The following is a 106,199-nucleotide window of genomic DNA, read 5'->3' as shown; positions in this document are numbered from 1 at the left end:
GTGACAGCGCGTCTGACTGACTGGGAGGTCGCGCAAAGCTCGGAGAGGTATGGATCAGCTCGTCTCAATTCAGAGAAGAACATATTTCATTATGGAAGTACTGTGGACTGTTCCTTTAAGATAAATGCATCGACCTGATTTTTGATGGCTTTTGACCGTATGACATTCATCTGTATGTACAAATGTACGTACAAATGACGAACATGTACCACCACAGGGAAGCCAACGTATGTCGTAAACATTTGACCACCGGACAATGAAATTTGTTTCTTTATTTAAATAAGATTTTTTTTTATCCAACGCTTATTTTTAATTTGCTTTTTTTTTAATCATGCGGGATTATTTACTAACACATTTTACGGAAAATATTCACAACAGTTTCATATAAAACTAGTTAAATCAGTTTCTTAGTTCATTAGCTTGTTGGACAATTGAGAGCTTCTGTCATGTAAGGGCGATAGAGGGATATAATCACAGGAAAAGTTTTATTGAAATCACACTCGCAAACAGATCTAAACATAGACAAAGGCAGAGTCAAAAAACAGGCAGTGGTGGAGCAAAGCACAGACAGGATATATCAGCAGTAACATAACACTCAAAGTACAAAAACACAAACAGGGTCAAAATCAGAAAAAAAACATACATCATACAAGTCTTTTGCAAAGGTTACATCTGGCAGCCATGTCCTAAAGGTCAGAGAAGCAGCCTTAGCCCCAAAGGGTCACTGGTTCAATTTTCTGGACTGGCAGGAAAATCCATGGCTGAAGTGCCCTTGAGCAAGGCACCTAACCACCAACTGCTCCCCATGTGCTGGGCATGTGAGCATCTGCTAAATGCCTATGATGTAATGTAATGTCAGTGTGTTACTGAGAGTCTTTGTGTGTTTATGCTGTGATTGAGCTGTAATCCTGAACAGGCGCAGGTTCATTAGCGCGTGCGTACGCTTTGCACTCTGCGGCTGTGTGCTCCGAGTGCCAATGCATGTGGAAGTGAAAGATGTAACCAGACAACTGTTTGACATATCAAGTTTGATAATTGATCATAACTATATAGTAACGATGTACAAAGTGAAAGTGCTGGCTTACTGCTGTTCACCAGGCACCCAGCAGAACCACACCAGAATAAATGTGTTGTTATATCTGGCACATGGTGTTAGGGCTGTGCGATATGGGAAAAAATGAATATCCTGATACATTTTCTCCATTTCACGATATACGATATATATCTCGATATATTTAAATCTCCTCTAAAGGACCCCATGAAATCTAACTTTTACTCCTTACTGTTTTCACTACAGTCCCTGCAGATTAAATAACATTCTTGGTTAACTTTACAGGTGGTTTTCAACAACACATTTTAAATTTTCATGTTAGTGATTAATCACAATTGAATTGAAATAAGACTATTTTTATTCAACAAAGATGTGGCACAAACTGCAAAAACAATCTTGAAAATTGCAACAAAGGGGCAATACAATACAGAGCTGCTCAGAGCTCAAATCAATAAAGTGCAAGCTCAACACTGAGAAAGACATTTAGCCTAAATAAGAAAAGTGCTCTTTCATTAAATTATTTAAAAAAAAAAAAAAGATCTCCAAGCTATTAACCTGACTACTGAGAACCACTGGAACATTCACAATAGAGAGAGAGATTGAGGGAGAGAAGAGAGAGATCTGCAAAACATCATTTTTCTCTTTGCACACTTTTGAACTGAATGTTTTCTGGCTCTGCCTCTCAGATGTGTATAATTCCGGTATTGCCTTCTCTGTAAAATGTCTGCGACCAGGCAACTCATGTTTGGGATCGAGTGTGTTTAGTAATTTTTGGAAGCCTGGTTTTTCCACTATACTAATTGGGATCATGTCTTCGGCAATGAAGTTAGTGCTTGCATCCGTTATAGCTCTCCATCTCTGACTTGTTTTCTCATATGGGGTGGCTTTGGAGAACGAGGCCGCTATGGTCATTTGTTTAGCTTGTGGGGGGGTTTTAGCTCGTGGGCAAGTAGTTCGGAGTTTAAGAGACTCTTCATACTGTACCGGGTGCGTTTTCAGGTGATGGAACATATTTGTTGTGCTGCTGCCTTTCGTGATGACAGGTTTTTTTGCACACTTTACAAACTGGCATTTGCTGTTCCACGTCCTCCTCGCGATATCCAAAAAATACCAGATGAATGACCCCTTACTAGTTCTTTTAGGAACCAATTCATCAGCTTCCATTTTTAATTTGTCACTGAAATTGACAGAGCTTACACGGTAGCCTATGCAGCACCAGCGATTGCACGAACTGAGTCAGCGCTGTAAACCGGAACTAGGAAACTAGAAAATCTTCCCGCAAGTTCCTTTCAGCACCGAGATGTCGCCCAGAATTGGTTGGCGAGTGCGTGACATTATTGTTTTCTTTACCCTTAGGCAGCCTCTCACATTACTGCCTGAGGGACAGGGAGAAAACCACCAGAAAAGGTTTGAAACAAACACAATGTCAAGGACCAGACAGGAGAGGAGATCAAATGCACTCGAACCACAGTTTATTAATAACAGGGGAAAAGGGAGTTGGGAGAATGTGTGTGAAGTTCAGTGGCAGGAGGACTGAGAGGCTGGTGGTGACATCTGAGGTCTCCCATCCAAGTACTGACCAGGCCCAACCCTGATTAGCTTCTGAGATCAGACAAGAGCAGGCATAGTCAGAGAGGTGTGGCTGTAGGCTAACAGCTCTTGGGTTTCAGGCAGTCTCCCAGCAAGCAGTCCCTCAGCAGGCAGAAGATAGAGAGCAGGCTGGAACATTCATTCATTCATTATCTCTAGCCGCTTTATCCTTCTACAGGGTCGCAGGCAAGCTGGAGCCTATCCCAGCTGACTACGGGCGAAAGGCGGGGTACACCCTGGACAAGTTGCCAGGTCATCACAGGGCTGACACATAGACACAGACAACCATTCACACTCACATTCACACCTACGGTCAATTTAGAGTCACCAGTTAACCTAACCTGCATGTCTTTGGACTGTGGGGGAAACCGGAGCACCCGGAGGAAACCCACGCGGACACGGGGAGAACATGCAAACTCCGCACAGAAAGGCCCTCGCCAGCCCCGGGGCTCGAACCCAGGACCTTCTTGCTGTGAGGCAACAGTGCTAACCACTACACCACCGTGCCGCCCCAGGCTGGAACACAGAGTCACAAATCAGGTAGCAAGATAGGGGACAGAAATGCAGGGTCAGGTTACCAGGGCAGAAGAGTAGGGCTCCAGGCAGGGCTGCTCACACCAGGCAGATGGAGAGGCAGGTGAGCAGCAGGGCTGGGCGAGCTGGAGATCAGGCGAAGGTACAGGAGAGGCAGGCAAGAGGCAGAGTCGACAGGACAGAAGGCAGATCAGGTTACCGGGGCTGGAGAGCAGACAGAGTCAGACAGAACAGAATATCTTCAGGAGTCAGAGTAGTAGGAACACAGAGCAGGTTATGACACTGAGAGTTGCAGATGATCTGACACAGAAGCTTGGGAGGACTGCAGTATAAATACACACAGGGGGAAAGCAGGTGATCGGCAACAGCCAATGACAGTCACTGAAAGTTAATAAGAGGAAGTGAGTGCGGGCATGGCTGGTAAAGCTGAGTGGAGATGTTACCTGAAGAGAGAAGCCCACAGGTAGGACCATGACAGAACCCCCCCCCCCCCCCCCCCAAGGGACGGCTCCAGAAGTCCCTAGCCAAAGATCCACAAAGACGGGCGGGAGGAGGGGGAATACCGGTGGAGGGTCAGAACTCCTCTGACTGGTCAGTGTCTAAGGCCTCAGGATCTGGTTCAGAATCGGACTCAGGGACAGTAGCGGTTGGCGCATCGTCCTTCCGACAAGGACCCTTTGGTCGACCCCTCCGGCTGGTCCGGATGCAGGCGATGAAAGGTGCTGATGAGGGCCCTAGGGTTGCATGACGCCATGCACCGAAGTGCCTTCTCCAACTCCTGGTTAGTACGCTCTGACTGGCCGTTTGACTGGGGTCGGAATCTGGAGGTGAGGCTGGCGGTGGCCCCGAGTAGGTGACAGAACTCCTTCCAGAAAGAGGAGGTGAATTGCGGCCCCCGGTCCGAAACGATGTCCTTGGGCAGCCCATGGATGCGGAAGACATGCTGCAGGACGATCTGGGTGGTCTCTTTGGCCGACGGTAGTTTTGGGAGGGGAACAAAGTGTGCCATCTTGCTAAAGCGGTCCACGATGGTGAGTATGACCGTCATCCCGTTAGAAGGGGGCAGACCCGTAACAAAATCCAGGGAAATGTGGGACCAGGGTCGCAGAGGCTGGAGCAAACCGGCAGGAGGCCGGCTGGAGGACTTATTTTGATTACAGGTAGGGCAGGCTTGGACGAAGTCTTGCACATCCCTGCTCATAGTAGGCCACCAGAACCATTGGGCGAGCAGGTAGTAGGTGCGAGTGGAACCAGGGTGGCAGGCTAGATGGGAGTCGTGTCCCCATTGTATAACCTGGGATCGCAGGTCTTCAGGAACAAAGAAGTGACTTGCGGGGCATGCACTGGGGCTGGGTTGGTCACGGAGGGCCTCCCGCACTCGTTCTTCGATGTCCCAGGTCAGAGCAGCAACGATACAGGGGTCAGGTAGGATGGGAGCCGGATCCTTGGAGGGGGCATCATCCTTCTGGAACTGGTGGGACAGTGCGTCAGGCTTGGTGTTGCGAGATCCGGGCCAGTACGAAAGGGTGAAATTGAATCTGGTGAAAAAGAGAGTCCAGCGGGCCTGTCTGGGGTTGAGTCGTTTGGCGTTGCGGATGTATTCCAGATTCTTATGGTCTGTCCAGACCAGGAATGGGACTACGCACCCCTCCAGCCATTGACGCCATTCCTCCAGGGCGAGCTTGACCGCCAGCAGTTCCTGGGTTGCCTATGTCGTAATTGCGTTCGGCCGGTGATAGCCGGTGGGAGAAGAATGCACAGGGGTGGAGTTTGTTGTCATCTGCTGACCTCTGTGAGAGCACTGCCCTGACTCCCACCTCCGAGGCGTCCACCTCTACAATGAATTGCCACTCCGCATCTGGCATCCAGAGGACGGGAGCAATGGTGAACCAAGCCTTGAGGGTGGCAAAGGCTTCGTTGGCAGCCGGGGTCCAGGCAAAGGGCTGTTTGGTGCTGGTCAAGGCGGTGAGGGGTGACGCAATGGTGCTGTAATTACGAATGAATTTCCTGTAGAAATTTGCGAAGCCCAGGAACTGCTGAAGCTTCTTCCTGCTCTCTGGTACTGGCCATGAAGTCACTGCTGAGACTTTGGCAGGGTCCATCTGGATGCTCCCATCTGCCACGATGTACCCCAGGAACCCCACAGACTTGGCATGAAACTCACATTTCTCTGCCTTGACAAAGAGGGAGTTTTCAAGGAGACGACGGAGCACTTGCTGGACATGCTGGGTGTGTTCGGACAGGGTTTGGGAGAAGATCAGGATGTCGTCGAGGAAAACGAACACGAACTTGTTCAACATATCTCGCAGGACATCATTCACCAGAGCCTGGAATACTGTTGGTGCGTTGGTAAGGCCAAACGGCATCACCCGGTATTCATAATGACTGGTGGGGGTGTTGAACGCGGTCTTCCACTCGTCTCCCTCCCTTATCCGAGCCAGGTGGTAGGCATTCCAGAGATCGAGTTTGGTGAAAAACGTGGCTCCCTGGAGCAGCTCGAAGGCAGAGGTGAGCAGTGGGAGAGGGTATCGGTTCTTGACGGTGATGTCGTTGAGACCCCTGTAATCGATGCAGGGCCGCAGGGATCCATCCCTCTTTCCCACGAAGAAGAACCCAGCGCCGGCGGGAGAGGAGGATGGACGGATGAGGCCGGCAGCCAGAGAGTCACTGATGTAGTCCTCCATCGCCTTCCTTTCCGGGGCGGACAGAGAGTAGAGACGGCCCTTGGGTGGTGTAGTGCCTAGGAGGAGATCAATGGCGCAGTCGTAGGGCCAGTGAGGAGGCAAGGAAGTGGCCTTGGCTTTGCTGAATACCTCCCGAAGGCCGTGATAACACACTGGGACATTAGTGAGGTCGGGGGCAGAGCTGGCAGGTGGAGTACGGGGGTTTAGAGTAGCGGCTCGTAAGCAGGTCCAGTGGCAGTCCTTGCCCCATTCTCTTATCACTCCAGTGGCCCAGTCGAGGTGAGGATTGTGCTGGCGGAGCCATGGATAGCCCAGGATGAGAGGTTGGCTGGGGGAACGGAGCAGGTGAAACTGAATGGTTTCGTGGTGGTTGCCTGACAGAGTCATTGGAACAGGGGCAGTGAGGCGGGTGACGGTGCCAAGGAGATGGCCATCCAGCGCCCTGGCTGGAACGGGAGAGGATAAGTAATGGCTTTGCAGACCCAACTGGCGCACAAGCTCGGTGTCCATGATGTTAGCCTCGGCACCAGAGTCAACCAGGGCGGCTAGGGTGTGGGTGGAATCCAACAGACGAAGACAAACTTGGAGCATAGGTTTCTGGCTGGTGGAGGAATGGATGGTCATTGAGCTCAGCTGGGCCCCTCCTATGTCCGGTGAGCTCGGGCTTTTACTGGGCAAGAGGCAGCACGGTGACCGTCACCCTCACAGTACAGGCACAGATTGGAGGTGATCCGATGCTGGCGCTCTGCCGGGCTGAGGGAAGCACGGCCGATCTCCATGAGCTCTGACTGGTCCAGAAGGCTCAGCGGAGAAGCAGCAGGAGACGTGGAAGGGGTTGGGTTACTCTGTGCACTGGTGACTGACTGAGTCTGGCGGGCCCTCTCTCATCGGTGGGTCTGGACCCGGCGGTCAATGCGGACGGCCAGGGCAATGGCCTCATCGAGTGTCGATGGTTGTTCGTACGTGACCAGATCGTCCTTCATGTAGTCGGCCAGGCTGTGCAAAAAGGCGTCCACCAGCGCCTGCATGTTCCACTTGCTGCGCCGGGCCAAGGTCCGGAAATCGATCGAGTAGTCAGCCACTGTTCGTCTGCCTTGGTGAATACTCATCAGTCCTCCGGATGCCTCTGCTGACGACAAGCCCAGGTCGAAGACCTTAGTTATCTCCGCTGCAAACAGGGAGAAGGAGGCACACGCCGGTGTCCGGTGTTCATACTCAGCAGTCCCCCACAGGCGGGCGCGGCCAGTCAAACGAGTGATGATGAAGGCCACCTCCGATGCGAAGGTTCTGGGCTGCAGGTCTAACAGCAACCGGCAGCTGGTCAGGAAAGCACGAGCTTGGGAGGGGGTCACCGTCAAAACGCTCCAGACTGCCGACCTTGGGTTCCGGGGCATCGAGTGCAGCAGGAGTACCTCCCGGAGCTGGCACGTCAGCGGCAGCAGTGGTTGACTCGGAAGAGCAGGGGGTGCTAGGGCGGTGAGCAGCTGGAGTGCTTGGTCCAGTCGTTGTTGCCTAAGCTGGATCAGGGCTGCAATGTCGGCAGACATCCGACTGACATCTCCTTCAGTGTGCTGCAGAGGGTTCAGGCGCTGACTCCATGTCGTAGTCAGATCATTCTGTCAAGGACCAGACAGGAGAGGAGATCAAATGCACTTGAACCACAGTTTATTAATAACAGGGGAAAAGGGAGAATGTGTGTGTGAAGTTCAGCAGCAAGAGGCTGGTGGGAGCATGGTGGTGACATCTGAGGTCTCCCATCCAAGTACTGACCAGGCCCAACCCTGCTTAGCTTCTGTGATCAGACAGGATCAGGCATAGTCAGAGAAGTGTGGCTACAGGCTGATAGCTCTTGGGTTTCAGGCAGTCTCCCAGCAAGCAGTCCCTCAGCAGGCAGAAGATAGAGAGCAGGCTGGAACACAGAGTCACAAATCAGGTAGCAAGATAGGGGACAGAAATGCAGGGTCAGGTTACCAGGGCAGAAGTGTAGGGCTCCAGGCAGGGCTGCTCACACCAGGCAGATGGAGAGGCAGGTGAGCAGCAGGGCTGGGCGAGCTGGAGATCAGGCGAAGGTACAGGAGAGGCAGGCAAGAGGCAGAGTCGACAGGACAGAAGGCAGATCAGGTTACCGGGGCTGGAGAGCAGACAGAGTCAGACGGAACAGAATATCTTCAGGAGTCAGAGTAGTAGGAACACAGAGCAGGTTATCATGCTGAGAGTTGCAGACAATCTGACACAGAAGCTTGGGAGGACTGCATTATAAATACACACAGGGGGAAAGCAGGTGATCGGCAACAGCCAATGACAGTCACTGAAAGTTAATAAGAGGAAGTGAGTGCGGGCATGGCCGGTAATGCTGAGTGGAGATGTTACCTGAAGAGAGAAGCCCACAGGTAGGACCATGACACACGAAACAAATGCAAGTCGGAAGATGACCATAAAATACTCGATAGTTACGATATAATAACTTTATGTATTGCACACAGAATTTTCGGCGATATATCGAGTATATTCGATATATTGCACAGCCCTACATGGTGTCAAAGAAAGGAATAAATATGTATTCAAAACTATAGTGCATATTTCATTATTGGTATCACTATCACAAGACAATGCAGCAATTTATTGACGTGAAATACACTACACTACACAATTTCATGGTTAATAATAATGGCACGGTGGTGTAGTGGTTAGCGCTGGTGCCTCACAGCAAGAAGGTCTAGGTTCGAGCCCTGTGGCTGGCGAGGGCCTTTCTGTGTGGAGTTTGCATGTTCAAAGGTAACTTTATTGTCCCCAAGGGGCAATTATTTGTGCAGCCAGCAGACAGGACAAGACACACAAAAATACAGCAAAAACATAAAATACCCACAATACTAAAACACAGTAATAAATAAAAACTAAAAAAAATACATTTAAAATAATTCAGACAAATTATTTAAAATGGAGATGGAAGATGTGATAAAAGAATTCCTGAGTCTATTTGACCTACATCTGGGCATGGAGTACCTGCGGCCTGAGGGGGGTAGCTTGAACTGGCAAGACAAGGGGTGGCTAGAATCAGCTGCAATAGATTGGGCCTTCTTTGCCACTCTGTTTGAATAGATGTGGGAGAGAGTGGGGAAGTTGATGCCAGCAATCTTGCTACATGTCTTGACAATGCTCTCTAGTCTGTTTTTGTTTCTCATAGACAAACAACCAAACCAGCAGATAAAACAGAAGGTTAAAACAGACTCAATAAAACAGGAATAAAACATTCTCATAAAAGTGGGATCAATGTTAAAATTTCTCACTTTGCGATAAAAGTACATGCGTTGATGGGCTTTGGCACATACAGCCTCAGAGTGTGATTCAAAACATAACTTGCTGTCAATTATTGTGCCAAGGTACTTGTACTCTTGTACTATCTCAACAAGTTGACCATCTATGGTAGTAGACGGAAGAGGGGGGCACTTTTTCCTAAAATCAATGACTAATTCTTTGGTCTTGGAGACATTTATGTTTAAAAAGGAGCACTTACATCAATCGCTGAAATCCTTCACTACTGGTCCATGTTCAATCACACTTTCATCCAGAAGAGAGACAATAACAGAGTCATCCGCAAATTTAAAAATCTGACTTCCATCATATTGGGAACGGCATTCATTTGTATATAAAACAAAGAGGAGAGGGGAGAGGACACATCCTTGGGGGGAGCCAGTAGAGGATAAGAGATTACCAGATAGGACACCATTTACTTTAACCCTTTGGGATCTGGAGGTTAAAAAGTCAACTAGCCAGGCTATAAGCCCTGGGTTAATGTTGTGTGTCTTTAAAAGTCTGTCTGCTAAAATGTGAGGTTGAATACAATTAAAAGCTGATGAAAAATCAATAAACAATAAACGTGCAAATTTCTTTGCACCTTCCAAGTGGTTAAGAACTGTATTAAGCAGGCTACCTGTAGCGTCCTCAACCCCCCTACCTGCCCTATAGGCAAATTGTAAGGGGTCAAGTTGGGGATGAATTATATCCAAAATTTCCTGTTTAATAATTTTCTCAAAAGCTTTCATAATAAGGGATGTGAGGGCCACTGGTCTAAAATCATTTAGTGATTTACAGTGGGGCAAAAAAGTATTTAGTCAGCCACCAATTGTGCAAGTTCTCCCACTTTAAAAGATGAGAGAGGCCTGTAATTTTCATCATAGGTACACTTCAACTATGAGAGACAGAATGGGGGGAAAGAATCCAGGAAATCACATTGTAGGATTTTTAATGAATTAATTGGTAAATTCCTCAGTAAAATAAGTATTTGGTCACCTACAAACAAGCAAGATTTCTGGCTAACACAGACCTGTAACTTCTTCTTTAAGAGGCTCCTCTATCCTCCACTCGTTACCTGTATTAATGGCACCTGTTTGAACTCATTATCAGTATAAAAGACACCTGTCCACAACCTCAAACAGTCACACTCCAAACTCCACTATGGCCAAGACCAAAGAGCTGTCAAAGGACACCAGAAACAAAACTGTAGACCTGCACCAGGCTGGGAAGATTGAATCTGCAATAGGTAAGCAGCTTGGTATGAAGAAATCAACTGTGGGAGCAATTATTAGAAAATGGAAGACATACAAGACCACTGATAATCTCCTTCGATCTGGGGCTCCACGCAAGATCTCACCCCGTGGGGTCAAAATGATCACAAGAACGGTAAGCAAAAATCCCAGAACCACACGGGGGGACCTAGTGAATGACCTGCAGAGAGCTGGGACCAAAGTAACAAAGGCTACCATCAGTAACACACTATGCCGCCAGGGACTCAAATCTTGCAGTGCCAGACGTGTCCCCCTGCTTAAGCCAGTACATGTCCAGGTTCATCTGAAGTTTGCTAGAGAGCATTTGGATGATCCAGAAGAGGATTGGGAGAATGTCATATGGTCAGATGAAACCAAAATATAAATTTTGGTAAAAACTCAACTTGTCATGTTTGGAGGAGAAAGAATGCTGAGTTGCATCCAAAGAACACCATACCTACTGTGAAGCATGGGGGTGGAAACATCATGTTTTGGGGCTGTTTTTCTGCAAAGAGACCAGGACGACTGATCCGTGTAAAGGAAAGAATGAATGGGGCCATGTATTGTGAGATTTTGAGTGAAAACCTCCTTCCATCAGCAAGGGCATTGAAGATGAAACATGGCTGGGTCTTTCAGCATGACAATGATCCCAAACACACCGCCCGGGCAATGAAGGAGGGGCTTCGTAAGAAGCATTTCAAGGTGCTGGAGTGGCCTAGCCAGTCTCCAGATTTCAACCCCATAGAAAATCTTTGGAGGGAGTTGAAAGTCCATGTTGCCCAGCGACAGCCCCAAAACATCACTGCTCTAGAGGAGATCTGCATGGAGGAATGGGCCAAAATACCAGCAACAGTGTGTGAAAACCTTGTGAAGACTTACAGAAAACGTTTGACCTCTGTCATTGCCAACAAAGGGTATATAACAAAGTATTGAGATGAACTTTTGTTATTGACCAAATACTTATTTTCCACCATAATTTGCAAATAAATTCTTTAAAAATCAGACAATGTGATTTTCTGGATTTTTTTTTTCTCATTTTGTCTCTCATAGTTGAGGTGTACCTATGATGAAAATTACAGGCCTCTCTCATCTTTTTTAAGTGGGAGAACTTGCACAATTGGTGGCTGACTAAATACTTTTTTGCCCCACTGTAGGTCCTTTAGTCTTGGGTACGGGCACGATCACTGACTCTTTCCAAAGGTGAGGAACCTGATGTGATTGGAGAGACTTATTAAAGATGAAAGCAAATATGTCAGACAGTGGCTCTGCACAGCTTTTAAGGAGATGGCCACCAATATTGTCTGGACCAGGGCTCTTCCTTTCTTTCACCCCCCTAAGGACCTTATAAACTCTGTCCTTATCAATAGTGATGGCAACAGGTTGCTCTGCACCTAGTTCCCTGTACACAGACAATTCCTGAGTAAAATCATGAATATCAAAACGGTTATAAAAGGTGTTCAAATCATCTGCAAGCTCAGAATCTGTCTTGCCATCAAAAGAGAGGACTTTTTTATGATTGGATTGCAAGCCCATCATTGACTTCATACCATCCCAAGCGGGGCGTGACTTGCCACTACTCAATAGGGATTCAACTTTATCTTTATATTTAAGTTTGGCTAATTTGAGCTCCCTCTTGACTTGCTTCTGCAAATCTTTATAGACGGTGATATCCCCCTGATTAAAGCTAATATTCCTTTGATTAATAATACTCTTAATGGATTTTGACACCCATGGTTTGTTATTTGGAAAAATGAAGATGGCCTTTTTAGGAATTATTTCATTTTCACAGAAACTTATATAAGCAGAAACAGTCTCAACAAGTTCATCCAAGTTAGAACATGATTCCTTGAATAAATCCCAGTCAGTGCATGAGTAACAGTCCAATAATTCCTGTGTGGATTCCTCAGACCAGACCGGAACCAAACGTCGCTCAGGTTTTGTTCTCCTCAGGACAGTTTTGTAAACCGGAACCAAATAAACAACATTATGGTCGGACAAACCGAGCGGAGCTCTACTAAAGGACCTGTAGGCTCTTTTAACTGTCCCATAGCAAAGGTCTAAACATTTCATATGTCTTGTAGGACAGGTGACGTATTGAGAAAAGTTACTTAGCGACTTTCCAATCCTACAATGATTAAAGTCGCCCATTATAAAATTCGGCGCATCAGGGGCGATGCTTTGCAGCCTTTGCACCGTCTGTGCTATTACCCTAGATGCAATATCAGCGTTCGCCCTCGGATGAATGTAAACAAGTGTGACAAATATTTGTGGAAACTCTCTCGGCAAGTAGTGAGGACGGAGAGAGACAGACATAAGCTCAATGTCATGGGCGCACACAGTTTCTCTGACCGCAACTGTGTTGCACCAGTTCTTATTAACGTACAAGCACAGACCACCACCAAGTGATTTTCCTGTTGCTGCCAGGTCCCTGTCAAGTCGCAACGGTACTCCAAAACCATCGATTTCCAAGTCGGGCTGGAGATCCTGCTCCTTGAGCCACGTCTCAGTCAGTGCAATAAGGCAGGCATTCCTATAGTCCGATATGAATCTAACATTTGCTTGGAGTTCATCCACCTTACTCCGGAGGGATTGTACATTGGCGAGGATTATCAAGGGGAGAGGGATCCTCCAGTGACCCTGTCTTTTGAGCCTCTGGCGGACCCCACTGCGGCTACCTCTTCTCCTCGCCCTTGTTGGCCTCGTCCCCTGGTCTCCCCGTGTCCGCGTGGGTTTCCTCCGGGTGCTCCGGTTTCCCCCACAGTCCAAAGACATGCAGGTTAGGTTAACTGGTGACTCTAAATTGACCGTAGGTGTGAATGTGAGTGTGAATGGTTGTCTGTGTCTATGTGTCAGCCCTGTGATGACCTGGCGACTTGTCCAGGGTGTACCCCGCCTTTCGCCCGTAGTCAGCTCAGCTGGGATAGGCTCCAGCTTGCCTGCGACCCTGTAGAACAGGATAAAGCAGCTAGAGATAATGAGATGAGATAATAGTAGTAATAATAATACATTTTATTTATAAGCGCCTTTCAAGACACTCAAGGACACTGTACAATCAGACCCTCCAGGATTTCGCGATGTTGCGATTTGCAACTTCAACGCAAATTCAACCAATCCCCGCGAATTCAGGGCGGTGTTGCAATTATATCCAATCACCATAACTTTCCCGCAAATTTGACCAATCGTTGACGTCGTCTTGAGGTGACGTCGACAAACTCCCTTCCGCCTTACTTCCATGTATACGTTCAAGAGAAGCAGCATGTGCGCAGTGTTGCCAGATTGGGCGGATTTAAGTGTATTTTGGCAGGTTTTGAACATATTTTCGGCTGGAAAACGTCAGCAGTATCTGGCAACACTGCTGCGAGTCAGTGTTTATATCGGCTTAAATTCTGTTACTGAAAGTGTGTTATGTTTCCAGTGAAGCACTGTGTGCACTTTACATTATTTTTTTACTTAATACAAGAAATTAATGGATGCCAACATTTTTGCCAAAATGGTATTTTATTTTCCATTGTTTAGGCAGCTTCAGCATCATACTGTGAGATTCTGTTCAAATTGTTTTTTTCTTCTATGAAGCCTGAGCCATTTATTTTATTAGTTTATGATTATTGTTTAATTTAGTCTTCAGGAGAGACTGCCTGCACACAGTACTAGTATTAATAGTTTTTTTTTTCTCACATGAAAGCTGAGGCATTTATATTATATTTTAAGGTAACTCCATGTTGTGCTGTGAGGTTGTCTGCACTTTAACTTTTGAACCAACAGGTGCATTTGGATAAGTAAAGCCTATTTTTCTGCATTTTTGTAGTCCTGGTAATCTTTTATATTGGTAAAGATGTTTATAGGACCATTTCTCAGTGTCTTTCTTCTTTTAATCAATAGTTTTTTCAGTAATAACTTAATATTTAACATATATCACTCAATTTTAATCACAAAAAGAGAAAATCGCAACAATTCCTCGCAACTTTCACTTCCTCCCGCAATGTAATCGCAACAAAAACCTAAAAAACACCGCAACTTTCATCGCAATTTTTTGGAAAAGCCCCGCAACATCAGACATTTAGCTCGCAACAATCACAAAAAAGGCCCGCGGAATCCTGGGGCGACTGTACAATGAATAAAAACAACAATAAATAAAATCAACATACATGAAAGACAGACTGGAGCGTGTAATAGAAGTTAAAGTGAGTGAGCAATCTTAAACAGGTGGGTTTTGAGTTTGGACTTGAAGATGGGGAGAGAGTAAGAGCTGCGGATGTGAGCACGGGCGCAGATAGAGGGGGGGATTCGTCCCACCCAGATTTAAATTCACCTCGTTCGGTCCCCCCCACTTATAGGGAGGAAAAAACGTCTATGCTGTCTTTCTTTGCATAAGGCAAACCTCACGGAAAAATCAAAAGACTAATTACCATTCAGTTTATTGAGGTGCACAGCAGTATATACAGTTGCAACTGCGCAGACTGCACAGGTTGCGAGCTCGAGCTTGGTTGCTATGGTTACCCACAAGTTTGACAGGCATATCGGGGACAGCGCCTCCTAGTTCAGGACCCCAACACGGCATGATGAAGGGTGCCAAAAGGCAGAAAACGATTGCATCGTTTTTTCAAAAAAAAAAAAAAAAAAAAAGACTGTAAGTAAACTGTCTCGTCTCGTCTTCTTCCGCTTATCCAGGACCGGGTCGCGGAGGCAGCAGTCTAAGCATGGAAGCCCAAACTTCCCTTTCCCCAGACACCTCGGCCAGCTCCTCGGGAAGAACACCGAGGCGTTCCCAGGCCAGCCGAGAGACATAGTCCCTCCAGCGTGTCCTGGGTCTTCCCCGGGGCCTCCTCCCGGGGGGACATGCCTGGAACACCTCCCCAGGGAGGCGTCCAGGAGGCATCCGAAAAAGATGCCCGAGCCACCTCAGCTGGTTCCTCTCGATGTGGAGGAGCAGCGGCTCTACTCCGAGCTCCTCCCGAGTGACTGTGCTTCTCACCCTATCTCTAAGGGAGCGCCCAGCCACCCTGCGAAGGAAACTCATTTCAGCCGCTTGTATCCGCGATCTTGTTCTTTCTGTCATTACCCAAAGCTCATGACCATAGGTGAGAGTCGGAACGTAGATCGACCGGTAAATTGAGAGCTTCGCCTTTTGGCTCAGCTCCTTCTTCACCACGACGGACCGGTAAAGCGACCGCATCACTGCGGAGGCTGCACCGATCCGCCTGTCGATCTCACGCTCCATCCTTCCCTCACTCGTGAACAAGATCCCGAGATACTTAAACTCCTCCACTTGAGGCAGGACTTCTCCACCAACCTGGAGAGGGCAAGCCACCCTTTTCCGGTCGAGAACCATGGCCTCGGACTTGGAGGTGCTGATTCTCATCCCAGCCGCTTCACACTCGACTGCAAACCGCCCCAGTGCATGCTGAAGGTCCTGGTTTGAAGAAGCCAACAGGACAACATCATCCGCAAAAAGCAGAGATGAAATCCTGTGGTTCCCAAACAGGATTCCTTCCGGCCCCTGGCTGCGCCTAGAAATTCTGTCCATAAAAATTATGAACAGAACCGGTGACAAAGGGCAGCCCTGACGGAGTCCAACATGCACTGGGAACAGGTCTGACTTACTGCCGGCAATGCGAACCAGACTCCTGCTCCGTTCGTACAGGGACCGGACAGCCCTTAGCAAAGAGCCCCGAACCCCATACTCCCGAAGCACCCCCCACAGAATACCACGGGGGACACGGTCGAATGCCTTCTCCAGATCCACAAAGCACATGTGGACTGGTTGGGCAAACTCCCATGAACCCTCGAGCACCCTATGAAGGGTATAGAGCTGGTCCAGTGTTCCGCGACCAGGACGAAAACCGCATTGTTCCTCCTGGATCCGAGGTTCGACTATCGGTCGAATTCTCCTCTCCAGTACCCTGGAGTAAACTTTCCCTGGGAGGCTGAGAAGTGTGATTCCCCTATAATTGGAGCACACTCTCCGGTCCCCTTTCTTAAAAAGAGGGACCACCACCCCAGTCTGCCACTCCAGAGGCACTGTCCCCGACCGCCACGCGATGTTGCAGAGGCGTGTCAACCAAGACAGCCCCACAACATCCAGAGACTTGAGATACTCAGGGCGGATCTCATCCACCCCCGGTGCCTTGCCACCGAGGAGCTTGCAAACCACCTCAGTGACTTCGGCTTGGGTAATGGACGAGTCCACCTCTGAGTCATCAGCCTCAGTCTCCTCAGTGGAAGACATGACGGTGGGATTGAGGAGATCCTCAAAGTATTCCTTCCACCGCCCGACAATGTCCCCAGTCGAGGTCAACAGCTCCCCACCCGCACTGTAAACAGTGTTGGCAGAGTACTGCTTCCCCCTCCTGAGGCGCCGGACGGTTTGCCAGAATTTCTTCGAGGCCGACCGATAGTCCTTCTCCATGGCCTCCCCGAACTCCTCCCAGTTCCGAGTTTTTGCCTCCGCAACTGCCCGAGCTGCAGCACGCCTGGCCTGCCGATACCCGTCGGCTGCCTCAGGAGTCCCGGAGGTCAACATGGCCCGATAGGACTCCTTCTTCAGCTTGACGGCATCCCTTACTTCCGGTGTCCACCACCGGGTTCGGGGATTGCCGCCACGACAGGCACCGGAGACCTTGCGGCCACAGCTCCGAACAGCTGCGTCCACAATGGAGGTAGAGAACATGGTCCACTCAGACTCAATGTCCCCCGCCTCCCTCGGAAGCTGGGAAAAGCTCTCCCGGAGGTGGGAGTTAAAGACCTCCCCAACAGAGTGCTCGGCCAGACGTTCCCAGCAGACCCTCACCATACGTTTGGGCCTGCCAGGTCTGTCCAGCTTCCTCCTCCGCCAGCGGATCCAACTCACCACCAGGTGGTGATCAGTTGACAACTCAGCCCCTCTCTTCACCCGAGTGTCCAAGACATAGGGTCGGAGATCAGATGACACGACTACAAAGTCGATCATCGACCTCCGACCTAAGGTGTCCTGGTGCCACGTGCACTTATGGACACCCCTATGCTCGAACATGGTGTTCGTTATGGACAAACTGTGACTAGCACAGAAGTCCAATAACAAAACACCACTCGGGTTCAGATCGGGGAGGCCGTTCCTCCCAACCACGCCCCTCCAGGTGTCACTGTCATCGCCCACGTGAGCATTGAAGTCCCCCAGTAGCACAATGGAGTCCCCAGTCTGAGCACCCCTCAGTACCTCTCCCAGGGACTCCAAGAAGGCCGGATACTCTATACTGCTATTTGGCCCGTAGGCACAAACAACAGCAAGAGCCCTCTCCCCAATCCGAAGGCGCAGAGAGGCGACCCTCTCATTCACTGGGGTAAACTCCAACACATGGCGGCTGAGCTGGGGAGCTATAAGGAAGCCCACACCAGCCCGCCGCCGCTCACCATGGGCGACTCCAGAGAAGTGGAAAGTCCAGCCCCTCTCGAGGAGCTGGGTTCCAGAGCCCAAGCTGTGCGTGGAGGTGAGCCCGACTATCTCTAGCCGGTACCTCTCAACCTCCCGCACAAGCTCAGGCTCCTTCCCCCCCAGCGAAGTGACATTCCATGTCCCAACAGCCAGCCGCTGTGTCCGGGGGTCAGGTCGTCGAGGCCCCTGCCTTCGACTGCCACCCAATCCACACTGCACCAAACCCCTACTGCTACCTCTGTGGGTGGTGAACCCACAGGAGGTCGGGCCCACGTCGCCTCTTCGGGCTGAGCCCGGCCGGGCCCCATGGGCAAAGGCCCGACCACCAAGCGCTCGCATACGAGCCCCAACCCCGGGCCTGGCTCCAGGGTGGGGCCCCGGCTGCGTCCTACCGGGCGACGTCACGGTCCTGGATTTTTTCTCCATAGGGGTTTTTTGGTGAACTGCTCTTGGTCTGGCCTGTCACCTAGGACCTGTCTGCCTTGGGAAACCCTAACAGGGGCATAATGCCCCCGACAACATAGCTCCTAGGATCATTCAAGCACACAAACCCCTCCACCACAATAAGGTGGCAGTTCTAGGAGGGGGAACTGTGCCTTACTTTATCATATCACCTTGCAATTTTTTGATAGTCTGTTCAAAGTAATGTCGTAGTGAAAGTAAAATCATACGGAGTAGTGATGCCTTTCTGGTAGCCTCCTTCTTTCGGTGGCAGCCTGTAGATACAGTGCTCAGAAGGCAGTTTTAATGTTTAATCTGGCGTTCCCTGCCATCATTTCAGCGAGCATATTGTTTCATAAGGAAACTTTGCGAAGAGTTGTTGACTGACTGCCGCTCACGCAACACATAGGCATAGTTAGAAAGTCAGGATGCACTGGTTTACACTTTACACACACACACGTAGCCCAGCCTCTCGCTATGGTTAACAGTTGGAACTTAGCGGTTTTAAAACTAGTTTTGCAGTTTTGCAATTTCTGTGCGCGATGATAATGTGTAAACTTTGGATTTCTAGGCTATGTTAAAATGTTATCATTGTCCTGGCCTGCAGGTAGTTCCTGGTGATGGCAGTGAGGGAGGTGAAATAACATGTATACACACTACCGCTCAAAAGTTTGGGGTCACCCAGACAATTTTGTGTTTTCCATGAAAAGTCACACTTTTATTTACCACCATAAGTTGTAAAATGAATAGAAAATATAGTCAAGACATTTTTCTGGCCATTTTGAGCATTTAATCGACCCCACAAATGTGATGCTCCAGAAACTCAATCTGCTCAAAGGAAGGTCAGTTTTATAGCTTCTCTAAAGAGCTCAACTGTTTTCAGCTGTGCTAACATGATTGTACAAGGGTTTTCTAATCATCCATTAGCCTTCTGAGGCAATGAGCAAACACATTGTACCATTAGAACACTGGAGTGAGAGTTGCTGGAAATGGGCCTCTATACACCTATGGAGATATTGCACCAAAAACCAGACATTTGCAGCTAGAATAGTCATTTACCACATTAGCAATGTATAGAGTGGATTTCTGATTAGTTTAAAGTGATCTTCATTGAAAAGAACAGTGCTTTTCTTTCAAAAATAAGGACATTTCAAAGTGACCCCAAACTTTTGAATGGTAGTGTGTGTGTATATATATATATATATATATATATATATATATATATATATATATATATATACACACACACACACAAAATGGAATCATTTGTTGACTCAGTCCCCCCCAGTTCAAAAATCCTATCTGCGCCCCTGGATGTGAGGAGGCAGAGAGCTCCAGAGGTGGGGAGCAGAGCGACTGAATTGAGCTCTACTCTCCATGGTGCTGAGGCGGACAGAGGGGACAGTCAGGTGGATGGAGGAGGAGGAATGAAGGGAACGGGCTGGAGTGGCGATGTGAAGAAGGTCAGACAAACACGGAGGGTCGAGGTTGTGGATGGCCTTGGAGGAGTTTGAATTCTATACGTTGCTTGACCGGGAGCCAGAGAGCAGATTATAGGTTATCTGCTATAATATGATTGTTCTATTCAGGTTGATTTTGTGCTACTGAAAGTATTTTGCTCATACACTCACCAGGAGCCCCGCTTTTAGGCTTATAGTTTTTCATCCGTAAATCTCCAAGTGGTGGGCGTGGTCAGGGCCAATTACGTCACGCCGGTGTCCCCCGGTGCAAGCTGCGACTTTGGGGCGGACCGAATCTCTCTCTCTCTCTCTCTCTCACACACACGCACCCTTTCAAAGAGGTAATGCTGAAACGGTTTTTCAGTGTGTGTTCACTTCCCCTCTTCCTGTAAGCTCACGGAACACAGTGACATGGCTGCACGCGGAAATAGAGTAGAAAACACCGACACCACCGAGGTGAGTGCGCGCGCGCTGAAACCGATCTCTCTCTCTCTCTCTCTCTCTCTCTCACTCACACACATACACAGCCGCAATACTGCAGTAACACGATAAACGCACTGGGTTACACTGGGTTCTGTGTCGTGTGCAGATTAAAACGCAGCTTTCATCATGACCAGACACCTGCAATAGATCTCTCTCTCTCTCTCTCTCTCACACACACACACACACAGCTTTCCCTCCAATTTGGTTATGTTTTGTTGGGTTTCTTCATACGTAACTTGTCCCTGCAAACCGGAAGTGACACGGCTTCACAATGAGCAGGCTCGAGTGCCGCAAACGCATACACATTTGCCTTGGAGGAGGAAGAGGAGCAGAGCGGAATAAAACACCACGGAGTCTGTGACCTTCCTGGAAAGAGCTGTGACGCGATGCGTGGCGATGACGGCACTACTGTCATATTCTCTCTCACATTCAGACACCACACTGGCCTGAATCAGGCCAGTGTGGTGTGAATTAGATAAGTATCAGGCCGCCTGATACTTATCTAATTCTACCTCTTGTGTGTCTCACACACACAATAATTTGACAGTAGAAGAAGAAAGAACCTTTATTTGTCACATGCACACTTCAAGCACAGTGAAATTCATCCTCTGCATTTAACCCATCTGAAGCAGTGGGCAGCCACACCAGAGCACCCAGGGAGGAGTCAGGTACCTTGCTCAAGGGCACCTCAGCCCAAGGCTGCCCCATGTCAACCAACTGCATGTCTTTGGGGGAAACCAGAGCACCCAGAGGAAACCCATGCAGACATTGGGAGAAAATGCAGAAAGGCCCTGGGTTTGAACCCAGAACCTTCTTGCTGTGAGGTAACAGTGCTAACCACTTACACCACCATGCTGCTGTAGAAGCTGACAGTAGAATTTGATTAAACATCATACAGTGTGTGATGAATGAATGATAAATAAATAAATAAGGAATCAAATAATTTCCACATATTTGTTTATTTTATTGCTGAGAGTAAGAGAGAGGAGAGAGCCGGTATGGTGGTGTAGTGGTTAGCACTATCGCCTCACAGCAAGAAGGCCCTGGGTTCGAGCCTAGCGGCCAGCGAGGGCCTCTCTATGTGGAGTTTGTATGTTCTCACCGTGTCTGCGTGGGTTTCCTCCAGATGCTCCGTTTTCCCCCACAGTCCAAAGACATGCAGTTTAGGCTAATTGGTGGCTCTAAATTGACCATAGGTGTGAATGGTTGTTTGTCTCTGTGTCAGCCCAGGGTGTACCCCACCTCTCACCCATAGTCAGCTGGGATAGAATCCAGCTTACCTGCGACCCTGTAGGACGGGATAAGTGGCTACAGATAATGGACGGATAGAAGAGAGAGGAGAAGAGAACCTTTCTTGACAAAATTCCTGTGAAGATCTGTCTTCGGTGGAATGAAGTGCTGCTGTTTTCATTTTATTCTTATTTTAGAGTTTGAGTGTGTGCATGTGAAGAGTTTTACAGTTTGTAGAATTTAAAATGACGTTCTGGATAATTCTGTCTTCACACCTTTACACTGATTACATGGTAGCTAGGTAAACCATTAACCTCAGTCATTGGCTAGCTTATTCATAGCTTTCATGTGACATCCTTCCTTATAGGAGGAAAGTGGAGCTCTGACAGGGACTTTGCTGTGTTTAGCGACTGAAATACTGCAGCAGGTGCTGTATCGGTATTGTAAGTGCCCCAAACTGGCAGGTTATTCTCATGTCGTTGATTTTTTTTCTCTTGATAGATGATTTAAATGTGTTGTTTAGAGCAAATGAAAAATTAACAGGCTTGTGCTGCATTTTTGTAAAGTGTCCAGTGTTGGCCGCCATGTTGGAAGAGGATTTTTTGCCCTGCAGGTATCTGCACCAGTCACATTTGCCCCTTTCACGTATCCCACAATCCACTGTGCTGTTGGGAACTTCTGGTGGCCAGGCCCAGGCTGCTGATAATGGTACAAAAAACAATATTCGGCTATATAATCAGTTTTGATGTTCAAATATCAGATGTTCAAATATTATTACAGGTTTATATGGTCTCACAGATTTTTCAAGATTAATACTACATGAAATCATTGCACATTTACGGTTTGTCATCAATTTAAATTTGTCATCAGTTTTGATGTTCAAATATCGGACGCAGGCTGAAATGTGATGTTATTAGATTGCTTTTATATGTCTAGTGACTGGTTCTATGGTATTTTTCATCAGCACAGAAGCTTTTGATTGGTCATCCTTATATTATTGCTCATACAGCCCTTTCACTTTCACTCTCTGCATTTTTTACATGAAATACATGTTCCAACAACTCGGTACTATGACTCTGGCCAACAACATTAACAGTGTACATTTACATTGATATATTTGAACATAATAATATTTGAACAGCCGATATTTGAACATTGAAACTGATTATATACAGTGGTATGCAAAAGTTTGGGCACCTCTGGTCAAAATTGCTGTTATTGTGAACAGTTAAGTTGAAGATGAAATGATCTCCAAAAGGCATAAAGTTAAAGATGACTCATTTCCTTTATATTTTAAGCAAAAAAAAAAATTATTTTCATCTTTTACCTTTTCAAAATGGCAAAAAAGGAAAAGGGCCTGAAGTAAAAGTTTGGGCACCCTGCATGTTTAGTACCTAGTAACACCCCCTTTGGCAAGTATCACAGCTTGTAAACACATTTTGTAGCCAGCTAATAATCTTTCAGTTCTTACCTGGGGGATTTTCACACATTTGTCCTTGCAAAAGGCTTCAGTTATTTCAATTAAATTATTCAGTTATTTTATTATTCAGAATGCGAGGGAGTTGCTTAGAGGAGCCCATGGCTGTTGATTTTAGGGACAAGCTTGAGGAGTCAGAGAATTTATACAGCTTTGAAATCTACATCATCTGACCTTTCCTAATGAAGAATTTGAACAAGCCACAGCTCAATAAGCTAATTAAGGTCTGGAACCTTGGTAAAAGTTACCTGAGAACTCAAAGGTATTGGATTGCCCAAACTTTCGCATGGTGTTCCTTTTCTTTTTTCACTCTCCAATTGTACAAAACAAAAATAATACACACATCTTGCAGAAAACGCTGAAAAGAAATGTCGTCTTTACCTTTATGCCTTTTGGTGATCAGTTCATCTTCTGCTCACTTAACTATTCACAGTAACAGACATTTTCAGTAAGGGTGCCTAAACTTTTGCATGCCACTGTAGCCCAATATTGGTTTTTGTATCGTTATCAGCAGCCTGGGCCTGGCCACCAGAAGTTCCCAAATGCACAGTGGATTGTGGGATATGTGAAAGAGGCAAATGACTGAAAACAAGGAATACTCAGGGTCTATATATCAGGGTTGCCTAGCAACAGTGTCCTCATGACTATAAGCACTTGAAGGTTAGCACATCATGTTGTGTGTTCGCACAAATCCGTCTGATTTAATAAAACTGGTAATTTTATCACCAGTAGCAAAGCAGATATTTATCACACTAGCCTCTTAGCAGGAATGCTGCTTAGCACACTAGACATTCATTCATTACCTTACTAACTATTGAGTCTGATGATTGTGAAGGAAACTGTCTAAATATTCATGGAAATAATTACAGATGTATTGACAAATATGCACACTATATTACACACACCTGACCTGTAATGTACCTAGTTGTTTGTGTGTGTGTGTGTGTGTGTGTGTGTGTGTATGTGTGTGTCTTGGGGGAATATTAACGTAAGTGGATTACTCTCATTACAGTATTACAGCTTGTTCAGTCCTCTTCTCTCTTACACACACACACACACACACTAATTTGACAGTAGAAGCTGATAGTATATACAGTATGTTTTTTATATTTTTTTAACACTTTATTTTTATATTTTTTAGTGGTACACTTAGGTAAAGAAAAAACAATAATTGCCATCAGTTACCATTACAAAAACACATCAAAACAAAAACAAAACGAACAAACCAACAAAAAATAAAAAAATATATAGAATCTGGATGGGCATGTTTCTGAAGTATTCAATATAGTATAATTTCAGTCATTCTGTCATTGATATGTATACATTCCATTTCATCCATTTTTCTACGCATGTGTCAACTTGCAGTCTTATCCTATGTGTCAAGTCCTCCATTATGTACATCTCTTTCACAAGTTTCAACCAGTCATCCCTGTCTGGTGGGTCTGGCTTATACCATTTTTTCGTTATGGCCTTTTTGCTGGCTGCAATCAAGATTTTGAATATATATCTGTCTGGCTTAGCCACAATGTTTCCTCCCAAGTTACCAAGATATAATACTGTGGAAGTCTTGGGTATTTGATAACCCAAGACCGAAACAATAACAGAATGTACTTCATCCCAAAACTGAACAATATTAGGGCAAAGCCAGAATACATATGCATGATTCACATTCATCTCACCACATTTTCTTCAACAGGGTTGGGAAACAAATGTGTACTTACTTCTAAGTTGGGGGGTAATAAAAAATCGTATTACATTCTTCCAGCAATGTTCTCTCCATGTACAAGATGATGCAGTAGAGTGCTGGGTTCTCCAAATCTGTACCCAATCATCCTCAGAAATATCCACATTTAACTCTTTTTCCCATTTATGTTTCACATATGTGGTGTTTCCTTTGCTCTCCATTAGTTGTTTATATAGCACAGATATTATTCTTTTACTCTTGAAGCTATATGCCCCTATTACAGTTTTGATTACCCTATATTTGTCCACATTTATGTTTGGTTTAAGCTCCTTATTGTAATAGTTTCTAAGCTGTAAATATATAAAATGATCTTGGTTGTCCAATGAGAACCTTTCCTTCAAGTCTTGAAAGCTCAAAATGCTCCCCTCTTTAATTACAGTACACAGAGCTGTTATTCCACATGAGGCCCAATGTTTGAATCTCTGATCTTGGGTATTTGGAATGAAACATTTATCATATACTGGCCATCTAAGCATCCTGGTATCTGGCTCTAATTTATGTTTACGTGTGATGTCATACCACACTGTAGAGCTCTTAGGTGTGGGTGGAGCACAGAGGACGGCAGGACAAAGCTTCAGGTAAGAAATAGGCTTTTATTGCCAGACTTTTCAGTATAGCAACCGTTATATTCGGGTAAATACACGCACACACGCTGTGTTCTTGTCCCGGGAAGAGCTCTCCTCTGCTCTCCCTCTGCCTCCTTAAATAGGGCGCGGTACTGGGAAGACACACAAACACAGGTTAATTACCGTCAGGTGTAGTGATTCTGCCACTCACCTTCCCTGGCTCTGCCCTCCTGTCACAGACTGGCGCTTGACCAAGCCCCCGCTGCCACATACCCCCACCGCCCGACTCAGGCCGGGCGCCCGTCCGGCCCGCAGCCGACTCCCCCCCCCTTGACGGGAGAGGAAGTCCGCCACGACCATCTGCGCCCCCGGCCTGTGGACCACCTTGAAATTGAAGGGTTGGAGTGCCAGATACCAACGGTGATCCGCGCGTTGGCATCTTTCATGCGGTGGAGCCACTGGAGGGGCGCGTGGTCCGAACAGAGGGTGAAAGGGCGCCCCAGCAGGTAGTAACGGAGGGCGAGGACCGCCCACTTGATCGCCAGGCATTCCTTCTCAATAGTGCTGTAGCGCCCCTCATGCACTGACAGCTTCCTGCTGATGTACAGGATGGGGCGGTCCTCCCCCTCCACCTCCTGGGACAACACTGCCCCCAGCCCTCCGTCCGACGCGTCGGTCTGCAACACAAAAGGGAGAGAAAAGTCAGGGGAGTGTAATAGTGGCCCCCCACACAGTACAGCCTTTACCTCAGAGAAAGCCCGCTGGCACTGCTCCGTCCACTGGACCGGATCTGGTGCCCCCTTTTTAGTGAGGTCAGTCAGCGGGCTGGTGACGTCCGAATAATTAGGTATAAACCTACGATAGTAGCCAGCCAGCCCCAGGAACTGTCTCACCCCCTTTTTGGTCTTGGGCCTCGGGCAGGCCGCAATCGCTGCTGTCCTATTAATTTGGGGACGCACCTGCCCGTTGCCCAAGTGGAAGCCCAGATACCGTACTTCCATCCGCCCAATCGCACACTTCTTCGGGTTGGCAGTGAGACCCGCCCGCCTCAGCGACCTAAGGACGGCCCTCAGGTGTTGCAGGTGCCGCTGCCAGTCGTTACTATAGATGCTAATATCATCAAGATATGCAGCTGCATAGGTGGCGTGGGGCCGGAGGACCCTGTCCATCAGCCGCTGAAACGTAGCGGGCACCCCAAACAGCCCAAAAGGAAGTGTGACAAATTGGTGTAAGCCGAACGGTGTGGAAAAGGCCGTTTTCTCCCGGGATAATGGAGTCAAGGGGATCTGCCAATATCCTTTCGTCAAATCCAGTGTCAAGTAAAAGCAAGCCGTGCCTAGTCGATCGAGCAGCTCGTCAATACGAGGCATTGGGTACGCGTCGAATTTAGACACCGCGTTGACTTTTCTATAGTCCACACAGAACTGGACCGACCCGTCGGCCTTGGGTACCAAGACCACCGGGCTGCTCCAGTCACTGTGGGACTCCTCGACGATGCCCATTTCGAGCATGGCCTGAAGTTCTTCCCGAACCACCTTTTTTTTGGGTTCGGGTAGCCTGTAAGGGCGGCTATGCACTACCACCCCCGGGGGCGTCTCTATGTGGTGTTGTATGAGGTTAGTGCGACCGGGCAGGGGTGAGAACACATCCGAAAACTCAGCCTGCAACTGGGCGACCTCCGTGAGTTGGGTCGGGGAGAGGTGGTCTCCACAGGGGACCGGAGAGGTACGTGATGCCAATGTCCCTTTTTGAACCTCCGGCCCCAGCTCCGCCTTCTCCGGAACTACCGACACCAACGCCACGGGTACCTCCTCGTTCCAGAGTTTAAGCAGATTGAGGTGGTAGATCTGTAGCGCCCCCTCCCTGTCCGTTCGCCTTACCTCATAGTCGACGTCCCCAACTTGCCGTGTGACCTCAAAGGGTCCTTGCCACTTGGCGATTAATTTGGAGCTCGACATGGGCAACAGTACGAGTACATTATCTCCCGGAGTGAACTCTCTAAGGCACGTGCCCTTGTTGTACAGGTGGGCTTGCCGTTCCTGGGCCTGCTGCAAATTCTCCTGAGTTAGGTGAGTGAGCGTGTGGAGTTTTGCGCGCAGATCCATAACGTACTGAATTTCGTTTTTACTCTGTGAAGGTCCCTCCTCCCAATTTTCTCGCAGCACATCTAAAATGCCGCGCGGCTTACGCCCGTATGATAATTCAAACGGGGAGAACCCCGTGGAGGCTTGGGGGACCTCTCGCACTGCAAATAACAAGGGTTCGAGCCATTTATCCCAGTTACGTGCGTCCTCACTTACGAATTTTTTAATTATATTCTTGAGGGTGCGATTGAACCGTTCAACTAAACCGTCCGTGTGTGGGTGATAAACGCTGGTGCGGATCGGCTTAATACCTAATAGTCCATACAGTTCGCTCAGTGTTCGTGACATAAACGAGGTGCCTTGGTCAGTCAGAATCTCTTTCGGGATTCCAACCCAGGAGATGACGTGGAAGAGGGCCTCCGCAATACTGCGTGCTGAGATATTGCGAAGAGGCACCGCTTCTGGGTATCGCGTTGCATAGTCCACCAGAACCAATATAAAGCGGTACCCTCGTATTGACCGATCTAATGGCCCGATGAGATCCATCCCAATTCTTTCGAACGGGGTCTCGATTAATGGTAGGGGGCGCAAGGGCGCTTTTGGAATGGCCGCTGGATTTACTAACTGGCATTCGCGGCACGCCATACACCACTTACGGACATCGCCGCGAATCCCCAGCCAATAGAATCGGGCCATTATCCGGGCTAGTGTCTTATCCTCCCCTAGGTGTCCAGCCATGGGATTAAAGTGAGCCGCCTGGAATACCAATTCCCAGCGGCTCTTCGGAATTAAAAGCTGCGTGACTCACTCTTTAGTTTGAGTGTCCTGTGTCACTCGGTATAACCTATCCTTCATAATTGTGAAGTAGGGGAAGGACGGGGTGGCGTTCGGCTGGAGCGTTTGACCATCGATTACTCTCACTTGGTCAAACGCATGTCGCAGAGTCTCGTCTCGCGATTGTTCTAATGGGAAATCTGCGAGGGATTCCCCAACAGAAAGAGGAGGAGCCGGCGGCTTCTCACTCTGTCGCGGAGATGACGTAGACGGCTCTGTGACAGCAGCTCCAGCCAAAGCGACACCGGGACCTCCCCCTGTCAAATGGCAGGACCCACTCTTTACTAGGCGCGTCATTAAACCCCGAAATCCCGGCCAATCAGTCCCCAAAATTAAAGAGTGGGTAAGGCGAGGATTAACCGCCGCCTTCACTATAGATTTTTCCCCTCTGAAAAATATGTGGACCGACACCAAAGGGTAGCTGGGAACATCCCCGTGCACACACAACACCTTCACCCCCTGTGCTCCCCCCAATGCCTCGTCTTGCACCAGGCTTTGGCGGATCGAGGTCTGATTGCAACCAGAATCCACCAACGCCTGATATGTAGCCCCTTGGACACTCACCGGTATGCGATACGCTCCGGCCCGATCGAGGGCAGCTTCTGGCGCGTCGGGGATCCGTACCACCGCGCGCACCTCAATTGCTGCGCACTGTTGTTGCAGGTGGCCCGGCTCCCCGCAGTGCCAGCAAACCGGCCCAGGCTTTCCCTCTGCACCGGTGCTCTGGGGCTCACTCACTTGAGGGGGGGGAGAGACAGACACAGAAGGGAGAAACGAGAGGGCACCACGGGTGTGGCGGGCTGGCTGGGGTGGAGCCGGCCCCCGTCTCCGTAGTGGGGGAATGGGGCGAGGACGGGACACAGAAGGGAGGGGAGAGAGAGAGAAGAGGAGAGAAGAGAAGACGTCGTCGGCTGTCCTGCCGCCGGAACAGCCGCCAGATGATCCTCTGCCAGTCCTACTGCCTGATCCAGCGACGCCGGGCGGTGGCGCTGGACCCACTCCGCGGTTCCGGCTGGTAAGCGGGCGATGAACTGCTCCAGCACCACCTGATCGATGAGTCCCTCGGCGTCGTGATCGTCGGCCCTCAGCCACTGCCAGCAGGCGTCCCAGAGCTGCTGGCCGAACGCGAACGGCCGGCCGACTTCCTCCAACCGCAGCGCGTGGAAGCGCTGGCGCTGTTGTTCTGGTGTGCACCCCACGCACTGGAGGACGGCCCAGCGAAGGTCCGCGTAGGCCAGCCGGTGGTCGGCGGGGAGCTGTAGCACGGCCAGCTGCACCTCTCCTGTCAGGAGGGGGAGGAGGCGCGCCGCTCCATCGGCCACCCCGAGGCTTCGGCAACCTGTTCGAACAATGTGAGGAACGCCTCGGGGTCGTCCTGCGGGCCCATCTTGGTCACGATGAGGGGAGACGGGCCCGCGGCCGGGGTGTTGGTGGACCCCGCTGACGCGAGGAGGTGCCGGAACGCCTCGCGATCTTCCTGCTGGGCCAGCACCAGGGCTTCGAAGCGCCGCTGTTGTTCCTTTCGGAGTGTGATGAGCGCCTGGTGCTGGCTTTGCTGAGCCGTGGCGAGGGCATGGACCAGGTCCGTGAACGGGGAGGATTCCATGGGGCTGCTGAGTTGGTGCTCCACCTTTTACTCCCGGGTTTCGGCACCACTGTAGAGCTCTTAGGTGTGGGTGGAGCACAGAGGATGGCAGGACAAAGCTTCAGGTAAGAAATAGGCTTTTATTGCCAGACTTTTCACTATAGCAACCGTTATATTCGGGTAAATACACGCACACACGCTGTGTTCTTGTCCCGGGAAGAGCTCTCCTCTGCTCTCCCTCTGCCTCCTTAAATAGGGCGCGGTACTGGGAAGACACACAAACACAGGTTAATTACCGTCAGGTGTAGTGATTCTGCCACTCACCTTCCCTGGCTCCACCCTCCTGTCACAGACCGGCGCTTGACCATGCCCCCGCTGCTACACACACTTTAAGTGTAAATTTGGTGATGGTGCCCATGTGGTTATAAAAGTCTTTGGCTTCATCAGCATCGCCAGTAAGACTTGAGATTTCCCTCTTTTGCGCAAACTGCTCTAGGTTTTTCCATTTGGCTTCATAGGATTTATCACACCAGCAGACGATATGTTTGATTTGCGCTGCATGGAAATACTGCTTGAGGTTGGGCAATGCCATTCCTCCTTTTTGTTTTTCCAACTGTAAAGTCACAAATTTAATTCTCGGTCTTTGTCCATTCCAAATAAATCTGGATATGGTTTTGTCCCATGCTCTAAATTGCTTCTCTGGAATTTCCACAGGTAAAGCCTGGAAAAAATAGAGCAGGCGTGGAAGGACATTCATTTTTATTGTCGCTATTCGTGAACTGAAGTCCAGAGACAGGACGGTCCATCTATCTGTCTTTTTTGATACTTTTATCTATTTTGTCATAATTTGAGCCATATAGGCTTTCTGTTGTTTTTGTTATAGTTACCCCAAGGTACTTCATTGTTGTTGATTTCCAGTTAAATTTGAATTTTTCTTGTATATCTTTGGTTGGAGAGTAATTGAATGTTAAAACTTGTGTTTTGGTCAAATTCAATTTATATCCAGAATAAAAACCATAGACCTCCAGTTGACTAATCAGTTTAGGGAGACATACATCCGGTTCTTCTAGATAACAGATCACATCGTCAGCAAAGAGGCCGATAATGTGTTCTTCTCCATCTATTCTGATGCCCTTAAGCTCCTTACTCTGTCCTTACTCTGTCTAATTGTTTGCGCCAGTGGTTCTATAAAGATCGCAAACAGGGTTGGAGAGAGGCAACAGCCCTGTCTGGTTGATCGTTCTAGTTGTATGGTCTCTGTCAAGCTGCCATTGATTTTGATTCTTGCAGTTGGGTTTTGATAGTGTCTTAATACACTCAATTGCCTTTGTATTCAGTCCAAACTTTTTAAGAACTTCATAAAGGAAAACCCAGCTGACACAGTCAAAAGCCTTTTCGGCATCAAGGCTTATAAATGCAGCACTGATATTGTTTTGTTTAGCATGTTCTAGAACATGAAGAGTTCTTCTTATATTGTCATGTGTTTGACGGCCCTTAATGAAACCTGTCTGATCTTCGTCAATAATGTCTTTCATGAATTGGTCAAATCTTTTAGCAATAATAGAAGTGTATATTTTATAATCTACGTTGAGAATCGATATAGTTCTATAACCTGAGCATGTCTCGTTGTTATTCCCTTTGGGGATAACTGATATCACTGCTTCTTTCCATGATGGGGGTATGTGGCAGCGGGGGCGTGGTCAAGCGCCAGTCTGTGACAGGAGGGCGGAGTCAGGGAAGGTGAGTGGCAGAATCACTACACCTGAGAGCAATTAACCTGTTTGTGTGTCTTCCCAGTGACCGCGCCCTATATAAGGAGGGAGAGCAGAGAGCAGAGGAGCTCTTCCCTGAACAGACACCCGTCGTGTGTGTGTGTGTCTGAGTGACTGTTATACTGAAAAGTGTGACAATAAATGCTAAATTTGAACCTGATCTCTGTCCTGCCGTCCTCTGTGCTCCACCTACCTGCTCCGAACTGCCACAGTGGTGCCAAAACCCGGGATCTGGAGCACAGCAGCCTCACAGCCCCATGGAGTCCTCCCCATTCGCTGAACTGGTCCACGCCCTCACCACAGCCCAGCAAAGCCAGCACCAGGTGCTACTCACCCTCCGAAAGGAGCAAGAAGAGCGGTTCGAGGCCATGGTGTTGGCCCAATGAGAAGATCGACAGGCGTTCCGGCACCTCCTCGCGTCGGCGGGGCCCACCAGCGCTCCTACTGCGGGCCCGTCTCCCCTCACCGTCACCAAGATGGGCCCGCAGGATGACCCCGAGGCGTTCATCACGCTCTTTGAGCAAGTCGCCGAAGCCTCGGGGTGGCCGATGGAGCAGCGCGCGGCGCGCCTCCTCCCCCTGCTCATGGGAGAAGCACAGCTGGCCGCGCTACAGCTCCCCGCCGACCGCCGGCTGGCCTACGTGGACCTCCGCCGGGCCGTCCTCCAGCACGTGGGGCGCACTCCAGAACAGCAGCGCCAGCGCTTCCACGCGCTGCGCTTGGAGGAAGTCGGCCGGCCGTTCGCGTTTGGCCAGCAGCTCCGGAACACCTGCTGGCGGTGGCTGAGGGCCAACAACCGTGACGCCGAAGGAATCCTCGACCAGGTGGTGCTGGAACAGTTCGTCGCTCGCTTGCCAGCAGGAACTGCGGAGTGGGTCCGGTGCCACTGCCCGGCGTCGCTGGATCAGGCAGTCGAGCTGGCGGAGGACCATTTGGCGGCTGTCCCGGTGGCAGGACAGCAGATGGCATCTTCTCTTCTCTCCTCTTCTCTCTCTCTCTCTCTCTCTCCCCCTCCTCCTGTGTCCCGTCCTCGCCCCATTCCCCCACCGCGGAGGCGGGGGCCGGCACCACCCCAGCCGGCCCGCTGCACCCGCGGTGCCCTCCCGTTTCTCCCTTCTGTGTCTGTCTCTCCCCCACCTCAGGTGAGTGAGCCCCAGATCACCGGTGCAGAGGGAAAGCCCGGGCCAGTTTGCTGGCGCTGCGGGGAGCCAGGCCACCTTCAACAGCAGTGCACGGCAATGGAAGTGGGCACGGTGGTTCGGATCCCCGACGCGCCAGAGGCCGCCCTCGATCGGGCCGGAGCGTATCGCATACCGGTGAGTATCCAAGGGGATACATATCAGGCGTTGGTGGATTCTGGTTGTAACCAGACCTCAATTCACCAAAGCCTGGTGCAAAACGAGGCATTGGGGGGAGCACAGGGGGTGAAGGTGTTGTGTGTGCATGGGGATGTTCACCGCTACCCTTTGGTGTCGGTCCACATTATTTTCAGAGGGGAAAAATTTATAGTGAAGGCGGCAGTTAATCCCCGCCTTACCCACTCTTTAATTTTGGGGACTGATTGGCCGGGATTTCGGGGTTTAATGACACGCCTAATAAAGAGTGGGTCCTGCCATTTAACAGGGGGAGGTCCCGGTGTCGCTTTGGCAGGAGCAGCTGTCACAGAGCCATCTATGTCATCTCCGCGTCAGAGTGAGGAGCCGCCGGCTCCTCCTCTCTCTATTGGGGAATCCCTCGCGGATTTCCCATTAGAACAATCGCAAGACGAGACTCTGCGACATACGTTTGACCAAGTGAGAGTAATCGATGGTCAAATGCTCCAGCCGAACGCCACCCCGTCCTTCCCCTACTTCACAATTATGAAGGATAGGTTATACCGAGTGACGCAGGACACTCAAACTAAAGAGTGAGTCACGCAGCTTTTAATTCCGAAGAGCCGCTGGGAATTGGTATTCCAGGCGGCTCACTTTAATCCCATGGCTGGACACTTAGGGCAGGATAAAACACTAGCCCGAATAATGGCCCGATTCTATTGGCCGGGGATTCGCGGCGATGTTCGTAGGTGGTGTACGGCATGCCGCGAATGCCAGTTAGTAAATCCAGCGGCCATTCCAAAAGTGCCTTTGCACCCTCTTCCATTAATTGAGACCCCGTTTGAGAGAATTGGGATGGATCTCGTCAGGCCATTAGATCGGTCAGCACGACGGTACCGCTTTATATTAGTTCTGGTGGACTATGCAACGCGATACCCAGAAGCAGTGCCTCTGCGCAATATCTCAGCACGCAATATTGCAGAGGCGCTCTTCCGCGTCATCTCCCGAGTTGGAATCCCGAAAGAGATTCTGACTGATCAAGGCACTACATTTATGTCACGGACACTGCGCGAACTGTATGGGTTATTGGGGATTAAGCCGATCCGCACCAGCGTTTATCACCCACAAACGGACGGTTTAGTAGAACGGTTCAACCGCACCCTCAAAAATATTGTTAAAAAATTCATAAGTGAGGACGCACGTAATTGGGATAAGTGGCTCGAGCCCTTGCTGTTCTCAGTGCGAGAGGTCCCCCAAGCCTCCACGGGGTTCTCCCCGTTTGAATTATTATATGGGCGTAAGCCGCGCTGCATCCTAGATGTGCTGTGGGAAAATTGGGAGGAGAGACCTTCACAAAGCAAAAATGAAATTCAGTACGTTATGGACCTGCGCGCAAAACTCCACACGCTCACCCACCTAACTCAAGAGAATTTGCGGCAGGCCCAGGAACGGCAAGCCCGCCTGTACAACAAGGGTACGTGCCTTAGAGAGTTCACTCCGGGAGATAAGGTACTCGTACTGTTGCCCACGTCGAGCTCCAAATTGATCACCAAGTGGCAAGGACCCTTTGAGGTCACACGGCGAGTCGGGGACGTCGACTATGAGGTGAGGCGAACGGATGGGGGGGCGCTACAGATTTACCACCTCAATCTGCTTAAACTCTGGAACGAGGAGGTACCCGTGGCGTTGGTGTCGGTGGTTCCGGAGAAGGCGGAGCTGGGGCCGGAGGTTCAAAAAGGGACATTGGCATCACGTACCTCTCCGGTCCCCTGTGGAGACCACCTCTCCCCGACCCAACTCACGGAGGTCGCCCAGTTGCACACTGAGTTTTCGGATGTGTTCTCGCCCCTGCCCGGTCGCACTAACCTCATAGAGCACCACATAGAGACGCCCCCGGGGGTGGGAGTGCGTAGCCGCCTTTACAGGCTACCCGAACCCAAAAAAAAGGTGGTTCGGGAAGAACTTCAGACCATGCTTGAAATGGGCATCGTCGAGGAGTCCCACAGTGACTGGAGCAGCCCGGTGGTCTTGGTACCCAAGGCCGATGGGTCGGTCCGGTTCTGTGTGGACTATAGAAAAGTCAACGCGGTGTCTAAATTCGACGCGTACCCAATGCCTCGTATTGACGAGCTGCTCGATCGACTAGGCACGGCTCGCTTTTATTCGACACTGGATTTGACGAAGGGATATTGGCAGATCCCCTTGACTCCACTATCCCGAGAAAAAACGGCCTTTTCCACACCGTTTGGGTTACACCAATTCGTCACCCTTTCGTTTGGGCTGTTTGGGGTGCCCGCTACGTTTCAGCGGCTGATGGACCGGGTCCTCCGCCCCCACGCCACCTATGCGGCCGCCTATCTTGATGACATCATCATATATAGTAATTACTGGCCGAGGCACTTGGAACACCTAAGGGTCGTCCTTAGGTCGCTGAGGCGAGCGGGTCTCACAGCCAACCCAAAGAAGTGTGCGATTGGGCGGGTGGAAGTACGGTATCTGGGCTTCCACTTGGGCAACGGGCAGGTGCGTCCCCAAATTAACAAGACCGTAGCAATTGCGGCCTGCCCGAGGCCCAAGACCAAAAAGGGGGTGAGACAGTTCCTGGGGCTGGCTGGCTATTATCGTAGGTTTATACCTAATTATTCGGACGTCAGCAGCCCGCTGACTGATCTGACTAAAAAGGGGGCACCAGATCCGGTCCAGTGGACGGAGCAATGCCAGCGAGCTTTTTCGGAGGTAAAGGCTGCACTGTGTGGGGGGCCACTTCTACACTCCCCTGACTTTTCTCTCCCCTTTATGTTGCAGACCGATGCGTCGGACAGAGGGCTGGGGGCGGTTTTGTCCCAGGAGGTGGAGGGGGAGGACCGCCCCGTCCTGTATATCAGCAGGAAGCTGTCGGTGCATGAGGGGCGCTACAGCACCATAGAGAAAGAGTGTCTGGCCATCAAGTGGGCGGTCCTTGCCCTCCGGTACTACCTGCTGGGGCGCCCTTTCACCCTCTGTTCGGACCACGCGCCCCTCCAGTGGCTCCACCGCATGAAAGATGCCAACGCGCGGATCCCCCTTTGGTATCTGGCACTCCAACCCTTTAATTTCAAGGTGGTCCACAGGCCGGGGGTGCAGATGGTCGTGGCGGACTTCCTTTCCCGTCAAGGGGGGGGGGGGAGTCGGCTGCAGGCCGTGATGGGGGTATGTGGCAGCGGGGGCGTGGTCAAGCGCCGGTCTGTGCCAGGAGGGCGGAGTCAGGGAAGGTGAGTGGCAGAATCACTACACCTGAGAGCAATTAACCTGTGTTTGTGTGTCTTCCCAGTGACCGCGCCCTATATAAGGAGGGAGAGCAGAGAGCAGAGGAGCTCTTCCCTGAACAGACACCTGTCATGTGTGTGTGTGTCTGAGTGACTGTTATACTGAAAAGTGTGATAATAAATGCTAAATTTGAACCTGATCTCTGTCCTGCCGTCCTCTGTGCTCCACCCACCTGCTCCGAACTGCCACAGGGTATTTTGCCTTTCTCAAGTGAATGGTTAAAAGATGACAAAAGTAATGGTACAAGTTGTTCCTTAAATGTTTTGTACCATTCTGAGGGTAGACCATCGCTGCCTGTGGATTTGTTTGACTTTAATCTGCTTATTGCATTCTCTATTTCCAACACTGTAAATGGTTTGGTGAGTAGGTCATTCTGATGTTTGCCAATAGATGGCAGATCAAGATTCTTTAAAAAGGTTCTCATTTGATTAACATTTGCTGCTAAGGGTTGACTATAAGGATTCTTGTAGTAGTTCACAAAATTAAGCCAATCCCTTTGGGATCGTAGATTACCTGGTTAGTATATACATCTCTTATTTTATGTATTGTCCTGTCAGCCTGTTGCTTCTTTAATCGTTTAGCTAACAATCTAGAGGCCCTAGGCCCTACTTCATAGTAGGATTGTTTTAGGAATCTTGTCTTTTTTTCAATTTCTGCATTTAATAGTTTATTTATGTTCTCCCTTGCTTCTTTAATTTGGGGGAGTAACAAAGGGTCCCCAGAATGTTTATGTTGTTTTTCGATTTTAGTCAGAATCTCTTTTTGTTTAAGAAAAACCCTCTCTTTAGCTTTTTTATGGCTGCCGTTTTTGCTATTAATTTCCCTCTTAAGACTGCTTTTAGGGCATCCCATAAAATAACAGGACTCACTTCACCATTATCATTTTCAGTCAAATATGTTGAAATTTCTTCAGTCATCTCCCTAACCAATACTTCATCGTTTAAAATCCCAACATTTAACCTCCATTGTTTTATTTTCTTTTGCGTATCCAATTGGATTTTTAGACACATTGCACAATGGTCTGATACGTCTGCTCCTTCGATTTCACATTCTTTTATTCTAAACAGGTCTATTTTATTTATAAAGAAATAATCAATTCTGGCATAACTATCATGGGGCGGTGAATAATGTGTATAATCCCTTTGAGTGGGGTGGAGTTCTCTCCATAAATCAACTATGCCAAACTCCTTGAATGTAGTTTTAATAATTTTAGTTACTTGGTTAATTGTTTTTTTCTTGTTTGTTGTGTCCATCTTATCATCCATCACAATGTTAAAATCTCCAACACATATCAATATTCCCTCTGACTGCATTATTATTTTATCAAGAAGAGATTTAACAAACCGCTTATCACTGTTGGGTGGGGCATAAACATTAACCAAAGTCATTAACTCGTTTTCTAGCTTTCCTTTCACTATAATAAATCTTCCCTCTTTATCCTTAGTCATATTGATACATTCAAATTTCACTGTGTTGGAAATCAATATACTAACACCTCTTTTGTTCTTATTTCTAAAACAGCTATAGAAAGTGTTCATGAAACCAAATTTCTTGAGTTTTTCACTCTCCTGATCAGTCAAGTGAGTCTCTTGTAGGTAAATAATCTGGGCCTTCTCTTTCCTTAGTTTAGACATTACCTTTTGTCGCTTAATGGGGTTATTCAGGCCATTTACATTCAATGACAGTATCTTAACACTATTCTCTATCACTCATATTAACATAATTCTACAATCCAGATTGAAACTTAACAATTACTACAGGTGAACTCTGTAACAACCAGTGAACAATTACATAAAGTTTAGTGACTTCAGAAGAAAGGAATGAGTTTAAACATCCTTTGGGTTCCCTGTTGGGGGGAGGAGGGAAAGATGCCTCCAGCACGAAGGGGCCCTCCCTAGTGAGAAAGTTCTCTTCTCCACTAGAAGTGTCCAACATTTGGCGTTAAATTGTCCTCAGTCGGGTTGATAATTAGAGCAGGTTAAGTGGTAATAATTATATCAATAAAATAATAATAATAATTGAGAAGGAAAAAACCACATCCTAATTTACAGTATCTAAATCAATATCTGTATTTTGTAGGCCTACATGCGAAATGACGAGTGCCTCAACTTTGTATAAGCTACACCTCAAAAGAAAAACTATGGAGATTCTCCATGCACTTACATTAAATAACTAAAAGTACCTCACTTTGTGTCACTCCCAGAATATGTGAGTGTCTCTTCTTATTCTGCTCACTGTAGTTTATTCCCCCGGCTGTGAATCTCTTCTGAATTCCAGGAGCCTCTCCCTTGCTCGATGAGCTGCTTTGTCGCCGGTGCTGATGGTTTTCCACGAGAGTAGTTCACCCAGGCGTTCCTCCATTATTTTCATCGCGTTCAGACTCTTTGCTTTCACCGTCACCTGAAATCCACGTCGATTGAGATCCTCCGCTGCTTCTTCTGCGTTCTCGTATGATCGTTGACCAGATTCCCAGTGGATACGCATTTTAGTGTAAGGAGTTTGGAAGCGGATGCCCTTTTCTCTCAGGACAGATTTGATCGGGCCATACGCCTTTCGTTTCTCTAAGACGTCTGCTGCATAGTCATTATCAAAGTAAATTCGCTGCCCATCTAGCTCAATCTTCTTCTGCCAGTCCTTTTGCAGAACCAATTCCTTGACGTGATATTGCAGAAAATTCACTATTAGGGATCTGGGTGCCGACCCTGCTGACGGTTTTGGAGCAAGAGCTCTATGCGCCCGTTGGATCTGTAGGTCCATCCCAGGGGGGAGTTCAAGCTGTTCACTAAGCAGTTCGTTGACAAAGTCAGTGACTGATTTCCCCTCTTTGTCTTCCGGTACTCCGTAAATGCGTAGATTGTTTCGCCTGGAGTGACTCTCCAAATCAGTCATTTTATCTTTCATTTCGATGCTTTGCCTTAGAGTCACAACCAGAGCGTCTTTGAACTCCAGGCAGGTTGACTCCAGATCGGCTATGCGTGATTGTGCTTCGGTAATGCTAGCATTCTGAGTCTGTAGCTCTCTCACAACGCCATCTTTAAACTCAGCAAAGTCATCTTTCATAGTTTTTAACACCTCACACTTGAAAGCATTTAAGTCCCTTCTCATTTCTTCCTTCAGGCTTTTAAATTCTTTTGAAAGTTGTGAAAGATGTTCGATAATAGTCTTTTGGTTACTTTCATTTTCTCCACACGCGGTTACCTCCTCTCCACCATGCTTCCCATCTCCAGTTTTTGAATCCGTCCTCATTTTAGTTCTGTTCAACTTCTTATCACTTTTCTGACTCTGTTGCATTTTTCCTCCCTTTGTCGATGAATTTGAACAATCTCAGTACCTTATTATCTCAAGGAGGCTTAATTTTCTAATCGACTATGAGGAGCTCTCCTCTTACATGTCCATCTCTCTCTAGCGCCACACAGGAAGTCCTATATACAGTATCTTGCACAAATTGCTAGCTTAAACTCATAAGAAATACTACCAAGGTTAATCAAAGAGAAAAGTTGCATGTAAACACATTTTTTAAATACAGTATACTGGTTGGTTAACTTTGAGCATTACCCATAATACAATACAAATCCAAGTATAGATGCCAAAAAGTCTGAGGCATATCCAAATCAGCACAGAAAACATGTTGGACTCAATTCCTCCAGTTCCAGGTCAGGAGAGCTGAATGAGTTTTACTGATCCTGAGTGGTATAGATGGTTAAATCAGAGCTGTGGAGTTTAAATGGAGGTGTAGCGTGTGATTCAGAGTTAGACCCGGGGAGCTATTGTTGTAATCATAAACACAGTCCTATTGCTCATCCCAGGACTTATTCACAATCTGCTCACACTGAATATCCTATAGACACACTCAGTGCTGTTTTACTCTTCTACACCTGGACCCTGGAACGACTTACAATCACTTATCCAGTGTCACCAAGAAGAGGACGGGTCCCGTTTTGAATCCGGTTTCTCTCAAGGTTTCCTCCTCGTGTCATCTCAGAGAGTATTTCCTCAACACCATCATCTCATTAGGGATGTTCATTAATCTAAATATACACCCAGATTTCTGTAAAGTGGCACAGTGATGATTGTTAAAAGAGCTATATAAGTAAAATTTGATTGAATTAAATTGAATGGAATTATTTGCAGGTTATGTTTGTGTGATTTATCCTGATCGTGTGTGCCTGCGCGCGTGTGTGTGTTTTGTGCAGGACTGCTTTGAAGATGCCTATGATCAAATCCCAATGTGAGTTATTTATTTTCTTATATAATGTGGTAGATATGTGTTATACAGTATAACATAGAAATTATGATTTGAAGATAGAAAAAGCAGAAAACTTGTGTGTGTGTGTACGTGCGCGTGTGTGTAGTGCCTCTAAGATGGACCTGCCATCATCAATAGAGGAGTGCACTCTGGCTCTCAACCTGCTACTAAACAACAAGTTCACTGAAGCTCTGGACATCCTCAGACCATGGTACAATAACGCCAGACTGCTTCATTAATAACAGATCACTGTTTATATTTAACTTGTATGCTTGAGAATGAAGCTAATATAAAGCCGAGTATGTGACATGTAAATCAAACAACTGATTTTCACACTGATTAGTACATTATTTAATTTATGTTTAAAAATAGTTTGCTTTATAAGTGATATATAGCTGTTAAGGTTTTTCATCAGAACTAAAAAAAACCCTTTAAATATATTTACATTCAAAATATTTTGCAAACATGTGTGTGTGTGTGTGTGTGTGTGTACACACAGGTATAAGAGCAGTGTGTATCATGCTCTGGGCTATAGCAGTATTCTGGTGATGCAGGCGGGAATGACCTTTGAGCACAAGGACATTCAAGTTGCCATGACAGCCATCAAGGAGTCTCTGCAAACCTGCCAGAAGTAGTTATAAGATGACATTCTGGGATTCATTGTAGCGGGTTTGGGCCTGTAGGTCAGTTTACTGTGTGTCTTGCTATTGTGTGTGTGCAGGTTCAGGAAGAAACGTTCAGTGGTGGACTCGCTTTCTAGTTTGGTCTCTAAACAGTCATCTAATGGCCTGAAAGCAGGTGTGTTTTTGTCATTATATTGGTTGTCATGGTCACCATACACATAAAAACCTATCAGTTATGAGCAATTTATCTGTTTCCGTAAACACTGGTATGGCCTGCTTAGACAGCTCCCCCACAGACACACCTGTGTCCAAGAGTTGATCCAAAAATGAATTCATGAGTTGACTTGAATGATTTAGAGTCAGTTCTGCACAATGAAACTGATTTGGTTCATGTTCACACACAGACAACTAACGTAAGATAACAGGAGACGCTGTAGTCTCACTAATGGCTTGGTTCAAGAATCAATTCTTATAGTTAACTCCAGTGATTCCCAAATCCATGAATCAGAAGCATCAGGAATCGGAATCGACTCCAAACGTCAGGACTCAAATAGCAATAGCTCAACATCCAAACTGGGATGGATTTGTTTTCGTTTGACCCCAGGCAACATAAAATTTTGCCACCATGAGCGCACACACACACACACACACACACACACACACACACACACATATATATATTTAAACATTAATAATCAGGTTTAACCCTTTGGTGACTGACCCCTTGAAAATGGTTCCTCCAGGAACGATGACACTTTCAGTTGTCAAGACAACGGAAAAACTAAAATACAAAAACAGAAAGATACATCACAATGCTCTTGTGCACAAAACAAAATGCTCTTGTATTTTAGTTTTTCCATTGTCTTGACAACTGAAACTTTTAAAAACGTTTAATGGTTCCTGGAGGAACCATTTTCAAGGGGTCAGTCATTAAGGCTCCCAAAATTTGAGTGTGCACATACTTTGTGTGTGTGTGTGTCTGGAGTTGCCATAATAATAATAATAATAATAATAATAATAATAATATCAAGACGATTGCATTTTCCATTTCTCTTAATGACACCATTCTGTATATTATATATAGACATCTAGTGTAGTATTAATGTTCTTTTTTGTTTGTCCTGTCTTATGGATTTTTAGTATTGTGGACTTTGTAGTATTGTATTTATATTGTATATATATATATATATATATATATATATATATATATATATATATATATATATACACACACACACACTAGTAAACCATGTGTGTGTATGTTATAGAGGAGATGCACGCAGAGGTTTGTTATGCTGAGTGTCTGCTACAGAAAGCTGCGCTGACCTTCATACAGGTCTGTCTTTTTGTGGTGTGTGTGTGACCTGAATAAGTCCACAATGTTCTCACGAGTGTTCTTCACCCCATCACCTCAGTGTGATAATATGTGTTTGCTCTCTGTGGCAGGATGAGAACATGATCAGCTTCATTAAGGGTGGCATGAAAATCCGCACCAGCTATCAGATATACAAGTGAGTCTACATACACACACACACACACACACACACACACACACTCTTGCTAATGTAGCTGACAGTTAACCTGACACCAAATTTTTTTTGTTTAAATGTTTGCCTCAGACCATGTCAGTGATGTCAGACAAAGGTGCCGATTGGAACTATGTTTTACCTCAGGAGAGTAGGGTTTGACTCCGCCCCTCCCTAAGCCCCAATTCCTAAAATTTAATGATGCAACTATATAGTGGTGCTTGAAAGTTTGTGAACCCTTTAGAATTTTCTATATTTCTGCATAAATATGACCTAAAACATCATCAGATTTTCACACAAGTCCTAAAAGTAGATAAAGAGAATCCAGTTAAACAAATGAGACAAAAATATTATACTTGGTCATTTATTTATTGAGGAAAATGATCCGATATTACATACCTGTGAGTGGCAAAAGTATGTGAACCTCTAGGATTAGCAGTTAATTTGAAGGTGAAATTAGAGTCAGGTGTTTTCAATCAATGGGATGACAATCAGGTGTGAGTGGGCACCCTGTTTTATTTAAAGAACAGGGATCTATCAAAGTCTGATCTTCACAACACGTTTATAGAAGTGTATCATGGCATGAACAAAGGAGATTTCTGAGGACCTCAGAAAAAGCATTGTTGATGCTCATCAGGCTGGAAAAGGTTACAGAACCATCTCTAAAGAGTTTGGACTCCACCAATCCACAGTCAGACAGATTGTGTATAAATGGAGGAAATTCAAGACCAGTGTTACCCTCCTCAGGAGTGGTCGACCAACAAAGATCACTCCAACAGCAAGGTGTGTACGTAATAGTTGGCAAGGTCACAAAGGACCCCAGGTTAACTTCTAAGCAACTGAAGGCCTCTCTCACATTGGCTAATGTTAATGTTCATGAGCCCACCATCAGGAGAACACTGAACAACAATGGTGTGCATGGCAGGGTTGCAAGGAGAAAGCCACTGCTTTCCAAAAAGAACATTGCTGCTCGTCTGCAGTTTGCTAAAATTCATGGGGACAAGCCAGAAGGCTATTGGAAAAATGTTTTGTGGACAGATGAGACCAAAATAGAACTTTTTGGTTTAAATGAGAAGCGTTATGTTTGGAGAAAGGAAAACACTGCAGTCCAGCATAAGAACCTTATCCCATCTGTGAAACATGGTGGTGGTAGTATCATGGTTTGGGCCTGTTTTGCTGCATCTGGGCCAGGATGGCTTGCCATCATTGATGGAACAATGAATTCTGAAATATACCAGCAAATTCTAAAGGAAAATGTCAGGACATCTGTCCATGAACTGAATCTCAAGAGAAGGTGGGTCATGCAGCAAGACAACGACCCTAAGCACACAAGTCGTTCTACCAAAGAATGGTTAAAGAAGAATAAAATTAATGTTTTGGAATGGTCAAGTCAAAGTCCTGACCTTAATCCAATGGAAATGTTGTGGAAGGACCTGAAGTGAGCAGTTCATGTGAGGAAACCCACCAACATCCCAGAGTTGAACCTGTTCTGTACGGAGGAATGGGCTAAAATTTGTCCAAGCCGGTGTGCAGGACTGATCAACAGTTACCGGAAACGTTTAGTTGCAGTTATTGTTGCACAAGGGGATCACAAGTTGTTCTACCAAAGAATGATTAAAGAAGAATGAAGTTAATGTTTTGGAATGGCCAAGTCAAAGTCCTGACCTTAATCCAACCGTTCTGCAGGTATTGTTAAGAATGAAACAATGACAATTGTCATTGCATCAATACAATGATATTAAGTGTGGTTAGTGCACCAGGCATTGTTGATACAGATATCCCTGCTCATACCGGAGTTCTTTGTCTGGTCAGTGTGGTGCAGCATTTGGTTCATTAGCTCCACAGCCCCATCAGGAACCAGTGCACCTCTGTAAAAATCAGGGTGCAGCAGTCCCACAGAGTCAGAGCCTTATTTCATCCATTTGCGAGGAAAATTCTTGGTAAAGTAAGTCTGTGCAGAGCACTTCGTAGCCTGGCCTGCACCCTTGCACACCATCCCTGCTTTTGCGTTCTCTCCAGCACCACCTTTATCTCCTTCCAGCCAGCATAGTGAACCACAAAGCTACCAGTGCTGGCTAGCTCTTTTGTGATGATACTGAAGTCATTAAACTTTCGAAAAGCTTGTTCACAACTTCACCTGATGTTAAGCAGTTCCTTGTGGCTATGTGAACAATTCACACTGGCAACTAAAGTTGAAGCCAAATAAAAGAAACAGCCTGTGTTGTTATATAAATCTACAATATGAAATGCATCATGGTCAGTTCCTTTGTCAAGTAAATCTCTAATTTATCAATTTATTTATCAACAAGGCATAACTCAGAAGCTAACTAATTTGGATGCTTGGAGAGATATCTACACTAATACACGATTTGGATATGTGAGCTGTTGCCAGGGTTGCCAGATTGATATTATTAAAGTTTGTGAAATTTCAAATCAGATTTGTACTGTGGAAATTTCCTTTGTGAATGCTAATTTGATGGCAGTTAAAATTTCTTTGAGAGTTGCTTTGAATTAAAGTTGAATAAGGTTTAAATGACCACTTGACTGAGATATAGCAGAAAATATTTAGCAACCCTGGCCATTGTGGTGCCTGTGTGAGCCTGACTGGCTGGTTTGCATCAACTCATCAACATATTAATGAGTCCACCAAAAAAAGGGCTCTTACATCCTAAGGCCAAATCATAAGGGTTGTAAATGAGCATGTAAAACCGTATCTGGGCATTTTTGTGGCCCAACTAAAGTCACGTACCTTCTATTTAGACATCAGAGAACAATTTAAAGTACTGAATAAATGTATTCTATGGCATATTTAATGACCTGATATTGACTTCATTAATATCTGATTAAACCGTGTGTGTGTGTGTGTGTGGTGTGTGTGTATACAGGGACTGCCAGAATGTGTTAAACATGTGTCAGGATATGGGCAAGCACATCGATGCCTTAATACAGTTTGAAAGTGGAGTGAAATTGGGCATTGGCTCCTTCAACCTGGTCAGTGTGTAACATTTATTACTGCAGACCAAATCAATACACATTATCAGTACACACATACACCCATAAAGTATGTGCACCCTTAAAAACCTGGGAGCCTTAAACCTGATTATTAATTTCTAAATATTTGTCTGTGCGTGTGTGTGTTTTGAATGTTTTTGTGTCAGATGCTGTCGCTGCTGCCTGCCCGAATCCTCCGACTGTTGGAGTTCATTGGCTTCTCAGGGAACAGAGTGAGACGCGCACACACACACACACACCTTTTCTGTTTTTTTTCACACATTTTACAATTTCTACTATTATATAAAGAATATTGTTATTTGCATTTCAAGAAATGGGATCACAAACATTAGTGTGTGTGTGACTATGATTTAACTGTCGAATAAAGTTTGAAGTCAAATTTACCTAGTGTAACAGCAGTGTGTGTGTGTGTGTGTGTGTACAGGAGTTTGGACTGGCCCAGCTGAGGGAAGGAGCAGCGAGTCATAGTCTCAGATCCATCTTGTGTGTGTTAACACTGCTGGTGTACCACACCTATATCTGCCTCATCCTCGGTAACACAGGCGTGCATGCACACGCACGCACACACACACACACACACACACACACACACACACACACACACACACACACACACACACACATGCACACACACACACACACTGCTGTTACACTAGGTGAACTTGACTTCAAACTTTATTTGACTATTAAATCATCTTCTCCACAGGTTTATATAATTTTTCCATCCTGTAACATGTCTGCATGCTTTTACACTTTCACATGCTGCAGTAACGTGTAGACATGTTCATGTTTACATTACGTTTGACCGAGATTCTTATGACTTACAAAAACTTGCCTTAAAAAAGTAAATAAAAAAACCCCAACCATTTTACATGTTTACGTTTAGGCCATTTAGCCTTTATGCCTTTTTCACACACACACTGTGACATTATAACATTTTTTCTTACATTTAAACATTTTACATGTTTACACTTCCATGATATTACACAATTTTAAGATGCTTCACACTTTTATATACACAGTATGCCTGGCAAAAAAAGTCACCATTTGGATTTAAATAATCAAATACTTAAGAGTCTTTGATTGAATAGTCTTTGATGGAACTGATGCAGTGAGTAGCTTCTCATCTCTTCAACAACTATGTCGGGTGATGGTGGTCGTGCTTACAATGGTGCTTGAAAGTTTGTGAACCCTTTAGAATTTTCTATATTTCTGCATGAATATGACCTAAAACATCATCAGATTTTCACACAGGTCTTAAAAGTAGATAAAGAGATCCCAGTTAAACAAATGAGACAAAAATATTATACTTGGTCATTTATTTATTGAGGAAAATGATCCAATATTACATATCTGTGAGTGGCAAAAGTATGTGAACCTTTGCTTTTAGTATCTGGTGTGATCCCCTTGTGCAGCAATAACTGCAACTAAACATTTCCGGTAACTGTTGATCAGTCCTGCACACCGTCTTGGAGGAATTTTAGCCCATTCCTCCGTACAGAACAGGTTCAACTCTGGGATGTTGGTGGGTTTCCTCACATGAACTGCTCACTTCAGGTCCTTCCACAACATTTCAGTTGGATTAAGGTCAGGACTTTGACTTGGCCATTCCAAAACATTAACTTTATTCTTCTTTAACCATTCTTTGGTAGAACGACTTGTGTGTTTAGGGTCGTTGTCTTGCTGCATGACCCACCTTCTCTTGAGATTAAGTTCATGGACAGATGTCCTGACATTTTCCTTTAGAATTCACTGGTATAATTCAGAATTCATTGTTCCATCAATGATGGCAAGCCGTCATGGTCCAGATGCAGCAAAACAGGCCCAAACCATGATACTACCACCACCCTGTTTCACAGGTGGGATAAGGTTCTTATGCTGGAATGCAGTGTTTTCCTTTTTCCAAACATAATGCTTCTCATTTAAACCAAAAAGTTCTATTTTGGTCTCATCCATCCAGAAAACATTTTTCCAATAGCCTTCTGGCTTGTCTATGTGATCTTTAGCAAACTGCAGATGAGCAGCAATGTTCTTTTTGGAAAGCAGTGGCTTTCTCCTTGCAACCCTGCCATGCACACCACTGTTGTTCAGTGTTCTCCTGATGGTGGACTCATGAACATTAACATTAGCCAATGTGAGAGAGGCCTTCAGTTGCTTAGAAGTTACCCTGGGGTCCTTTGTGACCTTGCCAACTATTACACGCCTTGCTCTTGGAGTGATCTTTGTTGGTCGATCGCTCCTGGGGAGGGTAACAATGGTCTTGAATTTCCTCCATTTGTACACAATCTGTCTGACTGAGGATTGGTTGAGTCCAGACTCTTTAGAGATGGTTTTGTAACCTTTTCCAGCCTGATGAGCATCAGCAACGCTTTTTCTGAGGTCCTCAGAAATCTCCTTTGTTCGTGCCATGATACACTTCCACAAACATGTGTTGTGAAGATCAGACTTCGATAGATCCCTGTTCTTTAAATAAAACAGGGTTTTATTGTCATCCCATTGATTGAAAACACCTGACTCTAATTTCACCTTCAAATTAACTGCTAATCCTAGAGGTTCACATACTTTTGCCACTCACAGATATGTAATATTGGATCATTTTCCTCAATAAATAAATGACCAAGTATAATATTTTTGTCTCATTTGTTTAACTGGGTTCTCTTTATCTACTTTTAGGATTTGTGTGAAAATCTGATGACGTTTTAAGTCATATTTATGCAGAAATATAGAAAATTCTAAAGGGTTCACCAACTCTCAAGCACCACTGTAAGATGTTATGTGTTTCAGAATGGTCAAATTACTGACCTGCATCAATCAAAGAAAACAACTAGAGAGATTGCTGAAATTATTGGAATTGGGTTAAGAACTGTCCAATGAATTAAAACCTGGTTTACATATTTTACAGGTCTTACATGCTACTACACATTTATTACACTTTCTATTACACATTATCATGCACTTTTAGAAACTTTTACATGTCTATAAATGTTACCCTGCTAATACATTTTCACATTATTCTTATGTGATTTTTACTCACTTTTATGTACACTTTTTTATATACTTTTAAGCTATTGCTCCTTTTCACAATACAACAGCTTGTGTCCACTGAAATGTCTGAGATATGTTTCAGGGACAGGAGAAGGGAATTTGGTGGAAGCAAATGCTTTGTTAGAGCCATACGTGGACAAATTTCCTAAAGTGAGAAGACTCTCTCTCTCTCTCTCTCTCTCTCTCTCTCTCTCACACACACACACACACACACACACACACACACACCCCTCAGTAAACACTAAAAACTGATCCAGACTCTTATACAGCTTTATACTCTCTCTCTCTGAGTATATGTGTGTGCGTGTGTGTATGTGTGTTCTCCTCAGGGTTCCATCATCCTGTTCTACACGGCACGGATCGCTGTACTGCATGGACATTTCCACATGGTTAGAGACAAATACACACTTACTGTATAGATAATTGCATTACATCCATTAAACTGGATGTTTACACTAATGTAATTTCCTGTTAGTCTCTCTCTCTCTCGCGCTCTCTCTCTCTCTCTCTCTCTCTCTCTCTCTCTCTCCCAATTTCATTTCCATTCAGTGTATGAGGAAAAATACTGTCAAGGCAGTATTTGCACACAAAGCAAAGTGTGTGTGTGTGTATGGTGTTCAGGCGCAGCAGAAGTTTGAGGAGTGTATTAGTTCTCAGGAGGAGTGGCGTCAGATTCATCACCTGTGTTACTGGGAGCTGATGTGGTGTCACTCGTTCCAGCAGCAGTGGAGTGAAGCGTACCGTTACGCTGATCTACTGTGCAGAGAGAGCCGCTGGTCTAAAGTAACACACACACACACACACACACACATAGAAATAAGCATAAACAAGGTTAGTGGAGTCATACATGTGCAGCAGCCTCGGCATTTCATGTTAAAGTTCACAGTAAAGTGTGTAGTAAAGTTAATTTTAAATTTGTAATTAAGTTTGTTGTGAAGTTTGTGTGAGTGTACAGTACATAGATGTCAAACCTCAAGGTTTTAGTAATAAATTTCATGTGAGGATGGTGTGTGCATACACGTGTGTGTGTGTGTGTGTGTGTGTGTGCGCGCGCGCGCACATGGGGGGAAACCATGGCCTAATGGTTAGAGAAACAACTTTGGGACCAAAAGGTCACCAGTTCGATTCCCTGAACCAGCAGCATGGCTGAAGTGCCCTTCATGGCTGAAGTGAGCAAGGCACCTAACCCCCAACCACTCTCCAGGCTGCTCTGGGTATGTTGTACAATGCTCTGGATAAGAGCGTCTGCTAAATGCTCTTAATGTAAAATAGTGTGTGTGTCCTTTCAGGCGATCTATGTGTATCAGAAAGCTGCTATTCTCAGCATGATGAGTGAAGATGAGGTGAGGAACACTGGGGAGGACATTGTGGACTTATTCAGGTAACACACATGCACACACACACACATACACACACAGAGCCCTTTCAGTTTCACTTATCTGCAATCCAATAGCCTGTGTGTGTGTGCGTGTGTGTGTGCAGGCAGGTGGAGGGGCTGAAGCAGCGTTTAGCTGGAAAGTCCATTCCCACTGAGAAGTTCGCAGTGAGGAAAGCTCGCCGATACTCAGGAGCCAAACCTGTCAAAATGGTCATTCCTGCACTGGTGAGATACACACACACACACACACACACACACACATATATATAGGTGATTGGGACACTCTGATGGATCCTATTTTTGAGTAAAGTGTTTTTCTCTTTATATTGCATGAGGTAGCGTGCGTGTGTGTGTGATTGAGTCACAGTCATAATGAATGAAACATAATTATTTATTTTATTGAGTATTCAGTAATCATGCAAGTCTTTAGTTGGTTCCTGTGAGTTTTATCTTTAAATAAGCAGTAATTATTGTGACCGAAAGTGATATGACAGGAAGTGCTTTCCTATAACAGGAAATGATGTACATGTGGAATGGGCTCACCATTGTGGGGAAGCAGCCAGATGCCACAGAGGCATTACTGATCACTATAGAGAGAGCAGAGGAACAACTGAGGAACGACCCCAGTGAGTGTATACACACACACACACACACACACACACACACACACACACACAGAGTAAAACTAAACAAACCAATGATTCTGGGTTATAACTCTGTTGTACTGTATGTGTGTGTCTCAGAGCCCCCAGAGTATCACACGGATGATGAGTGTTTGGTGCAGATGTTGAAGGGTTTGTGTCTGAAACATCTAGGGAGGTTACTGCAGGCGGAGCTCTGCTACTCACAGGTCCTCGCAAGGTGTGTGTCTGTGTGTGTGTATATGCGTGTTATATATAGTCAGGATGTTTGTATGTCATCTATACTGAAGTAATTTTGTGTGTGTGTGTTTGTCTGTGCAGTGAGAAGAGGATTCGTTATGATCATTATTTGATCCCCTTCACTCTTTATGAGCTCGGTTTACTGTACAAACTGCAGGGAGACGTTGCCAAGGCAACCCGATACATTGAGGATGCCAAGTGAGCGCGCGCACACACACACACACACACACACACACACACACACAGTAGTCCTAATTTAATTACAAGTTATTATTTTGTTTTACAAACACCTTTTATAACAATGTTAAAAAAATGAATAAAAAGTGAACAAAAAGAAATTAAATTTAACACAACATTTTTAAACAAATATTAATAATGTTCTGAATCATATAATTTTATTGTTAAATCCTTTCAGTAATAATAACAGATTACTAAGAATTATTTAGAATTAAATAAAAACCATTAAGCAAGAAGGTTCTGGGTTTGAATCTCGTGGCCATCTGGGGTCTTTTTGTGTGGAATTTGCATATTCTTCCTGTGCGTGAGTGGGTTTCATCCGGGTACTCTGGTTTCCTCCCACAGTCCAGATGCAGATTAGGTCACCTGGTTACTCGAAATTGCCCCAGGTGTGAATGTGAATGTGATTGTAATGGTGAATAGTTGTTCGTCTCTCTGTAGCGTTGTGATAGAAACCTGTGCAGAGTGAACTCCACCTCTGACCCGAAGTCAGCTGGGATTGGCTCCAGCTTCCCCTATGACCCTGACAGACAAGCAGTATAGATAATGGATGGATGGATGGACATTATGTTGCCATTTTTAAAAATAAGGAACTATTTATTAATTAATTTATTAATTAATTTATTTATTTTTCTTTATTGTGAATATTATCAACAGAATCAAAGTTTGCATTAGTTTTTAGTTATAATTTATTCTAGAGTTACGTTTTAGGTTCAGTGTCTAAGAACAATTTAATTAATTAATATTACTGATGTGAATAATTCTCAACAGATTAAAATAAAAATAATAATTACTTTTTAAATCTGTTTTATTAATGACTATAGGGTCAATTATAAGGATTACTCGATGGAGTCTCGGCTGCATTTCCGCATCCACGCAGCGCTGGACAGCCTGAAAGGTACTCCCGTCAACTTGCCATAGGAATAGGCACATCACATCCTGACCTTTCAACATGATGATGGGAGTGCCATCGTCCTGATCATCACAGTACTGTAACGAGTGACGAATAACACATTTGTCTAAAAAAAACAAACAAACCAAAGTGCTTTTCCTTCTCTGTGTATTAGCTGAGAGGAGACAGTCGAACACACACACACACACACACACACACACACACACACACACACACACACATGTACTTCAGCACATGTTAAAAAAAAAAGGAAAAGAAGAACACTTGAAATGGGGTTTAGTTTTTTTATATAAATAGCTCTTAAAGGGGATTGGTATATAATTTTTCTTTAATTTTCTTTTTAATCTCCTATTATTTATATTTCTCATGATGATAATAGTAATGATGTTAAAGCAATCAGAGAGCTGAAAACACTGCAAAATCCGACATGGCTGCTTTCATGAATGTAGAGTCTTGTTCTAGTTAAAGCTGCAGTATGATTTTTTTTTTTTTTACTTTTTATGTTTAAAAATTAGCATTAAGAGAAACATTAATGAGTCAGTCATGCTCTCCAAGTTAGAGGGGCTTCCTTGCTCACCTGCCAATCACAGGAATGCTCACTAAACATTGTTTTTTTACAGCAGTTTGAAAAGATATTATTCTTTTATGTTGTCAGATAACTACATCAGCAAATGGTGGAATTTACCTGTGCCTAAAATGCGAAAACAAAACAGAAACATTGATTTCTTGTGATACTGTGAGCCACCTTCACATACCAGCAGCAGTAACTCAAAGTCAGGGCTGAATTTGTGGAGTGTTTTTCAGAGATGGATATTAATGAAAAGTGTTTTTACTTTACAAACCTCCACAGGAGAGGAGAGGCAGGCATGGCGTTATTAAAATATTTTGTTTGCAGTAACACCAGAGATGTCACCAAATCACTCCCCCCCCCAAAAAAAGTTACATACTGCAGCTTTAAAGTTTTTTTTTTTAATCTGGTGATTAAAATGAGTTATTTTTAGTTTCAGTTCTAGCACAGTTTAGACAATCATAAAGCTTTTGATACTGATGTTGTGCCGATGCCGCTGTCTAATCAAGAATGGTTCTATGCTTTTCCACTAGTTCTCTTCATCGCCATGACAACTCATAGAGCAATTCAGTAGGTCTTCAATAGTGCAATTCAATTGTCTAATAGTTCTGACAGGTGGAAGTGTGAGACAGTTCAGCTTGTATCAGCACAATGTTGGTGAAAGTTACGAAGACACAGAATATTTATTGAACTCTAAAATCCAAGGTGGCTGCTTTCAGGAATGTAATGACTCATTTTATTGTTTTATTCAAACCAAATATTTGTGTTTATGTGTGAAAGTGTGTGTGAATAATTTGTTGGGTTTTTTTTGCTTACTTTTTAAACGACCCTCACTGCAGCACTTCAGCTTTGCATACTTTGTGTTAATGATGTGTGTATATATGTATACATTATAGTCTGACTATTTAATAATATTATCATGGTAAAGTGAGAGTTTAATATTAGCACAGACTCAATACTGAGTGACACTTCACATCTGTTTACGCTTTAAACAAGTCAGAAAAAACAAGCAGTTATAGCAATAAACTATAATAAACAATATGTCAGTGAATATTCTCATTCAGTTCAGTTGCGTTCAATTAAATTTCCTTGAGATACAATAAACAACAAACAGCTATAATGTATATATATATATATATATGTATATGAAGAGTTTGGTTCCAAAACGTGATGAGCGCCATTTAAAAAAAAATCAAGTTTCCACCAAAAGAAGTTTGGCATTTGATCGCTATTCAAAGTTCCAAAAACAGTTTTATGCAAAACGCGATATCCACCACATTTTTCTGCATTATGTATCCTCCTTCTGCACTACTGATTTTCTGCCGAACACAATACCTCCACTCGACCAATCACAGTGCACCATTCGAATACAGAAACAGTAACAGCAGCTCCCATTGACTGTGAACATTGCAGAGAATCCCCATTTTGTAGTGAGATTTTGAACGAAATAAATGAATAATTTTGATGGACTCAAACATTTCTTATCTGAATGTGTTATCTTATTATTCCAGTAGATAATGTGGTCCAATGTTATTTTCCACTTTGAGCACACCTAATTCCTCCTGGGATATAAATATGCCAATTAATACAGTATATATAGGCACTTCCTAAAAGCAGAGCTCCCAGATGAGTGTACGGATGGATATATCACATTTTGGAAAAAAAAATCAGTTTTTTAAAAATAAAAATTTAAGAATCAAAATCTAGATTTGCATTTTTAATGTTATTCCAACCTCAGAGTGTTATATTAAAGTTTCAAACAGAAAATAGTGTTTTTTATGCTACCAATTTTTTGGCAAAGATAATAAATTTTTTTCTCAAGTTTACCGCAGTGGATTTATCATGTTTTGGATCAAACTCTTCCTATATAAAGGATATGAAACTCTTCATTGCTTTACTTTGCAGATTGTGAGTTTCATTTTTTATGCATTCACAAACATAAAAGTATAATATCCATTACTTCAAGTAAAACAAGTGATCTTAGCTTTTTCCTCAAACAACACATTTATACAAACTGTCTCCAGCAAGCTAATGGCTTTTAAAACAATAAAAACATGCAGAGTGACATCACATGCTTTTTTTTTTTTAATCACTGACAAATCAAGGAGCAGCTCAGGGGGGAAATGGAAAAAAAAAACTAGTACAGAGTGCTGGAGTGAAAGTTATGCCAGTATTTACATGAGGAAAGTGAAGTACAGAGTCAGGTTCTGCAGCTGATTCAGTGGATTTTCTGAGCTCCTCATTCAGATTATCAAAATCACCTGCCTGTAGTCTACACTTCAGAGGCTGCTGGATTTTTCTTGAGTAGAAGTATCCAAGACAACGGCATCAAGACCACCGTTCACCTGCTTGCTTGAGTCAATATCGCATAAGAAAAACATGCTTAAATCCAAGGTCAGAATCACTCGTACCTGAGATACCGCTCTGTTTTAGACAAACTTTGCTCTGTGTATGTAATTCTCTCTGAATATTCACAAGTCTATAAGTCTGTGTGTAGTTTCCTGACTGAGCACTTCCCTCAACTTTGAATATGAGTCTGTGTGAATATAAAAAGAAATACGAGACTGTAATTCAGGAATTCTGCAGTAATGGGCCGAGTCTGGAGCACATCAGACAGCAGTGATTGGCTAAAAGAAATATGTCCTTTCAGGAATATATTATCAGTAGCAGAGCAGAAACTGAGATCAGTTCTGTATCATCTGCATACGACCCTTTCTCCATCTTGTAACTAGCCGTTAATTTGCATATCATACACTGTAATAGCTGCCTTGTGTTTATTCCAGGTGAAGCTCAGTGTCCTGTACAGCTTGTCGGTGATGAGATGAATAAAAATATGAATAAACAGATGTACAGATAGATGTATACAGTATATCATAAACAGGGCAGAGTTTTATTTATATCAATGTTTATGTTGTGTGAGTATGATCAAAAATTACACACCGACGTCACATGACCAATCCTGTTAGCTATGAGGATGTAAAGAGACAATACGCCACAAAGAAGTAGTTCTGGACTCAACTATAGGATTTATGCCTCCATTCCAAACTGCATACTACTGTACTAAATAGTGCACAAGTGTTCAGTTATATGATTTATGGGATTTAAGCTGTATTCCAATATACACCCTACTCGACTAAATAGTGTACAGGTTGTATTTATTAAAGCTTTATGCCAAAACACATTACACTACACTAGTAACTAGCAGCTCGAGCCTCCCAGTGATATGTTATATGTTATATGTTGCACCCTTCACCACTCAGCCTGAATCTTTATTTCTTTATGACGTATAATTTATGACGTTTAATTATAAAATGAGCTTTTTTTCCCCCCATGTATTTGTTCACATTTTGATTGCGTTTGCTGTGTTCATTTCACCAAATGTTGATGTGTGGAAAAATCTAATAAAATGCAACATAATAATAATAATAATGAAATATACTTGTTGTGCTGAGTTGCAAAAGTTTGTACACCCATGACAAAATAAAGAAAATTATAATTTATAGCAACAAGAAATGTACTGTTTGATTTCACACCTTTTCCCTTCATTATCACAGTCAACAAAAATGCCCAAATAATCTATGTTAAGATATTATTAATGAATAAATAAAACAAATATACAAGGTTTGGCCCATTTCTCAATGTAATGTGATTATTCTCATATATTCCTATTTTAAAAATATTTTTGTTAGAATCATTTGGGACAAATCCTTAATTCTACAGCACATTAAAGTTTGTAATAAAATGTATTTTATTAAACAGTAGTGTGCAGTGAGTGGTGTAGCCTTTATACAATGCATAAACACTAGAATACTGTTTAGTACTGTAGTATAAAGATTGATAAATTAATCCTATACATTAAACCTAAATTAATTAAGTTTAATAACACACACACACACACACACACACACACACATACTTTTTTTTTTCTTTTGTATGTTATGTGATGGAATATTCCAGTAAATTGTCAGCGTGTATTTACAGAAGTTAATGATTACTGAAGGTCTTTATGGGGAAAATCAAGACAGGGGGTTCAGCTGGATAACAGACAGAGAAAAGACAACAGCAAGAAGACACAGAAGGTTAGAATGATGAGGATCACATTTCTTCTTCTTCTCTCTGTCCTCCTGCTGCAGCTTGGGCACACCGTAAGTATTATATTTTAATCTAAATTCAGTGTCAGATTGAATCATTTTTTAAAGTTCCCTCATCTGTGTACAATAAACACAAACATGACTGTTGGTTTGTGCTCATGAGTCTATTATTTTACAATGTACAAACTTTAAAGTAGATTCCATATTGTAGCTGATTTAGTGTTTTATTATCATCTATAAAATAAATCTATAATGCACTGAATGTTTTTACACACGTACACACACACATTTATTAATTAGATTGTGTGTATGTGTGTATTCAAATCTAATTTAGAATTAAACTAATTCTAAACCTCTTGAAGGGTGCCAGTATTAAACTCCAAATGTATTGGCACCTTTCAGGAGAATTGGTAATGAAAGAAATGCAATGAGTCAAAACTATTTCACTTTTTTCCAATATCATTCACATACCACGTTTTTTTGTAAATATAATTTATTTTAAAAATTATAAAAATTATTTTCTCCAATAATTTTTGCCTGGCAAATAACTACTGGCATCTCTAAAGAATATTTGAAATAAATGCAAACAAACACAAAAAATATCATCAGAAAAAAATGAGTTTTGAACACAAAGCAATACTAATATTTAAAAATAAACTGCACTACGCAAAGATCACAGATTTTAAAATTTCTTAGTTGCAACTCAGGAATTGAAGAAAATGTCTTCATGAGTGTTTTGTAGAAAAAAAATTGGGCTGCTCAAGAAAATCTTTTTAACACACATAAAAATATGTTACAATAAGAATATACCTGTTTACACACATTTAAGCTCAAAATACTTGTAAGCTGCATGTTATACAATTTTTGCTCATTTTAATGAAGGGTGCATATATATATATATATATATATATATATATATATATATATATATATATATATAATTTACTTGGCCGAGACAAGCAGCTGAGAGGAATCTGTGAGTACATGATTGTGTAACAGTTATGATGAAATGTCAAAGTCAATATTCACATAAACGATTTGCTCTTCGCTCTGTGTCCTGAGTCAATCCTGTTTACTGATTAATGTGGATGATTCACTACAGCAGTTGTTCCCAAACTATAGGTCACATGGCATTGCGTGATTTACAAATGGGGTCATGAGAGAAGCTCACAAACTTTTCTTTTGTTTTATTCTTTTTTTTTTCAAACTAATATTAGATTTTTTTTATTCCATATGTATTGTTTGAAGCTGGATGTGACAGTGGAAAGTCACACACACACACACACACACACACACACACACACACACACACACACACACACACACACCTCCTAACTTTTTAAAAAGCTGTGTCAATACATTCACTCTTCCCACATGTAAATCAGTGCAAGAAATATTCCTTTGGTTTTTAGTCACTTATGTTACCCATGTGTCACTGTCCTAGTGTTCAGATGTTACAGTAATCCTAAACTCTAAATCTGTAATTTAAAAACAATGTAGAGTGGTCTTGGCTTGGGGTCACAGAAAATTCCTAACGGCCATTTGGAGTTGTTTACCTGACGTTTTGAAGCCCTGCACTTAAAGATGGATGAATCAGAGAATCTTTAATCATGACTCAGACTCGTCCTTATTTTTCAGTGAATCAATATTTGATTCAGTCATGACTGAGATTTGCTCAGTGAGTCAGTGAATGTTTGAATCCATGAATCTTTTGTTTCTAATCAGTGCATACAGCATTAATTAGGCTTTGTGTGGAATTTTTTTTTTATTCCTCAGCGCTGTTGATTTTTGGATTGTGATTGGTCAGAAGGTGTTGATTCATTTTCTGTAACAGCAGAAAACACTAGTCTGACAATAGTGCAGCTGCAAATCACAGGTTTATATTAATGTGCTTGTTCTAATATGTTCTTGTTTCTATACTAACAGCTCATTGTACAGTGGTTGCGCCAATGATAAGAAACAGATTTTTAAAAACATATGTAAAAGTTGATGTGGTGAAGTTTTCTGTAAATAGATGTTTATTTTACATGTATGGAAGGAGTCTCCAGTGTCAGATCTTTGTAACAGACAGACGTAAAGCTGTAACTTTAAGACTGTTTATAGCTGCTATAAGTGACAATAGGAACTAACGTATTTCACAGACATTAACTGTAATTATAAACTGATAAAAAGTATGATGCATCATTCTTTAATAAATAAAAATGGTAATTGTTGGTAAATTGCTGTGGTGTAAGAGGAATAAAACACTTGATTGATGTGCCTTTTATGGGAACATAATCAACCCCAGAGTGATAACAGTAACTTCACTTCATCACACCATGAAATACTGACAGAAGCTCTGCATAGTTTTCAAAATAAACAACTGATTAATGATGAAATGAAGACTGTGTTTGTGTGTTTTTCAGGAGGATCACCACAAACATAGATCACAGCAACAGAAGTGTTCACACAGATGTCACACAGTGAGTTTTACTTTTATGTTCCTTGTTATTGACCTCAGTTGGAGTTTGGAGTAGTTTGATGATGACTTTAATTTGTGTAGTGCTTTTCATACTAAAGAGGAAATGAATGCAAAACAAAATAATATGCAGAGATACAGAAATATGTTCATTATCAGCTTTCCACATACCAGGTCACATGATATCAAAAATATTGCACGTTTTTTTTTTTTAATTTAATATTGCACAAAAATATCACGAGATAATAGCCAGCTTCCATTAGAGAACTTCAAGCGCATCACTTTGTAATCTTGGCAGTATGTCAATATAACAGTAGAACAACTTAAAGCTAAACAAGCTAAAGAGTCTTCATATTAAAGTTACTGTAAGCATAAATGCTTAACAGCTCAGAAGACATAACTTAGCTAGTTAATGAAACATAATTAAGAAATGTGAAAACAATACAAATAATAGTTAAGATTGACTAATAAACATACAGTTTGTACAGTCATGGGCGCTGCCAGGGGGGGAAAGGTTAGAACAATTCTAGGGGCCCAGCACTGCCATGGGGCCCTTTAAGGGGCTGATAATATGCTTTTAATGATTTTAATAAGACTTTTGAAATAACAACAATGCAATATTCCATCTGGTAAAATGAGCTAATTGAACAAGGTTGTCTATTTCTTGAGTTCTTCAACATATTGTCATTTAACCCTCCCCCTTTTGCGAAATGGTACAGTCCAGTTCTGGTAGAAGCACGATGCGTTAAATCTGTGTGCTGATCAGTGCAACGCTACTTGCTGCTGTGTCGCGGTGCAGCAGCCAGCCAGCCAGCAGTGGAGTGCGTACAGTCTATGATCGCTAAATATGAAGAGTGGCTGTCAAAAATGTAAAGAAAGGCAGCTGAAAGCTGAGAGGGACCGGAGAGGCAGGCAACTGGTCACTCAGTTTTTCCCAAAGAAAGGTAGCTATTGCTCACATGTGTGTTCAAAATATTAGCGAATGGTAAATGAACAGTATGAACGTGGTTGGATTAGCCTATCAAGAGAACACTTTTACAGTTTGTACAGTCATGGGCGCCCCGGGGGGGGGGAAAGGTTAGAACAATTCTAGGGGCCCAGCACTGCCATGGGGCCCTTTAAGGGGCTGATAATATGCTTTTAATGATTTTAATAAGACTTTTGAAATAACAACAATGCAATATTCCATCTGGTAAAATGAGCTAATTGAACAAGGTTGTCTATTTCTTGAGTTCTTCAACATATTGTCATTAACCCTCCCCCTTTTGCGAAATGGTACAGTCCAGTTCTCAGGGTCTCCGCGGATCCTTAAAAAGTCTTATTTTTAATATGTGTTTTTTAAGGTCTTAAAAAGCATTATATTTCGCTATTTTTTGAGCTATGGTATTAAATTTCACATGGGAGGTATTAAATTTCATCCGGGTAGCCTACGGTAAATGAAAAAAAAAACATATGTCTGGATTTTTTTTTCCGCGCTAACGTTATTTATTCAACCAGCGTCGTTTGTTATCAAGATGCTGAACAAGTAGCACAAGAGCCGTTGTATGTCTAGCACTAGTTCTAATAGCGCAGGAACCACGCCACTGGGGGCAGTGTGTTCTTTTATCCATGTAGTAGACAGTGATGGGAATAACGGCGTTAGAAATAAACGGCGTTACTAACGGCGTTACTTTTTTTAGTAACGATTAATTTAACTAATTACTTTTTACATCGTTATAACGCCGTTCCCGTTACTTACAATAAAATACTATGCGTTACTTTATTAAAGCTGTTCTCATCTGGCACGCTGCTTGTTCAGCCTTTCTTTACTCTGCTTTCGTGTGGGGCGGGGAGACGCGAGACAACGGCACAGTAAGCCAATCAGAGTAGATTTGGACAACATACGTAGGTAGGCCACGCCTACTGCACTACTGCGCGCTCTTTCAATCGGAAGACCCAGCGATGGCGAGCGGTCAGCCCAGCACTGCGCTTTCACACTGGAAATACAGCCATTACTTTTCATTACTTGAAATAAAAGGCAAGAGTGTTTACGTGCAATGCACATTATGTCGAGGAACAAAGCGTTTGTCCTCGTCAGTGGCCAGTAATTAGTAACAATTTTAATAACTACAGAAATATATTACATTTGATAGATGTCTTATCTCACATTGTCCCACAAAAATATTAATATAGTGTAGATAACATTACTAATTGGTTCTGTTAAGTGTCCATTTCAGTCATTAAACACATTTAACATTCACTTTTATTATGATTACACTAATTGAATTTGATTTTTTTTTTGAGGGGGAACAAAATGTAACGGAATAATTACTTTCTCTGGTAATTAGTTACTTTTATGACAAAGTAACTCCGTTACTAACTCAGTTACTTTTTGGGAAAAGTAACTAGTAACTATAACTAATTACTTTTTGAAAGTAACGTGCCCAACACTGGTAGTAGAACCATTGAGAGTAGAGCAGACGAGGAAGAAGTGGTTGAACTTGAACATGAACGGAGATGGGGAAGTGTAAGTTTAGTAACAAGTGGCTTGAGGAGCCAAAATACAAAAGTTGGCTAACAACAGTAACTTCAGAATATGAAGCGAGATGTAAGGTATGTCGGAAAGACATCAAGTTAACAACAATGGGCTGTAAAGCCCTTGACGCTCACTCGAAAGGGGAAAAGCATATGCGCTATGCTGCTAGTCGGGCAACAACAGTCCCCAGAGGCAGTTCGATCAGTAGTCAAACTTCCTTGCTTCCTCACTGTTTGTTCATGGCAGTACCCTACTATTAAAATATTGAGAAAGCAGTTAATGTTCTGTTTTGTTAACTGAAGATCAATTTGTTTCCTCACTGTTTGTTTACAGCAGTACCCTACTATTAAAATATCGAGAAGGCAGCTAATGTTCTGTTTTGTAAACTGAAGATGCACATTTTTTATAAAAAAAAATGCTTTGAACTTAACCTAGAGTGTGCTTTTTTTTTTTTTTTTTAACTGTACGTATTTGTTCCGCGGTAGTGGTCTTATTTTTTATACTCGGTGGTCTTAAAATGGTCTTAAAAAGTATTATTTTTGCTGGTCAGAAATGTGCAGAGACCCTGGTTCTGGTAGAAGCGCGATGCGTTAAATCTGTGTGCTGATCAGTGCAACGCTACTTGCTGCTGTGTCGCGGTGCAGCAGCCAGCCAGCCAGCAGTGGAGTGCGTACAGTCTATGATCGCTAAATATGAAGAGTGGCTGTCAAAAACGTAAAGAAAGGCAGCTGAAAGCTGAGAGGGACCGGAGAGGCAGGCAACTGGTCACTCAGTTTTTCCCAAAGAAAGGTAGCTATCGCTCACATGTGTGTTCAAAATATTAGCGAATGGTAAATGAACAGTATGAACGTGGTTGGATTAGCCTATCAAGAGAACACTTTTACAGTTTGTACAGTGACATTTTTTCCATTTTAATAACTGAACTGACTTGTGTGATAAACAAGATGAAATATTATGTTATGCTGGTGCTAATAACTAGTGCTAATAACCAGTTTCATAACTAATGGGGTGCCCTAAATATGCACAGATTCAGCCTCAGGGGGACCACCACCCTACCAAACCACTGAGCCCCCCTTTGGAGAAGGAGGTAAGCAGCAATACAACCCATAAATGCTTTAGAATTGGAGTTTTTAATGAGCGAGCGCCATATAGTTTGCTAGATTAAAGTGTTGCTAATAATGGACACCAGTCAAGTGTTTGACATGGTTACGTGTGTGGAATGTTCACATGTTCTAAACCACTGGTTTTAAATTGAGGAGCTGGAGAAAGCACAGCACACATAATAGAGGGATAGAGGTTACAACATATGAAGAAATTCGTACGTAATTGATCAAATTGAAATGTCACTCCGTGTCACTTTGAAATAAATTTATAATAAGATGTTTCCTGTCTTTTATGGGTAACATTTGTAAGGCTACTGAGTATGGGGTTCATTTAAATGCATCAAACTTGAATACATCAAACTTTTTCATGCATTAACTGTAATAACAAAGTCACAAACTCAAGGTCCATGGGCTATCAAAAGTCAAATAATGACAATAGTGCAATTGTGACAAGGGTGGGCAAAGTTGGGGGGCCCAAAATTCTAATCTTTCATGGGGCCCAAAATTTCTGGCGGTGCCCCTGTGTACAGTGACAGTTTTTCCATTTTAATAACTGAACTGACTTGTGTGATAAACAAGATGAAATATTATGTTATGCTGGTGCTAATAACTAGTGCTAATAACCAGTTTCATAACTAATGGGGTGCCCTAAATATGCACAGATTCAGCCTCAGGGGGACCTCCGCCCTACCAAACCACTGAACCCCCCTTTGGAGAAGGAGGTAAGCAGCAATACAACCCATAAATGCTTTAGGATTGAAGTTTTTAATGAGCGAGCACCATATTACAGTTTGCTAGATTAAAGTGTTGCTAATAATGGACACCAATCAAGTGTTTGACATGGTTACGTGTGTGGAATGTTCACACGTTCTAAACCATTGGTTTCAAATTGAGGAGCTGGAGAAAGTGCAGCACACATACTGTAAAAGAGGGATAGAGGTTACAACATATGAAGAAATATGTTGCTTTGAACATATTCCCTTTTTGCAGAACAGTACACACAGCTTTCTACCTAACACATAACAATCCATGGGATTTCCATAGGTATTTTGATGCTGGGTAGAAAACTTTTTCTATGATTTATTAGCAGTCACATCACACATTTCACTACCAATTGTCCTAGCACAAGAAGGCATGTGGCAAAATCTTGAATTTTCATTTGTGATTGTAAATGCACCAGAATTAGTCACTGACCAGTTTTCATCTAGTCCCTGGTAGGTTAATACATAAAATGTAATAACAAAGTCACAAACTCAAGGTTCATGGGCTATCAAAAGTCAAATAATGACAATAGTGCAATTGTGACGAGGGTGGGCAAAGTTGGGGGGCCCAAAATTCTAATCTTTCATGGGGCCCAAAATTTCTGGCGGCGCCCCTGTGTACAGTGACAGTTTTTCCATTTTAATAACTGAACTGACTTGTGTGATAAACAAGATGAAATATTATGTTATGCTGGTGCTAATAACTAGTGCTAATAACCAGTTTCATAACTAATGGGGTGCCCTAAATATGCACAGATTCAGCCTCAGGGGGACCTCCGCCCTACCAAACCACTGAACCCCCCTTTGGAGAAGGGGGTAAGCAGCAATACAACCCATAAATGCTTTAAGATTGAAGTTTTTAATGAGCGAGCGCCATATTACAGTTTGCTAGATTAAAGTGTTGCTAATAATGGACACCAATCAAGTGTTTGACATGGTTACGTGTGTGGAATGTTCACACGTTCTAAACCATTGGTTTCAAATTGAGGAGCTGGAGAAAGTGCAGCACACATACTGTAAAAGAGGGATAGAGGTTACAACATATGAAGAAATATGTTGCTTTGAACATATTCCCTTTTTGCAGAACAGTACACACAGCTTTCTACCTAACACATAACAATCCATGGGATTTCCATAGGTATTTTGATGCTGGGTAGAAAACTTTTTCTATGATTTATTAGCAGTCACATCACACATTTCACTACCAATTGTCCTAGCACAAGAAGGCATGTGGCAAAATCTTGAATTTTCATTTGTGATTATAAATGCACCAGAATTAGTCACTGACCAGTTTTCATCTAGTCCCTGGTAGGTTAATACATAAAATGTAATAACAAAGTCACAAACTCAAGGTTCATGGGCTATCAAAAGTCAAATAATGACAATAGTGCAATTGTGACGAGGGTGGGCAAAGTTGGGGGGCCCAAAATTCTAATCTTTCATGGGGCCCAAAATTTCTGGCGGAGCCCCTGGTTTTACTAAATGTGTAACAGTGAAATGAATGTGTCGTGCAGCAAAGTGTGTGTTTAATTGTTTTTGTATTTATTTTGGAGGTTCCGGAAGGATTACCCCTTGGCGATGCACTCAATCAAGATGATGTGATTACAAAAACTGCTGTAGGTTTTACTTTCTGTTTTAAATTTAAAAAAAAAAATGAAACAAGAGTTTTCTCAGTAGTTGACAGTAAACAATGACCTGATGTAAGATCTTTTTTTTTGTTTGTATTTTATTTACACTACCGTTCAAAAGTTTGGGGTCACCCAGACAATTTTGTGTTTTCCATGAAAAGTCACACTTTTATTTACCACCATAAGTTATAAAATGAATAGAAAATATAGTCAAGACATTTTTCTGGCCATTTTGAGCATTTAATCGACCCCACAAATGTGATGCTCCAGAAACCCAATCTGCTCAAAGGAAGGTCAGTTTTATAGCTTCTCTAAAGAGCTAAACTGTTTTCAGCTGTGCTAACATGATTGTACAAGGGTTTTCTAATCATCCATTAGCCTTCTGAGGCAATGAGCAAACACATTGTACCATTAGAACACTGGAGTGAGAGTTGCTGGAAATGGGCCTCTATACACCTATGGAGATATTGCACCAAAAACCAGACATTTGCAGCTAGAATAGTCATTTACCACATTAGCAATGTATAGAGTGTATTTCTGATTAGTTTAAAGTGATCTTCATTGAAAAGAACAGTGCTTTTCTTTCAAAAATAAGGACATTTCAAAGTGACCCCAAACTTTTGAACGGTAGTGTATGATAAAACCAACTTTACTGTCACAAGTAATAATAATAATAATAATAATAATAATAATGAATAAGAGTCATTGACTTTGATTATTTTGAGTTACTGGAACTTGTATTGTTTTTAAATCTTTAATACATGCCCTTCAGGATTTATTTGCACAATTAAACATCAACTGCACCTGATTAAAGGTGCAATAGTTGATTTAAGAAAATTCTTACTTGTACAAATAACCTGGAAACATGTAGAATATGATTTTAAAAAATACTGCAGATCCTGGGGGCAGAGCTTTGTGAACATGGATGGGTGGGCTCAAGGAGTAAAAAAGAAATAATTCAAATCTTGATGCCACCTACTTAACCATTAGAGACCTAAACTTACCTTAATGTGCCTTTAAAGCATAAATGAATAAGGGAGGGTATGTTTATGTGTTTGTTCAGGAGGATATTTACATTGGACATAATCCTGTGACTCAAATATATCAACACACACCTTATGGCGAGCCTGGCTTTATTTTCTATTCTAAGTGTAATAAGTGTCAACATTTCCCTCATACATATTGGTAAACTATTAAAAAGACAAAAAAAAACCTTCATATGAATAAAATGACACTTAATTACACTCAGCTTCTGTTTATCCAGGTAACTGTAGCAGCGGATTCTGAGAACACACAATCGCAGCTGGAACCTAAACCCACCTCCAGTTTTATCCCTCTCCCTCCTCTCCATAAAGCCTCAGCCCGTAACCTGCTGTCTCAGGAGTGTGTGCTTGGGAAATACACTCGCTTGTCCTGCGCTAAAGTATTCTGCCCACCATGGCAGCGCTGCATCGATGGGCAGTGTGTGTGTAAACTGCCCTATCAGTGTCCACGGACTGGAGCAACTGCGTGTGGACTGAACGGGAGGAGCTACCTTTCCTTGTGCCACGCTCAGGCCATCTCCTGCCGATACAAAAAACCTGTATTCTCTCACTACACTTATCTCGGAAACTGTGCAGGTGAGAAAACATGAATAAAAACAAAAATAACAATAAATATCAACAGAATTGCTAGAGGGCGTCACGGTGGTGTAGTGGTTAGCGCTGTCACCTCACAGCAAGAAGGTTCTGGGTTCGAGCCCAGCGGCCGGCGAGGGCCTTTCTGTGCGGAGTTTGCATGTTCTCCCCATGTCCGCGTGGGTTTCCTCCGGGTGCTCCGGTTTCCCCCACAATCCAAAGACATGCAGGTTAGGTTAACTGGTGACTCTAAATTGACCGTAGGTGTGAATGTGAGTGTGAATGGTTGTCTGTGTCTATGTGTCAGCCCTGTGATGACCTGGCGACTTGTCCAGGGTGTACCCCGCCTCTCGCCCGTAGTCAGCTGGGATAGGCTCCAGCTTGCCTGCGACCCTGTAGAACAGGATAAAGCGGCTAGAGATGATGAGATGAGATGAGAATTGCTAGAACATTTCTAAAACTCAATGATGAAATCAACTAAAATGTTGAAATCACAAGAAAAGTTGAGACATCATAGTAGCTACAAATATCTTTTGTAGTCAGGAGTGCAGGCAACAAATGGATGTAGATACAGGTTAAAATAAATAAATAAACAAATAAACAAAAAAACTTAGGCAAACAAATCCAAAACATTAGGCAAAATCAGAAACAGGGACAGGCAAGGTTCAGGCGAGGCACAAACGAAACATCAGAGGCAAGGCAAAATAGCAAGAATCCAAAGAGCAGTCAAAATCAAAACCAGGAAGTCAACACAAAATACAAAGGATAATAAAGTCAGACCAAAAGTAACTAAGTGTTTACTTCATAATGAACCAGTGCAGTGAGTGTGTTTAAAGGAGATACACAGAACCTTTATTTTTAAATACATTTCTGAGTAGATAGTATCTCCATCCTTGACTCTTGTATGCTGCATAAATGGGAATTAAAAAAATATATATTTTTGAGAGTTAAAGTCGACCGCAAAGTTGGCATTCGAGCTGCCCCACTGAGCCAGCCAGCCCTGAGTGCGTGATGTCACAGCGGTAACTGGTTTTAAGGCCGAGGCCTCTTACAGCTATAGACCAAAGTCATATACCGTAAATAAACATTTATGGTGAAAGTAAGAAATTCCTTTACTGACTTGCTCAACTAAGACTGATTTGACTTCATTGATTGTGGGTGGACTCTCATTAAAACAGGATAGGTGTTATAACTTATGCAGCATACATGTACATGCATGCATTTTCACTGATAAAACGTAAAAGACTAATTAAACTAGACAGGGACACTCTAACGAGTGCAAACCCCGCCTGCACAGCCATCACTAGGGGTTAACAATCAGTGACAAACCTTGACAATGACCTTAACCTTAGGCCTTTTACTTTGTTCACAAGTTTTAGGTCATTAATACATTTGGCGAAAATTTCGAAGTTCTGCCATGACCTTGACCTTTGACCTTTGACCTCCAAAATCTAATGGTTTCCTTCCTGGGTGATTGGCAACACATGTACAAAATTTGGTCCAAATCGATCCATTGGTTCTTGAGATATCTTGCAGACACACAGACAGACAGACAGACAGATACACACACACACAGACTGACGCAGGTGAAAATAATAACCCCTCCGACTACTGTCGGCGGGGTTAATAATCAGATGAACTGAGACAATCACTTCCTGAAGCAAATTAAATAATCTTATATGGGTAACTTAAAAACACAATACAAGTTACATGTATTAATCTAAATTAAGGTGCACTATGTAGGATTTAGTGGCATTTAGTGGTGAGGATGCAGATTGCAACCAACTGAATACCCCACCCTCACCCTTCCCTTTCCAAACATATCTTCGGACCTGCAGTAGCTGTCAGGTGCAATAATATCTGTCTGCAGAGCCACAGCTTTACATCAGCAGTTTCATCCCAGTGGCAGAGTGGTGTGCTTTTTTTTGTTTATCTTAGTGACTGTTAAGCTAATCAACATTTCAATCAGTTCCGGCAGGTTAACGATAAATTTCTGATATAAAATGAAAATTAAACAATGCTAGACTCGGAAACACATTTGAATCTTATGGTTTTCTTCCGAAAACTAAAAGCCTGGCATGTGGTTGGTAGGCTACGTTTTTGAATGGGCTTTATGCGTCCATTTACACGACATGTGCAGGAATAAAAGAACTTCTTTTTCACCTTTCTTCCTGTGCTAGATTCAGTCTGCCACTTGTAAAAATGTGGGAAATGAAATGCATGCTCCAGAGCTGATGTTTGGTTTTTCTGTTCTGGGTTACTGTAGAAACATGGCAGCACAACATGGCGGCTCAGTAAAAGAGGATCTGCTCTCTATGTAGATATGAAAGGATCATTTTAAGCTTACAATAACACACTGATCTGTAGTTATAGCTGATTGTACACTAAATATAATTATGAATACTATTTTCCATCCATCCATCCATTATCCGTAACAACTTATCCTATGCAGGGTCGTAGGCAAGCTGGAGCCTATCCCAGCTGACTATGGGCGAGAGGCAGGGTACACCCTGGACAAGTCACCAGATCATCGCAGGGCTGACACACAGAGACAAACAACCATTCACACTCATAGCTACGGTCAATTTAGAGCCACCCATCAGCCTAACCTGCATGTCTTTGGACTGTGGGGGAAACCGGAGCACCCGGAGGAAACCTACGCAGACACGGGGAGAACATGCAAACTCCATACAGAAAGGCCCTCGCCAGCCGCTGGGCTCGAACCCAGGACCTTCTTGCTGTGAGGTGACAGTGCTAACCACTACACTACCATGCCGCCCCAATACTATTTTCCATTTCTGCTAATAGGTCCCCTTAAATCCTACATAGTGCAATTTTAACTGAACTAAAAATATGTGTTGCATCCCAAACCACACTATTAGTGTTAGAGCGAACTGTAATTTGAACACTTCTCCTGGAGCTTGAGTGTTTGGAACACAGCCCATATTTACATTCCTGATGGTATAAAACGTGTGTGTCTGTGTGTTTGTGTGTGTGTGTGTGAGACAGAGGACTCTTTTAAAGTGTCGTTACAGGAGCTCAAGGATGAGCAGGTGGTTCGGGTGAGCATAGTTAATGAGGAAGTACTGATTTGTGCTTCAAACTCATGGGACACGGCAGCCGCTAATGTTGTATGCAGACACACCAGCAGTGATAGCAGGTACTCTCTCTCTCTCTCTCTCTCTCTCTCTCTCTCTCTCTCTATATATATATATATATATATATATATATATATATATATATATATATATATATATATATATATATATATATATTTCCTTCTGTGTGTGTGTGTGTCTCTGTCTCAGAGGAGCACTGGCATTGGGGACGAGCAAGTTTAAGGATGTAGAAGAACAGTATGGCTTGAAGTGTATCAGTGTACAGTGTACGGGAGCGGAGCACTCCCTGGCCGAATGTATACTTTCCAAACCTTTCCCCATCAGTGATAACACATCTGTTGCTACAGTAACATGCTACACAGAACAACAAGGTAATAATTGAACATCACACATTTACTTCTAATATACACTGCCTGACCAAAGAAAATTGCCATTTGTATTTAAATAATCAAATACTTAAGAGCGGGCGGCACGGTGGTGTAGTGGTTAGCGCTGTCGCCTCACAGCAAGAAGGTCCAGGTTCGAGTCCCGTGGCCGGCGAGGGCCTTTCTGTGTGGAGTTTACATGTTCTCCCCGTGTCCGCGTGGGTTTCCTCCGGGTGCTCCGGTTTCTCCCACAGTCCAAAGACATGCAGGTTAGGTTAACTGGTGACTCTAAATTGACCGTAGGTGTGAATGTGAGTGTGAATGGTTGTGTCTATGTGTCAGCCCTGTGATGACCTGGCGACTTGTCCAGGGTGTACCCCGCCTCTCGCCCGTAGTCAGCTGGGATAGGCTCCAGCTTGCCTGCGACCCTGTAGAACAGGATAAAGTGGCTAGAGATAATGAGATGAAATGAGAAATACTTAAGAGCCTTTGATTGGATAATTACTGCAGTGATTAATATGTTTCAGCTGGCAATAATTCTTTTAACCCTAACTGATGCTGCTCATCTCTTAAACAACTATGTCGGGTGATGTATCATGTGGTCGTGCGAAAGATGTTATGTGTTTCAGAAGGGTCAAATTACTGGCCTCCATTAAGCAAAGAAAACAGCTAAGGGGCAACAGCTGAAAAAGCCCTCTCGCCCCTAGACTTCAGTCGAGATCTTGGGACGACAAAAAGTAGTTGTCTAGATGACCTCAGTGATCTCGGTGCCGAGTAGCGATGAAGGAGGTCGCAGATATATTTTGGAGCAAGCTCATGCAAGGCTTTAAAAGCAAACAACGAAATGTTAAACTCAGTACAGAATCTTATCAGTAAGCAGTGGAGAGAGACGAGTACAGGTGAAATATGATCCTTTTTGTCTAGCGCCAGTTAAAAATCTAGCTGCTGCGTTTTGAACCAGCTGAAGGCAAGATAGACTGGGCCAAACCCACACATAAGGTGTTATAATAGTCAAGCCAAGATGTAATAAAAACATGAATGACTATTTCCAAGTCCTTCTGTGAGAGAAAAGATTTTACCTTTGAAATTAGCCACAGTTGGTAGAAACAAGGACGCGTTATCCTAATGGGCTTCATGGGCAGCTGCCCAGGGCCTCGGCCACTAGGGGACCTCGGAGGTAGCGAGATCGGAAAATACGAAACGATATTTTCAGAAGTTTTGATCATATTGATAACATTTTTGATGCATTTCGCCACCCGTAAGGAAGCCCACCTTGTCCCGTCGCATAAATCACCCGTCATTGTCAATATGATCACTGTCCACCATGTCTTCACACGCTACGCCAGCTTGAGTTCAATGATTTAATTAATGACTTCGCTTTCCAGAAAAGTAGGAAAGTGCCCTTGTAAGTTGACCCATGGCTGTCAAACTGAATGCGCAAAGCTGTGTGCCACTGCTGTTTGGGACATTACGTGTGTGAAAGGATTAAAAGTTTCACATAGCCTAACATTTTGAGATTTATTTCTGAGAAGCAAGATATTTTTCTTTCTTTGTTATCGCTCTTTGTTTTCACAAGTTAAAAGTCGCCTGGATTCCAAAATGAAAACGAACGGTTATATACCAAATGAATGTTCTTGTTCTGAATACTAAAGAAACTGTTGTAGGCCTAGGTTATGTTCTTGACATGTTGTTCATTGACTCACTCATTCAAAGGCTTCTTGAGGCTAAACTTTAGTTAACCAGACTTGTTAACCGTGATGTCTGATGGATTTTTTCACCATGCAATTGCCTATTTCACCATTGCTTTTTCTCGATTAAATAGGTGTTGATGGATATAAAGTTTTATCGTTCAATAGTATTTCTAATTGTGCCACTGTCATTATTTAAGTTTCTGTGTCTAGTTAGACAGGCACGTCTGAGGGGGTGAATTTGCTGAGCGCAGTTGACAACAGGCGAGGGTGGGGCCTCGGCAAGGGTTAACGCGGCCCTGGGTAGAAACTGGAACTTTACTACTGTGGAAATTTGTTTGTAAAACTTAGTGAGGACTTGAAAATGATACCCAGGTTCCTGACATTGTTATGAATCGTTGCTGATAAGGAGTCCAACTGAGTGCCGCCTTTAAGCAGGAGATGAGGTTGGGCTGAAAATAATGACTTCTGTTTTATTTTCATTTAGTTGTTGGAAATTTTGCACCATCCAGTGCTTAATATAACCAAGGTACTCAATCAGCTTTTTTACCAATGAAGTGATATCAGGACTCACTGGGAGATATAACTGGGTATCATCAGCGCAACAATGGTAAGCAACACTATGTTTTTGAAAAATGGGCCCCAGGGGGAGCAGATATAAGGTGAATAACAATGGGGCAAAGATAGAACCTTGTGGAACGCCTTGTGAGAGGGGTGCTGGCTGAAAGAAATTAGCATCTATGTTAACAGACATAGAGCTACCTTTAAGGTAGGACTCAAACCATTTCAATGCAAGGCCCTGAATGCCAGCCTCATACTCAAGCTGTTTTAACAGAACTCCATGGTCAGCTGTGTCAAATGCAGCACTAAGATCCAGTAGAACTAAAATTGTACAAGACCCTGAATCCAAAGTTAATAAAATGATATTGGTCACCTTCAACAAAGCAGATTCCGTACTATGAAGTTTTTTAAAACCTGACTGGAACACATCACATAAGTTGTTGTACTTCAGATATGAAAGTAACTGCACAGAAACCACTTTTTCCATAATTCTGGAAGTGAAAGGGGGCTTAGATATGGGCCTGTAGTTAGAATAAACTGTGGGATCAAGAATAGGCGTCTTCAGCCATGGCTGAACAGTTGTCCGGTATTGATTATACCAGAATCAAGACAGCTGTTAATAATAGCCAAAACAATTGGACTAGTAACCCTGAAAGTATCTTTAAACAAACATGACGGTAAAACGTCCAGCGAATAATTGGATGGTTTTATGTGCAGGACTATATTGGCTAGCTGAGAAGAGGAAAGCTGTTGAAAAAGAGTAAGATGGCTGTGCACTGGCCTAATGGAAGCTGGTATCTGCACAGAGTGATTAGCACCTGGTTGGATAGTGCTAGATTAAATGACTTGAACTTTATTAATAAAGTAATTGAGAAATAGCTCACAGGTCTCAGGAGTACTCTCAGGTGCTTACTGAGAGTACTCCTGAGACCTGTGAGCTATTTCTCAATAGCTCAATAGTCACTAACAGGTGGGTTTAAAAAGTGTTAATGGTGCTAAAAAGAACTCTAGGTCTCAAGACAGCATTAGCAATTAAATCAGATAAATAATTCGATTTTGCTGCTTTCACAGTAGGTTGGTAGTGCTTGGTGACAATTTCATAAGAAATATAGAGTTTGTCCTTTTTCCACCTTACACTCAGCCTGCCTGCATTCCTGTCTGAGAACACAAGTGGTGCCATTTAGCCAGGGCTGAACACTAGCTTTAACCTTGGCTCTCCTTAGCTTTAAAGGAGCAATCAGATTCAGTGTGTCGTTACCAATAGAATCTAAAAGCTTAACCAGATCATCAGTATCAGGGCAGAGGGAAAGGGCTTCTGTTACCATTTGTGAGTTTCTGAGAAGCTGCAGCACTGTATAGGACAAGAATAGCACTGAGGTTGAGTGGAGTCGGTGGGCAGACACAAGAGTTTAGTTTCAAAGTCAACTGATCAGATATGTCAGGATCAACAATCTCCAGGTTATTTATAGAGAGGCCAAGTGTTAGAACTAAGCGCAGCGTGTGACCTCTGAGGTGTGGGGCTAGAAACTAACTGAGAAGTTAAGAGTTCACAAGACCTAAGAACTCTTTGACCAGGCGTTTTGTCGGACAGCAAACATTAATGTTCATATCTCCCAAAATCAGTAGTCTATCAGAGCATGACACCATGAAAGATAAAAGCTCGGAGAACTCCTGGACAAAATCCTTATTATATTTCAGGGCTCTATAAATAAGTGCACACAGTACAGGATTGATGATCTCAATTTTAAAAAGCTGAACCTCAATGCTGGAGAAATTTTCTACAGGAATGTGTCTAAAAATGATTGTGAAAAACAATAGCTAATCCACCACCACAACCAGTGGGAAGAGCATTTCCACATGCACAATATGATGAGAACTCACACGATTGGGTCTAAACAGTTGTGTGGCCATAAGAAAGCTACTTGTTAGTCAAGCTAATCAGACGAAAAGGCTTCTGTTTGCTAGGGAGCATAAAGATTGGACTCTGGAGCAAAGATAAAAGGCCATCCATCCATCCATCCATTATCTGTAGCCACTTATCCTGTGCAGGGTCCCGGGCAAAGCTGGAGCCTATTCCAGCTGACTATGGGCCAGAGGCGGCATACACCCTGGACAAGTCGCCAGGTCATCGCAGGGCTGAAACATAGACACAAACAACCATTCACACTCACATTCACACCTACGGTCAATTTAGAGCCACCAATTAGCCTAACTTGCATGTCTTTGGACTGTGGGGGAAACCGGAGCACCCGGAGGAAACCCACGCAGACACGGGGAGAACATGCAAACTCCACACAGAAAGGCCCTCGTCAGCCGCTGGGCTCAAACCCAGGGCCTCCTTGCTGTGAGGTGACAGTGCTAACCACTACACCACCATGCCGCCCAATAAAAGGTCATGTGGTCTGATAAATCCAGATATACTCTATTCCAGAGTGATGGGCGTGTCAGGATAAGAAGGGAAGTGCATGAAGCGATCCACCCACCATGCATAGTGGCCACCATACAAGCCTCTGGAGGCAGTGTTATGATCTGGGGTTGCTTCAGTTGGTCAGGTCGAGGCTCAGCAACATTATGTGGCAATAAAATGAAGTCAGCTGATGATCTGAACATAGTGAATGAGCAGGTTATCTAATCAATGCATTTTTACTTCCCTGATGGAACGGGCATCTTCCAAGACAACAGTGCCAGGATTCATTGGGCTCAAATTGTGAAAGAGTGGTTCAGGAAGCATGAGGAATCATTTTCACACATGAATTGACCAACACAGAGTCCTGACCTTAACCCCATTGAACATCTTTGGGATGTGCTGGAGAAGACTACAGAGATCTCTCACAAGGTCTCAGACAAAAATGAATGCAACTCTGGATGGAAATAAATGTTGTGACTTTGCATAAGGTTGTTGAAAGAACACCACAGCAAATATGCACAGTAATCAAGGGTAAACGAAGTCCAACAAAATATTAGAGTGTGCAACAGGGTTTTGTTTGGCCAGGCAGGATACCTAATATGCAATATCTAAATGTTGTTTATTAAACCCAATGATGAAATGTTGTGGTTTTGAACATGCCCATACCGGACAAATGATGGTGTTTATGTGACCTATACAACCCCAATTCCAAAAACGTTGGGACAAAGTACAAATTGTAAATAAAAATGGAATGCAATGATGTGGAAGTTTCAAAATTCCATATTTTATTCAGAATAGAACATAGATGACATATCAAATGTTTAAACTGAGAAAATGTATCATTTAAAGAGAAAAATTAGGTGATTTTAAATTTCATGACAACAACACATCTCAAAAAAGTTGGGACAAGGCCATGTTTACCACTGTGAGACATCCCCTTTTCTCTTTACAACAGTCTGTAAACGTCTGGGGACTGAGGAGACAAGTTGCTCAAGTTTAGGGATAGGAATGTTAACCCATTCTTGTCTAATGTAGGATTCTAGTTGCTCAACTGTCTTAGGTCTTTTTTGTCGTATCTTCTGTTTTATGATGCGCCAAATGTTTTCTATGGGTGAAAGATCTGGACTGCAGTCTGGCCAGTTCAGTACCCGGACCCTTCTTCTACGCAGCCATGATTCTGTAATTGATGCAGTATGTGGTTTGGCATTGTCATGTTGGAAAATGCAAGGTCTTCCCTGAAAGAGACGTCATCTGGATGGGAGCATATGTTGCTCTAGAACCTGGATATACCTTTCAGCATTGATGGTGTCTTTCCAGATGTGTAAGCTGCCCATGCCACATGCACTAATGCAACCCCATACCATCAGAGATGCAGGCTTCTGAACTGAGCGCTGATAACAACTTGGGTTGTCCTTCTCCTCTTTAGTCCGAATGACACGGCGTCCCTGATTTCCATAAAGAACTTCAAATTTTGATTTGTCTGACCACAGAACAGTTTTCCACTTTGCCACAGTCCATTTTAAATTAGCCTTGGCCCAGAGAAGACGTCTGCACTTCTGCATCATGTTTAGATACGGCTTCTTCTTTGAACTATAGAGTTTTAGCTGGCAACAACGGATGGCACAGTGAATTGTGTTCACAGATAATGTTCTCTGGAAATATTCCTGAGCCCATTTTGTGATTTCCAATACAGAAGCATGCTTGTATGTGATACAGTGCCGTCTAAGGGCCCGAAGATCACGGGCACCCAGTATGGTTTTCCGGCCTTTACCCTTACGCACAGAGATTCTTCCAGATTCTCTGAATCTTTTGATGATATTATGCACTGTAGATGATGATATGTTCAAACTCTTTGTGATTTTACACTGTTGAACTCCTTTCTGATATTGCTCCACTATTTGTTGGCGCAGAATTAGGGGGATTGGTGATCCTCTTCCCATCTTTACTTCTGAGAGCCGCTGCCACTCCAAGATGCTCTTTTTATACCCAGTCATGTTAATGACCTATTGCCAATTGACCTAATGAGTTGCAATTTGGTCCTCCAGCTGTTCCTTTTTTGTACCTTTAACTTTTCCAGCCTCTTATTGCCCCTGTCCCAACTTTTTTGAGATGTGTTGCTGTCATGAAATTTCAAATGAGCCAATATTTGGCATGAAATTTCAAAATGTCTCACTTTCGACATTTGATATGTTGTCTATGTTCTATTGTGAATACAATATCAGTTTTTGAGATTTGTAAATTATTGCATTCCGTTTTTATTTACAATTTGTTCTTTGTCCCAACTTTTTTGGAATTGGGGTTGTATAATGAATAGGGTGTGATAATGTTTCTCTCTCTCACACACACACACACACACACACACACACACACACACGCGTGCGCACACACACAAACACACACACTCACTGTTGTCTGGGTGACTGCAGGCAGGGAGGAGTGTGATGAGTTCCGCTGTGTTAATGAGAAGTGTGTGTCGTGGGAACATATCTGTGATGGACTGGATGACTGTGGAGACAACAGTGATGAAATGTGCTGCACAGGTATGACAACTCACACTCAATCAAATACACTACAACACTACACAATACTGTACAGTACTATATTATACCACGATGCAGTACACTGTTTTCTCACGTAGAACTGTATACTGTGCAGTATTGAGTGTGTTGCATGGTGTGTAGTGTAGTGTGGTGTAGTATTGTGTAATACTGTATTTTATGTTGGGTAGTGTATTGTAGTACTGTGTATTGTGATATAGTATGGTGTCATATTGTCTTTAGATTGCCAAAAGGGTGCTTTCCACTGCAAAACTGGAGTGTGTCTACCACGCCAAGCTGTTGGAGATCAGATACGGGATTGTTTAGGAGGCGAAGACGAACTCGAAACATCCACAGACATCAGTAAGATTCGTCCTAAATCAGATTCACAAGTGGAACGGTTAGTGCCAGGAACACACACACACACTTTACTTTATTTACTATTACTGGTATATATAGGAATAGCTATCTAAACCTAATTCCAAATGCATTTCCCTGTCAACTTATGTTTTTGCTAGCTAGCCATTATTAGACAAAAAGACTGTTAGCAAGAAAAAGATTTTACGCACATGCACACATACATTCAAAGATGTGAGCTATCACTGAATTTTAATGATGCTAATGCTAATAACACATAATCAGTGCTAATCTGTTCTTTCTGTTTCAGAAGCATCTCAGACAGTGATCAACCCTGAAATAGGTTAGCATCTAACTACGAGCCACACATCCATATTGAAAAATATTAGAACATGCTAATTAAGTTGCTAAATCAGTGTCTAAACAAAAGAAACATTTGCATTCCTTGACATCACGTTTCTCAGCTTAGATACAAACACAACTAGCCTTAAGCTGAGCAGTATACAGTAGCTAGTGTAAGTTACATACACAGTCTGTCAGGTTGTGAAACAATAAATAAATGTTAGCCATAGCAGAATGCTAACTCGCATCTGTAAATGTTGATGTGGTTTAAATTGAATATTTTAACACACACACACACCATGCTAACATGACCCTTGTGTGTTTTACAGAGGTCTGGTCAAATCCTAAGGAAGGTACGGTAAAGAGCTCAACACATGCACACATCACATGTACAGACACACAACTTAACAATATCACAATTGCAATAATTCTAATGTGTGTGTGTGTGTGTGTGTGTGTGTGTGTGTGTGTGTGTGTGTGTGTGTGTCAGATATCCAGAAAGCACGCAATCACACAGAGACTCTGCAGTGTGGAATTCCCAACATGGAGTATGTTTATAAGACAGAGGAAGAAGCACAATACAGACGCACTAAACGTGTGGTGGGGGGAGAGGAAGCTCTGCCGGTCAGAATGCACAACAATACACAATAATGCACAATAATACACAACAATGCACAACCTTCCCCAACACTACAAAATAATCCAAAATAATTAAATCATATTGGCTGATGGTATATCAGATATAGTCCATTCAGCTAGCATGTTTTCGACTCGTTCAATATCAAGCTAGCTGAATGGAATATATGATATACCACAAAAAAGGCAGCCATTATTATTATTATTATTATTATCATTATTATTATTATTATTATTATACACTCTCTTTTTTCAGTTTTTTGATGTCCACTGGTATGTTTTTTCTCTTGTAAATATGCATGAAGAATATCTAATGAAGTTTTGGTAGCCTTTCGGGTGTTCAACGCGTCTTTCTCTTTCCCGGCGAACAAAGAAATGCTTCTGTGCATGCGCAGCAGAAAACTTTCTCACTGAATATTTGCATCAGCTCTGACATGTGACATCATGTTGTCTTGACAACCATGCAATATTGTAAACCATATTCAATGCTCATTGTCCATTGGGTAGAGTGACGTAATACACGTAAGATAAGCAATATGATAAAAATATTGCATGCTGTCAAACCAAATGAATGAAACCAGCTAAAAGAGAATAGAATACATGTTTTTATTTCATCTAAAAAGTGTCCTATATGTATAACATACAATGATACACGACGCACAACACTGATAAACAACACCACAAAAAATACACAATAATACACGAGGCACAACATTACACTCCAATACACAACAATACAAAATAATACACAATAATACACAATGATGCACAACATTACACAGCAATAAACAACACTGCAAAATAATACACAATAATATGCAATGATGATGCGCAACATTACATAATAATATACAACGACAAACACATCTTTCTCTTTCCCACACACGTCTGACATGTCAACTGACTCAAAATGGATAGTGAGTGAGTGAGAGTGACGACAAAATAATACACAATAATACCCAGTGATTTACATTACACAGTAATACAAAATAATACATAATAATAGATAATGATGCACAATATTACAGGGCAGTACAGTGATGCAGTGGTGCAGTGGTTAGCACTGCTGCTTCACAGCAAGAAGGTCCTGGGTTCGAGCCCAGTGGCTGACGAGGGCCTTTCTGTGTGGAGTTTGCATGTTCTCCCCATGTCTGTGTGGGTTTCCTCCGGGTGCTCCGTTTTCTCCTACAGTTCAAAGACATGCAGGTTAGGCTAATTGGTGGCTCTAAATTGACCATAGGTGTGAATGGTTGTGTGTCTCTATGTGTCAGCCCTGCGATGACCTGGTGACCTGTCCAGGGTGTACCCCACCTCTCGCCCATAGTCAGCTGGGATAGGCTCCAGCTTGCTTGCGACCCTGCACAGGATAAGCAGTTACAAATAATGGATGGAATATTACACAATCATACACAACAGTACACAACACTACAAAATACTACGCAGTTATGCACAATAATATACAGGGGCTGAGAAGGAATCAATTTAAATTCAAATTTTATTTCTGGATTTCTGTAAAGCTGCTTTTTTGGCCATTGTTAAAAGCACTACACAAATAAACACAGTATAAAGTACATTATACTTTACTACACTATACTGCACAACACTCCACACTATATAATATTACACAGTGTACAATGGCACACTGCACAACACTGTACTCCACAAATCTGCACACTACACAATATTCACAGTATACAGTACAATATTAAACAATACTGCAGAATATACAATAGTACACTGCACAATATGAAACACAACACCACAAAATAGCACACAACAGTACACACCACTGTACAACATCACACAACACTACACATCAGTATACAACACTACACCTCACTACACAACTACAGTGGATATAAAAAGTGTACACACCCTGTTGAAATGATAGGTTTTTCTGATGTAAAAAAATGAGACCATGATAAATAATTTCAAAAATTTTCCCACCTTTAATGTGACCTATAACCTGTATAATTCAACTGATAAACAAACAAATCTGTTCGGGGGAAAACATAAAAAAAAAACATACAATAAGCTGGTTGCATAAGTATGCACACCCTTAAACTAATACTTTGTTGAAGCACCTTTTGATTTAATTGCAGCATTCAGTCTTTTTGGGTTCACACCTGCCATCAATTAAAATATCTCTAATTAACCCCAAATAAAGTTCAGACATTTGTTCAGTTACATCCTCCAGCAAAAGCCAGGGTTCACAGAGAGCTTACAAAGCATCAAAAAGATCTCATTGTTAAAAGGTATCAGTCAGGAGAAGGGTACAAAAAAATGTCCATGGCATTAGATATACCATGGAGCACAGTGAAGACAGTCATCAAGAAGTGGAGAAGATATGGGACAACAGTGACATTAGCGAGAACTGGATGTCCCTCAAATTGATGAAAAGACAAGACAAAAACTGGTCAGGGAGGCTGCCAAGAGGCCTACAGTAACACTGAAGGAGCTGCAGGAATTTCTGGCAGGTACTGGTTGTGTACTACATGTGACAACAATCTCCTGTATTCTCTATATGTCTGGACTATGGGGTAGGGTCAAAGAAAATCATCCAGGCCGGGCTAAATTTGGCAAAAAAAAAAAATCAACTCTCACAAAAGCATGTGGGAAAATGTGTTATGGTCTGATGAAACCAAGGTTGAACTTTTTGGTCACAATTCCAAAAGGTATGTTTGGTGCAGAAACAACACTGCGCATCACCAAAAGAACACCATACCCACGGTGAAGCATGGTGGTGGCAGCATCATGTTTTGGGGTTGTTTTTCTTCAGCTGGAACAGGGGCTTTAGTCATAGTGGAGGGAATTATGAACAGTTCTAAATACCAGTCAATTTTTGCCCGAAACGTCCAGGTGTCTGCTAGAAAGCTGAAGATGAAGAGAAATTTCATCTTTCAGCACAACAATGACCCCCCAAAAGTTTTGGAATAGCCCAGCCAGAGCCCAGACCTAAATCCAATTGAAAATCTGTGGGATGACCTGAAGAGGGCTGTGCACAAGAGATGCCCTCACAATCTGACAGATTTGAAGCGCTTTTGCAAGGAAGAGCAGGCAAATATTGCCAAGTCTAGATGTGGCAGGCTGATAGACTCCGACCCAAAAAGACTGAATGCTGTAATTAAATCAAAAGGTGCTTCAACAAAGTGTTAGTTTAAGGGTGTGCACACTTATGCAACCAGCTTATTGCACTTTTTTTTTTTAAATGTTTTTCCCCCAAACAGATTTGTTTGTTTTTCAATTGAATTGTACAGGTTATACCGGTAGGTCACATTAAAGGTGGGAAAAGTTTTGAAATTATTTATCATGGTCTCACTTTTTTATCATCAGAAAAACCTATCATTTTAACAGGGTGTGTACACTTTATATGCACTGTATTTACACCACACAACTTTGCACAACACTACTGAACACCGCATATCACTACACATCACCACACACCAGTACACACCACAAAACATTACACAGCAGTGTATTGCAGTACTCAGGAAATTGTGTGCTGTTGTGTTCAGACTCAGATACAGTGGCAGGTGGCCGTGCAGGAAGATGACAGAATCCACTGCGGTGGTGCTTACCTGGGCGGGTGCTGGGTTCTGACTGCTGCCCACTGTGTCAGGTAGCCAATCAGTGTTTAGAATGACCACGAACTATTTTTGTAAAGTTGTTCCATAACACACAATTTGTTGTTGTTGTTGGTGGTGTATGTGTGTGTGTGTGTGTGTGTGTGTGTGTGTAGGCAGAAGCCCCAGGCATTCCGGATTAAATTCTCTCTGTGGAAGAAGCTGTCTCTGCTGAAAACCACTGACAGTGTCCCTGTGAAGAACATCATCATTCACCGTGACTACAACCCAAGCACCTATGAGAATGATATTGCGCTCATCCAGCTGGAGGAATTAGCCAATGTGAAAGAGTGCCTCTACCCGAACCCGGCCGTGCGGTCCGTCTGTGTCCCCTGGTCCCCGCTGCAGTTTCCTCCCAACTACACCTGCACTGTCTCTGGTTGGGGACGCAACAAACGTATGCAACACTTTATTGTGTACAGTTGCTTAGCAAAATGCTAATGGTAAAATAATGATAATGTAATCCCACCTATATCACTTGCGCAGACTTGAACTGTCTCACCTCCACAGCTCAACTATCCTACCTATCTACAATGGTCTCACCTGTCCAGTAATTTTTTTGTATGATCTGTTTACACAGGTCTCACCTGGCTCACCTCTCCACAACTCAACTATTTTACCTGTTCACACTGGTCTTAACTGTCCAAAATTTACCTGTATCACCTGTCTACACTGGTCTTGCCTGTCTCACCTATCCACAATTCAACTACCTTACCATTCCATACTGGTTTCACCTGTACAAAGCTTTTTTCACCTGTCCTCACTGGTCTCACCTATCCACAGCTCCACTATTTTACCTGTCCATACTGGTCTCCAAAAACCCCTATGGAGAAAAAATCAAGGACCGTGACGTCGCCCGGTATGACGCAGCCGGGGCCCCACCCTGGAGCCAGGCCCGGGGTTGGGGCTCGTATGCGAGCGCTTGGTGGCCGGGCCTTTGCCCATGGGGCCCGGCCGGGCTCAACCCGAAGAGGTGACGTGGGCCCGACCTCCTGTGGGTTCACCACCCACAGAGGTAGCAGTAGGGGATTGGTGCAGTGTGGATTGGGTGGCAGTCGAAGGCAGGGGCCTCAACGACCTGATCCCCGGACACAGCGGCTGGCTGTTGGGACATGGAATGTCACTTCGCTGGGGGGGAAAGAGCCTGAGCTTGTGCGGGAGGTTGAGAGGTACCGGCTAGAGATAGTCGGGCTCACCTCCATGCACAGCTTGGGCTCTGGAACCCAGCTCCTCGAGAGGGGCTGGACTTTCCACTTCTCTGGAGTCGCCTGTGGTGAGCGGCGGCGGGCTGGTGTGGGCTTGCTTATAGCTCCCCAGCTCAGCCGCCATGTGTTGGAGTTTACCCCAGTGAACAAGAGGGTTGCCTCTCTGCGCCTTTGGATTGGGGAGAGGGCTCTTGCTGTTGTTTGTGCTTATGGGCCAAATAGCAGTATAGAGTATCCGGCCTTCTTGGAGTCCCTGGGAGAGGTACTGAGGGGTGCTCAGACTGGGGACTCCATTGTGCTACTGGGGGACTTCAATGCTCATGTGGGCAACGACAGTGACACCTGGAGGGGCGTGGTTGGGAGGAACGGCCTCCCCGATCTGAACCCGAGTGGTGTTTTGTTATTGGACTTCTGTGCTAGTCACGGTTTGTCCATAACAAACACCATGTTCGAGCATAGGGGTGTCCATAAGTGCACGTGGCACCAGGACACCTTAGGTCGGAGGTCGATGATCGACTTTGTAGTCGTTTCATCTGATCTCCGGCCCTATGTCTTGGACACTCGGGTGAAGAGAGGGGCTGAGCTGTCAACTGATCACCACCTGGTGGTGAGTTGGATCCGCTGGTGGAGGAGGAAGCCGGACAGACCTGGCAGGCCCAAACGTATGGTGAGGGTCTGCTGGGAACGTCTGGCCGAGCACTCTGTTGGGGAGGTCTTTAACTCCCACCTCCGGGAGAGCTTTTCCCAGCTTCTGAGGGAGGCGGGGGACATTGAGTCTGAGTGGACCATGTTCTCTACCTCCATTGTGGACGCAGCTGTTAGGAGCTGTGGCCGCAAGGTCTCCAGTGCCTGTTGTGGCGGCAATCCCCGAACCCGGTGGTGGACACCGGAAGTAAGGGATGCTGTCAAGCTGAAGAAGGAGTCCTATCGGGCCATGTTGACCTCCAGGACTCCTGAGGCAGCTGACGGGTATCGGCAGGCCAGGCGTGCTGCAGCTCGGGCAGTTGCGGAGGCAAAAACTTGGAACTGGGAGGAGTTCGGGGAGGCCATGGAGAAGGACTATCGGTCGGCCTCGAAGAAATTCTGGCAAACCGTCCGGCGCCTCAGGAGGGGGAAGCAGTACTCTGCTAACACTGTTTACAGTGCGGGTGGGGAGCTGTTGACCTCGACTGGGGACATTGTCGGGCGGTGGAAGGAATACTTTGAGGATCTCCTCAATCCCACCGTCATGTCTTCCACTGAGGAGACTGAGGCTGATGACTCAGAGGTGGACTCGTCCATTACCCAAGCCGAAGTCACTGAGGTGGTTTGCAAGCTCCTCGGTGGCAAGGCACCGGGGGTGGATGAGATCCGCCCTGAGTATCTCAAGTCTCTGGATGTTGTGGGGCTGTCTTGGTTGACACGCCTCTACAACATCGCGTGGCGGTCGGGGACAGTGCCTCTGGAGTGGCAGACTGGGGTGGTGGTCCCTCTTTTTAAGAAAGGGGACCGGAGAGTGTGCTCCAATTATAGGGGAATCACGCTTCTCAGCCTCCCAGGGAAGGTTTACTTCAGGATACTGGAGAGGAGAATTCGACCAATAGTCGAACCTCGGATCCAGGAGGAACAATGCAGTTTTCGTCCTGGTCACGGAACACTGGACCAGCTCTATACCCTTCATAGGGTGCTCGAGGGTTCATGGGAGTTTGCCCAACCAGTCCACAAGTGCTTTGTGGATCTGGAGAAGGCATTCGACCGTGTCCCCCGTGGTATTCTGTGGGGGGTGCTTCGGGAGTATGGGGTTCGGGGCTCTTTGCTAAGGCCTGTCCGGTCCCTGTACGAATGGAGCAGGAGTCTGGTTCGCATTGCCGGCAGTAAGTCAGACCTGTTCCCAGTGCATGTTGGACTCCGGCAGGGCTGCCCTTTGTCACCGGTTCTGTTCATAATTTTTATGGACAGAATTTCTAGGCACAGCCAGGGGCCGGAAGGAATCCTGTTTGGGAACCACAGGATTTCATCTCTGCTTTTTGCGGATGATGTTGTCCTGTTGGCTTCTTCAAACCAGGACCTTCAGCATGCACTGGGGCAGTTTGCAGTCGAGTGTGAAGCGGCTGGGATGAGAATCAGCACCTCCAAGTCCGAGGCCATGGTTCTCGACCGGAAAAGGGTGGCTTGCCCTCTCCAGGTTGGTGGAGAAGTCCTGCCTCAAGTGGAGGACTTTAAGATCTCGGGATCTTGTTCACGAGTGAGGGAAGGATGGAGCGTGAGCTTGACAGGCGGATCGGTGCAGCCTCCGCAGTGATGCGGTCGCTTTACCGGTCCATCGTGGTGAAGAAGGAGCTGAGCCAAAAGGCGAAGCTCTCAATTTACCGGTCGATCTATGTTCCGACTCTCACCTATGGTCATGAGCTTTGGGTAATGACCGAAAGAACAAGATCACGGATACAAGTGGCGGAAATGAGTTTCCTTCGCAGGGTGGCTGGGCGCTCCCTTAGAGATAGGGTGAGAAGCACAATCACTTGGGAGGAGCTCGGAGTAGAGCTGCTGCTCCGCCACATCGAGAGGAATCAGCTGAGGTGGCTCGGGCATCTCTTTCGGATGCCTCCTGGACGCCTCCCTGGGGAGGTGTTCCAGGCATGTCCCCCCGGAAAGAGGCTCCAGGGAAGACCCAGGACATGCTGGAGGGACTATGTCTCTCGGCTGGCCTGGGAACGCCTCGGTGTTCTTCCCGAGGAGCTGGCCGAGGTGTCTGGGGAAAGGGAAGTTTGGGCTTCCATGCTTAGACTGCTGCCTCCGCGACCCGGTCCCGGATAAGCGGAAGAAGACAAGATGAGGCGAGACGAGAGATACTGGTCTCATCTGTCTCACCTCTCTTCTATTCAACTGTCTTAACAGTCCATACTGGTCTCACCTCTCCACAACTCAAATATATTACTTGTTCAAAGTGATCTCACCGATCCAAAGCTTGCCTGTATAACATGTCAATCATTTGCTTGTCTCATCTTTCCATGCTAGTCTTATCTGTCTCACCTGCTCACACTTGTCTCACCTCTCCACACAACCCTCCCTCTGTGTCTTTGTAGAGGGAGACAGTGTGAACATACTGAAGTGGGCCAGTGTGAATCTCATCTCTAACTGCAGGTCCTACTACAAGGAACGCTTCTACGAGGGAATGTTGTGTGCAGGTATGTGTACATCTTACCTCACTTGTCTCACCTCACCTGTCGAACCTAACTCATCACATTTAGAGAATCCATCCCCACCTGTCCCATTTGTGTGCACTTCACCTGTCCACACCTGTCTCCTCTGTGTCAGGTGATCTAGAGGGAAATGTGGACTCTTGCCAGGGTGACTCCGGAGGTCCATTAGTGTGTAAGGATGCTAGTGGTGTGTCATATGTGTGGGGAATCGTGAGCTGGGGAGAAAAGTGTGGAGAAGCCGGCTTCCCCGGAGTGTACACTGAAGTGGCTCATTATTTCGAGTGGATTCGGCAACACACCGGCTGGTCTGTAGTCACCAAGTACAATCAATGAAGTGGAACCAGCTAGTCCATTCTCACTTATAATGAGAATAATGGAGATGAAGTTGAGATAGAGTAGGTATTGGTACTACATAGGGTAGGCAAAGAGATAGAGTAGGCAAAGTTGTATTGGTATTACATTTAAACAGATGGCCATACAACATGAGGGCTAATTCTTTGAATATTTCACTTCATGGTTCTCAATAAAAGTCTTACAAACCAATTTTGCAAGTTTGCCCTTGTATTTAAGTAGAGTTAGATGGCTCACATGGGAATCCATCATAAAAAAATAATGAACAACGATATTGATAATGATAGCAGGTACCATCTGGAGACCATGCTCATAAAAATGCTGTTATTAAATATCTGATTATCAGGTAATATGATGTAACATACATTATAGCAAAGCACCATACTTAAGAGAATATGGTAATGCATCAGCCTGATTTTTGATGGTTTTCTTGACTGTACGACATCCGTACATATGTACAAATGACATACATGTACCACAACAGGGAATCTGACCGTAAGTGCAAGACAAAGTATCTCATAAACACTTGACCACCAGCCAATGAAATTGGTATCTTTATTTACATAAGATAGATGGGTTTTTATCCAGCACTTATTTTTAATTTGTTTTTTAACCCTTTGATGCAAAACATGGGTCAAAAGTGACCCGGCTGAGTTTTTATCTTCTATATCTTTACAATAAATTAATTCCATCATTCAGTATTCAAGGCATTCCTCAATTAACTTGTTTTTGGTCATCATACATCCTTATTTTATTTTTTCCTTTCTTACTTTTTGAATAAAAACCCTTTTTGTATCACTACCCTTCTAATGCACAACATGGGTCAAAAACGACCTGCATTCATTTTCCAGGTTATTTCATGTATGGCTGAGTGTTTCTATGATATACTTTTGAAATAAATTCATTTTGTCATTTACTTTTCCAAATATGCAGTAAATATCTTGTTTTTGTTTAGCACAAATCATCATTTTTATTTTTCCTTTCTTAAGTTATGAACAAGCACAGCTTTTGTAATTCTACATCAAGTTTACACACATGGGTCAGAAACAACCCGCATGCATTTACTACAGCGTTTGGTGGGAACTGTGAATTGTGCTTGTGTCAGACATTTCACAGCTCAGCACAGCGCCCTTTGCCCATCTAATACATGTAAGTAATGTTTTTCAATTGTTCTAACATTACCTTAGAAAAAAATTGATTATGTTTAGGTTACCTTGAGAGTGAGTAGATTACTTGTCAGAAAGTTACAAGTAATTACTATTAGCTACCTAGCTGTTGACATATTCTACTTTAGTTAGCTAATTTTATTGTAGTTGGCTTAGTTCACTACATAGTTAATAAATAAATAACTGGCCCCATTTACTGCTAAAGTAATTACTTGAAACAAATTATTATTATAGTATTAAGACATTTAATTTTAAATCACACTTGGATGACCCATGTGTAGTAATATAAAAAGTATTTTTGTTCATAAAGTAGGAAAGGAAAAATTAAATTAATGATTTGTGGTAATTAAAAACAAGATATTTAAAGAATACTTGGAATATTCAATCATAAAATAAATTGATTTCAAAAGATAGAGCAAAGAAAAACTCAGTCAGCATGAAATAACCTGGAAAATGAATGCGGGTCATTTTTGACCCATGTTGTGGATTAGAAGGGGTGTGCATATGTTTTGCATCAAAGGGTTAAAAAATAACATAGAATTATTTACTAACACAAATTACAAAAAATATTCACGACAGTGTCATATAAAACGAGTTAAAACAGTTTTATTAGTCCACTAGCTTGTTGGACAATTGACAGTTTCTGTCATGTAAGGGCGGTAGGCAGATGTAAGTGCAGGAAGAGTTTTATTGAAAGCATGCTAGCAAACAGATCCAAAATGTAGACAGAGCCAGAGTTGAAAACAGGCAGTGGTCAAGCGAGGCACAGACAGGATATCAGAGGTAATACTATACTCCAAGTACAAAAACACAAACAGGGTCAAAACCAGAAAAGTTATACAAAATACAAGGCTTTCGCAAAGTTTGTGTGTTACTGAGAATCCTAAGATGTATGTGCTGTGATTGAGCCCTAATCAGTAACACGTGTGTGGGTGCAATCAGTTAATTATTGAAATTAAGTGATCAATCTCATTAAATCAGTCTCATTAAATTTGAAGGTTAATAATTAAAATGAATCAATCCCATTGAATCGTTTACTTTGACTCATTTGAATTGAATCATACCACAGAATCAGTCTCATTTGAAGTGAATCAGTCATTGAATTGTTTGAAGTGAATCATTTAGTGAATCATACCATTAATCCTGGTGGTTAATAATAAATTACCAAACAGCTAAATTATGGTATATTTCCAAATTATTACGATCACTTACCATATTACATAACTTATATGCACCTTTTTGAATTCTTTGAGAGATTGGGGACTTCAGATATTGTTCACACAAATAAACACAGTTTGTTTAATAAATGAATTTATTATAACAAAGAAAAATTATAAATCAATATATACAAATATGATATGGTGTGTGTGTGTATGGCCTAGCTTGTTGCTAGCTAAAACAAAGGAATGTTATCTAAATAGAACAAAGGATTAGCTCTGTTGCTAATGTGCTTGTGTGTGTGTGTGGGAAGGACTTGACCATGTGTTTAGCCTCGTGTAGCTAACTACACGTGGTGGAGGCCTAGATTAGCCTTGTGTTGCTAGTGTGTTTGTGAAAGGCCCTATGGCCTAGCTAAAGTGTGTTTGTTAGGCCTGGTGAGGCCTACTGAGCACGTGTTGCTAAAGACAAAAGAATTAGCCGTAGCTAACGTGTGCTAAAAGAAATCAACCATAGGCCAATTTCACTAGCTTATAACAGTACTGAATCCCCTGAAATCTTAATGTGGTCAAGATGTATAATAAGACAACTAAATATGTTAGTAGTAAAGAAAAGCATGCACAGCCTATCTATTAAAAACAATTGAGAGATTAACAAAATAAATCAACACGCTGCGTGTTTTAACAGTGTAACAATAAACCTGGGTTTAAATTCACACTATTTCAATAAAAGCAAATTCCTAAGACTATCTTAATTATGCCCAAATGCCAAAATCTTACTTAATCCTGCCTTTAGCAAGATATGAAGATGTTCGCCGTTGCAGAGCTTCGCTGTTCATGAAGCACGTGAGCCGCCCGTGTAGAAAGTGCAGAGTCTTCTTGGGTCCAGCGGAGCACTTGGGTGGTTCCCGTGGAAAGCAGAGGACTCTTGGTCCGAACTTCAGCGTTCGTGAGGAAAAGTCTCTGATCAGAATAAGATGCACAGCGCTTTTGAGTTAAAAAGGATTCAATCGGTTCTTAACTTTTAACTGCCTGGGCTGCAGTCGTGACGTCACTTCTAATACGAATAAACCGGTTGTAACTCAGGTTGAGTTTAAAGATCGCGCTATTCTGGACTTTTACCTTGGCCAGTGGTTAGGCACAGAACACGCTGGATGGTGAATCTTGCAAGAAAGAAGTGTTTTCGGGTTTGAGAGCATCTCTTTATCCGTCTAGACTCCTCGGAAACCGGACGCGAGAGAGACAAAGAGCGGAGCTTCCGCCTGGACTTATGCGTGCATGGCGGACTGACGTAGATGGTCACGCGGAAGAGGACTGGTAGTTGTAGTTCTTAGAGACAAAATGGCGGCATGATACCTACATTCCCCCTTTTGGTCTCAGGGGTATGATGGTGTCGTAGCACTGAGAGCACCGTATCGTATCATCGCCGTGTCCATAGTCCTTGAGGTAGACTTGTTCTGCACAGTTCATGGTGTCCTGTGAAGACTGTGTAAACTTGTGAGTTCCAGTAAGACAGTTGGAGACAGAGGCATTTTGGGCATATAATCACTATCTAACTAACTAGATCAAAACCACATAAAAAAATATTAAACATTGAACATGAAACATGTAGTGTTCAATTTCTTATGCATAAAAAAACAAGAAAAGAGAAGAAATGAAGGAAGGAAAGAAGTATTAGTGTTTGGGTTGGCAAACCCAATCTTCTAGAAATCTTCTGTGTTTGGTAATAGCAGTGGGTGGTCTGGCCAGAGAGCGTGCGCTACTGTGGCTAAAGCTGTCAGGGACACAGACCATCTTATCTAACTTGGCATAGTGTTATGTATGGGTTGCCTGGGCAGACCCAGTGGATGTCTTTAGTGGGGGTGCATATCTCTGAGTCTTGTGGATTCACAAAAATGAGGATAGCACTGCCAAGACTATATGCCGGGTGTATTTGTGATGAATACACACTAGTAATAATAGCGGATTTTAGTATTTTATCTACCATGTTATATTGAAGGGTTATTACTTCATTGGGTTGGTGAAGTCTGACCGGGAATGTTAGTGTACGCTTATGGTTGAGTGATGCGTACAAGCTAGGTGGACAGGATGGGCCTAGCTGTCGTCCACCCCCTTTTGGAGTGAGGACTGTTCAACAAGGTTTGATTCGATTATCATGGAAATCGATATGAAAGCGTTTGATTAGGCCTAGATGTCCTAATGTGATACGCGACGGGGAACGGTTTTCCCACGATCGAAAGGTCTCGACCAGGGTGGTAGGAACTTCTCTGAGATTCGGGCGTAGTAGGCTTTGTGTCCTTCTACTCTCGAATCGAGATTCTTTTGGGCACCTGTAAAAGTTGACTGTAGGTGGCGTTGTAGGTCGGCGACATATTGATGTGCGGTGTATGCAATCGCGACGCTCATGGCCTCTGGTTTGTATAGGAGATGCGGGGGAAGAACCGACTCTCGCCCAGTCATCATCCCAAAGGGTGTGACTTCAGTGGCGCAATGAGGGGTGGACCAAATGGCCCTTAGCACCAAGGGAAGTTTCACGTCCCAAATTTTACCATGGTTTGTGATATACTTTCGCAGCATGCTCACAATGGTTTGAATGGCTCGTTCAGCCTGACCAGAGAATTGAGGGTGGTACGCGATATGGAATTTCGCCTCGACGCCTAACGTTCCACAGTGCAGCCATTACACCAGCAGTGAAATGGGTGTCTGTGTCTGAGTCGATGGATAGAGGGAGGTTTTTCAAAGAATTGTGGCCACTAGGGGGAATCGCGATGTCGGGTGTTTCGACACCGGACTCGGTGTGCAAAGACATGAACTGAAGTTCATCAGAAATTTGATCTCATGTGGCGCTCGGTTGATCGGTGTTCGCACTAATCTCGTCGCAACGGGTTTGTACATATTTTGTGGGATCCAACGACTGTGGGGTTTTGTTTTGTGTGAAGCTGACTACGTTTATGTTGCAGGGCTTGGTTGGGATTGGGTCGCCTTGTGAGAGCCGTGTGTCTGAGAAATGGTGGTGAAGACTTTAGCGCACATGAGAGGTGCATTTTGTGTGTTTGCCTTCGCCACCGGGGGGGCCCTACATCCTGACCCTCGCCTGCTGTTTCAGAGGGATCTCCTCCCCCTTTCACGAGATATACCCGTGGTTCCTGGCCTAGTCATGCCAGCGAATAGCTTTTTGTCATTTTTCTTGGGCTCTTTTGTTTTATCTGTTGAGGGGTCTGACGTCTCCTGTAACAGTTCTTTAATCTCAGCCAACTGGGCTTTTAAAGAGTCCAGCTCTGAGGGGAACTTACCAGGTTGGTCTGAGTCACTGTGTTGGTCGTCTCTACCCTTACGTTTAGAGCTACAGTCGGAACGCTTCTGCCGTTTCTGGTCAGAGTGGGGATGACGGTTTTGCTGCCAACCGTTTTGTTCCCTACGACCCTTTTCATGTGATGGGTGATTGCCATAGTCACTGTGGACTCACCCTCAGTCCCTCCTGGCCTTACCTTGTCGATTTTTCCACTCACCCTTGTGATGGTTCGGCAAGGGGCGGTTCGGACCGGGATTTCTCCAGTGGGGTCCCCCTTTTGGAGCTTCGCCTCCTTCTAAGGTTAGCGGAGGCCCATTTGCATCCTGGAGCCTAAGGACTCTGGGTTCATCATCATTTCCGTTTGCGGTTTTGACAATGGTCTCCCAGGTCATTTGGGCTAGTCGCCTAATTTCCCTCATCGAATAGCGACCTCGTCGACACGTCAGTGTGACATGGGTCTGCACGCTTGGGTGGAGGTTATGTAAGAAGAGAGATATGAAACCTCTATCTTCTTCCAACCCTGGTGCGCTACTACCTTGGAAATAGGCAGTACGTAGCCGTCTGTAATATTCACGAGGCGCCTCAGACCGTTTTTGTTTGATTTGTAATGCACACAATGTCGCGGAGGTTTTGTCCGTGTATGGCGCATATTCTTCCCTCATGTAATTGCGAAGTTTCGAATAACTATCACGAATGTTTGGGGGTAGTGTCTTTGAAAAGGCACGAACGCTATTACTGGAGGTCTTCCAGATTAGTCTAAGTTTTTCATGTGTTGTGGCGTTCGGCAGGTCCATCAGGCATCGATCAATTTCTCGTAAATAGTTATTTACATTAGTTCTTCGATTGTCGGGATTGAATTGTTCGACATCTTTGGCAAGTAAGTCAGTTTGCCGTAAGCGAAGGGTTTGGTGCACATCCTTGTGCGACCTTCTTGGCTCTTCTGAGCACTCACTATCTAAGCTACTCTGGTGTTGTTCCTGTTTCACACTAGATTCATAGTCTGATTCATCTGAAGATTGATCAGGGGTACTGTAGCACACTGACCTGGGTGTACTAGGGTCCTGGGCTCCGGATGAGTGCAGGATGGCTCCATCTTGGCTAAACGATGGAGTCGAGTAGCGAGTTGATGGAGTTTGGCGGGGTGTCTGGTCCTCGACCAGATCATTTACGGTGTCCGGTTCGGACGCCTCTTCCCGCTCTGAGCTTTGGCACATTGTTGGGGGTCTTTCACGCCCCTTGCGCTGCTCTTGGGGGGTCTGCTCCTGGGCAGCCCTCTTAGCAACCATTTCGGCTTTCTCTAGCCGTTCGGTGCAATCATCAAGGGAGTTCTTCAAGAGCTCATGCTCCCTATGTGAATCATTATTATCGGCTGTCAGCTCGGCGTTGCTGGTAGTCAGCCTTTCAACCTCTCCGTGGAGGCGTCTGATTTCTGAATCAGCATCTTGGAAGTATGATAGGAATAGGTTACCTAGTGCCGCTTGGACATTAGAAGTTGTTCTTTTTGGATCTCTCATATGTTTGTTTGAGTTATCTAAGTTGTTTTGGCATTCACTCTCACTCGTGTACTTAATGTTTGCCTTTTCGGAGGCAGAGCAGTAAATGAGGTCTGCGATGACCTCAAGGAGAGACACGTCTTGAGCGTTGTCTTCCATTTTTGAGACAGGAGGGGATGCCATTTTACATAGGCTGGATACTAGATAATTAATCAATGAGTTAATTATTCATTTAATCATTATTAATTAACATTAACTATGTAATTAATTAATAAGGTTTATTTGGAAATGCTCTCTTATCCTAAGTTAAATAGGTTATGAGTATTTGTGATATGGTTATCACACTACTGTTAACCGTTTTAGCACACCTGGGGATATACCTTAGCAGTTGCTGAATTAAACTGATAGTTTATTTGTTGCTGCAACAATATTTCAAGAAGTCAACAAACCAATCTGCCTCACACGGGGCACCAATTTACTGTGGGTGCAATCAGTTAATTATTGAAATTAAGTGATCAATCTCATTAAATCAGTCTCATTAAATTTGAAGGTTAATAATTAAAATGAATCAATCCCATTGAATCGTTTACTTTGACTCATTTGAATTGAATCATACCACAGAATCAGTCTCATTTGAAGTGAATCAGTCATTGAACCATTTGAAGTGAATAATTTAGTGAATCATTTAGTGAATCATACCATTAATCCTGGTGGTTAATAATAAATTACCAAACAGCTAAATTATGGTATATTTCCAAATTATTACGATCACTTACCATATTACATAACTTATATGCACCTTTTTGAATTCTTTGAGAGATTGGGGACTTCAGATATTGTTCACACAAATAAACACAGTTTGTTCAATAAATGAATTTATTATAACAAAGAAAAATTATAAATCAATATATACAAATATGATATGGTGTGTGTGTGTATGGCCTAGCTTGTTGCTAGCTAAAACAAAGGAATGTTATCTAAATAGAACAAAGGATTAGCTCTGTTGCTAATGTGCTTGTGTGTGTGTGTGTGTGTGTGGGAAGGACTTGACCATGTGTTTAGCCTCGTGTAGCTAACTACACATGGTGGAGGCCTAGATTAGCCTTGTGTTGCTAGTGTGTTTGTGAAAGGCCCTATGGCCTAGCTAAAGTGTGTTTGTTAGGCCTGGTGAGGCCTACTGAGCACGTGTTGCTAAAGACAAAGGAATTAGCCATAGCTAACGTGTGCTAAAAGAAATAAACCATAGGCCAATTTCACTAGCTTATAACAGTACTGAATCCCCTGAAATCTTAATGCGGTCAAGATGTATAATAAGACAACTAAATATGTTAGTAGTAAAGAAAAGCATGCACAGCCTATCTATTAAAAACAGTTGAGAAATTAACAAAATAAATCAACACGCTGCGTGTTTTAACAGTGTAACAATAAACCTGGGTTTAAATTCACACTATTTCAATAAAAGCAAATTCCTAAGACTATCTTAATTATGCCCAAATGCCAAAATCTTACTTAATCCTGCCTTTAGCAAGATATGAAGATGTTCGCTGTTGCAGAGCTTCGCTGTTCATGAAGCACGTGAGCCGCCCGTGTAGAAAGTGCAGAGTCTTCTTGGGTCCGGCGGAGCACTTGGGTGGTTCCCGTGGAAAGCAGAGGACTCTTGGTCCGAACTTCAGCGTTCGTGAGGCAAAGTCTCTGATCAGAATAAGATGCACAGCGCTTTTGACTTAAAAAGGATTCAATCGCTTCTTAACTTTTAACTGCCTGGGCTGCAGTCGTGATGTCACTTCTAATACGAATAAACCAGTTGTAACTCAGGTTGAGTTTAAAGATCGCGCTATTCTGGACTTTTACCTTGGCCAGTGGTTAGGCACAGAACGCGCTGGATGGTGAATCTTGCAAGAAAGAAGTGTTTTCGGGTTTGAGAGCATCTCTTTATGCGTCTAGACTCCTCGGAAACCGGATGCGAGAGAGACAAAGAGCGGAGCTTCCGCCTGGACTTATGCGTGCATGGCGGACTGACGTAGATGATCCCGCCCACTCGTGACGTAGGTCACGCGGAAGAGGACTGGTAGTTGTAGTTCTTAGAGACAAAATGGTGGCATGATACCTACACGTGCATAATAATTAGTCCTAATGGCGTGTGCATGCTTTGTAGTGTGTGGCTACACACTCCAAGTTCCAAAGTGCGTGGAAGTGACAGATGTAACCAGGCAACTGTCTGACATCAAGTTTACTATTCGATCATAACTATATAGTAATGATGTAAAGTGAAAGTGCTGGTTCACTGCTGTTCACCAGGCACCCAGCAGAGTCACACCATAATAAATGTCGTGGTGTTGCTTCTGGCACATGGCATGTGGTGTCAAAGAAAGGAATAAATATGTATTCGTAACTGCAATGTGTCTCATTATTGGCATCACTGTCACAAGACAATGCAGTAATTTATTGATGCAAAATACACTATACTACACAATTTAATGGGTCATCTGCTATAATGTTATTATTCTATTCAGGTTGATTTTGTGCCCTTGCAAATATTTAGCTCATACGGTCATCAGGAACTACGCTTTTAGGCAGTGCCTAAATAAATACATGCACAATCGCACTAATAAATAGACACCATAAAATGAAAACAGTCTGGATGTATTTCATGACTGATGTTCGAAGAGGCGCAGATTGCAAATTGTGCTCTATGAAAATAACAAAAGGAGGAACTATATTATCTTCCTATAATATAAGTGATAATACATCTTAAATATCAAACTTGGCACAAAACATTCATTGCTATCAGCAAAAATATCTACAGATGACTTTAAATGAGTAAAAACAACAGCTCATCAAATATGTTGCTCGTGATAATTAGGCACTGCTGATCATTCAGACATTGTGTCTGAAAGCAAAACCATACAGCTGTACAGAAACACTTTTCTGAAACAAAATCAAATCAAATCAAATCAAGTTTATTTGTACAGCGCTTTTAACAATAAACATTGTCGCAAAGCAGCTTTACAGAATTTGAACGACTTAAAACATGAGCTAATTTTATCCCTAATCTATCCCCAATGAGCAAGCCTGTGGCGACGGTGGCAAGGAAAAACTCCCTCAGACGACATGAGGAAGAAACCTCGAGAGGAACCAGACTCAAAAGGGAACCCATCCTCATTTGGGCAACAACAGACAGCCTGACTATAATATTAACAGTTTTAACAGGTATAACCCTCAACTGTCCTCATGGGGCCATCCTTCACAGGAGTGGGGCGATAAAACTCCGACCAGACACAGGGCACCAGGATGGATCAAGCAGGTCTGAGGGGCAGAAGAGGCCAGCATCTCAATCCCAGGATCAACATGTAACTCAGAGGGACAGATGGGGGGGGGAAGAGAGAGAGAGAAAGAAAACACGTTGTTAGGTATGCCCTAAAAATGACAAGTATTAAATCTGTGTGGTAGGCTCGCAGAGACGAGAGTCTTTACATCAGGCATAACACACAATGGCATGTTAATATGGTAAAAAATATATCATGACCTGCTTTGGCTGGATGCTTGATTGGGTGATGGGAGCACACTCCTCAGCAATGATGAGATGCAGATGGGACCCTTAGGCCTGGCCAAGACAATTCAGTTACATTTCACCGGGTCTGGGACATGCGACAGAATGTCTGACGGCCGATTCCCTGCAGGCTACGATAGCCAGTCGAGGTCCCCACCGTCTCCACCAAAAGATTTCCTGTTGACTCCATGTAACTCAGAGGGACAGATTTGGGGTGGGGGGGAGAGAAAGAAAACACAGGTGGTTAGGTATGCCCAATGTCACCTGAATAAGTAGGAACAGTATACATATTGCACCGAGTACAAGCAGGGACTCCGGCAACTAACTATGACAGCATAACTAAAAGGAGAGAGCCAGAAGGTAACACAGGCATGAGGGAGCCCCGGGACATAAAGCAGCCAGCCACTACACCGTCAACAAACTCGAGTGAGCAAGCGAGTGGGGACTGACAGCATCCATACATCCCAGTTTACCAAAACACTCTATGTCTGAGGACCCTCCAGATCTACACCTTTACCTCATAAACACCATTAACAAAAGGCTTGACTAAACAGATATGTTTTCAGCCTAGACTTAAATGCTGAGACTGTGTCTGATTCCCGAACATTACTTGGAAGGCTGTTCCATAACAGTGGGGCTTTGTAAGAAAAGGCTCTGCCCCCTGATGTAGCCTTCACTATACGAGGTACCAGCAGATAGCCTGCACCTTTTGATCTAAGTAGGCGTGGCGGGTCATAGAGGAGCAGAAGTTCACTCAGGTACTGTGGTGCAAGACCATTTAGTGCTTTAAAGGTCAATAGTAGTATTTTATAATCAATACGAAATTTGATTGGGAGCCAATGCAGTGTGGATAAGACAGGCGTGATGTGGTCATATTTTCTAGTTCTAGTAAGGACTCTTGCTGCGGCATTTTGAACTAACTGGAGCTTGTTTATGCACTTATTGGAACATCCAGACAGTAAGGCATTACAATAATCCAACCTGGAGGTAACGAAAGCATGGACTAGTTTTTCTGCATCATGCAATGACATTAAATTTCTTATCTTTGCAATATTTCTGAGATGAAAGAAAGCTATCCGGGTGATGTTATCAATGTGAGTTTCGAATGAAAGACTGGGGTCAATAATCACTCCGAGGTCTTTTACTGCTGCACGTGAAGAAACAGAAAGGCCATCCAGAGTTACCGTGTAATCAGAAAACTTACTTCTAGCTGTATGTGGTCCTAGCACAAGTACTTCAGTCTTGTCAGAGTTAAGCAGAAGGAAATTTATAAGCATCCAGTGTCTAATGTCCTTAACACATTCCTCAATTTTATTAAGCTGGTGTCTCTCATCAGGTTTTGCAGAGACATACAACTGTGTGTCATCAGCATAACAGTGGAAACTAATACAATGTTTACCAATAATATCGCCCAGAGGTAACATATATAGAGAAAAAAGCAGTGGACCCAAGACAGAACCTTGTGGAACACCAAACTTTACCTCGGTACGTCTAGAAATATCACCATTTATATCAACATACTGATAACGATCAGTTAGATAAGACCTGAGCCAGGAGAGGGCCATTCCCTTAACTCCCACAACATTTTCTAGTCTATCCAGAAGAATGGAATGATCAATGGTATCAAATGCTGCACTAAGGTCAAGCAACACAAGTAGCGAGACACAGCCCTGATCAGACGCCAACAGTAGGTCGTTTACTACTTTAACCAGTGCTGTCTCTGTGCTATGATGAGGTCTAAATCCTGACTGATACATTTCATGGATGTTATTCCTATGTAAATATGAGCATAACTGCTGTGCCACAGCTTTTTCAAGGATCTTGGAGATAAAGGGGAGGTTTGATATTGGCCAATAATTGGACAGCTGACAGGGATCAAGGTCAGGTTTTTTAATCAGGGGTTTGATAACTGCTAGTTTAAAGGATTTGGGTACATAGCCAATCATAAGAGAAGAATTTATTATTTTTAGAAGCGGTTCAATTTCTCCAGGCATTATCTGTTTGAATAGATGTGTCGGTAAGGGATCTAGTACGCAAGTTGAGGCTTTTGATGTAGAGATTAATGAAAGTAATTCAGTTTCTTTTAGGGGAGTAAAACATTTTAACTGATGATCTGATACAGTTATATTGTTAACTACAAGGTCACTTTCATTGTCTAACCTTAAATTAGTAGTTTGAATTTTTTGTCGGATATTCTCAATTTTGTCATTAAAAAAATTCATGAAGTCGTTGCTACTACATACTGCAGGTGTGCATGTGTTGATAGTGGACTTATTCCTGGTTAATTTTGCTACAGTATTAAATAGGAATCTAGGCTTATTTTTGTTATCTTCTATTAGGGAGGAGAAATATGTTGATCTCGCAGCACTAAGCTTTTCTATACTTCAGGAAGCTCTCCTTCCAATCTAATTTGAACACTACCAATTTTGTTTGACGCCATTTACGTTCCAATTTTCGAGTGGTCTGTTTTAATGTGCGAGTGTCATCATTATACCAGGGTGCTAATTTTTTGTCTCTGACCATTTTCCTTTTTAGAGGAGCTACATTATCTAAAGTATGGCGGAATGTTGACTCTAAGCATTCAGTTGCCTGATCAAGTTCTGCAGGGGCTGACAGTGACAAAAGAAAAAAAACTTTCTCTCCACTGCAACCCTACTCCATCCCTCAGATAGCTATAGTTAATGCACTTCATTTAAACAAATAGAGCTAAATAAAATGTTATGACACACTGATTAAGTAGGTTACTCTGTATATCAGTATCAGTGTTGGTATGGGTATCAAAACAAAAAAAACCAAACAAACAAAAAAACCCCGAACAAACAAACAAAAAAAACACATGTAATTATCCTTGCATTGATGCATCTCCTGCTAAACTCAGTCCAGACATACAGTATGTTTTAAAATAGTGCCCTCTGGTAGCAGCTTTAAGAAATATCTTAAACCTACTACCAAAGAAGGTGGCATGATCATAATAACCTGACTGTAAACTGACAGGTAATAACAACAGAAATGCAGCTTTAGTCTGGGAAAAACACTTCATGTCGGTGATAGAGAAGGTTTAAATAATAAAATTAAAATAATAAATAAAACACAATACATAATTATTTATTATTACAGATAGAGGCACTTGGATGTACATAATGTGTACAATTTCTTGATTTGTAAGATTTATTACTATAGAAATCAGTGTATTATATAATAGCATTCGTGTGTACACGCACTGTGTGTATGTGTGTGGATAAACTCCTGGTATGTTCATTATCCAACAAAGAATTTAGAAGAAGAAGAAACCTTTTATTTGTCACATGCACACTTCAAGCACAGTGAAATTCATCCTCTGCATTTAACCCATCTGAAGCAGTGAACACATGCACACACCCAGAGCAGTGGGCAGCCACACCAGAGCGCCCAGGGAGCAGTCACCTCTCTCTCTCTCTCTCTCATTTCTTTTTCCTTTTCTTCTCTGTCTTTCTCTTCTCTTCCTTCTTCTCTTTTCTTTGTCTGTTTTCCATTTCTTTTTTTTATTTCATTATATTACATTAATCATAAACCCTACCAGTATTGTGTTTTTTTATTTGTATATCTCTTCCCATCTTTTATCTCTCCATCTCTTTCAGCTCCTTGCAAGGTAAAACATTTTCTTCACAAAATGCAACGAACTTTTTTTTTTTTTACTGTTTATGCTGCTGCCACACTACTACTACTACTACTACTACTACTACTATCAATAGTAATAATAGTAATAATAATAATAATAATAATAATAATAATAATACTTTCAAATCATTTAAAAAAGTATTTAACTAATCCTTGGGTGCAATAGTTCATTGCTGTTTATGAATTAACTGGATCCTTATTAGAGACTCAGACACAAAGACTCATAATTATGATTCATGAATTAATCAGTCAGTCCTACACTGAGATACAGTGGTGCTTGAAAGTTTGTGAACCCTTTAGAGTTTTCTATATTTCTGCATAAATATGACCTAAAACATCATCAGATTTTCACACAAGTCCTAAAAGTAGATAAAGAGAACCCAGTTAAAAAAATGAGACAAAATTATTATACTTGGTCATTTAATTATTGAGGAAAATGATCCAATATTACATACCTGTGAATGGCAAAAGTATGTGATCCTTTGCTTTCAGCATCTGGTGTGACCCCCTTGTGCAGCAATAACTGCAACTAAACGTTTCTGGTAACTGTTGATCAGTCCTGCACACCGGCTTGGAGGAATTTTAGCCCATTCCTCCGTACAGAACAGCTTCAACTCTGGGATGTTGGTGGGTTTCCTCACATGAACTGCTCACTTCAGGTCCTTCCACAACATTTCGATTGGATTAAGGTCAGGACTTTGACTTGGCCATTTCAAAACATTAACTTTATTCTTCTTTAACCATTCTTTGGTAGAACAACTTGTGTGCTTAGGGTCGTTGTCTTGCTGCATGACCCACCTTCTCTTGAGATTTAGTTCCTGGACAGATGTCCTGACATTTTCCTTCAGAATTCGCTGGTATAATTCAGAATTCATTGTTCCATCAATGATGGCAAGCCGTCCTGGCCCAGATGCAGCAAAACAGGCCCAAACCATGATACTACCACCGCCATGTTTCACAGATGGGACAAGGTTCTTATGCTGGAATGCAGTGTTTTCCTTTCTCCAAACATAACGCTTCTCATTTAAACCAAAAAGTTCTATTTTGGTCTCATCCGTCCACAAAGCATTTTTCCAATAGCCTTCTGGCTTGTCCACATGATCTTTATCAAACTGCAGATGAGCAGCAATGTTCTTTTTGGAGAGCAGTGACTTTCTCCTTGCAACCCTGCCATGCACACCATTGTTGTTCAGTGTTCTCCTGATGATGGACTCATGAACATTAGCCAATGTGAGAGGGGCCTTCAGTTGCTTAGAAGTTACCCTGGGGTCCTTTGTGACCTCGCCGACTATTACGTGCCTTGCTCTTGGAGTGATCTTTGTTGGTCGACCACTCCTGGGGAGGGTAACAATGATCTTGAATTTCCTCCATTTGTACACAATCTGTCTGACTGTGGCCTCCATTTGTACACAATCTGTCTGACTGTGGCTTGATGGAGTCTAAACTCTTTAGAGATGGTTTTGTAACCTTTTCCAGCCTGATGAGCATCAACAATGCTTTTTCTGAGGTCCTCAGAAATCTCCTAAGTTCGTGCCATGATATACTTCCACAAACATGTGTTGTGAAGATCAGCCTTTGATAGATCCCTGTTCTTTAAATAAAACAGGGTGCCCACTCACACCTGATTGTCATCCCAGTGATTGAAAACACCTGACTCTAATTTCACCTTCAAATTAACTGCTAATCCTAGAGGTTCACATACTTTTGCCACTCACAGATATGTAATATTGGCTCATTTTCCTCAATAAATAAATGACCAAGTATAATATTTTTGTCTCATTTGTTTAACTGGGTTCTCTTTATCTACTTTTAGGACTTGTGTGAAAATCTGATGATGTTTTAGGTCATATTTATGCAGAAATATAGAAAATTCTAAAGGGTTCACAAACTTTCAAGAACCATTGTATACAGCGATCATGTGACAACTGAACGAATATGACCCTGGGTGGTGGGCATGAGTGGCCAGGGAAAAATGAAAGAATCACTCACTGATACGACTTGTTACTCCGAGTCATACAAATGATAATTCAAAATGAACGAATCGTTCATGAGCCACTCATCACTAGTTCAGGCACAAACACACAGAGCTCTGAAACGGCACCATCCACTGCGCAGAGTGTGTCTTGGAGCATGCCGAGGGGTATGAGGGCATAGTGGACAAAAGTTGTGTGAGAAACGCAAGAGGGAATGAATCCTTTTTGCAGGGGAGAAATCCAGTTACTAGGCGAGAGCGGTCCGGTTAGCCCATGAGAGCAACTGAAACCCTGCGAAGGGGATTGAGACCCACTAGTGACAGGTCCAATGGCAAGTACAAGTGAATTAAAGTTGCTTGCAAGAGAGAATGGCTCAAAACTTTGCTTTAAGTTGGTGCCACTATGCCATGATAGACAGGTGTCTCATAAGGCATGGCCTTCTACTGAAGATATCTTCTAAAAATGTTTGTTTTGAATGGCCTTGTAGAATAGCATTTACAGTAATGTGCAATGTCATGCTGATGACAATTACCGACTGATAATGGCCTACTTAATAAATTACAACAAATATTTTTATTTTAGAGTTTCATTCGCATACTGTAGTTCCTTATTGTACACTTGATTAAAAGGCAATGAAATCATCCATCCATCCATCCATCCATCCATCCATCCATCCATCCATTATCTGTATCCGCTTATCCTGTACAGGGTCACAGGCAAGCTGGAGCCTATCCCAGCTGACTATGGGTGAGAGGCGGGGTACACCCTGGACAAGTCGCCAGGTCATCGCAGGGCTAACACACAGAGACCATTCACGCCTACGGCCAATTTAGAGCCACCAATTAGCCTAACCTGCATGTCTTTGGACTGTGGGGGAAACCGGAGCACCTGGAGGAAACCCACACAGACATGGGGAGAACATGCAAACTCCACACAGAAAGGCCCTCACTGGCTGCTGGGCTTGAACCAGAACCTTCTTGCTGTGAGGCGACAGTGCTAACCACTACACCACCATGCCGCCCCAACTCCTAAACAGTTAATGCAATATTTTTGTTAAACTACTTGAATTAAAGCTAAAAGTCTATACCTTATTCACAACTTGGTGGTTTCATTTTAAATCCATTGTAGTGGTGTACAGAGGCAAAATTATGACAATTTTCTTGCTGTTCAAATACTTATGGATCTGACTGTGGCTTGATGGACAGTCCGCTTCTGTAACCTCTGGGCTACCTATTGCCCAAGTTGCCCATTATTAACAGCCAACCCTAATATAGCAGGCTAAAACCAGCCCTGATTGTGCTGAATATGATGTGAACTTAAAGTTTGTTCATGAGGGATGTCAGCGCTACATTTGTGTGGGTGTGTTAACTCATTAACAGTCATGCATGATATGTTTGTGAGTCACGCTTCTTATCATGTCGACGCAGGTTCATCTGACAAAGCTCTTACACACACACACACACACACACACACACAGGTAAGAGATTGCTCAGGATTCTTTCAGAATAGTTTGGTGTTGACTGAAGGCTGAATGCTCTGTTACCAGTGACACACCAGCTGGGTGACATTTTTAACTCAGGGTGTGAGGCAGTACAGAGATTAAAGTGATGAATATCAGTTGTTATTATGATACACTGAGTGTCAGTGTTGCCACTTCCTGTTTCCTGTTTGTCCATATGGTACCAATTCTAAATTCCACATACTGGCTTATGGAAATTGGATCCTTAGATCTTAGCTTTGGAGTGTGTTGGGAAACCCAAACCTGTGCTGTTGTGTTAGTCTTTCCATGTTCTGAATATGAAGATCAGAGAAAGTAAAATTTTTCACCATAACAAATTCTGTAAGGGGTTCCTTGTAGTTTTTTTTTAATGAAAAATTCACCTTTCTTAGATCTTCCCCAAATTCACACTGTGTTCGGGAGGTGAAGACTAACACGACAGTGCAGGTTTGGGTTTCCCATCACACTCCAAAGCTGAAATCCAATTAAAAAAAAAATCCCACTCAATAAAATACCAGGCTTTGGACACACACAGAGTGTAATATTGTCTAATAAGTAGTGTTATGTAATGTATTGTGTATTACTGTGTAGTATAAAGTGCAGCGTTGTGGAGTGAAGCATTGTATACTGTGCTGTATATTGTATAATATTTAAATAATACTGGCTGGCGTTGGAGGGCGGCACGGTGGTGTAGTGGTTAGCGCTGTCACCTCACAGCAAGAATGTCCTGGGCTCGAGCCCGGCAGCCGACGAGGGCCTTTCTGTGTGGAGTTTGCATGTTCTCCCCGTGTCTGTGTGGGTTTCCTCCAGGTGTTCCGGTTTCCCCCACAGTCCAAAGACATGCAGGTTAGGATAACTGGTGGCTCCAAATTGACCGTAGGTATGAATGTGAGTGTGAATGGTTGTTTGTCCCTGTGTCAGCCCTGTGATAACCTGGCGACTTGTCCAGGGTGTACCCTGCCTCTTGCCCATAGTCAGTTGGGATAGGCTCCAGCTTGCCTGCGACCCTGTAGAACAGGATAAGCGGCTACAGATAATGGATAGATGGCTGGAGTTGAGTGGCATATCAGATATATTCCATTTGGCTAGCATGATATTGAACGAGTTGGAGAGTTCAACATCATGCTGGCTGAATGGAATATATCTTATATACCATGAAAAAAAGCCACCCAATATTCTATAATATATTATGTATTATTATATAGTATACATTATTAATATACAACCCCAATTCCAAAAATGTTGGGACACTGTGTAAACTGTAAATAAAAACAGAATGCGATAATTTGCAAATCATGAAAACCCTATAGTTAATTGAAAATAGTACAAAGACAGC

At 43.5% G+C, this 106,199-nt stretch overlaps 2 protein-coding genes across 5 annotated transcripts; both read left to right on the top strand.

Annotated features, from left to right (window-relative positions):
* Positions 1 to 19,979: 19,979 nt before the first annotated feature.
* LOC132896767 (tetratricopeptide repeat protein 39B) lies at positions 19,980 to 56,561 on the top strand. 4 transcript variants are annotated; one of them, XM_060937823.1, is made up of 20 exons: positions 19,980 to 20,168; positions 40,300 to 40,334; positions 40,459 to 40,563; positions 40,852 to 40,983; positions 41,074 to 41,150; positions 42,244 to 42,311; positions 42,422 to 42,486; positions 45,387 to 45,492; positions 45,660 to 45,725; positions 45,938 to 46,046; positions 48,641 to 48,708; positions 48,888 to 48,947; positions 49,180 to 49,341; positions 49,848 to 49,939; positions 50,041 to 50,161; positions 50,451 to 50,562; positions 50,680 to 50,797; positions 50,899 to 51,015; positions 51,879 to 51,952; positions 56,517 to 56,561. In XM_060937823.1, the coding sequence occupies exons 1-20, from the start codon at positions 20,124 to 20,126 to the stop codon at positions 56,531 to 56,533; spliced, it is 1,749 nt and encodes a 582-aa protein (XP_060793806.1). In that variant the 5' UTR covers positions 19,980 to 20,123; the 3' UTR covers positions 56,534 to 56,561. The 4 variants fall into 4 exon arrangements, with proteins under 4 accessions (XP_060793806.1, XP_060793804.1, XP_060793807.1 ...); XM_060937821.1 differs by lacking the exon at positions 56,517 to 56,561 and adding an exon at positions 53,069 to 56,031; XM_060937824.1 differs by lacking the exon at positions 56,517 to 56,561 and adding an exon at positions 53,069 to 56,031 and having other exon boundaries at positions 40,238 to 40,334.
* On the top strand, positions 56,553 to 87,212 carry cfi (complement factor I). Its single transcript, XM_060937825.1, has 16 exons — positions 56,553 to 56,680; positions 59,032 to 59,088; positions 62,627 to 62,686; positions 63,365 to 63,424; positions 65,017 to 65,079; positions 66,356 to 66,710; positions 69,717 to 69,867; positions 70,016 to 70,197; positions 77,274 to 77,387; positions 77,628 to 77,776; positions 78,415 to 78,436; positions 78,574 to 78,707; positions 82,235 to 82,338; positions 82,459 to 82,739; positions 86,610 to 86,711; positions 86,842 to 87,212. Exons 1-16 carry the CDS (start codon positions 56,621 to 56,623, stop codon positions 87,057 to 87,059), a joined length of 2,112 nt encoding a protein of 703 aa, XP_060793808.1. The 5' UTR covers positions 56,553 to 56,620; the 3' UTR covers positions 87,060 to 87,212.
* Positions 87,213 to 106,199: the final 18,987 nt, after the last annotated feature.

This window comes from Neoarius graeffei, chromosome 13 (assembly GCF_027579695.1).
Source record: "Neoarius graeffei isolate fNeoGra1 chromosome 13, fNeoGra1.pri, whole genome shotgun sequence".
Taxonomy (NCBI): domain Eukaryota; kingdom Metazoa; phylum Chordata; class Actinopteri; order Siluriformes; family Ariidae; genus Neoarius; species Neoarius graeffei.
This window is presented reverse-complemented; position numbering and strand designations above follow the sequence as displayed.

Coding starts and splice junctions, on each gene's coding strand:
- LOC132896767 (XM_060937821.1), top strand. CDS start 20,124: ATGGCTGCACGCGGAAATAGAGTAGAAAACACCGACACCACCGAG. Junction 42,487..45,386: donor ACCAGCTATCAGATATACAA/GTGAGTCTACAT, acceptor GTGTGTATACAG/GGACTGCCAGAATGTGTTAA. Junction 51,016..51,878: donor CGATACATTGAGGATGCCAA/GTGAGCGCGCGC, acceptor TAATGACTATAG/GGTCAATTATAAGGATTACT.
- cfi (XM_060937825.1), top strand. CDS start 56,621: ATGATGAGGATCACATTTCTTCTTCTTCTCTCTGTCCTCCTGCTGCAG. Junction 70,198..77,273: donor ATGCTACACAGAACAACAAG/GTAATAATTGAA, acceptor GGGTGACTGCAG/GCAGGGAGGAGTGTGATGAG. Junction 82,740..86,609: donor TGGTTGGGGACGCAACAAAC/GTATGCAACACT, acceptor GTGTCTTTGTAG/AGGGAGACAGTGTGAACATA.